General features: G+C 46.8%; 2 protein-coding genes across 3 annotated transcripts; both read left to right on the top strand.

Annotated features, from left to right (window-relative positions):
* Nucleotides 1-53,273: 53,273 nt before the first annotated feature.
* On the top strand, nt 53,274-55,909 carry PAQR8 (progestin and adipoQ receptor family member 8). The gene has a single exon (XM_038772920.1). It carries the CDS (start codon nt 53,278-53,280, stop codon nt 54,340-54,342), a length of 1,065 nt encoding a protein of 354 aa, XP_038628848.1. The 5' UTR covers nt 53,274-53,277; the 3' UTR covers nt 54,343-55,909.
* A 23,156-nt stretch (nt 55,910-79,065) lies between these two features.
* EFHC1 (EF-hand domain containing 1) lies at nt 79,066-120,214 on the top strand. Of its 2 annotated transcripts, XM_038772706.1 has the most exons (11): nt 79,066-79,155; nt 83,407-83,628; nt 88,870-89,157; nt 96,910-97,059; nt 99,378-99,570; nt 104,421-104,641; nt 105,538-105,678; nt 109,353-109,566; nt 111,535-111,682; nt 117,350-117,566; nt 119,877-120,214. In XM_038772706.1, exons 1-11 carry the CDS (start codon nt 79,093-79,095, stop codon nt 119,943-119,945), a joined length of 1,926 nt encoding a protein of 641 aa, XP_038628634.1. In that variant the 5' UTR covers nt 79,066-79,092; the 3' UTR covers nt 119,946-120,214. The 2 variants fall into 2 exon arrangements, with proteins under 2 accessions (XP_038628634.1, XP_038628636.1); XM_038772708.1 differs by lacking the exon at nt 117,350-117,566.
* Nucleotides 120,215-121,896: the final 1,682 nt, after the last annotated feature.

The raw sequence follows: 121,896 nt of genomic DNA on the forward strand, positions 1-121,896 counted from the left end.
GGCCGGGTCCCGGGCCCGGGACAGGCTGCCACCTCACCCAGAGATGTCTTCCATAGGTGTCAGGGAATTAAACCGCAGCACCTCGGGATAACCCGGGCTGAGTTTGTCAGCCACAATGAAGCAGAGAAGCAGCGTGGCTCAGCGGAAAGAGCACGGGCTTTGGAGTCAGACGTCATGGGTTCGAATCCTGACTCTGCCACGTGTCTGCTGTGTGACAATGGGCAAGTGACTTAACTTCTCTGAGCCTCAGTTACATCATCTGTAAAATGGGGATTAAGACTGTGAGCCCCACGTGGGACAACCTGATCACCTTGTATTCCCCCAGTGCTTAGAACAGTGCTTGGCACATAGTAAGTGCTTAACAAATGCCATCATTATCATTATTAGTATTAGTATTAGCAGTATTATTATTATTAATGGATAGAGCACGGGCCTGAGAGTCCAAACAGGCTCAACTCCCGGCTCCACCACTTGTCTGCTGTGTGACCTTGGGCAAGTCGCTTCACTTCTCTTGGCCTCAGTTACCTCATCTGCAAAATGGGGATTGAGACTGCAAGTCCCACATGGGACGGGGACTGTGTTGGCTTAGTGGAAAGAGCACGGGCTTTAGAGTCAGAGGTCATGGGTTCAAATCCCAACTCTGCCAATTGTCAACAGCTGTGTGACTTTGGGCAAGTCACTTCACTTCTCTGTGCCTCAGTTCCCTCATCTGTAAAATGGGGATTAAGACTGTGAGCCCCTCCGTGGGACAACTTGATCACCTTGTAACCTCCCCAGCACTTAGAACAGTGCCTTGCACATAGTAAGCACTTAATAAATGCCATTATTATTATTATTATTATTTGCTTGTATCCACCCCCATGCTTAGTACAGAGTAAGTGTTTAACAAATACCATTATTATTATTATTATTAAATTGGGCTCCACAACTAATCAGCCACCCTCCCTCGTGGGAGAGCAGTTACTGTCCACAACCTCGGTGTTCAGTGCTGTGATATGGCCCATTAAGAGGCAACCTAATGGTCCTTTTTCCAAGCCCCAAATCCCCGATCACTGAAAGGCATGTCTGACATGGAGAAGGGGAAGGTTTCATTACTCACCACAAATGATGCCCGGACACATGGTGGATGGAGTCCGGGCTTGGGAGTCAGAAGGACTTGGGTTCTAATCCTGGTCCTGCCACTTGTCTACTGTGTAACCTCGGGCAGGTCACTTCACTTCTCTGGGTCCCTGTTCCCTGGAAAATGGGGATTAAAACTGTGAGTCCCCTGTGGGACAGGGACTGTGTCCAACCTGATTAGCTTCTGTAATTTTATTTATTTGTATTGATGTCTGTCTCCCCCACTCTAGTCTGTGAGCTCATTGTGAGCAGGGAATATCACTCTTTATTATAGTATTGTACTTTCCCAAGCGCTTAGTACAGCTAAAGAAATACGATCAAATGAATGAATGAGTGAATGAATCTACCCCCGTTCTTAGTATGATATTAATAATAATAATATTGGTATTTGTTAAGCACTTACTATATGCCAAGCACTGTTCTAAGCGCTGGGGAGGTTACAAGGTGATCAGGTTGTCCCTCGGGGGGCTCACACAATTTTAATCCCCATTTTACAGAAGAGGTAACTGAGGCCCAGAGAAGTGAAGTGACTTGCCCAAAGTCACCCAGCTGACAGTGGGCAGAACAGAGATTTGAACCCATGACCTCTGACTCCAAAGCCCGTTTTCTTTCCACTGAGCCACGCTGCTTCTCTAGTATAGTATACTCCAGTATAGTATAGTGCCCGGCACATAGTAAGTGCTTAACAAATATGATTCTTAAAAAAGTCTTTTAGTCCTGGTCACACGGTGAGATGGGGAAGGTAAAAGTCTGCTGGCTGGGAGCAATAGGTCCACGTATATGCTGGAAACCAAACCCTATCAGTCCCTGCAGTTCTAGGGGAAGGGAATGGATTCTGTCCCGCTCAGGAGGGACCATAGCTAGTCCTAGACAAATGCAAAATAATCTCCTGTCTCAGGCGCCCTGGTTTCTAAGGCTTGGAGTAACTAACACAAAAGAAAATTCCTCTACTGGGCACACCCAGGGAGAAGGGGAGCAGAGGTGAGCCAAGTGTCTGATAGCTAAGGGAGCATGATATCTGATCCACGGAGGGGAGCGGTGGAGGGAGAAACTGGGTGAGGACTGGTTAGGTTAGGAGACCAGGCAGACGTGTGCCACCCACCTGAAGAACAAACACCCTCCCTTAGCTCGCCCAGTCTGAACTAGAGCAAAGAACGTGTGGCTCCAGGGCAAAAATAACAATAATAATAATCGTGGTATTTGTTAACGTGCTCACTAAGCACCAGGAGCTGTTCTAAGAGTTGAGGCAGATACAAGATAATCAGGTGGGATATAATTCCTGTCCCAAATGGGGCTCCCGAGCTCACCTCCTCCAGGAGGCCTTCCCAGACTGAGCCCCCTTTTTCCTCTCCTCCTCCCCATCCCCCTGCCCTGCCTCCTTCCCCTCCTTCCCCTCCCCACAGCACTTGTGTATATATTTGTACAGATTTATTACTCGATTTATTTTACTTGACCATATTCACTATTCTATTTATTTTGTTAATGATGTGCATATAGCTTTAATTCTATCTGTTCTGACGATTTGGACACCTGTCTCCGTGTTTTGCTTTGTTGTCTGTCTCCCCCTTCTAGACTGATACCTCCTTCCCCTCCCCACAGCACTTGTATATATATTTGTGCAGATTCACTGCTCTATTTATTTTACTTGTACATATTTACTACTCTATTTATTTTGTTAATGATGTGCATATAGCTTTAATTCTGTTTACTCTGACGATTTTGACACCTGTCTCCATGTTTTGCTTTGTTGCCTGTCTCCCCCTTCTAGACTGATACCTCCTTCCCCTCCCCACAACACTTGTATATATATTTGTACAGATTCACTGCTCTATTTATTTTACTTGTACATATTTACTACTCTATTTATTTTGTTAATGATGTGTATATAGCTTTAATTCTGTTTATTCTGACGATTTTGACACCTGTCTCCGGGTTTTGCTTTGTTGTCTGTCTCCCCCTTCTAGACTGTGACCCTGCTGTTGGGTTGGGACCGTCTCTATACATTGCCAACTTGTACTTCCCAAGCGCTTAGTACAGTTTTCTGCACACAGTAAGCGCTCAATAAATACGATTGATTGAATGAATGAATGAATCCCCATTTTCAAGATGAGGAAACTGAAGCCCAGAGATGAGAAGTGACCTACCCAAGATCACACAGCTGAGAAGTGGCAGAGCCAGGATTAGAACCCAGGTCCTTCTGACTCTCAGGCCTGGGCTCTACTAGAGCCAAGTCCCAGGGTAGTTTATCTGAGGCTCGCCCAAGAAGGAATGTGCGTTGTTTAAATTTGGCAGGACACTGACCTCCGATCATTACCCAAAAAGAGAGCTCAGAACCCTGTCACCCCTGGCAGGGCAGACTGGGGAAAGCCACAAAGGAAGCTTGCATGGCATAGTGGATAGAGCTTTGTACAGTGTTTGGCACACAGTAAGCGTTCAATAAATACAGTTCAATGAATAGAGCAAGGCCCTGGGAGTCAGAAGATCATGGGCTCTAATTCTGGCTCCGCCACCTGTCTGCTTTGTGACCGTGGGCAACTCACTTCACTTCTCTTTTAGACTGTGAGCCCACTGTTGGGTAGGGACTGTCTCTATATGTTGCCAATTTGTACTTCCCAAGCGCTTAGTACAGTGCTCTGCACACAGTAAGCGCTCAATAAATACGATTGATTGATTCTCTGTGCCTCCGTTACCTCAACTATATAACGGGGACTGAGCCCTGTGAGCCCCACGTGGAGCAGAGACTGTGTCCAACACGATTTGCTTGTAGCCGCCCCAGTGCTTCGTACAGTGTCTGGCACATAATAAGCGCTTAACAAATACCATTATTATTGTTAGTATTAGTAATACTATTATTAAGTGGGACAGCCATCTGCGGGCAGCTCCTCAGTTCTGGATTGAGCCGTTTTTCACCCTCCGAGTCCCCGGAGAAGTTGGAGGGGAGAAATCCTTGGGTGGGAGGAAAGGCGGAAGATGTTTGTCCTCTAGACTGTAAGGTTTTTGTAGGCAGAGAATGTGTATGTTGTGTTGTTGTATTGTACTCCCCCAAGCGCTTAGTACAGTGCTCCACAGAGTAAGAGCTCAATAAATATGATTGAATGAATGAATTCTGTTGCTTCTTTCGGTCCCTAAAGCCTGAAAACAAGCCCGTCAGTCCGGAGTCAGAGGGATCCGTCCTTTACCATTTCTGCTCCCAATCGTGAATCTGTGAGGCAGGGGTACCCGCTCCCCATAGAGGGTTCAATTTGGCAGCAGTCAATCATCAGTGGTATTTATTGAGCACTTAATGTATACAGAGCACTGTACTAAACACTCGAGAGAGTACAACAGAGCTGGTGGCCACGTCCCCTGTCCGCAGTAAGCTTACAGTGGGAAGATCCCTGACAAAGCCACTTTGCTTGGGATCCTGGACTTTTAAATTATAAATCACCAGGCAGATGAAATTTCGATCAAGGCAGGTGAGGTATTTCCAGATCTTTAACTAACACACACTCACACACCAGGTGCAAAGCAAGAAGGTGGCAGAGGCAAACCTCTTTCTGGTCTCCACCCTGGTTCGGTTTAACTGACCGTGAGACCCAAAGCCCGAAGATTCCCTCTGCGATATCCTCCAAACTCTGTCTGGCAGGGTTGCGAACGGCCTGAGACAAAAAGGTTTCCCTGGCAACCTAAAGCTTCCAGCTGACTTCCCTCTCAGACCGTATTTTCTTCGGAATCGTGTTACTGTATCTCAGCTTCAAAGATGAATTTGACCATCCTCCTGACGGCGAACATTTCCCTCTGCCTGCCATAGTTTCCCCGGGTTCCCTGGCTCTTTTCCTTCCTCTGTCTTCCCCCTAGCTGTTCCACAGCTTCCCAGATTCCAAACACAAGCAGCTGCCCACAGCTCATAAATACACTGAGTGTCCTTCACAGTCCCAAGCCTCCTTCTGCTTTGTTACTTGATTTCCTTTGGTTGCAGAGTTTAATCCCTTTAGCCTCTCAACTATTTTTCCCTCTTGCCAGACTTTAAAAAAGGCCTCCGTGCTGAGGCTACTTCCTGACTCTACAGTACTCACAAGTCTCTCTCTCCCAGGGCTTCCAGGAACACTTTTCCCTTCCATTTGAAAGACGCAGCATTGCCTAGTCGATAGATCAGCTCTTAAAAAAGTGTGTGGCACGAAGTAAGCACTTAACAGATACCATAATTATTATTATTAATTATTATACAGCACGGGCCTGCGAGTCAGAAGGACTTGGATTCTAATCCCGGCTCCGCCACTTGTCTGCTGTGTGAGCTTGGGCAAGTCACTGTCACTTCATTCTCTGAGCCTCAGTTACCTCATCTACAAAATGGGGATGAAGACCGTGAGCTCCATGTGAGAAATGGACTGCATCCAACCTAATTAGCTCGTAAATATCCCAGTGTCTAATCCAGTGAATGGCACATAGTAAGAGCTTAACAAATACTACGAAAAATAAAAGAACAAGGTAAAGATAGCCCGGATCAAAGTCCAGATGCTGGCACACTGTGTTCCTCTGGGGCTCACCTTCTCACTGTTCCTCGTTCTCGCCTGTCCCGCCGTCGACCCCTGGCCCACGTCCTACCTCTGGCCTGGAACATCCTCCGTCCTCAAATCCTCCAAACAATCATACATCCTCCCTTCAAAGCCCTACTGAAGGCTCACCTCCTCCAGGAGGCCTTCCCAGACTAAACCCCCCTTTTCCTCAGCTCCCCCTCCCCGCACCTCCCTCTGACTCACTCCCTTTGCTCTACCCATCTCCCCATCCTAAAGCACTTATTCAGATCTATAATTTTATTTCTTTATATTCATACTTGTTCTGATTTGTTCATATATCTCTAATTCTATTTACTTATATTGATGCTATTGATGCCTGCTTACTTGTTTTGATGTGCGTCTCCCCCATTGTGGGCAGGGATTGTCTCTTTGCTGCTGAACTGTACTTTCCAAGTGCTTAGTACAGTGCTCTGCACACAGTGAGTGCTCAATAAATATGATTGAAGGAATGAATGAGCAGCCAAATGAATATGCAGAAGGGTGAATGGATTGTAAAATCAGAGGGAACTGCATGTTTTCTTATATTCCCAGACTGGAGGCTCCAGCCTGCAGGGTAATTTCAATTTAGCAGTAGTGGGAAGGGAGCCAGTGATGGGAGGAGATGAGGTCTCAATGCATGGTCAAGATATCCTGGGGTGACTCTGTAAATCCTCTCCTAGTTCCAGCCAGTTTCCCCCATGAGAAGCAGCGTGGCCGATAGCGGATAGAGCCCGTGCCTGGGAGTCGGAAGGACCCGAGTTCCAATCCTGGCTCTGCCACTTGTCGGCTGTGTGACCTTGAGCAAGTCACTTCACTTCTCTGGGACTCATTTACCTCATCTGTAAAATGGGGATTAAGACTACGAGTCCCCCTTTTTCCTCTCCTTCTCCCCATCCCCCCCGCCCTACCTCCTTCCCCTTCCCACAGCACCTGTATATATGTTTGTACAGATTTACTACTCCATTTATTGTACTTGCCCACATTTACTATTCTATTTATTTGGTTAATGATGTGCATTTAGCTTTAATTCTATTTGTTCTGGCGACTTGACACCTGTCCACATGTTTTGTTTTGTTGTCTGTCTCCCTGTTCTAGACTGTGAGCCCGTTGTTGGGTAGGGACCATCTCTGTATGTTGCCAACTTGTACTTCCCAAGTGCTTAGTACAGTGCTCTGCACACAGTGAGCGCTCAATAAACACGATTGAATGAATGAATGTGGAACATGGGCTGTGTCTTGTATTCATTCATTCATTCATTCATTCAATCGTACTTATTGAGCGCTTACTGTGTGCACTAAGAGCTTGGAAAATACAGTTCAGCAACAAAGAGAGACAATCCCTGCCCACAACGGGCTCACTGCCTAGAAGGGGGGAGACACACATCAAATCAGTAAACAGGCATCAATAGCATCAGTATCAACCCAGTGCTTAGGATGGGGTCTAGCACATAGTAAGCACTTAACAAATACCATAAAAAAGTACTCAAAGCTGGTGGATGGTGGCTCTGGATTCCTGCCCCAGACATCTATGCTTCTCCCCCGCTGAACAATACTCCCTTTCAGCCTGACAAAGCCCAGAGAGAAGCTGGGCAGGAAGGGAACGTGTCCACTACCAACTCTGTCATATTGTACACTCCCATGGCCTTAATACAGTACTCTGCACACAGTAAGTGTCCAGTAAATACCACCGATTGATTGGAAGGTGACACCAACTGGCTCTTCTCTCTGGGAGAATCAAGCTGAATATTACATGGAGCTAATCCTTTATCTCATGAAAAGGAGATCCTAAGCATTATTTTCCCCATTAAAACCCCCAAATCAACCAATCATTCAGTGGTATTTATTGAGCGCTTATTAGGTGCAGAGCAATATACTAAGCACTTGTGAGAGTACAGTGCAACGGAATTAGCAGATACATTCCCTCCCCATAATGAGCTTTCGGTCTTGAGGAAATCTTCACAAAATTCAATTCAATTCAATCATATTTATTGAGCACTTACTGTGTGCAGAGCACTGTACTAAGCGCTTGGGAGAGTACACAATTACAACAACAGACATATTCCTTGTTCACAATGAGCTCACGGCCTAGAAGGGGGGAGACAGACATCGATACAAGTAAAGAAGCAGGAAGCAGCGTAGCTTAGTGGAAAGAGCACAGGCTTGAGAGTCAGAGGTCGTGGGTTCTAATCCCGGCTCCTCCACTTGTCAGCTGTGTGACTTTGGGCAAGTCACTTAACTTCTCTGTGCCTCAGTTATCTCATCTGTAAAATGGGGATTAAGACTGTGAGCCCCACGTGAGACAACCTGCGTGGGACAATCTGATTACCTTGTATCTACCCCAGCGTTTAGAACAGTGCTGGTACATAGTGAGCGCTTAACAAAAAATGCCATCATCAGGATGTCAATACAAGTAAACAGGCATCATTATAAATAAATAAAATTACAGATAGATACATAAGTGCTGTGGGACGGGGACAAGGGGGAAGAGCAAAGGGATTGAGTCAAGGTGATGCAGAAGGAATTGCTTCTGAAGCATTTTCAATGAACTCCCTATGCCGGTGTAAAGATACTCATTTTCTCCAAGTTTCTCCCGCTCCTACCCACCCCTTCCTCTGACCCCCTACAATAATAAGGCTCATTTTACTGGCATATAAGCAGAAAGCCTGAACACCAGGTACAGAGTTAAAAAGGGTTCTGCTCCCCAGTCCACAGCTTTGATGGTCAGAATAGACTCCTCGAATGTGTCTTTTCCGTCTAAATTTTCCTGTTCCATCGTCTATGGGTTTGCATTCTCCCAAAGCGAATGGACAGTTTTTGGAGACTCAAATCAAGATGGTCTCTGTGGAAGTCAGAGGTCCACTATGAGTGAAATCCAGCAGGGGTGCTTGTCTCCTTTCCTCAGTGGACTATAATAATAATAATAATTATTATTATTTTTAAATTGTGTTAAAATTAATTAATTATTATTATTATGGTATTTATTAAGTGCTTATTATGCACCAGGCACCGTACTAAGCGCCAGGGTGGATACAAGCAAATCGGGTTGGACACAGTCCCTGTCCCACATGGTGCTCACAGTCTCAATCCTCATTTTACAGATGAGGAAACTGAGGCCCAGAGAAGTGAAGTGACTTGCCCAAGGTCATACAGCAGACAAGTAGTGGATCTGGGATTAGAACCCATGACCTACTGACTCTCAGGCCTGTGCTCTATTCACTCCACCATGCTGCTTCAGCGCAGAACTTGTTGTGGGCAGGGAATGTGTCTGTTGTACTCCCCTAAGAGCTTAGTACAGTGCTCTGCACACAGTAAATGGAGCTCAATAACTGCAACTGATTGACTGACTGATTGAGGGGAGTACTCAGCAGAAAAGCCAGATGCTATCAGACATCCAGTGAACCACGTTTTCTTCTCGATAAAATGAATATTCCTTTAGAGATAATCATTAAGGTCACGGAGCTATGAACAGGTCCCTAACCAATGCTGAAATAATAATTATGGTATTTATTAGGCACTTACTATGTGCCAGGCACTATACTAAGCTCTGGGATTGATATAAACAAATCGGGTTGGACACGGTCCCTGTCCCATGTGGGGCTCCCAGTCTCAACCTCCATTTCACAGGTGAGGTAACTGAGGCACAGAGAAGTGATGTGACTTGCCCAAGGTCACACAGCAGACGTGTGGCAGAGCAGGGATTAGAACCCCTGACCCAAGAGCCTAAAACCTAAATCTAGCCGTACAACTTTCTCAACTTTCTCTTGCTCATTCATTCATTCGATTCATTCAATCGTATTTACTGAGCGCTTACTGTGTACAGAGCACTGTACTAAGGCTTGGAAAGTACAACTCAGCAACAAAGAGAGACAATCCCTGCCCACAACGGGCTCACCGTCTATAAGGGGGGAGACAGACATCGGAACAAGTAAACAGGCATTAATATAGATAGAATTATAGATGTGCATATGCACATCAAAACAAGTAAACAGGCATTAATATAAATAAATAGAATTATAGCTATGCATATATACACAAATGTTGTCGGGAAGGGGGTTAGAGCAAAGAGAGTGAGTCGGGGTGATCGGGGGGAGAGGGAGCTGAGGAAAAGGGGGGCTTAGTCTGGGAAGGCCTGCTGGAGGTATTCTAGATGTTCTTCTCTTGTTTAACTCTAATGTAGAAAGAGGTCAGGTCTAATTTTCTCATCCAATAATAATGTTATCATGGGCCAGCTCAGCTCCCCAGAACTATTTCATGGTTTTGGTCTTCAGTTATTGAAGGCTGCTTTAATGAGACTGCTTACATTAGAGGGGCAGACTGAAGTCATGGTGATGGTTTTTGTTAAAGGTGCAATTTCCAGCGTCACGGGGGTGGGGGGGGGGAAACTGGAAAGCAGGGAGAGGACTTGGGTGTGGGGGAAGCTCTCGGCTGCTTCTGTATCTAGGTCACTCTTTGTGTGAACGGAAAAGTGGGCGCTTGTTAGGGGCTTGAAGGTCTGTGAGCGGGAGATGTCATTGTGGGTCTGTCTGCCCAAGAGTGTTCACCGGGAGTGTTTGCGATGGGTGTGTGTGTGAGAGAGAGATTTGCTGATCTGGCTGTTGAAGTGGGGTTGACACAAGTGTTTGACTATATTTGTTGCACATGGTAAGCGCTCCGTAAATACGATCGATTGATTAATTTATTTGGACCAAGGGGCTGCTTGTGTTTTTCGCATAGCCGGTGCTGAAGGGCCTTGTGTGATGGCTGTGAAAGTGAGTGTGTGTGTGTGTGTGTGTGTGTGAGTGTGTGTGTGTGTTCCTTGTTTCTTGCTGTGGTGGGGTGGGAATGAAGGGACTGGGAGAACAACCCTCCCTATGGGCATGGGAGGAGCCTTGAAGGGATGTATGAGCTCTGCTTCCTGCTGGACTGTGCTCACAAGCAATCAATAAGTTAATCAAGGGTATTTGGTGAGTGTTTACTTTGTGCAGAACACCATACTAGTAATAATAATAATAATGACGTTTATTAAGCGCTTACTATGTGCAAAGCACTGTTCTAAGCACTGGGGAGGTTACAAGGTGATCAGGTTGTCCCACGGGGGGCTCACAGTCTTCATCCCCATTTTACAGATGAGGTAACTGAGGCACAGAGAAGTTAAGTGACTTGCCCAAAGTCACACAGCTGACAATTGGCAGAGCCGGGATTTGAACTCATGACCTCTGTCTCCAAAACCCCTGCTGTTTCCACTGAGCCACGCTGCTTCTCCACGCTGCTTAGTACTCGGGAGAGTACAAGCACTCAGGAAGCAGCATGGTGTAGTGGACAGAGCACGGGCCTGGGAGAAAGAAGATCCTTGGTTCTACTCCTGGCTCTGACGATTGTCTGTTGTGTGGCCTTGGGTAAGTCACTTCACTCCTCAGTTACTTCATCTGTTAAATGGGGATTAAGACTGTGAGCCCCATTTGGGACAGAGACAGTGTCCAACCTGATTTGCTTGTACCCACCCCAGTGCTTAGTACAGTGGAGAGGCACATAGTAAGGGCTTAACAAATACCTCAGTTATTTATTATTATTATTATTACAATGTAACAGAGTTGGTAGAGACATTCCTTGCCCATCAGAATGTTACAGTGGGGGCTAATGAGGGGCAGCAGAGACATGGGGCTGCTAGGCCGGAGGCAGACTCATAAGCAGAATGTTTTTGTTGATTGTCGGATCGTCCGCTCTCGAGCGCTTTGTCCAGTGCTCTGCGCACAGTGAGCCCCTGAAGCACCATGGCCTAGTGGCAAGAGCCCGGGCTTGGGAGTCAGAGGATGTCGGTTCTAAACCCAGCTCCGCCACTTGTCAGCTGTGTGACCTTGGACAAGTCACTTCACTTCTCTGGGCCTCAGTGACCTCATTTGTAAAATGGATAATAAGACTGTGAGCCCTACATGGGACTACCTGATGATTTTGTATCTTCCCCCAGAGCTTAGAATAGTGCTTGGCACATAGTAAGTATTTAACAAATACCATAATAATGATTATTATTATTATTATAAAGAGGATAGAATGGATGAACCGGGCCTGGCCAAGGGTGACCTGTGAAGCTCTCGCTGTTCCCCAGGTAGCGGTTGGGGCAGGATGGGCAGGATGGGCAGGTCTGGCTGCTCCCACTCCCACACCCCCTCCCCCTGCTCCACTTGTCCCCGCTCCACCCCTGGACCACCCAGTCCTCCCCCCGAGCCCCCTCGGCCCGGGATGGAGGTGGCCAGGATGGGGAGGGGCTGGATGGGCCAGGCAGCCACGGGAGAGGAGGGGGAGGAGAAGAGAAGGAGGAGGAGGAGGAGAGGAGGAGGTGGAGAAAAAGGAGGAGGAGGAAGAGAGGAGGGGAAGGTGGAGGAGGAGAGGAAGAGGAGAGAAGAGGAGGAGGAGGAAGAGGAGAATGGGAAGGAGGTGAAGAGGAGGAGGAGAAGAAGAGGAGAAGGAGAAGAGGAGGAGGAGGGGAAGAGGAGGTGGAGGAGAGGAGGAGGAGGGGAAGATGAGGTGGAGGAGAAGAAGAGAAGAGGAGGAGGAGGAGAGGAGAAGAGGAGGGGGAAGAGGAGGAGGAGGAGCAGAAGAGGAAGAGAAGGGGAGGAGGGGAGAGAGGAGGAGGAGAAGAAGAAGAGGAAGAGGGGGAAGAAGCGGAGGAGGAGGAGCAGAAGAGGAGGAGGAGCAGAAGAGGAAGAGAAGGGGAGGAGGGGAGAGAGACGGAGGAGAAAAAGAAGAGGAGGAGGGGGAAGAGGCAGAGGAGGAGGAGGGGGAAGAAGAGGAGAAGGAGGAGGAAGAAGAGGAGGAAGAAGAGGAAGAAGAGGAGGAGGAGGAGCAGAAGAGGAAGAGGAGGAGGAGAAGAGGAAGAGGAGGAGGAGGAGAAGAGAAGGAGGAGGAGAAGAGGAGGAGGAGAAGAGGAAGAGGAGGAGGAGGAGAAGAGAAGGAGGAGGAGAAGAGGAAGAGAAGTAGAAGAGGAGGAGGAGGAGAGGAAGAGAAGAGGGGGAGGAAGAGGAGAGGAAGAGAAGAGGAGGAGGAGGAGCAGAAGAGGAGAAGAGGAAGAGGAGGAGGAGGAGAAGAGGAAGAGGAGGAGGAGGAGAAGAGGAGGAGGAGGAGGAGAAGCAGGAGAAGAGGGGGAGGAAGAGGAGAGGAAGAGAAGAGGGGGAGGAAGAGGAGATGAAGAGAAGAGGAGGAGGAGGAGCAGAAGAGGAGGAGGAGGAGTAGAAGAGGAGGAGAAGAGGAAGAGAAGGAGGAGGGGGAGAAGAGGAGGAGGAGAGGAAGAGAAGTGGGAGGAGGAGAAGAGGAGGAGCAGAAGAAGAGGAGGAGAAGAGGAAGAGAAGAGGAGGAGGAGCAGAAAAGGAAGAGAAGGAGGAAGAGGAGAAGAAGAGGAGGAGGAGAAGCAGAAGAGGAGGAGGAGAAGCAGAAGAGGAGGAGGAGAAGCAGAATAATAATAATAATAATGGCATTTGTTAAGTGCTTACTATGTGCAAAGCACTGTTCTAAGCGCTGGGGGTGGGGGGGATACAAGGTGATCAGGTTGTCCCACGTGGGGCTCACAGTCATAATCCCCATTTTACAGATGAGGTAACTGAGGCTCAGAGAAGTTAAGTGACTTGCCCAAGGTCACACAGCAGACATGTGGCGGAGCCGGGATTAGAACCCATGACCTCTGACTCCAAAGCCCGAGCTCTTTCCACTGAGCCACGCTGCAGAAGAGGGGGAGGAGAAGAGGAAGAGAAGAGGAGGAGAAGGAGCAGAAGAGGAGGTGAAGAGGAAAAGAAGAGGAGGCGCAGAAGACGAGGAGGAGAAGAGGAAGAGGAGGAGGAGCAGAAGAGGAAGAGAACGAGGAGGCGAGGACGAGGAGGAGAGGAAGAGAAGAGGAGGAGGAAGAGGAGAGGAAAAGAGGAGGAGGAAGAGGAGAGGAAGAGAAAAGGAGGAGGAGCAGAAGAGGAGGAGGAGGAGCAGAAGAGGAGGAGGAGAAGAGGAAAAGAGGAGGAGGAGCAGAAGAGGAAGAGAAGGAGGAGGAGGAGAGGAGGAGGAGCAGAAGAGGAGGAGGAGAAGAGGAAGAGGAGGAGGAGGAAGAGAAGAGGAAGAGAAGCGGAGGAGGAGGAGGAGGAGGAGGAGCAGGCGAGGAGGCAGGAGTCTGTCCCCAGCCCGGGGAGGAGCGGACCTGCTGCCGGCAGCCCTCGGCCCGTCCGTCCGTCCGGCCGTCCGTCCGCCCGGCCGTCCTCCCCCCCGGCCGGGGTCCGCCCGCCTGCCCCGAGCCCGGTCCGGTGAGTGTCCGCCGGGGCAGGGCAGGGCAGGGCAGGGCCCCAGCTGGGGGGCTGCGACGGAGGGCAGCGCACGGACCCCGGGGGGACCCCACAAAACATGGGCACCCCACACCCCATGAAACGGATCGCTCTCCCGCTCGCTCTCTCCCTTTCCATCTCTCTCCATCTCTCTCTCTCTCTCTCTCTCTATCGCTCTTCTGTCTCTCTCTCTATTTCCATCTTTCTCTCTCTCTCTAGCTCTCTCTGTCTCTATTTCCATCTCTCTCGCTCTATCTATCGCTCTCGGTCTCTATTTCCATCTTTCTCTATATCGCTCTCTCTATTTCCATCTCTCTCTCTCCATCCCTCTCTCTCTCCATCCCTCTATCTCCCTCTGTCTCTCTCTATTTCCATCTCTCTCTCTCCCTCCCTTCCTCTCTCTCTCCATCTCTCTCTCTTTCCATCTTTCTCTCCCTATCTACCTCTATCACTCTATTTCCATCTCTCTCTCTCTATCTATCTCTATCACTCTCTATCACTCTCTCTGTCTCTATTTCCATCTCCCTCTCTCTTTCCACCTCTCTCTCTATATTTCCATCTGTCTCACTCTCTCCCTCTCTCTCCCTCTCTCACTCTATTTCCATCTCTCTCTGTCTCTATCACTCTGTCTCTATTTCCATCTCTCTCTCTCCCTATCTATCTCTGTCTCACTCTGTCTCTATATCCATCTCTCTCACTCTATTGCTCTCTGTCTCTATTTCCATCTTTATCTCTATCGCTCTATTTCCATCTCTCTCTCCATCCCTCTCTCCATCCCTCTCTCTCTCTGTCTCTCTCTCTATTTCCATTTCTCTCTCCCTCTCTCCCTCTCTCTCCCTCTCTCCCTCCATCTCTCTCTTTCCATCTCTTTCTCTCCCTATCTATCACTGTCTCTCTCCATCTCTCTCTATCTAGCTATCTCTATCTCTTTCTATCACTCTCTCACTATTTCCATCTCTCTCTTTCCATCTCTCTATATATTTCCATCTGTCTCTCCCTCTCTCCCTCTCTCTCTCCATCTCTATCTCTCGCTCTCTGTCTCTCTCTTTCCATCTCTCTCTCTCTCTCTCTCTCTCTCTCACACACACACACACACACACACACACACACACAATGTTCAGGAGGGCAGATGGGTGGACCTTTGGTTTCTTTTGTCACTTTTTATAATATTAATAATAATAATGATTATTATTATTACAGTATTTGTTAATAATAATTATAAGAAGCGTTTCCTATGTGCCAAGCACTGTTCTAAACAATATAATGATGATGATGGTGTTTCTTAAGTGCTTGCTATGTGCCAAACACTGTTCTAAATGCCATATTAATGATGATGGTATGTGTTGAGTGCTTACTTGCCATATTAATGATGATGGTATGTGTTGAGTGCTTACTATGTGCCAAACACTGTTCTAAGCACTGGGGTAGATTCAAGGTAATCGGGTTGTCCCACGTGGGGCTCACAGACTTAATCCCCATTTTACAGATGAGGTAACAGAGGCACAGATAAGTTAAGTGGTTTGCCCAAGGTCACACAGCAGACAAGTGGCGGAGGCGGGATTAGAACCCACAACCTCTGGCTCCCAAGCCCATGATATTTCCCTAAGCCACGCTTATTGTGTGCCAGGCACTGTACTAAGCGTTGGGGTGGATACAAGCAAATTGAGTTGGGCACAGTCTCTGTCCCACTTGGGGCTCACAGCTTCAATCCCCATTTTACAGATGAGAGAACAGAGGCACAGAGAAGTGAGGTGACATGGCCAAGGTCACGCAGCCGACAAGGGGCAGAGCTGGGATTAGAATTCATAATGCTAATAATAGTAATTAGAGTATTTGTTAAGCACTTACTATGTGCCAGGCACTGTACTAAGCACTGAGGTGCATACAAGCAAATCAGGTTGGACACAGTCCCTGTCCCACGTGGGGCTCACAGTCTCCATCCCCGTTTTACAGATGAGGGAACTGAGGCACAGAGAAGTAAGGTGACTCACCCAAAGTCACACAGCAGACAAGGGGCAGAGCGGGGATTGGAACTCATGACCTTCTGACTCCCATGAAGGGGCTCCGTCCATTACACCATGCTGCTTCTGGTGTTTGTTAGGCACTTCCTATGTGCCGCACCCAGTATACCAAGCTCCAGTCCCTGTCCCACATGGGACTCACCGCCTTCATCTCTAGAGAAGCAGCGTGGCTCAGTAGAAAGAGCCCGGGCTTTGGAGTCAGAAATCATGGGTTCAAATCCCAGCTCCACCAACTGTCAGCTGTGTGACTTTGGGCAAGTTGCTTAACTTCTCTGGGCCTCAGTTACCTCCTCTGGAAAATGGGGATTTAGACTGAGAGACCCCCGTGGGACAACCGGATCGCTTTGTAACCTCTCCAGCGCTCAGAACGGTGCTTTGCACATAGTAAGTGCTTAATAAATGCCATTATTATTATTATTATTATTAGTTTGCAGAAGAGGTTACTGAGGCACAGAGAAGGTAAGTGACTTTCCCAGGGTCACCCAGCAGACATAGACTTGTGGGCTGGGGAATGGACGGGATGTGCCAGAAGGCTGCTAGTGAAGGAGCTGTCCTGTGCTGGGCTCAGTTCTAGTGCGTGGGTCGCTTCGTGGGGTCTTAACGGAGGTGTGAAGGGTCCCAGGAAGAGCTCTTAGTGTCCAAAAAGCACCAGCTGATCCTGTCGGATGTGTTCAATCGATCAACCAATTAATCGTATTAATTGAGCCTTTAATATGTGCACAGCACTGTACTGAGCACAGAATGATAATAATGATAATAATTGTGGTATTTATTAAGCACTTACTACATGCCAGGCACCGTTCTAAGGGCTGGGGTAGATACAAGCTGATCAGGTCGGACGCAGTCCCTGTCCCATATGGGGCTCAATCTTCATTCCCATTTTACAGTTGAGGAAAACAGGCACAGGAAACTGAAGCAGCGTGGCTCAGTGGAAAAAGCCTGGGCTTTGGAGTCAGAGGTCGTGGGTTCAAACCCCGGCTCCGCCAGTTGTCAGCTGTGTGACTTTGAGCAAGTCACTTAACTTCTCTGGGCCTCAGTTCCCTCATCTGTAAAATGGGGATTTAGACTGGGAGCCTCCCCGGGGACAACCTGATCACCTTGTAACCTCCCCAGCGCTTAGAATAGGGCTTTGCATATAGTAAGCGCTTAATAAATGCCATTATTGTTATTATTATTACAGAGAAGTTAAGGTCATATATATGTGACTGTATATATACGTGTGTGTGTATTTACAGTATGAACTATATACGTGTATATACATGACCATGTATACGTATATGACCATATATATTAATAATTATTATGATATTTGTTTAGCACTGACTGTGGGCCAGGCGCTGTACTATGCACTGGGGTGGATACAAGCAAACTGGGTAGGACACAGTCCCTGTCCCGCATGAGGCTCACTGTCTCAATCCCCATTTTCCAGATGAGGTCACTGAGGCCTAGAGAATAATAATAATAATAATGATGGCATTTGTTGAGCGCTTACTATGTGCCAAGCACTGTTCTAAGCGCTGGGGGGGGATACAGTGTGATCAAGTTGTCCCACGTGGGGCTCACCATCTCAATCCCCATTTTCCAGATGAGGGAACTGAGGCCCAGAGAAGTGAAGTGACTTCCCCAGGGTCACACAGCTGCCAAGTGGTGGAGTCGGAATTAGAACCCATGACCTTTTGACTCTCAGGCCTGTGCTCTAACCATTAGACTACGGTATTAACCGGCACCCTGAAGGCCTTAAACACTGTAGGAGTAAACTCCAGGGGAAAACGGACAATAGACCGATCTGAAAACAGTGGGTTGGTAAAGGGGTGTAACGGTGCCCTCGGACAGTCAATTCTAATCCCCTGTTCCAGCCTACGACCTGGCTTAGTACTTAAGAAGTACCATAAAGAATAAATAAATAAATGAATGAATAAATAAATACATAAATAAGTAGTACAGTGCTCTGCACACAGTAAGCACTCAGTAAATTCATTCATTCATTCATTCAGTTGTATTTATTGAGTGCTTCCTGTGTGCAGAGCACTGTACTAAGCACTTGGGAAGTGCGAGTTGGCAACATCTAGAGACGGTCCCTACCCAACAGCAGGCTCACAGTCTAGAAGGGGGAGACAGACAACAAAATACAACATGTAGACAGGTGTCAAGCCGTCAGAATAAATGGAATTAAAGCTAAATGCACATCATTAACAAAATGAATAGTAAATATGTACAAGTAAAATAAATAGAGTAATAAATCTGAAACATATATACAGGTGCTGTGGGTAGGGGAAGGAGGTAGGGCGGGGGGGATGGGGAGGAGGAGAGGAAAAAGGGGGCTCAATCTGGGAAGGCCTCCTGGAGGAGGTGAGCTCCCAGTAGGGCTTTGAAGGGAGGAAGAGAGCTAGCTTGGTGGATTTGTGGAGGGAGGGCATTCCGGGACTGGGGAAGGACGTGGGCTGGGGGTCGACAGCGGGACAGGCGAGAACGAGGCACGGTGAGGAGGATAGCGGCAGAGGAGTGGAGGGTGCGGGCTGGGCTGGAGAAGGAGAGAAGGAAGGTGAGGTAGGAGGGGGCGAGGGGATGGACAGCCTTGAAGCCAAGAGCGAGGAGTTTGAATGACTAAATAAATACATAATAATAATAATAATAATACTGTTTGTTAAGTGCCAACTATGTACCAGGCACTGTACTAAGCTCTGGGGTGTATACAAGCAAATCGTGTTGGGCACAGTCCCTGCCCCACGTGGGGCTCACAGTCTCGTTCCACACTACGGAGAGGTGGGAAGTCCCTCTTAACCCCTGTTCTGGATTCTCATTGTGGTGAAACCCTGAAAACCTCTGCCTGAAGCCTCATTTCAGTCTGGGGAGTGAGGGGGTGAGGTTTTGTGTGCCCAAAGGCCAGAAGGCGGGCGCATTCTGGAGGGTGCCCAGGGAACACTGCCCTGCTGCCCACAGCTAGACCTGGACCAGGGCTAGGAAATTGGGTTCTTCTTCTGGGCAACTTCTGACCTCTCCACCACCCAGTCCAGAGACAGGGTGAGAGTGTGTGTGTGTGTGTGTGTGCGTAATAAAGGTAATTATGGTATTTGTTAATTGCTTACTATGTGCCAGGCACTGTTCTAAGCACTGGGGTAGATACGAGATAGTCGGGTTGGACATAGTCCCTGTCTTACAGTCTTAATCCCCATTTTCCCGATGAAGGAACTGAGGCCCAGAGAAGTTAAGTGATTTGCCCAAGGCCACACAGCAGACAGGTGGCAGAGCCGGGATTAAAACCCATGACCTTGCTGTATCCACTAGGCCATGCTGCTTCCCATAATGTGTGCATATGTGTGTTACACACACACACGTACACATGCACACACTTGAGATTTTCTGTCATTCATTCAATCATATTTATTGAGCGCTTACTGTGTGCACAGCACGGTACTAAGCGCTTGGGAAGTACAAATCGGTAACATATAGAGACGGTCCCTACCCAACAACGGGCTCACAGTCTAGAAGGGGGAGACAGACAACACAACAAAACATTTAGACTGTGAGTCTGGGGTCCAGAGAATAGTAAATATGCCCAGCCAGGCATGCCCACCGCTACCCAAGACATAGAGCTTCTATCCCCCCTTCTGGACTGTGAGCCCGTTGTGGGCAGGGAATTGTCTCTATTTGTTGCTGAATTCATTCATTCAATCGCATTTATTGAGCGCTTACTGTGTGCGAGCACTGCACTAAGCGCTTGGGAAGTACAAGTCGGCAACATATAGAGACGGTCCCTACCCGACAACGGGCTCACAGTCTAGAAGGGGGAGACGGATGACAAAACGAAACATGTAGACAGGTGTCAGAATCGTCAGAACAAATTGTTGTACTTTCCAAGCACCTAGTACAGTCCTCTGCACACAGGAATAATAATAATAATAATAATAATAATAATAATGGCATTTGTTAGGCACTTACTATGTGCAAAGCACTGTTCTAAGCGCTGGTGAAGTGCTCAATAAGTACGATTGAAAGGGTGAATGAATGAATAGAGCTGCTCCTAGGTCTCAGCTCACAATGGGCAGGGAATGCGTCTGTTTTATTGTTCTATTGTCCTCTCCCAAGCGCTTAGTACAGTGCCCTGCACTCACTAACTGCTCAATCAATACATTTGACTGCTCTCCCCACAGCTGCCCTTCAGGTAATCATCGGTACTTACTGAGGGCATACTATGTGCAGAGCACTACACATTTGAAGGAAAACAATTTAACGGAGTTGGTAGACGTGTTTCCTGCCTGCAACAAGCTTACGATCTGACCGCCTTTTCTTGCCAGGAGCTGTGGACTCCCCTGGCCTCTGAAGAACAACTGTCCCCTTCACTGAGCAAGCGACTGACCATTGAAGTGAGGGAAGGAGGAAGCTCTGGGAAGAATCACTCCTCTCATGCTCTTGTTCTCTCGCAAGCGTTGAGTCCAGACCCCGACGCAGAGTAAGTGCTCAAGAAATACTTCCTTTTCTGTATTTCCTCTCTCGACTGTTGCTGTTATGAGCTTTCCTCATCAGTCACTCGATCAGTGGTCCTTAGTGTAGAGCACTGTACTAAGCTCTTTTTTATGGCATTTATTAAGCGCTTACTATGTGCACTGTTCTAAGCGCTGGGGAGGTTACACGGTTATCAGGTTGTCCCTCGGGGGGCTCGCAGTCTTAATCCCCATTTTACAGATGAGGGAACTGAGGCCCAGAGAAGTTAAGTGACTTGCCCAAAGTCACACAGCTGACAATTGGAGGAGCCGGGGTTTGAACCCACGACCTCTGACTCCAAAGCCCCTGCTCTTTCCACTGAACCACGCTGCTTCTCTCTTGGAAGTTTACAAGGTCGTCTCTAGACTGTAAACTCATCTCTAGACTGTAAGCTCATCTCTAGGCTGTAAGCTCGTTGTGGGCAGGGAATGTATCTGTTTATTGTTGTATTGTACTCTCCCAAGCACTCTGCACAGAGTAAGTGCTCAGTTCGTATTGTCTTATGCCGTCGAGTCGTCTCCAACCCATAGCTACGCCGTGGACACGTCTCTCCCAGGACACCCCACCTCTATCAGCAATTGCTCTGATAGTGTGTCCGTTGGGTTTTCTTGGTAAAAATCCAGAAATGGTTTACCATTTTCTCCTTCCGCGCAGTAAACTCTAGTCTCCGTCCTCGACTTGGGGAGCAGATTGCCTTCCACTCGCTAGCCACTGCCCAAGCTATCAATCAATCAATCAATCAATCGTATTTATTGAGCGCTTACTATGTGCAGAGCACTGTACTAAGCGCTTGGGAAGTACAAATTGGCAACATATAGAAACAGTCCCTACCCAACAGGGGGCTCACAGTCTAAAAGGGGGAGACAGAGAGCAAAACCAAATACACTAACAAAATAAAGTAAATAGGATAGATAGGTACAAGTAAAATAAATAAATAAATAGAGTAATAAATATGTACAAATATATATACATATATACAGGTGCTGTGGGGAAGGGAAGGAGGTAAGATGGGGGGATGGAGAATGGAATGGACAGGCCTCTGCTTGACTCTCCCTCCCACAGTCAAGACTGGTAGAGTACTGGAAACTCTCCAGGAGCGACCCTGAGAGGGGAAATGTCCAATAAATTTGATTAAATGCAATACAACAGAATTGATAGACACAGTCTCTGCCCACAAGGAGCTTACAGTCTAGAGGGAGGCTTACAGTCTAGGTCGCTTATTTGTTGAGCAAAGCATCTCCGACTTCGGGAAGGGCATAGGAATCCGGACACATTCTGGTTGAATCTCCTCAGGAGTTCAGGCTCCGCTCTTCCCTTTCTCGCCTTTCACTGCCGGGAGCCAGGGTGGGGACGGGAGACCAGGGAAGGGGATAAAAGATGAAAGGTTACAGCTGTTCGACCTGGGAGCGGGAGAGAGGGTTTATAAGAAGCAAGGAGGAAGGGGAGGTTGTGTGGGAATCAAGCCAGTTCCATCTTAAAACCATAGCAGTTCAATCACCCAGTCTTATTTATTATTTGCTGTGTGCAGAGCAGGACTTAGCGCTTAGGAGAGTGCAAAATAATTTTTAGACCCAATCCCTGCCCTAGAGGAACTTTCAATCTAGGAGAGGCTTTCCATTGGGCAACCCTCGATTGTAAATAGAAAATGTCGCACTTTTCGGCGGGAGGTGGTGAGAGTCTGACTGATTTAGAAACCAGAAGCAACTGCTGCAAAATTGATATTGCACATTCTACTCTTCCCGTGAAAATATCGTCCCTGCAAAATAATGTTTCCTTAGCATTAACTGAAAAGCATGATTGAGGCAAACAGCATTTCAGGTTTTGATTTTTTTCTATGTTTTCCTATTGTTTGGGTGGATTTTCGGGGGGAGGGTTGAGGGGGAGAGCAGTGGGATTCTCAATAGTTGCCCGTACAATACCCGAAAAGTACTTTTACAATCCCTGTGATCCTACTGGGATAACTGGTGGTTGGTGAGGATGATTCAGACATTTGAAAAAATGATCTATCAATCAATGGTAATTATTTAGTGTTTACTGTGTGCCGAGCACTCTACTAAGTGCTTGAGAGAGTTCAATATGACAGGTAGAGTGGGTAGACCCGTTCCCTGCCCACAAGTGATCTATTTCACTTTAGGCACTCGAGGAGTGGCCAGGATATCAATTAATAGCATTTATTGAGCACCTGTCCTGTGCAGAACACTGTACTAAGCACTTGCAAGAGTCCACTAGAGTTAGTAGACACAATCTCTATCCTCAAGAAGCACTTCTACACATTCTCCTACTACCCCAAATTGGGAAAGTGCCTCTCCAATCAATCACTCAATCATTCCCTGTCCACATGTTTTGTTTTGTTTTGTTGTCTGTCTCCCCCTTCTAGACTGTGAGCCTGTTGTTGGGTAGAGACCGTCTCTATATGCTGCCAACTTGTACTTCCCAAGCGCTTGGTACAGTGCTCTGCACACAGTAAGCGCTCAATAAATACGATTGAATGAATGAATGAATGAATGAATGAATGAAATTCACCCACCTCCTCACGATTAGATTTTTAGACTGTGAGCCCACTCTTTTAGACTGTGAGCCCACTGTTGGGTAGGGACTGTCTCTATGTGTTGCCAATTTGTACTTCCCAAGCGCTTAGTACAGTGCTCTGCACATAGTAAGCGCTCAATAAATACGATTGATTGATTGATTGATTAGATTTTTTGTTTGTATGGTTGTCAGATGGTATTTCTTTAGCACTGACTATGTGCCCAGCACAGTTCTAAGCACTAAGACAGGTACGAGGTAATCAGGTTGGACACAATCCGTGCCCCACATGGGGCTTGCGGTCTTAATCCTCATTTTCTATAGATGAGGTAACTGAGGCACAGAGATGTGAAGTGATTTGCCCAAGGACACAGAGCAAAGTGGCCGAGTCAGTATTAGAACCCAGGTCCTGATACCTAGGCCCGTGCTTTAACCACGTTGCTATTCTGCACTAGCTACATTCCCAAGACACTCAACAACCTGGAAGATGGACAGGGGTTGCCAACCACCTGAGGGGGCTTGGCTCTGCCCAACCTCATTCCTGTTTCCAGTCCAGCGGCCCTTTGACAGGAGAAAAAATAGAATTGAGGAGAGCCCAAGCCGGGGGATTTGGCGCTTTTAATCTTCCGGCTGGAGGCAGACAGTGCTGAGAGCGAAGATGGCGGCCTTGCCTCCTTTCCTCCCAGATGGGGGCTGGAGATAGTGACTTCTGCGTCCTGTCCCCGGGAGACTGAATGTGAAGGACTGAATTGTTCTCCATCCTGCACGCACACAGATTTTCAGCTGGGGACTTGGCTTGTCTTTGCTTCTTGGATGAAATGGTTAGCTAAGGCCCGCTTTCCTCATCACCTCTCTGAGGGGCGGCCGGCTGTCAGGAAATTGGGGGAGGGACTGAGTTTAACACAAACAATATTCAGAAGGCAGACTTAGGCTACAGGCATAAGCATGTCTGCTCTCTCTCTGTTTCTCTCACACACATTCGCATGCATTCTCTCCCTTCCTCTCTCTCTCCCTCTCCCAATCCTCTGAAACTTCCCTTAAAAAAAACAACCTTACCTGATTAAGACTGTAAAGTGACTTTTGGTGGGACCCGACCCCTGTCGTTTTCTGTTTTTTTGTTCTGTTTTGTTTGTTTTTTTATTGCCCAACGGCTTTACAGTGAAAGTGAAGGATGCTATCTTCCATGGAACACAATGAGATAAATGAAAATGAATAATGAAAAGTGCTCGTACGTATAATCTCCTTGCTCTGATACAGGGCCGTAGCTGTCTTTGGCCCTTTCCAGTTCTGTTCTTGCAAGAGCAGAACGTTAATGGAGCAATCTGAGTTTCCCAAGAGGGCAAGGTCCTTTGGAAACTACCAAGGGCTAGAGAAAACCAGCCCCCGCAACCGGGAGAAGAACTGCTGTTGTCAGAGAGGTTCCCCAACTGTGTAGGGCTAAGGTGGGGAGGCGTGATTCCGGTGAGTTGGTCAGTCAATCCTATTTATTGAGCGCTCACTGTGTGCAGAGCACTGTACTAAATGCTGGGGAGAGTACAATCTAACAATACAACAGACACATTCCCTGCCCACAACGAGCTTAGAGACTATGCAGGGAGACAGACACTAATATAAATAGATAAATTACAGATAAATGTTGTGGGGCTGGCAGGGAAGATGAATAAAGGGAGCGAGTCAAAGTGGGGAAGAAAGGAGTAGGATGATTCCACAATCCGACACCCAAACCAGTGTTTGGCGATGAGGCCGGCTAGCGTTCTTGCCCAGAAATTTTTTTATGATATTTGCTAAGCGCTTACGATGTGCTAGGCATAGCTCTGGGGTTGATGCAACGTTGGACACAGTCCAGGTCCCACGTGGTGCTCCCAGTCTTAATCCCGTTTTCCAGATGAGATAACTGAGGCCCAGAGAAGTCAACCCACTTGCTCGAAGTCACACAGCAGCCAAGTAGCGGGGCCGGGTTTAGTAACCTCCGATTCCCAGGCCCGTGCTCTTTCCACTAAGCTTCGCTGCTCCTTACTAGGCAGGCAGACTGGATGGCGTGCGTCTGGGATGATATGAACCAGGCTGACGCATTTGTTCACCGTGGGCTGGGGCACCGCTGGATTGTGACTCAGTGGGGAGCCATGCCATTCTGAGTCACCAGCCCCGTTCAAACCAATCCACCAGTGGTATTTACTGAGCTCTTCCTGCTAGCACAGCACTGTACTAAGCGCTTGGGAGAGTCTGGTACGATGAAATTGGTAGAAAAGTTCGAGAGCCCAGACTCTTGAGAAGGGATCTGGCTGAAAGATGGCAGTTTAGAAAGGCAAGGGAAAGGGGCAGGGTCTAATAATAATAATAATAATAATAATGGTATTTGTTAAGCGCTTACTATGTACCAGGCACTGTACTAAGCGCTGGGGTGAATACAAGCAAACCCGGTTGGACACAGTCCTTGTCCCACGTGGGGCTCACAGTCTCAATCAATCAATCAATCAATCAATCGTATTTATTGAGCGCTTACTGTGTGCAGAGCACTGTACTAAGCGCTTGGGAAGTACAAGTTGGCAACATATAGAGACAGTCCCTACCGAACAGTGGGCTCACAGTCTAAAAGACTCAATCCCCATTTTACAGATGAGGTCCCTGAGGCACAGAGAAGTGAAGTGACTTGTCCGAGGTCACACGGCTGACAAATGGCAGAGCCGGAATTAGAACTCAAGACCTCTGATGCCCAGACCTGTGCTCTATTTAGCAGAGATGTGCAGAGCCCTGTGGGACATTAGTGGGGAGGGGTGTGGCCCGGGAATTTGAAGGACCTGGGTTCTAATTCCGGTGTTGTCACTTGCCTGCTGTGTGATCAAGTCGCTTCACTTCTCTGGGCCTCAATTACCTCACCTGTAAAATGGAGTTGAGAACTGTGGGCCCCACATGGAACATGGACTGTGTCCAACCTGATTAGCTTTTTTCTACCCCAGTACGTAGTACAGTGCTGTGCACACATAGTACCCGCTTAACAAATACCAATTAAATGCCATTTTAAAGAAAGGGTGGGTGGGCTGCCCTGGCTCCAGAAGAGGGTAGAGCGTGGGAAGGGCATGGCACAGCCAGGACTGAGGGCAGGGAATTAATATTATTAGGCCTCGTGACAGCTGTGGCTAATGGGAGGGTCGGGGTTGGGGGAGGCAAGTGTCTGATTTTCTCCTTAGACAAAGGGGCTCTGCAAGGGACCTGGAAATGCTCAAAAATGTTTCTCGAAAACAAAAGAGACTCGCTCTCTCCCCCTCTCTCTCTTTCTCTCTTCATAATTCTTCAGCAAAAGGGAATGAAAAGACCCAAGTTTCACTTCTCTCTCAAAACCGCCACTTTCATCCCTTCCTCGTCTGGCACCAGCTGAGGGCCTCATGTGAATAATAATAATGATAATAATAATAATGGCATTTGTTGAGCGCTAACTATGTGCAACGCACTGTTCTAAGCACTGGGGAGGGTACAGGGTGATCAGGTTGTCCCCCGTGGGGCTCACAGTCTTAATCCCCATTTTACAGATGAGGTAACAGAGGCACAGAGAAGTGAAGTGACTTGCCCAAAGTCACACAGCTGACAAGCGGGAGAGCTGGGATTTGAACCCATGACCTCTGACTCCCAAGCCCGGGCTCTTGGGTTCAGGGCCGGTCAGAGAAGGGCAACTGACGGAGACCCTTAGAGCTGCCCGGATCCCTGGGCAGAGGTGATGGAGAAGGACGGGGGAAGTGGAGGGTGGAAGAACCAGCGCTTCCAAATGTCTTGGATTCCCGGAGCATCCCAGCCAGCCCCTACCTCTGCTGGACTTGATGAGTTCTCCAAACTGGAAACTCACGTGGGCAGGGAATGTGCCTGTTTATTGTTGTACTATAATAATAATAATAATAATAATGGCATTTATTAAGCACTTAGAATGTGCAAAGCACTGTTCTAAGCGCTAGGGTGGTTACAAGGTGATCAAGTTGTTCCATGGGAGCTCACAATCTTAATCCCCATTTTACAGATGAGGGAACTGAGGCACAGAGAAGTGAAGTGACTTCCCCAAAGTCACACAGCTGACAAGTGGCAGAGCCAGGATTTGAACCCATGACCTCTGACTCCAAAGCACGTGCTCTTTCCACTGAGTCACTCTCCTCTGAGCACAATACTCAGAGAGTACTCTGAGTATGGAGAGTATGGGGCATGGGAGAGTACTATACTCTCCCATGAGGTTAGTACAGTGCTCTGCACACAGTAAACGCTCAATAAAGACAAATGACTGAGTAAGCAGACTCCTCGATTGTTACACTGGACTCTCCCGAGCACTGCGTATGGCGTTCTACACACATTCCCAAGCGCTTAGTCCAGTGCTCTGCACACAAGCGATTGAATGAATGAATGAATAAAGCGGTTGATAAATATGATCGATCGCTTGATTCCAGTTTAACAACCACACCGGGTGTCTCACACACTTTCCCGATTGCCATTCCAATACCAAAGCAGCATCTACCCCTTCTCCCTGGCATTTCTACCTTAAATTTAGACAGATGGCCTCGCCTTGTTGGAAAACCTTGATTTACTCAAATCAAACATAACACATTGCCGTACCAATCATTCCTCCTACCATATGATGCTTCACAAATACACCCCAGTTCCAAATAAAGACTGTGTATCATTCTTTTGAAACTCTCTGTTAGGTCAGCTTCTCCCACATCATCTTTTATAGAGACTCACTTTGGCTGGGTTTGCAAACCCAAACACAGACTGCCAGAAAATATTCCCGTTTAAATGTGTTTCTACTCAGCCCCAGTTGTTGCTTTCAGAATAATCTTTCGTGGGAACTGAGTTTGGATTTCTATCGGTCAATCAATAGTGTTTAGTGAGCACTTACTTTTCTTGGACCACTGTGCTTAGCCTGTGGGAGAGTTCAATGAATAATAATGATGGTATTTGTTAAGTGCTTCCTATGTGCGAAGCACTGTTCTAAGCGCTGGGGGGGTGCAAGGTGATCAGGTTGTCCCACGGGGGCTCACAGTCTTAATCCCCATTTTACAGATGAGGTAACTGAGGCACAGAGAAGTTAAGCGGCTTGCCCAAGGTCACACAGCTGACAAGTCGTGTGGCCAGGATTCAAACCCGTGACTCTCAAGCCCGTGCTCCTTCCACTGAGCCACGCTGCTTCGTAGACCTAATCCCTGCCCTTAGTAGACCTGATTCATGCCCTCAAGGAACCTATGGTTAAATAAAGCCCGTTGTGGGCAGGGAATATGTCTGTTGTTTCATTTTATTGTACTCTCCCAGGCACTTAGTAAAGTGTTCTGCACAAAGTAAGTGTTCAATAAATACGATTGATTGATTGGAATTACAGGTAGGGAGAATTGACTGATTATAAATATTATGTACATATGTGCTGTGGGGAGAAGGGGTAGGGTATGTAATTATTTAAGGAGGATTGACTCAAGTGTGTAGGCAATGCAGTAAGGAGGTAATCGGGTGGGGAGATGAGAGATTAGTCAGAGAAGACTTCCTGGAGGAGCTGGGATTTTCACAGGGGTTTACAGATTACATAAGCACAACATCAGTAGTCAGCTCGGATAGAAAACACATCCCCCATTAAAGCACACACACGAAGCTCACCCGCTGTAGACCTCCGACGTTCTGGGCTACATAGCCATCAGAAATAATAATAATAATAATAATAATAATAATAATAATAATAATAATAATGGCATTTGTTAAGTGCTTACTATGTGCAAAGCACTGTTCTAAGTGCTGGGGGGCTACAAGGTGATCAGGTTGTCCCACGGGGGGCTCACAGTCTTAATCCCCATTTTACAGATGAGGGAACTGAGGCTCGGAGAAGTTAAGTGACTGGCCCAAAGTCACACAGCTGACAAGTGGCGGAGCCAGGATTTGAACCCATGACCTCTGACTCCCAAGCCCGAGCTCTTTCCACTGAGCCACGCTGGGGAGATGAGAGATTAATCAGAGAAGGCTTCCTGGAGGAGCTGGGATTTTCACATGGGCTTACAGATTACATAACCACAACATCAGTAGTCAGCTCGGATAGAAAACACACCCTGCATTAAAGCTCACACACGAAGGTCACCCTCTGTGGACCCCCCACATGTTCTGGGCTACATAGCCATCAGAAATAATAATAATAACAATAATAATAATAATAATAATAATGGCATTTGTTAAGCGTTTACTATGTGCCAAGCACTGTTCTAAGCGCTGGGGGGCTACAAGGTGATCAGGTTGTCCCACGGGGGGCTCACAGTCTTAATCCCCATTTTACAGATGAGGTAACTGAGGCTCGGAGAAGTTAAGTGACTTGCCCAAAGTCACACAGCTGACAATTGGTGGAGCTGGGATTTGAACCCATGACCTCTGACTCCAAAGCCCGAGCTCTTTCCACTGAGCCACGCTGGGGAGATGAGAGATTAATCAGAGAAAGCTTCCTGGAGGAGCTGGGATTTTCACAGGGGTTTACAGATTACATAACCACAACATCAGTAGTCAGCTCGGATAGAAAACATACCCCGCATTAAAGCACACACACGAAGGTCACCCTCTGTAGACCCCCCCACATGTTCTGGGCTACATAGCCATCAAAAATAATAATAATAATGGTATTTGTTAAGCGCTTACTATGTGCAAAGCACTGTTCTAAGCGCTGGGGGGCTACAAGGTGATCAGGTTGTCCCACGGGGGGCTCACAGTCTTAATCCCCATTTTACAGATGAGGGAACTGAAGCTCGGAGAAGTTAAGTGACCGGCCCAAAGTCACACAGCTGACAAGTGGAGGAGCCGGAATTAGAACCCATGACCTCTGACTCCCAAGCTCGGGCTCTTTCCACTGAGCCATGCTGCTTCTCTAAATGAAATGAAATGTCTTGAACGAGGTTTGGAGTTTTCCAAGACTCTCCAAGGCACTCCAGTCACAAAATAACCGCATGATATAATCGCAATTGGCTGTTAAGAAATCAGCGTGGTCTTTTGGATCAAATAGCCATGAAGCTAAGCACAACCACTGCCTTCAGGACACACATACATATACCAATTCACCCAAATACAAACATCTCAAATGAACTCACCCTCTCTTGCCACACATAGGCTCTTAGCACTTAGAACAGGGCTTGGCACATAGTAAGTGCTCAACTTGTACTTCCCAAGCACTTAGTACAGTGCTCTGCACACAGTAAGCACTCAATAAATACGATTGATTGATTAACAAATACCATCATTATTAGTCATCCTCTCCCAGGCATTAGACCCACTCAGCCCTACCTTACAATGCACGGTTTTTTCTAGAGTCAAAAAAATTATTCCGCCCCACACCAGATATCTGATAATAATAATAATGACTGTGGTATTTGTTAAGCACTTTCTATGTGCCAGGCACTGTACTAAGCACTGGAGTGGATATAAGCAAATCAGGTTGGACACAATTTCTGCCCCACGTCGGACTCAGTCTCAATCCCCATTTACAGTTGAGGTAACTGAGGCACAGAGAAGGTAAGTGACTTACCTAAGGTCACATAACGGACGAGTGGTGAGCCAGGATTAGAACCAATGACCTTCTGATTCCCAGGCCCGTGTTCTATCTACTATGAAGATGTAGGAACTCCAAAGAGGTTAAATGAAAGCACATGTGCATAATTTGCAAAGAGAAATAGGCTGTGGGAGAAAGCAAAATGATCTGAATCAAGGGTCTGGGGGAAACTGGGAAGGCTTCATGCAGGATAGAGAGAGAGAGAGAGAGAAAGAGAGAGAGTTGGGGGTGTGGTCTTTAGCAGGGTTTTGAAGAAGGAGAGGACTGTGGATGGCTAAGCGCTTAGTACAGTGCTCTGCACACAGTTAGCACTCAATAAATACGATTGAATGAATGAATGGCTGAAGAGGAGCTACACAGGCTATGAGACATCCGTAAAGAGCCATTTGCAGAGAAAAGAACCTGCTTGAAATACTGTGGGAGAATGGGTTCTCTTCTTAACAACCAAGACAGAAACCTGCTTCCAAGCCACAGCGACCAAACTTGTTGCTGAGTTGTTTTAGAATACATTTTCCTGTGGTCAATCAGTGGTATTTATTCAGCGCTTCCTAAGCACTTGGGAGAGTACAAGACGACCGAGATGGTAGACATGTTCCCTGCCCACAGTGAGCTTATGGTCTAAAGAGAAGATGGACCCACTGTTGGGTAGGGACCGTCTCTATATGTTGCCAACCTGTACTTCCCAAGCGCTTAGTACAGTGCTCTGCACACAGTAAGCGCTCAATCAATAAGATTGAATGAATGGACATTGATAGAAATAAATAAATTACAGCACTGTAGATAAGTGCTGTGGGGCTGAGGGTGGGGTGAATATCAGATGATTAAGGGGTACAGAACCAAGTGTGTAGGTGATGCAGAAAGGAAAGGGAGTCGGAGAAATGAGGGCTTAGTTAGGAAGGCCTCTTGGAGGAGGTGTGACTTTAAGAAGGCTTAGAAGCTGTCATGTGGGACAGGGGCTGTGTCTGCTCTGATTATCTTTTGTCTACCGCAGAACATAGTGTACTGATGCCTGTCTTACTGACTCTAGACTGTGAGCTTATTGTGGGTGGGTAATGTCACTGTTTATTGTTGTATTGTACTTTCCCAAGTGCTTAGAACAGTGCTCTGCACACAGTAAGTGCTCAATAAATACAGTTGAATAAATTAATGAATTTAGCATAGTGCTTGGCACACCACAAGTGCTTAAAAACCTCCATAATTATTATCAATGAAAGTTTCCTTGCTGAACAGTGCTAAGCACTTAGTACAGTGCTCTGCACACAGTAAGCACCCAATAATTACGATTGAATGAATGAATGAATGAACACCCACAAACACAATCTTGACCTTTTTCGGGTGCTTACGGTGTGCAAAGCACTGGACTAAAGTTGGAAAAGAGATACATAACCACAACATCAGTAGTCAGCTCAGATAGAAAACACATCCCCCATTAAAGCACACACACAAAGCTCACCCTCTGTAGACCCCCCACATGTTCTGGGCTACATAGCCATCAGAAATAATAATAATAATAATAATAATAATAATAATAATAATAATAATCATTCAGACACAGTCCCTGCCTTCTTGGAACTCACAGTCTAAAAAAAGGGGGATTGCCCCATAGGAAGAAAATAACAGACAAAAATGAAACAGAAATAGAAGTAACAAGAGACAAAGGTATCAACAGAGAGCAACCAGATGGCATTCTGGACATTATTGATTTGTCTGATCAGATTTTCTTTAAAGACAGGGCAACTGGGATTTCTCCTCTTGGCAGGAAACTGCAACTCTCCCCCCGTCCCGCTGCCCTCGTGCCTCTCCAACCCAGAGGGTGTCTTTTCTTGTCTCTTGCAACCTACCCCTTTTTAAAAATTATTTGTTAAGCACTTACTAGGTGTCAGGCACTGAACTCAGTGCTAGGGTTGATACAAGCTAATCAGGTTGGACGCAGTCCATGTCCCGCATGGGACTCCCAGTCTTAATCCCCATTTGACAGATGAGATGACTGAGGCCCAGAGAAGTGAAGCGATTTACCCAAGGTCACACAGCAGATGTGGCAGAGCCAGGATTAGAACCCAGGTCCTTCTGACTCTCGGGCCCGGGCTCTATCCACTAGGCCATGCTGCTTCTCAACACATTGCTCCACTCCCTGTTCTCTTGCTTGCAATGAAGTGGGCTTATTGCCAGACGAATCCTCCTCCTTCTCCCATAAAAATACCCTGTTGTGTCTGCGACACGAAGGAGGTTCCTGGAAGACTGCTGATCAGACCTGTCTCCGAGAGATTTGCAGCAGAGGAGATGAGTTTGTTTTTGACCCTCTCAAAATTAAAGCATCCAGCCCAGTCCCCTCATTCAAGGGGATTAACTAGCCAGGTTCCGGTTCTCGTTTGGACGGGTGGAAGGCTGAGAGAAAAAAGAAGTGTTTCTCCCTGATGTGTTTTGCTTCCTGCTTTATCCTGATCCTTTTTCCGGCTATCGCTAGCTGTAAATCTTTTTTGCACATCCCTTCGCCCCGCCTATAAAATTCTAAGTGCCTTGAAGCAGTGTATCCAATCAATCAGCGTATTTATTGAGCACTTCCTGTGTGATAATGATGGTATTTGTTAAGCGCTTACTATGTGCCAAGCACTGGTCTAAGCGCTGGAGCAGAGCACTGTTCTAAGCGCTTGGGAGAGTACTAATAATAATTATGGTATTAGTTAAGCATTTACTATGTGCCAAGCACTGTTGTAAGTGCTGAAACAGAGCACTGTTCTAAGCGCTTGGGAGAGTACTAATAATAATTATAGTATTAGTTAAGCGTTTACTATGTGCCAAGCACTGTTGTAAGTGCTGAAACAGAGCACTGTTCGAAGCGCTTGGGAGAGTACTAATAATAATTATAGTATTAGTTAAGTGTTTACTATGTGCCAAGCACTGTTGTAAGTGCTGAAACAGAGCACTGTTCGAAGCGCTTGGGAGAGTACTAATAATAATTATAGTATTTGTTAAGCGCTTACTATGTGCTCTGCACTGTTCTAAGCGCTAGGGTGAATATAAGCAAATCGGGTTGGACAAAGTCCATGTCCCACATGGGACTCCAGTCTTAATCCCCATTTTACAGACGAGGTCACTGAGACCCAGGGAAGTGACGTGACTTGCCCAAGGTCACACAGCAGACAAGCACTTAGTGCTTAGTACAGTGCTCTGCACACAGTAAGCGCTCAATAAATACGATTGAATGAAGTGGCGGAGCCGGGATTAGAACCCAGGACCTTCTGACTCATAGGCCTGTGCGCTATCCACTGGGCCAGGGAGAGTATGATATAACAATATGACAGACGCATGCCCTGCCCACAACGAGTTTACAATCCAGAGGACTTTCCCCTGGAGGAAATTGGTCTGACTTGGTGCTTAGAGGATAGAGGTAATTCTCGTTTGAACCCTGATAAAGAAAATTCCCACCACCTTAAAGGCGATGAAGTGAACTAACAGGAAAGCAAAGGAAAGAGAGGTGAACGTTAAGCCCACACACGGGCGAAGAAGGGGGTGGCCACAGTTTCCGTATCAATGACGAATGTGCAGCCCTGCTGGAGGCCCAGAGAATCAGGATAAATGAGGATAGATGGGGAGGGGAGGAAAGGGAAAAGCCACTGGAAAGGGAATGAAAGTCAGGAAAGGAACCATTCACCTCCCTGTCTGGGGATCTACCACCCTGGGAGACAGGAAAGAGCCAAGCAAAACTAGGCGGAGCGGCGGGAAATGTGGAGGGGAGAGCATCTCCCTGGAATCTGACAGCCTGCCTCGACAAGCGGTTCTTCATTCCTGCCTTTCTAAATAACACATAGTAAGCGCTCAATAAATACGATTGATGATGATCAGCCACGACCGACTCCAGTCAGCTGGTTGGACGATTACACCGGAGAAATTGCAGGGCAGAGTTGGGTGGGCGGAAGGGCTAATATGCCCTCTGACACCTGTCCACATGTTTTGTTTTGCTGTCTGTCTCCCCCTTCTAGATTGTGAGCCCGTTGTTGGGTAGGGGCCGCCTCTATATGTTGCCAACTTGTACTTCCCAAGTGCTTAGTACAGTGCTCTGCACACAGTAAGCACTCAATAAATACGATTGATTGACTGATTGATAGTAAGCACTCAATAAATACGATTGAATGAATGAATGAATGACCCAAAAGGGAAGGAACGAGTTGGCACAATGGATCATTTTCTAGGGAATTGTTTGGCTAGCCAGCCACCGCCTCTCCTCCCGGTGGCCCGGGGGGATTTTGGATCAGTGCCCTCGTCTCGGGCATGTCCTCTCTTGCGTGATGCACTGGGTGGCTAGAGGTCCCGGAAGAAGCGGAGAAGTGTTTGCGAGACCCAAGAATCCAATGAGACCCACAGCACTTAGGTCCAAATCCTTTGTCTATTCATTTCTATTAATGTCTGTCTCCCCCTCTAGACTGTAAGCTTGTTGTGGGCAGGGAAAGTGTCTTTTATATTGTTTATTGTACTCTCCCAAGGGCTCAGTACAGTCCTCGGCACACAGTAAATTCTCAATAAATACAGTTGATTGATTGATGATTGTTGATGTAGGGTGGGGATTGGGTCTGATTGGATTATCTTCTGTTTAGCACCATGCCAGAACCTAAGAAACACTTTTTTATGGCTTACTATGTGCAAGGCACTGTACTAAGCGCTGGGTTAGATATAAGGTTGAACACAGTCCACGACCCACGTGGGGCTCACAGTCTTAATCCCCGCTTTACAGATGAGGAACTGGGCCACGGGGAAGTTAAGTGACTTAACCAAGATCACACAGCAGACAAGCAGCGGAGCCACGTAAATACTATCAAAAATAATAATAATGTTGGTATTTGTTAAGCGCTTACTTTGTGCCAAGCACTGTTCTAAGCACTGGGGGGGGGGGGGGAATATAAGGTAATCAAGGTTGTCCCACGTGGGGCTCACAGTCTTAATCCCCATTTTCCAGATGAGGGAACCGAGGCACAGAGAAGTTAAGTGACTTGCCCAAAGTCACACAGCTGACAATTGGCGGAGCCGGGATTAGAACTCATGACCTCTGACTCTCAAGCCCATGTTCTTTCCACTGAGCCACGCTGCTTCTCTATAATAATGGCATTTGTTAAGCACTTATTATGTGCCAAACACTGTTCTAAGTGCTGGGGAGGATACAAGGTGATCAGATTGTCCCACGTGGGGCTCACACCCCATTTTACAGATGAGGTAACTGAGGCACAGCGAAGTTAAGTGACTTGCCCAAAGTCACACAGCTGACAATTGACGGAGCTGGGATTTGAACCCATGACCTCTGACTCCAAAGCCCGGGCTCTTTCCATTGAGCCAGGCAGCCACGAGCTGAGGACTGGAAAATAGATTCCCTTCTGATTACCAAATTGTGGGTAGGCAATCACTGGAAGGGTTCTGGGGAGGACCTGGGTTCTAATCCAGGCTCCGCCACTTGCCTTCTGGATGACCGTAGGCAAGTCACTTAAATTATTGAGGCCTCAGTGACCTCATCTGCAAAATGGGGATTAAGAACGTGAGCCCCGTGTGGGACAAGGACTGTCTCCAACTTGATTAGCTTGTATTTTCCCCAGCATTTAGTACAGTGCTCGGCACAGGGTAAGTGCTTAACAAGTACCATTAAAAAAAAGTTTGGTAAGAAGCAAGTTGAAGTGCAAGGAGATCTAGAGAAAGGCACCGTGGCTCAGTGGAAAGAGCCCGGGCTTGGGAGTCAGAGGTCATGGGTTCAAATCCCAGCTCCACCACTTGTCAGCTGTGTGACTTTGGGCAAGTTGCTTCACTTTTCTGTACCTCAGTTACCTCATCTGTAAAATGGGGATGAAGACTGTGAGCCCTCCATGGGACAACCTGATCACCTTGTCACCTCCCTAGCGCTTAGAACAGTGCTTTGCACATAGTAAGTGCTTAATGAATGCCATTATTATTATTATTATTATTCCTAGCACTTAGAACAGTGCTTTGCACATAGTAAGCACTTTACAAATGCTATTATTATTATTATTATTATTATTATTATTATTATTATTATTATTATCTCATGGATATAAAGGAACCATGCCCCCTACCCCCCATTAGTTGGATGAAAACAATATTCAATCAATCAGTGGTAATAATAATAATAATAATAATAATAATAATAATATTGGTATTTGTTAAGCGCTTACTATGTGCAAAGCACTGTTCTAAGCACTGGGGTAGATACAAGGTAATCAGGTTGTCCCACGTGGGGCTCACAGTCTTCATCCCCATTTTGCAGATGAGGAAACTGAGGCCCAGAGAAGTTAAGTGACTTGCCAAAGTCACACAGCTGACAAGTGGTGGAGCCGGGATTTGAACCCACGACCTGGTATTTATTGACCTCTTACTCTGTGTAGGTCACTGTACTAAATGCTTAAGAGAGTACAATAAAGTAGACATCAACCCTGTTCTCCCTTCAATGGCAGGACCCATAATAATACAAATGATAACAATAATGATAATTGCCACATTTGTTAAGCACTTCTTATGTGCTGTTCTAAGCGCTGGAATAGATACAAGCAAATATGGTTAGACACACTCCCTGTCCCATCAGCGTGGCTCATGGAGAAGCAGCGTGGCTCAATGAAAAGAGCCCGGGCTTTGGAGTCAGAGGTCATGGGTTCAAATCCCGTCTCTGTCAGCTGTGTGACTTTGGGCAAGTCACTTAACCTCTCTATGCCTCGATTACATCATCTGTAAAATGGGGATTAAAACTGTGAGCCCCCCCGTGGGGCAACCTGATCACCTTGTAACCTCCCCAGAGTTTAGAACAGTGCTTTGCACATAGTAAGCGCTTAACAAATACCATCATTATTATTATTATTTATTATCTGGGGTTCACAGTCTTAATCCCCATTTCACAGATGAGGTAAATGAGGCACAGATAAATTAAATGATTTGCCCAAGGTCTCACAGCAGACAAGTGGTGGAGACAGGATTAGAACCCAGGTCCTTCTGGCTGGGCTCTATCCACTAGACCATGCCGCTTCTCTAAAGGTCCTGCTTTTGTCCGTCATGGCAGGGGGAACTGATAGCTGCAGAGGTGGCAGAGGTAACACGGCAACAGAACTGAGGTGATGGATGCCCCAGTGCCCTCCTTCTCTTCAGCGATGGCACCACTGCCCGGCCGGCTGCTGAGCGGGCCCGTCCTGGGCCATCCATGGGAGCCCCTGGCACAGCTGGAAATACGTGTTTCCTGCTGGCAGTTGGGACACGATAGTGAACCCATTGTTGGGTAGGGACCATCTCTATATGTTGCCAACTTGTACTTCCCAAGCGCTTAGTACAGTGCTCTGCACACCGTAAGTGCTCAATAAATATGATTGAATGAATGGCTGCCAGTCCTGTGGCTGGTAGTGGTACTGGTGGTGGTTCTGTCCAAACTAGTCCATTTTAGGCTTGGGGACACTATATCAATCAATCAATCGATCGTATTTATTGAGCGCTTACTGTGTGCAGAGCACTGTACTAAGCGCTTGGGAAGTACAAGTTGGCAACATATAGAGACAGTCCCTACCCAACAGTGGGCTCACAGTCTAAAAGGGGCAGACAGAGAACAAAACCAAACATACTAACAAAATAAAATAAATAGAATAGATATGTACAAGTAAAATAAATAAATAAATAGAGTAATAAGTATGTACAAACATATATACATATATACATGTGCTGTGGGGAAGGGAAGGAGGTAAGATGGGGGATGGAGAGGGGGACGAGGGGGAGAGGAAGGAAGGGGCTCAGTGTGGGAAGGCCTCCTGGAGGAGGTGAGCTCTCAGTAGGGCCTTGAAGGGAGGAAGAGAGCTAGCTTGGCGGATGGGCAGAGGGAGGGCATTCCAGGCCCGGGGGGACACTAAAGCTGAGCCAATTCTGCTCTGGTGGTGTTGGCAGAGGGTGTCAGGGGTGACAGTGAGTGAACTTGTCTCCTGTCTTTCTTCCCTTCCTCCTCTTCCCCCTTCTTGTTCCCCTAGACTTCTCGTTCTTGTTCTTGTCCCCTTCTTGTTCTTCTAGACTGTGAGCCCACTGTTGGGTAGGGACCGTTTCTATATGTTGCCAACTTGTACTTCCCAAGCGCTTAGTACAGTGCTCTGCACACAGTAAGCGCTCAATAAATATGATTGATTGATTGTTCTCCTCTCTACTCTGCCTCTCCCCCTCTCGTTGGCCCCCAAGTCCTAAGGCGATCCAAAATCCGGTCGCCTCCGTGGCTACCCCATTAGGTTGAATGTTAGGAGATTGGGTTCCCCATCCATTTCTTCAGCTGACTCTGAGGAATCCTAGGTGAGGGAGCCATTAGCCTCTATATGTTGCCAACTTGTACTTCCCAAATGCTTAGTACAGTGCTCTGCACATGAGTAAGTGCTCAATAAATACGAATGAATTAATGAATTAATTAGCCTCTCGTGGCCTCAGATTTCCCAACATCCTCAGGGCGCTTCTGGGAGGGTTTCGGGCTAATGGCTGTAGGACTTCGGGCCACACTTGGGAGAGTTTGTTCAATCCAAACACAACCCAACTGTAGTAGTTTTGGGCCAACAGAACTGTCTGGATGAAATATCACCGAAAGTCCTCGATTGGGGACCGAACCGGGGGTCTCCAGCTTGGCCCTCTCAGATGGAGCCCCCCCAGGAGCCCTTCTGTTGAGACCCTCCACATGTTCACTGCAATGACTGCCTCCTTAAGTGACAGGGGAAGGCTGAAGTGACAGTGAGGATTAAAACGAGGGAACCTCTCTAACCTCTCTCTTTGGCCCCGGGTCATTATTGTTGGCTGAAACAAACAGAAGAAGGCAGGCTACGGACTGAGCTGGAAAGATTAGCTCGTTCGCCAACAACACCAAATTAGTCGCAAAGATTTTGGAAACTGGCATTCGTTTAGGAACGCTCAGATTTACTAAGCAAGTCTGGCAGCCGGGCGCTTTTTCCGCCTCGGCTGGATGGGGGAAAAATAAGGAGTCCTAGGTCACGTTGGACTGGCTAAATGCTTCAGATGTATTTTGTGGGTTTCTAGAAAAATACCTAACACACCCAGGATGATTGCTAAAGAATGTCGGCCTTTAATTTCCACCTTCCCCAGTCAAAATATTAATCGGGGTTGACCTCTTCCTCTCAATCGTCTTCTCTCCCTCTTCCGCAGGGGAACAGCCGTCCCCATCTTCCTTGGTGGATGGCAGGGAGGAACATTTGTCAACTTCATCACACTCTTGTTCTTGTTGTTGTGGTGGTTGCTGTTATTCTGGGATAGTCAAAATAATGGAACCCTTTAGAGAGAGAATGAGGGAACAGTGTGGGGGAAATGAATGCAGGGTTTCAGGAGATACTGTGCCCCTTTGTCAAACAGAAGAATTGATGCCAGGGGAAAAAAAAGTTTTCCAACTGCTGACCCTGATTTTTGGTAACATTAAGTACTTGTCTCTTCCTCTCCTGTGTGATCCCTGAAATTGGTCAATTTAGACCTTTTAGACGGTGCTGGGCCTTTTCGTTTATAAATAGCAACAGAAAAGGGGAAGGAATGTTTAAAAACCTTTCTCCTCTGGATTTCATGTCTACTCATTTTGCAATGTACTCGTAATGGGCTAATGGCGGTGGTATCATTTGCCGGACTTAAGAGCCTCCTGCCCATTCTTCGTGTTGATTGATGGCCATTAATCCCAAGGTCTCAGGGTGCCGGGTTCTGGGTCGCCACCCCCATTGTAGCTGTAGAGACCCTGTAAATATTTCCTTGGGTTGTCACAGAGAACTCTATTTTAGTGCTATTGATGCCTATCTTCTTATTTTATTGTTTGTCTCCCCCCTTCTAGACTGTGAGGCCGTTGTTGGGTAGGGATTGTCTTTGCTGCCGAAATGTACTTTCCAAGCACTTAGTACAGTGCTCTTCACACCATAGGCACTCAATAAATACAATTGAATGAATGAATGTCAGTCTTCCCCTCAGTATGCTCATTGTGGGCAGGGAATGTGTCCCAACTCCAAAGTATTGTAGAATAGTACTTATTAAGTGCTTACTGCATGCAGAGCACTGCAGTAAGCCCTGGAAAAAAGTATACAGGAGGGAATTAGTCACGGACGCTTTCCTTAGTACAGTGCTCTGCACAGAGTAAGCACTCAATAAATACCACTGATTGACTCATTTCCTTTTTCCAGCCAGAGACGAATGGCTAGGTTTCAGATTGGCTCCTCAACGGAGCAGCCAAACCAGAAGAGTTGATTTGATTCTTTGGGGAGTAGGAATTTAGCATCCCCTTCACCCCCTTCCCTTCCCAATCCTCACACCCTCAAATTTTGTCTCGTGGTGCTTCCACTTGGAGCTGTATCCTTTGGGCAGTTGGTATTCACCCCACCCTCAGCCCCACAGCCCTCGCGTACATCTCCATAATTATTTATATTCATGTCTTTCTTCCCCTCTGGACTGTTAAGCTCGTTGTGGGCAGGGAACATGTCTAGCAACTCTGTTATATTGTACTTTCCCAAGCACTCAGTACAGCACTCAGTAAATACCACCGATTGATCAATTGGTCCTCTGAGCTTTTCAAACAGGCTGTGAAAGTGCCCATCCCTAACCGAGAGACGGGGCCTGTTGGGAAGAGGGTGGGAAGACAAAGGAGGGAGGAGAGATGGAAAGAGAGGGGCTCTCACCCAGATACAAGCAGCATGCTTTGGGACTACTCCCAGAAAGGGAATCCTGGAATAGAGGGCCCACCGCCTGACCCAGTATGGCATGGCTTATGGTCTTAGATCCGCGGTTAGAAAGCATGATTGCTTCTCTTTGGGGTTTAATCCATCTTCCAAACAGTCCTTTGCCTGCTGGCTCAGAGGGTCGTAATAGTTGACGGAAAGCAAGCCGGTGGTAAAGAAAATTATTTCTTTCATTTCTCTCTCCCTAGGCAGCCCAAAGTGTTCTCGTTGAAAAACAAAATGTGACCGGCAAAATCCTTTGTGGTTCTCTCAGGCCCAGTTTCGGCACGGTTAATCTTGCCCTGCTGTGAGGACACTGAATAAAGCTTATTTTTCTTAATTTTACGATATTTGCTAAGCACTTACTATGGGTCAGGCACTTTACTAAAGTCCTGGGATGGGCCCAAGCAAACCAAGTTGGACACAGTCCTTTTCCCACCTAGGGCTCACAGTCTTAATCCCCATTTTACAGCTGAGGTAACTGAGGTACAGAGAAGTGAACTGACTGGCCCAACGTCACACAGAAGGCATGTTGCTGAGCTGGGATTAGAAAACCCAGGTCCTTCTGACTCTCAGGCCTGTGCTCTAACCACTAGGCCATGATGCTTCTCTTTGGATCATGCTGCTTATGGTCTTGGCCTCGAGGCATCAGGAGAGAGCAGGGAATGGGGGAGTAGTGGAGAATCGGGCCTCCACCTGGGGAAGAAACCCACCCTCAAGTGCCCCCCCAAATTATGCCTCTGGAATTCACTTTTCCTTCCAGCTAGGTTCTTCGTTTACCAAATTCTTACGGACAGCTACGGCTGGGAGATGATGTGCAGGGTGACCCATAAGAAATCTGGAGACACAAACTGCCAGACTTACCATAGAAATCATTAACAGCACTAATGAGATTTAAAACCCATTAATATTAAATTAGTTGGTCCAGCATTCTCGGGGCAGCGAGACTTGGCTATTAATCGTGCCTGTGGGCTGAAGGCAACGAGGCAGAAATAGAGCTTTGTTCTAGGCTATGTGATTATTTTAAAGTCGGTGTTCATAATAAGGAAGCCTTCTGATACCAAATTTGAGCACTTATTCTAGTGCACTTTCTATCCATTTCTCTCTCTGTCTCTGCAGCGTGGCTCAGTGGAAAGAGCCCGGGCTTGGGAGTCAGAAGTCATGGGTTCTAATCCCAGCTCCGCCACTTGTCGGCTGTGTGACTTTGGGCAAGTCACTTCACTTCTCTGGGCCTCAGTTCCCTCATCTGTAAAATGGAGATTAAGACTGTGAGTCCCACGTGGGACAACCTGATCACCTTGTATCCTCCCCAGCGCTTAGAACAGTGCTTTGCACATAGTAAGCGCTTAACAAATGACATCATTATTATTAGTATTATTATTAAAGCAAACTTGTAGATCAATTCACCTAGTGTCAAACTGCAGTTTTTACCTGCCCTTATGCCATGGAGTAGTGATTTGTCTAAGAGCGGAGCCTTGTGAAACCTAAAAAATATCTCGGGGTTGTCTTTTGAAAATTAAAAAAAAAAAGTTTACGGACTTGATTTTTTTTTTTTACCAGCTAATTAGCCCAGCAGCTTTCCTAGTTTAGTTGAGAAGAAGTGAGGCCTAATGGATAGAGTCAGAAGGACCCAGTGTACAATCTTTACTCATCACTTGTCTGTTATTTGGCCTCGGGAAAGTGACTTAACTTCCCTGGGCCTCAGTTCTCTCATCTGGAAAATGGGGATTAAGACCGTGAACCCCATGTGGGACGTGGACTGTGTCCAACCTGATTAGCTTGTATCTACCCCAGCATTTAGTACAGTGCCTGGCACATAATAAGCGCTTAATCGATACCATTTAAAAAAAAATAGTTGCTTCAACACTACTGAAGAAGGCCGAAGTTAAGTACCGGCACACCTGGGAAACCCTGCTTCTGTCCGAAGATGACACGGAACTTGAAGCCGCCTCCAGATTCTGCTATTTATGCAGTGGCCTATCTGATGGATGAAAGAGTCCAAAAAAAGAATTCAAAGGACCAGCTTGCCTTTTGGGAGACCAAGACAGAGGGTGGCATACCATGTGCCATTAAGCTCCATATGAAGTAGCAATTCTATAAGACTGTTGTTATGTTCGACCTCCTAGAGCACAGGCCTGTGAGTCAAAAGGACCTGGGCTCTGATCCCAGCTCTGCCACTTGTCTGCTGTGTGACCTTGGGCAAGTCACTTCACTTATCTATGCCTCAGCTACCTCATCTGTGGAATGGGGATTAAGACTGTGAGCGGTTAACAGGTACAAAAATTATCATTATTATTGTTATTTTATGGCTCTGAGACATGGACCTACTATACAAAACAGACACACCCAGTTCATTCATTCATTCAGTCATATTTATTGAGCACTTACTGTGTGCAGAGCACTGTACTAAGCGCTTGGGAAGTACAAGTCGGCAACATATAGAGATGGTCCCTACCCAACAACGGGCTCACAGACTAGAAGTTTGTGGAGTATGGCCAAGTGGCTAGAGCTCTGGCCTGGGCATCAGAAGGACCTGGGTTCTAATCTCACCCAGCTCCACCATTTGTCTGTCGTGGGACCTTGGGCAAGTCTGATAGTGTTGACACCTGTCTACTTGTTTTGTTTTGTTGTCTGTCTCCCCCTTCCAGACTGTGAGCCCATTTTGTTGGGTAGGGACTGTCTCTATACGTTGCCGATTTGTACTTCCTAAGTGCTTACTCCAGTGCTCTGCACACAGTAAACGCTCAATAAATACAAATGAATGAATGAATGAGTGAAAGGCACTTGACTTCTCTGAGCCTCAGTTACCTTATCTGGGAAATAGGGGTTGAGACTGTGAGCCCAGTGTGGGACATGGATTGTGTCCAATCTTGTATCTATCCCAGTGCTTAGTACAATGCCTGGCCCATAGTAAGCACTTAAATACATTAAGAAAAAGAAAGGGAGTCTTAGAGAGAACAATGCACCCCAATATCCACCAAGCCACCCTGCTTGACATTCCTAGAGGGTCTGGCGGTGCTGTCGCATGTCACCCACCTCCTCAAAAATCTCCAGTGATGCCTATCAACCTCCGACTCCTCACGATTAGCTTCAAACCTCTCCATCCCCTCACCCCCTCCTACCTCACCTCCCTTCTCTCCTTCTCCAGCCCAGCCCGCACCCTCCGCTCCTCTGCTACCGCCAACTTCCTCACCGGGCCTCGTTCTCGCCTGTCCCGCCATCGACCCCCGGCCCACATCCTTCTCCTGGCCTGGAATGCCCTCCCTCCCCACATCCGCCAAGCTAGCTCTCTTCCTCCCTTCAAAGCCCTCCTGAGGGCTCACCTCCTCCAGGAAGCCTTCCCAGACTGAGCCCCCTTATTCCTCTGTTCCCCCTCCTCCCATTTGCCCCATCTCACTTCCCCTTCCCCCTCCACATTACTTGTGCTTATATGTACATCTTTATAATTGATGTATACACACAAATTCTATTTATTTATATTGATGCTATTAATGCCTGTTTACTTGTTTTGACGTGTGTCTCCCCCCCTTCTAGACTGTGAACCCGTTGTGGGCAGGGATCGTCTCTGTTGCTGTCCAAGCACTTAGTACAGTGCTCTGCACACAGCAAGTGCTCGATAAATACGACTGAATGAATGAATTTAGGGGCTTGCAGACCTCCGGCAGAGAGGTCCAGGAGAGGAGTGGCAGCAGTAGCGTTGGCTCCTTCTGCATCCCTTGTTTTGCGTGTGTGGGCAACCCGCCAGAAGAGAAGGGGGGTGATGGAGGGTGGGGAGGCTACCCATAATGTAATGGTTCAAAAACCCCCAACCACAGGCCGCCCCCGAGCATGGAAGCTTAGCAACGATCTGATGTCCGGGAGCGGCTGGCCACTTCCGGGCACTGAGCTTTCCTAAATGGCACAGAAGGTGTTAGGTTACAGGCTTGGACGCCTGCCTGGCTGGACAGAGTTCAGAAACAAACAAAGACGGCTGTGTGGATGCCTTTCAGAAGCAGCGAGGCCTAGTGGATGGAGCAAGGGCCTGGGAATCAGGAGGACCTGGGTTCCAATGCCGGCTCCGCCGCTTGTCTGCTGTGTGACAAAGTTCTTTATAAGCAAAAAACCTTACTATCAATTAATCAATCAGTCGTATTTATTGGGTGCTTACTGTGTGCAGGACATGTACTAAGTGCTTGGGAGAGTACAACACAACAATTTAAGAGGCACATTCCCCGCCCAAAATGAGCTCACAGTCTAGAGAGGGAGACAGACAGTAATAGGAATAAATTAAGGATATGTACATGAGTGTTGTGAGGCTATTGTGGGGGGGATGAATAAAGGGAGCACATCAGAGTGATGCAGAAGGGAGTGGGAGAAGAGGAAAGGAGGGCTTAGTCAGGGAAGGCCTCTTGGAGGAGATGTGCCTTCAGTAAAGCTTGGAAGGTGGGGAGAGTTATTGTCTGTCGGATATAAAAAGGGAGGGGTGCCAGCCCAGAGGCAGGACATTGTACTTTCCCAGCCACCAGCCCCGTCTCAGTATTTTAGGGCAATGGTCATTTGGGAGTCTTTTCGTTAGCCTCTTTACCCATGTGCAGAAACGCTCTGGGCACATCAGTCACCTCCTCAAAAACCTCCAGTGGCTGCCTGTCAACCTACGCATGAAGCAAAAACTCCTCACTCTCGGCTTCAAGGCTGTCCATCCATCCCCTCGCCCCCTCCTACCTCACCTCCCTTCTCTCCTTCTCCAGCCCAGCCCGCATCCTCCACTCCTCTGCTGCCGCTAACCTCCTCACTGTACCTCGTTCTTGCCTGTCCCACCGTCGACCCCCAGCCCACGTCCTTCCCCTGTCCCGGAATGCCCTCCCTCCACACATCCGCCAAGCTACCTCTCTGCCTCCTTTCAAAGCCCTACTGAGAGCTCACCTCCTCCAGGAGGCCTTCCCAGACTGAGCCCCCTTTTTCCTCTCCTCCTCCCCATCCCCTCCGCCCTACCTCCTTCCCCTCTCCACAGCACCTGTATATATACTTGTACAGATGTACTACTCTATTTCATTTGTACATATTTACTATTCTATTTATTTTGTTAATGATGTGCATGTAGCTTTAATTCTATTTGTTCTGACGACTTTGACACCCGTCTACATGTTTTGTTTTGTTGTCTGTCTCCCCCTTCTAGACTGTGAGTCCATTGTTGGGCAGGGACCGTCTCTCTATGTTGCCCATTTGTACTTCCCAAGTGCTTAGTCCAGTGCTCTGCACACAGTAAGCGCTGAATAAATACGATTGAATGAATGAATGAATGAATGAATGAATAACCCTCACTTTGCTATGTGACCTGCTGGCTCCTTGTCCATGCTGCTTATTATCATTGTTACAACTAACCCTGTATTAAATGCTCACCAGAGGTTGAGCTATCCTTCGCTTTGAAGAGGATACTGCTGACGCACTGTATTAAGCTGAGATAAAATTAATTCGAACAAGGTCCCTGTCCCACCGATGTAGGAGAAAAAAAATCAGACAAAGCCAATGAATACAATTCAAATGTAAAGGCATGTCTATTGGCTAAACAGTATTTGGAAGGAGACGGTGTTTCCCGGCTCCGGGCAAGCAGTTCTTGATTACAAAGTTCCCACATCATCTGAATTTTCTCAAAGCAGGGAAGGTGCAATTGGTTTTGAATCCTCTCTGGCAGCTGGCAACCCCCCAACCCCTGACCCCATGGCCTCAGGAACCCCAGAAGACAGGAGGCTTTGGCTCCCTGCGGCTCTCCTGCTTGAAGATTGAGCCCAATTATTCTCCCAAATGGTTAGTACAGTTCCCTGCCCACAGTAGTGCCCAATAAATGCCACTGGTTGATTGAGTTACCCACCAGCCTGAGATTCATTCATTCGATCGTATTTGTTAATAATAATGATAATAATGGTATTTATTAAGTGCTATCATCATCATCAATCGTATTTACTGAGCACTTACTGTGTGCAGAGCACTGTACTAAGCGCTTGGGAAGTACAAGTTGGCAACATATAGAGACAGTCCCTACCCAACAGTGGGCTCACAGTCTTACTATGTGCAAAGCACTGTTCTAAGCGCTGGGGAGGTTACAAGGTGATCGGGTTGTCCCACGGGGGTCTCACAGTCTTCATCCCCATTTTACAGATGAGGGAACTGAGGCCTAGAGAACTTAAGTGACTTACCCAAAGTCACACAGCTGACAAGCGGCGGAGCCGGAATTTGAACCCATGACCTCTGACTCCAAAGCCTGTGCTCTTTCCACTGAGCCACGCTGCTTCTCCAGCTCTTACTGTGTGCAGAGCACTGTACTAAGCACTTGGAAAGTACAAAAGGGAACCAAATAGAGACAATCCCTACCCAACAGCGGGCTCGTTCGCTTTGGTTTCATCGGCGCTACTAATAATGATTGTGCTATTTGTTAAGTGCTTACTGTGCTCACTAATCGCTGGGGTGGATACAAGGAAATCAAGTTGGACACAGTCTCTGTCCCGCATGGGGCTCGCAGGCTCAATCCCCATTTCACACGTGAGGTAACGGAGGCACAGAGAAGTGAAGTGACTTGCCTAAGGTCACACAGCAGACACGGGGCAGAGCCGGGATTAGAACCCACAACCTCTGATTCCCAGGCCCGGGCTCTTTCCACTGAGCCATATTGGCATATGTTGCCAATTTGTACTTCCCAAGCACTTAATACAGTGCTCTGCACATAGTAAGCGCTCAATAAATATGATTGATGATGATGATGCTGCTTCTCATGGCTAGTGCTAGTGATTTCTGAGGAGGAAAAGGCCCGTTATCACAGAGCTGCTGTTTGGCTTGCAGTTCTTCCTGGTTTGGGATTTGGAAAGCAGGCTCTTTTGCCCTCTGAAATTATTTTTCCATCCCCAAACCTGATAGGGGCTCAATCAATCAATCAATCAATTTTTGAGTACCTCTGGAGTGCCTAGCATTATGTTAAGCGTTTGGAAGAGTATGTGAGCCTCTTGTTGGGTACGGATTGTCTCTATTTGTTGCCCAATTGTAATAATAATAATAATACTGGCATTTCTTAAGCGCTTACTATGTGCAAAGCACTGTTCTAAGCACTGGGGAGGTTACAAGGTGATCGGGTTGTCCCACGGGGGGCTCACAGTCTTAATCCCCATTTTACAGATGAGGGAACTGAGGCACAGAGAATAATAATAATAATGATGGCATTTATTAAGCGCTTACTATGTGCAAAACACTGTTCTAAGCACTGGGGAGGTTACAAGGTGATCGGGTTGTCCCACGGGGGGCTCACAGTCTTAATCCCCATTTTACAAATGAGGTCACTGAGGCACAGAGAATAATAATAATAATGATGGCATTTATTAAGCGCTTACTATGTGCAAAGCACTGTTCTAAGCACTGGGGAGGTTACAAGGTGATCGGGTTGTCCCACGGGGGGCTCACAGTCTTAATCCCCATTTTATAGATTAGGTAACTGAGGCACAGAGAATAATAATAATAATGATAGCATTTATTAAGCACTTACTATGTGCAAAGCACTGTTCTAAGTAAGCACTGGGGAGGTTACAAGGTGATTGGGTTGTCCCACGGGGGGCTCACAGTCTTAATCCCCATTTTACAGATGAGGTCACTGAGGCACAGAGAATAATAAAAATAATGATGGCATTTATTAAGCGCTTACTCTGTGCAAAGCACTGTTCTAAGCACTGGGGAGGTTACAAGGTGATCGGGTTGTCCCACGGGGGGCTCACAGTCTTAATCCCCATTTTACAGATGAGGTCACTGAGGCACAGAGAATAATAATAATAATGATGGCATGTATTAAGCGCTTACTCTGTGCAAAGCACTGTTCTAAGCACTGGGGAGGTTACAAGGTGATCGGGTTGTCCCACGGGGGGCTCACAGTCTTAATCCCCATTTTACAGATGAGGTCATTGAGGCACAGAGAATAATAATAATAATGATGGCATTTATTAAGCGCTTACTCTGTGCAAAGCACTGTTCTAAGCACTGGGGAGGTTACAAGGTGATCAGGTTGTCCCACGAGGGGCTCACAGTCTTAATCCCCATTTTACAAATGAGGTCACTGAGGCATAGAGAATAATAATAATAATGATGGCATTTATTAAGCGCTTACTATGTGAAAAGCACTGTTCTAAGCACTGGGGAGGTTACAAGGTGATCGGGTTGTCCCACGGGGGGCTCACAGTCTTAATCCCCATTTAACAGATGAGGTCACTGAGGCCCAGAGAAGTTAAGTGACTTGCCCCAAGTCACACAGCTGACAAGTGGCGGAGCCGGGATTTGAACCCATGACAGTAAGCACTCAATAAATACGATTGAATGAATGAATAACCTGATTTCCTGGTGTCTGCCTCAGTGCTTAGTGTACAGTACTTGGTACAGAGAAAGTGCTTAGCTAGTCCCAGTTTTTTTTTGGACAAGTTTTTTTTTTTATGGTATTTGTTAAGCACTTCCCCTGTGCTGGGCACTGTACTAAGCACACTGGGGTAGATATCATCATCAATCGTATTTATTGAGTGCTTACTGTGTGCAGAGTACTGTACTAAGCACTTGGGTGATATGAGGTCAACAGGTTGGGTACAGTCCAAGTGTTCCCTGTCCTCAAGGAGTTTCATTCAATCATATTTACTGAGCGCTTACTGTGTTCAGAGCACTGTACTAAGCGCTTGAGTTTACAACCTAATGAGGAATTTACCTGAAGCAGTGGAGACTCCCACAGGCAAGATTTTTTCAATTGTATTTCTTGAACGCTTACTGTGTGCAGAGCACTGTACTAAGAGCTTGGAAAGTACAATTTGGCAACAAATAGGGACAATCCCTACCCAACAACGGGCTCACAGTCCAGAAGGGGGGAGACAAACAACAAAATAAAACAGAACAAGTAGACAGGCATCAATAACATCAAGATAAATAAATCAAATTATAGATATAATGCAGATAATTAATAAAATAAATAGAATAATTAATATGTACATATATACACAAGTGCCATGGGGCGGGGAGAGGGGTAGAGCAGAGGGAGGGAGTTGTATTTTCTGACTTGCCTTGACAATGTCTTCTCGATTTGTTGATTCTGTCGCTGGTGGTTATTGCAATTCATTGGCAGACTGAGCCCCCTCCTTCCTCTTCCCCTCATCCCCCTCCCCATCCCCACCGAACCTTACCTCCTTCCCCTCCCCACAGCACCTGTATATATGTATATATGTTTGTAAATATTTATTACTCTATTTATTTTATTTGTACATATTTATTCTATTTATTTTATTTTGTTAATATGTTTGGTTTTGCTGTCTGTCTCCCCCTTCTAGACTGTGAGCCCGCTGTTGGGTAGGGACCATCTCTATATGTTGCCAACTTGTACTTCCCAAGCACTTAGTACAGTGCTCTGCACACAGTAAGCGCTCAATCAATACGATTGAATGAATGAATGGGCTTCCTTTCTTCATTTACCATACCTTAGTCTCTCCAGACACTTAGTTGAGGGTAGTAGGTGTTCATTATGGGCCAAGCACTGTGCTAAGCACAAGAGAAGCGGCGTGGCTCAGTGGAAAGAGCCCGGGCTTTGGAGTCAGCGGTCATGAGTTCAAATCCCAGCTCCACCACTTGTCAGCTGTGTGACTTTGGGCAAGTCATGTAACTTCTCTGGGCCTCAGTTACCTCATCTGTAAAATGGGGATTAAGTCTGTGAGCCCCACGTGGGACAACTTGATTACCTTGTATCTACCCCAGTGCTTAGAACAGTGCTTTGTACACAGTAAGCACTTAATAAATGCCATCATTATTATTATTATGTAGATACTAATAGAAGAGATCAGACCCAGTCGTGATCTGTGCTGAGCGATTAAAAAAAAAAAGAACCTGGTAAGATTCGAAATTCACTCCTTCGATTGTATTTATTGAGCGCTTACTATGTGCAGAGCACTGTACTAAGCGCTTGGGAAAGTAATAACAGGCAAGGGGAAGGGTGTGAGCAAGAAGAGGTAAGCAGTGGGAGAGATGAGAACGGGATACAGGAGTTGGTTGGCTTCAGGGGAGCCAAGCGCTATGGATCCCCCCTCTCTGTCTGCATTGCTGAGTGGGTCCAAAAAGCCACCAAACTTTGGAAAGAGCATAGGCCTGGGAACCTGAAGACCTGGATTCTAATCCCGGCTCCACCACTCTCCTGGTGTGTGACTTGGGGCAAGTCACTTCAATCAATCAATCAATCAATCGTATTTATTGAGCGCTTACTATGTGCAGAGCACTGTACTAAGCGCTTGGGAAGTATAAATTGGCAACACATAGAGACAGTCCCTACCCAACAGTGGGCTCACAGTCTAAAAGGGGGAGACAGAGAACAGAGCCAAACATACCAACAAAATAAAATAAATAGGATAGAAATGTACAAGTAAAATAAATAAATAAATAGAGTAATAAATATGTACAACCATATATACATATATACAGGTGCTGTGGGGAAGGGAAGGAGGTAAGATGGGGGGATGGAGAGGGGGACGAGGGGGAGAGGAAGGAAGGGGCTCAGTGTGGGAAGGCCTCCTGGAGGAGGTGAGCTCTCAGCAGGGCCTTGAAGGGAGGAAGAGAGCTAGCTTGGCGGAGGGGCAGAGGGAGGGCATTCCAGGCCCGGGGGATGACGTGGGCTGGGGGTCGACGGCGGGACAGGCGAGAGCGAGGTACAGTGAGGAGATTAGCGGTGGAGGAGCGGAGGGTGCGGGCTGGGATGGAGAAGGACAGAAGGGAGGTGAGGTAGGAGGGGGCCAGGTGATGGAGAGCCTTGAAGCCCAGGGTGAGGAGTTTCTGCCTGATGCGCAGATTGATTGGTAGCCACTGGAGATTTTTGAGGAGGGGAGTAATATGCCCAGAGCGTTTCTGGACAAAGATAATCCGGGCAGCAGCATGAAGTATGGATTGAAGTGGAGAGAGACACGAGGATGGGAGATCAGAGAGAAGGCTGGTGCAGTAGTCCAGACGGGATAGGATGAGAGCTTAAATGAGCAGGGTAGCAGTTTGAATGGAGAGGAAAGGGCGGATCTTGGCAATGTTGCGGAGCTGAGACCGGCAGGTTTTGGTGACGGCTTGGACTTCACTTCTCTGTGCCTCAGTAACTTCATCTGTAAAATGGGGATTAAGACTGTGAGCCCCCCGTGGGACAACCTGATCACCTTGTAACCTCCCCAGCGCTTAGAACAGTGCTTTGCACATATTAAGCGATTAATAAATACCATCATTATCATTATTATTATTATTATTATTATTATTGTCCATACCTCAGTTTCCTCAGCTGTAAAATGGGAATTCAGTACCTGGTCTCCCTCCTACTTAGACTGTGAGTCCCATGTGGGACAGGAATTGTGTCTGACCTGATTAGCTTGTATCTACCCCAGGGCTTAGAATAGGCTCTAGACTGTGAGCTCGTTGTGGGCAGGGAATTTGTTGCTTGTTGTGTGTTGTTTGTTGTTGTATTGTACTCTCCCGAGTGCTTACTACAGTGCTTTGCACACAGTTAGTGCTCCATAAATACAACTGAATGAATTAATGCTCAATGCATAAGCACTTAACAAACCCCATTTGGAAAAATGTGTCTAGGAGAAAAGGTGAAGGAATTCGAGGTGCTTAGCCTGGAGGAAAGAGGGCCAAGGGGTGACACCAGCTCTGCTCAGGAATAGGAAACCAGAGGATGCTACCCAAGTGTTGTTCTAAGTGAGAGAAATGGGATCAAACTGCCACTGATGTTTCCCCAAGGAGACACTTCCTGGTCATCAGCATGATCCAACCACGGAAGAGGCTATCAGAGGAGGCTGTGGGTGGGAGGGAAGGGGTCTGGGTTCCAGACATCTCAACTGTGCCGAATGGTTTGGCCTCTCCCTTGCCCGGAGCCCCTCAGATTCTTGAATGACTGGGATTTCTCTCTCCTTCCCGTAGGTCGAGGCCCTCTGGAGGAGGAGGAGAAGGAGGAGGAGGAGAAGGAGAAGAAAGAGGAGGAGGAAGAGAAGAAAGAGGGGGAGGAGGAAAAGGAAGGGGAGGAGAAGAAAGAGGAGGAGGAGGAGAAGGAGGCAGGAGGGGCCCGGGCCCAGGCAGCCCAACCATGACGACGGCCATCCTGGAGCGCCTCAGCACCCTGTCGGTCAGCGGGCAGCAACTGTGCCGCCTGCCCAGGCTCCTGGAGGACGGGCTGCCCAAGATGCCCCGCACGGTCCCTGAGACGGACGTGCCCCAGCTGTTCCGGGAGCCGTACATCCGGGCCGGCTACCGGCCCACGGGCCACGGCTGGCGCTACTACTTTTTCAGCCTCTTCCAGAAGCACAACGAGGTGGTCAACGTGTGGACCCACCTGCTGGCGGCCCTGGCCGTGCTGCTCAGGTTCCGGGCCTTCGCGGCGGGCCAGGCCCTGGCCTGGGGCTCGGCCCGGGCCCTGCCCCTGCTCCTCTTCGTCCTGTCCTCCCTCACCTACCTCACCTGCAGCCTCCTGGCCCACCTGCTGCAGTCCAAGTCGGAGCTGTCTCACTACACTTTCTACTTCGTGGACTACGTGGGGGTGAGCGTGTACCAGTACGGCAGCGCCCTGGCCCACTTCTTCTACAGCGCCGACCAGGCCTGGTACGAGCGGTTCCGCCCGGTTTTCCTGCCGGCGGCCGCCTTCTGCGGCTGGCTGTCCTGCGCCGGCTGCTGCTACTCCAAGTACCGCTACAGGCGGCCCTACCCCGTCATGCGCAAGCTCTGCCAAGTGGTCCCAGCGGGCCTGGCCTTCGTCCTGGACATCAGCCCCGTGGCCCACCGGGTGGCCCTCTGCCACCTGGCCGGGTGCCAGGACCAGGCCGCCCGCTATCACGCCCTCCAGATCCTCTCTTTCCTGGTCAGCGCCTACTTCTTCTCCTGCCCGGTGCCCGAGAAGTACTTCCCGGGGTCCTGCGACATCGTGGGGCACGGCCACCAGATCTTCCACGCCTTCCTGGCCGTGTGCACCCTGTCGCAGCTGGAGGCCACCCTGCTGGACTTCCAGGGCCGGCAGGACATCTTCGCCCAGCGCCACGGCCCCCTCTCCATCTACGGGGCCGGCCTCTCCTTCTTCGTCCTGGCCGCCTGCAGTGCCGCCACCGCCGCCCTCTTGAGACGCAGGGTCAAGGACTCCTTGACCCAGAAGGACTCCTGAGGTGGGCCCGGCGCTACCTCCGGCAAGTCGGAGCCCGTGGCCCGGCTGTCTTGGGAAACGCCGAAGGGTTTCTTTCTTTGGGTTCTTCTTTTTAGCGACGTTTTCTCTCCGAGGGTGAGCTACCGGGATGCCGTGATGGTTTTTTTCCTTTTAGGCCCGAGGGCGGGACTGTCGCTGACGTGGGCCGTGCTCCGTCCCCCGTGGTGCCGTCGGGAGCGACCGTCGGACCTGACCGTCGGATCAAGCGCGGCTCGGCTCAGCTCTTCCCCGAGTACCCGGCAACACATCTTTCCTTGGGAAAGGCCGCTTTGGCCTGGACCGGCTCCGGAGGGAAGAGGCGGGAGGGACCGAGCCAAGGGCCGGTCCCCGGTGGGAGGGCAAGAGGAGCCAGTCGGGCGACTTGGGACATCTGCAAGTCGGAGTCCGGATTGGGAAACCTTTAACGGAGCGAACGGCTGAGAATCCGCCGATCTCCACTCCCTTCTTTTTCCCCTCCCTTTTGCTCTCTCAGATCCGCTCCAAATCCCCGACCCTTCCTCCCGGGATGACTCGGCTGTCCACCTTTCCTCTTTAGTTGGACGGTCCCAGGCAACTTGCAGTCAGCGTCGCGGCCACGATCATTCCCCTTCCAGGGAGAGCTCGAGTCTAAATAGAGACATTCAGGACAGCCGTACCTCATCACACCCCTTGAAAGCCCCCAGTTCCCTCCAATGACAAGCACTACCAGCTCCCGACCAGTATATTCGTCTTATATTCTGGGGGAGTTGGGGAAGCTTGGTTTGGGTCTGTCACTTTTGGATTCTTGGCTGTCCGCAGACCCTTATCTTAGCTTCATTTCCTTCGGGCCTGGAGGGTTGGGGGTGTTCCTCGTGCCTTAGAAATACTAACATATTTAAGGGGTTTCCTTGCTCAGCCATGGGACACCCTGGACTGCCAGGGGTGTTGGGATCGGAGCGTGGGGGAAGAAATGAAAAAATCGTTCTGTTCTCCCAGCGGTTTGTAACCCGGAGGGGACTCCTTCTCCCTCCATTATAATACCTGGACGCTTGCTGATTCGCTTTTTCGCTGGGACCTCGGCTCTGCCTTTCCCGGGGCTTAGGGGAGCAGCTCCTCGGGCTGAACTCCAAGCCTTTGGGCCACTGTGCTACCTCCCCAAGGCATCTCAGGGTCTCTAAAACACAAATCCAGGTTTTCCGAGGGCACCTGAATAGATAAACGGGTCGGAGGGGTTGTCCAAGCCTTTTTTGCAAAGTTGGGGGTCCACCTTGGACTTCAATAGCAGGGTGAGATTGGATGTGAGAAACGATGTGAGTGGTGGGAAAATGGAAAAGTCACTGGATCATCCCAGGTATCTGGACAAAAAACTAAGGAGGTGGCTGTGGGTCCTAACTTTTGCCCATCTCTAGGGGATAGTGCAGATGTATTTTGGGATGAAGAGTAGAATGAGAATTCAAGTGATACTTAGGGATCTCAAGGTGCCCACAACTGAACAGAAATAGGGGGGATTAAATGCTTGTTCTCTCTCTTAAACTGTCAGCCCTAAGTGTCCAAACTGATTTAGAACAGTGTCTGGCACATAGTAATAATAATAAATAATAATGATAGCATTTATTAAGCGTTTACTATGTGCAAAGCACTGTTCTAAGCGCTGGGGAGGTTACAAGGTGATCAGGTTGTCCCACGGGGGGCTCACAGTCTTCACCCCCATTTTCCAGATGAGGGAACTGAGGCCCAGAGAAGTTAAGTGATTTGCCCAAAGTCACACAGCTGACAAGTGCTGGAGTAGGGATTTGAACCCATGACCTCTGACTCCAAAGCCCGGGCTCTTTCCACTGAGCCATGACACCATAAGAAAAACCCAACTAAAATAGGAAGGTCAGGGGGGTGGGAATATAGGGAGGGAAAGAAAGAGAAGAGGAGGAGTTGGTTAGGAGAGGATGAAATATGGGAAGAGTCATTTTAATTTCCACTGGGTCCCAGGATTACTTGGATTCACATTTTTTGCCAACACAACTCAACAGAGAACACTTCTCCTGCATCTTTATGCCATCAGATGCTTTTGTGATGCACCCATTAAATGATGCACACGAGGAAGAAGACAGAGAGCATCAGAAACAGTTTACAATGTTAAAATGGTTCTGAGCAATTGTTAGTACCAGCTCAGTATTCTGTCTCCCAACAGTGGGAACTGGATGTTTGGAGGAATAATGCAATGATTGTCCTTCTTGACATCCAACAGCAAGTCAAGGAAAGCGCCTTCCTAGAATCCTAACTTTCCAGCTACTGATTCGCTCTGGACCTCTCATCTGTGCATTTCTCCAACCCTCGTAAAACCTGCTGCTATCATCAGACCACCCCACTTTCCGAAATAATGGATTCCATAATCTTGTTATTCTCTGCAAAATGCTTAATTCTGTTTAATTTGCGCCACCCAGCTCCTCTGGATCTCACTCACGGCACATTCTTCGTGATGTTTACAAGCAGAGGAAAGAACTGGGAGTCAGAGGACCTGCTTTCTGATCCAGGCTCCCAGACCAGCCTGCCGTGAGACCTTAGCCAAGTCACCTAACTTCTCTGAGCTTCAGTTTCCTCCTCTGCAAAATGGGATTCAATGCCTGCTCTCGCTCTTAGACTATGAGCCCCATGTGGGACGAGGACCATGTGTGACCTGATTATCTTGTTTTTACCACAGTGCTTAGTACAATAACTGGCCCATGGAAAGCACTTAATAAAAAATAATGGTATTTGTTACATTGCTTTAATGACTGATGAGTCTTCATCTTGTACTATCTTCATACAGAAGCTGTTCCATCCCCTTAAATAATTTTCTAATGGGTCTACCGACTCTGTTGATGATGATGATGGCATTTATTAAGCGCTTACTATGTGCAAAGCACTGTTCTAAGCACTGGGGAGGTTACAAGGTGATCAGGTTGTCCCACGGAGGGATCACAGTCTTCATCCCCATTCTACAGATGAGGTAACTGAGGCCCAGAGAATAATAATAATGATGGCATCTATTAAGCGCTTACTATGTGCAAAGCACTGTTCTAAGCACTGGGGTAGATACAAGGTAATCAATTTGTCCCACGTGGCACTCACAGACTTAATCCCCATTTTCCAGATGAGGGAACTGAGGCACAGCGAAGTGAAGTGACTTCCCCAAAGTCACACAGCTGACAATTAGCAGAGCCAGGATTTGAACCCATGACCCCTGACTCCAAAGCCCGGGCTCTTTCCACTGAGCCACGCTGCTTCTCTGTTCTATTGCACTCTCCCAAATCACTTAGTACAGTGCTCTGCTCACAGAAAGTGTTCGAGCACGGGCTTTGGAGTCAGAGGTCATGGGTTCGAATCCCGGCTCCACCACATGTCTGCTGTGTGACCTTGGGCAAGTCACTTAACTTCTCTGAGCCTCAGTTACCTCATCTGTAAAATGGGGATTAAAACTGTGAGCCCCTCGCGGGTCAACCTGATCACCTGGTAACCACCCCAGTGCTTAGAACAGTGCTTTGCACATAGGAAGCGCTTAATAAATGCCATTATTATAACTATGTGTCACCAAGAGAAGGGGTGTTTTTGGCAGGGCTGTTCTGATGGGTTGCCAACTTGTACTTCCGAAGCGCTTGGTACAATGCTCTGCACACAGAGAAGCAGCATGGCTCAGTGGAAAGAGCCCGGGCTTTGGAGTCAGAGGTCGTGGGTTCAAATCCTGGCTCTGCCCATTGTCAGCTGTGTGACTTTGGGCAAGTCACTTGACTTCTCTGGGCCTCAGTTCCCTCATCTGGAAAATGGGGATGAAGACTGTGAGCCCCACGTGGGACAACCTGATGACCTTTTCACCTCCCCAGCGCTTAGCACAGTGCTTTGCACATAGTAAGTGCTTAATAAATGCCATTATTATTATTATTATCACAGTAAGCGCTCAATAAATCCGATTGGATGAATGAATGAATGAATGAATGAATGAATGAATGAATGGGTATTTCTGCTGACCACACTGGTGCTACTATACCGCCCCCTTGTGGTGCCGTCAACAACCCTCAAGGTTTGAAAGTCTAGGCAACTCTGATCCTGTTTTGTTTTTATTTTTTATTTTTTTATGGTATTTGTTAAGCCCTCACTATGTACCAGGTACTAAGGGTTGGGGTAGGTAATAATAATAATAATAATAATAATAATAATAATAATAATAATAATAATAATAGCATTTATTAAACACTTACTATGTGCAAATCACTGTTCTAAGCGCTGGGGTGATCAGGTTGTCCCAATAGGGGCTCACCGTCATTCATTCATTTCATTCATTCGTATTTATTTATTTATTCATTCATTCAATCGTATTTATTGAGCGCCCACTGTGTGCAGAGCACTGTACTAAGCTCTTGGGAAGTACAGGTTGGCAACATGTAGAGACGGTCCCTACCCAACAGCGGGCTCACAGACTAGAAGAGCAGGCTCGAAGTCTAAATCCCCATTTTACAGTTGAGGGAACTGAGGCACAGAGAAGTTCAGTGACTTGCCCAAGGTCACTCAGCAGGCAGGCAGCTGAGCTGGGATTAGAATCCAGGTCCTTCTGACTCCCAGTCCCCTGCTCTATCCACTGAGCCACACTGCTTCTCAATAAGGCTTGGGAGGCCTGGGAAAAAGAGGGGAGTGGGGAAGAGTGGAAGTGATCGAATTTACGGGTTGAGAATCCCAATGTGAGTCAAACCCGGTTCATTCAATAGTATCTATTGAGCGCTTGCTTACTGTGTGCAGAGCACTGTACTAAGCGCTTGGGAAAGTACAACACAACAATACACAGACACATTCCCTGCCCACAGCGAGTTCAAATTTGGGTAACTCTAGGGTGTAGGGATCAAGGAATAAACTGCAAATTCCTCCTGCTTAATTAAGCCATAACCCTGCAGTTAACCCAGAACTCAGCATATAGTAAGCAAATAATAATAACGATGATGATAATGATAGCAATTATATATTGTTTATTATTATTATTATATTATTATTATAGAGAAGCAGCATGGCTCAGTGGAAAGAGCACGGGCTTTGGAGTCAGAGGTCATGGGTTCAAATTCTGGCTCCACCAATTGTCAGCTGTGTGACTTAGGGCAAGTCACTTCACTTCTCTGGGTGTCAGTTACCTCATCTGTAAAATGGGGGTTAAGACTATGAGCCCCCGTGGGACAACCTGGTCACCTTGTAACCTCCTCAGCGCTTAGAACAGTGCTTTGCACATAGTAAGCGCTTAATAAATGCCATCATTATTATTATTACTTAACTTTTCTGGGCCTCAGTTACCTCATCTGGAAAATGGGGATTAAGACTGTGAGCCCCCCGTGGGACAACCTGATCACCTTGTAACCTCCCCTGCACTTAGAACAGTGCTTTGACCATAGTAAGCACTTAATAAATGCCATTATTATTATTATTTTTATTATTATTATTTTGCCTGACAGACTACTTCCCTCCCCACAAGTTCAATTTTAACATTCCGCAAGTTGTTATCTCAAGATTAGTATTTAGGTTTAGGTGTTTACCTACACGAAAGAACTGATAACTTTATACTATATTAAGAGGTGCATGAACTGAGCTTTGGCCCTGCACACAAAACTAATAATAGCAATAGTAATCGCATCATCATCATTAGTACATCGCCTTCCAAAAATTTCCTCTAGTATGCCCTATTTTGTTATCTACTGAATTTCACGGGTGTACAGTCAGGAGAAAAGTAGGAAAAAACTTCACAATGTACTACGAAAAATCACCAGGTAGAATTTTTCTTCATTTAAAAAGATGCACTAGACAGAATGAGTGATTTCATTTATCACTGTCAATTGCTTTCGAACTTCAATTTATCTTTTACAACACAACCGTAATACATTTCAAGTTCCCATTACAAAGTAATTATTGACGTTCTTTTTTAAAAATACAGTTGGGTTCACGATCTAAAATACTTGCCAAAATATCAACTCCAAAGTATACGAAGGGATCCTTTTGCCCATAAACCTCTAATCAATCGTCAGCAATTGTCCAAATTTTAAAATATCATTTGATCTATGAATATTGCTAAAGTGTTCTACTAAACGGCCACCACTGTAATAAGTAAATATCAGTAAAATAATATTACCGTTTAGTACAATAATAATAATGGCATTTACTATATTGACCGACAAACCAGCTAGCTATTCCTCGCCCCCAAAAGTTATATTTTAAAATGCAACAAATTCTTATCTCAAGATGAGTAATCTTGCACAGTTTCTCTACAAGAACTAATAACTTTACATTAACGTGATATTCAACAGTTACGAAAGTTATGTAAACCCCATAAACAATGCAGTTACATAAACTCTGTATACTATGCCACTTTCATATAGTTCACACAGGTGACATCATTTACGTAAACCTTATAAATGACTCCAAATTCATAAACTATGCAAACTGCATAATTTGCAAAATCCTGTATATAGTCAAAGTCCTAAATTTACACAAATGACCTAATTTATGTAAACTCTGTTCAGTGCCGCCACGTGTCTGCTGTGTGACCTTGGGCAGGTCACTTCACTTCTCTGGGCCTCAGTTACCTCATCTGTAAAATGGGGATTAAGAGTTTAAGCCCGATGTGGGACACGGACTGTGTCCAACTTGACTAACTTGCATCTACCCCAGTTCTTAGAACAGTGCGTGGCATATAGTAAGCTTGGCTCAGTGGAAAGAGCCTGGGCTTTGGAGTCAGAGGGCATGGGTTCGAATCCCGAGTCCGCCACATGTCTGCTGTGTGATCTTGGGCAAGTCACTTAACTTCTCTGGGCCTCAGTTCCCTCATCTGTAAAATGGGGATGAAGACTGTGAGCCCCACGTGGGACAACATGATCACCCTGTATCCTCCCCAGCGCTTAGAACAGTGCTTTGCACATAGTAAGCGCTTAACAAATGGCAATTATTATTATTATTAACAAATACCATAATTATTATTATGATTAGATTATTATTAGAGAAGCCCGGGCTTTGGAGTCAGAGGTCATGGGTTCAAATCCCGGCTCCTCCAATTGTCAGCTGTGTGACTTTGGGCAAGTCACTTCACTTCTCTGTGCCTCAATGACCTCATCTGTAAAATGGGGATGAAGACTGTGAGCCCCACGTGGGACAACTGATCACCTTGTAACCTCCCCAGCCCTTAGAACAGTGCTTTGCACATAGTAAGCGCTTAATAAATGCCATCATTATTATTATTATTGCGCCACTTTCACATGCTTCAGGCAGGTGATGTAATTTACATTAACCTTATCAATATCTCCAAATTCAGAAACTAAGCAAACTGTGTAATTTGCGAAATCCTGTAATCCGTAATTTACGCAGACGGATTAATTAGCATTAACTCCACACTCTATGCAATTTCCATATTGATCCTACAGGCGACACAATATATGTAAACTTCATAAATGAGGCAAAATTGGTGGGTCACGCCAACTGTGTAATTTGAATAAAGCCGTATCCGTCTTCTAGCCTGTGAGCCCGTTGTTGGGTAGGGACCGCCTCTATACGTTGCCGACTTGTACTTCCCAAGTGCTTAGCACACAGTAAGCGCTCAACAAATACGATTGAATGAATGAATAAATAGCGCAAAGTACGCAGGGGGTTATGTGAACTGCATAATTGACACACAGTCCACAGGGATCCTTCCTTCCTCCCTCCTTTCCCACCTCCTTCCCTCCTCCTTTCCCATCTCCTTTCCTCCTCCTTCCCCATCTCCTTCCCTCCTTCCCCATCTCCTTCCCTCCTTCCCCATCTCCTTCCCTCCTCCTTTCCTTTCTCCTTCCTCCTTTCCCTTCTCCTTCCCTTCTCCTTTCCTCCTCCTTCCCCATCTCCTTTCCCATCTCCTTCCCTCCTCCTTTCCCATCTCCTTCCCTCCTCCTTTCCCATCTCCTTTCCTCCTCCTTTCCCATCTCCTTTCCTCCTCCTTCCCTCCTCCTTTCCTTTCTCCTTCCTCCTTTCCCTTCTCCTTCCCTTCTCCTTTCCTCCTCCTTCCCCATCTCCTTTCCCATCTCCTTCCCTCCTCCTTTCCCATCTCCTTTCCTCCTCCTTTCCCATCTCCTCTCCTCCTCTTTTCCCATCTCCTTTCCTCCTCCTTTCCCATCTCCTCTCCTCCTCTTTTCCCATCTCCTCTCCTCCTCTTTTCCCATCTCCTTTCCTCCTCCTTTCCCATCTCCTTTCCTCCTCCTTTCCCATCTCTTTTAGACTGTGAGCCCACTGTTGGGTAGGGACTGTCTCTATATGTTGTCAACCTGTACTTCCCAAGCGCTTAGTACAGTGCTCTGCACACAGTAAGCACTCAATAAATATGATTGATGATGATGATGATGATGATGATTCTGTGAGTTTGGCCGTTTGCGTGGACTGTGAAAAGGGTTTATTTTCTGTTGGCACCATACGGGATGTAAGTCGTGTGTAATTTTCTGCACCCGTAAACCCCCACTTCCTGAAGGGATGCTTCGGGCCGTGGTTTCCCAGGGTTTTCGGCCCCTCAGCCCCGGGCCTGGGAGGGCAGGGGAGGGACAGGCCCACCCTTGGCCAAGGTTGGGGCGCAGAGGTGGCCCCGCGCCCATCTCTCCTTGTTCTGGGAGTTCGGACTCGGTGCCCTGCGCCTATCGTGGCCGGCCTGCATCGTCTAAAGGAGGGCAGAGGTGCCATCATCATCATCATCAATCGTATTTATTGAACGCTTACTATGTGCAGAGCACTGTACTAAGCGCTTGGGAAGTACAAATTGGCAACATATAGAGACAGTCCCTACCCAACAGTGGGCTCACAGTCTAAAAGGGGGAGACAGACCACAAAACCAAACATACTAACAAAATAAAATAAATAGAATAGATATGTATAAGTAAAATAAATAGAGTAATAAATATGTACAAACATATATACATATATACAGGTGCTGTGGGGAAGGGAAGGAGGTAAGATGGGGGGATGGAGAGGGGGACGAGGGGCAGAGGAAGGAAGGGGCTCAGTGTGGGAAGGCCTCCTGGAGGAGGTGAGCTCTCAGCAGGGCCTTGAAGGGAGGAAGAGAGCTAGCTTGGCGGATGGGCAGAGGGAGGGCATTCCAGGCCCGGGGGATGACGTGGGCCGGGGGTCGATGGCGGGACAGGCGAGAACGAGGTACGGTGCCACTAAGGAAAGGGGGTCTTCAGAAGTTGTAACAGCTCAGCCCGGCCGGGCCCGGCCCTGTCTGGCCGTCCGGCTCTGCCCGCTCTCCTCAGCTCTGCCCTGTCCGGCCTGGCCTGGTTCCACCTGCTCTCCTCGGCCCGGCCCACCTCTCTGCCCGCTCTCCTCAGCTCTGCCCACTCTCCTCAGCTCTGCCCCCTCTCTTCATTCATTCAATCGTATTTATTGAGCGCTTACTGTGTGCAGAGCACCGTACTAAGCTCTTGGGAAGTACAAATTGGCAACAGATAGAGGCGGTCCCTACCCAACGATGGGCTCACAGTCTGGAAAGGGGAGGCAGACAACAAAACATGTGGGCAGGTGTCATCAGGATAAATAGAAATAAAGCGAGATGCACATCATGAACAAAATAAATAGAATAGTAAATATGTACAAGTAAAATAGAATAATAAATCTGTGCAAACATATATACAGGTGCTGTGGGAAGGGGAAGGAGGTACTGTACAGAGCACTGTACTAAGCGCTTAGGATAGTACAATACAACAGAGTTAGCAGACACATCCCCTGGACACAACAAGCGCACTGCTTAATAGATACTATTACTATCAATCAATCGTATTTATTGAGCGCTTACTGTGTGCAGAGCACTGTACTAAGTGCTTGGGAAGTACAAGTTGGCAACATATAGAGACGGTCCCTACCCAACAGTGGGCTCACAGTCTATTATTATTAGTATTATTATTATTATCACTACTACCCAAAATATATTTTAATGCCTGTCTCCCACTCTAGACTGTACCCTCCTTGTGGGAAGGGACTGCGTCTACTAATTCTGCTGTACAGGATATTATTGGAGAAGCAGCGCGGCTCAGTGGAAAGAGCCCGGGCTTTGGAGTCAGAGGTCATGGGTTCAAATCCTCAGCCCTGTCCGGCCCGGCCCAGCTCCGCACGCTCCTCATCCACCTTGGCGCTGCCCAGGCCTGTCCAGCTCTCCTCAGGTCTCTGTACCCTGTACCGCCGTGTTGTTCATTCAATCATTCATTCATTGTATTTATTAAGCGCTTTTTGTGTGCAGAGCACTGTACTAAGTGCTTGGGAAAGTACAATACAACAACAAACGGTGACATTCCCTGCCCACAACGAGCTCACAGACTAGAGCCGGGAAGACTGTGAGCCTGTTGTTGGGTAGGGACCGTCTCTACATATTGCCAACTTGTACTTCCCAAGTGCTTAGTACAGTGTTCTGCACACAGTAAGCGCTCAATAAATACCACTGAATGAATGAATGAAGACAGATATCAATATGAATAAATAAAATTACAGATATGCGTTGTGTCCCAAGGTGCAGTTGCCCATTCCTTGGGCTCATTAGGGGCAGCAGGTGCTCGCCCCAGGGACAGGGGAGCGGAGGAAGGGTGAGGTGGGATCGTACTGCTGAAGGCCCGGAGCTAACCTTCACAAGCCAAACCATTCTGCATTCATTCATTCATTCATTCATTCATTCAATCATATTTATTGAGCGCTTACTGTGTGCAGAGCACTGTACTAAGCGCTTGGGAAGTACAGGGAGCAGCCTGAGATGGCAAATAATAATAATAATTGTGGTGTTTTTTAAGCATTTACTATGTGCCAAGCACTGTTCTAAGCACTGGGGTAGCTACAAGGTAATCACGTTACCCCATGTACTCAACATCTCTAACTATACACCATCTTGGAAAAAAAAATCAGATAATTTTGGCCTCAGAGTGAGGCATGGCTCAGTGGATAGAGCACGGGCCTGAATTCTGCTCCCGGCTCTGCCGCGTGTCTGCTGTGTGACTATGGGAAAGTCATTTAACTTCTCCGTGCCTCAGTTGCCTCATCTGTAAAAGGGGGATTGAGTGTGAGACCCACGTGGACTGTGTCCAACCTGATTAACTCGCATCCACCCTGGCATCTGCATGTTTTGTTTGGTTGTCTGTCTCCCCCTTCTAGACTGTGAGCCCGTTGTTGGGTAGGGACCACCTCTATATATTACTGACTTGTACTTCCCAAGCGCTTCGTACAGTGCTCTGCACACAGTAAGTGCTCAATAAATACGATTGAATGAATGAATGAATGTGGGGCTCACAGTTTCAATTCCAGCTGCGGTCACTGAAGCACATTTAAGTTAAGTGGCTTGCCCAAGGTCACACAGCGGACAAGCGGTGGGGCCGGGATTAGAACCCATGACCTCTGACTCCCAAGCCCGGGCTCTTTCCACTGAGCCACAAAATCCCTGCTCCCACTTCTCCCCCTGACCCCAAAAAGGAAGGACCCGACTAAGACAGTTCAAGGTGGCCACCGACCGTGCAGTCGGCACTCGCTTCTGTCCACCGTGGTTCTGTCACAACAGACGAAGCGAGCCAGGGCGACTCAGATCTCCTTGGGGCAATAATAATAATAATAATTTTGGTATTTGTCAAGTGCTTACTATGTTCAAATCACTGTTCTAAGCGCTGGGGAGGATACAAGGTGATCAGGTTGTCCCTTGTGGGGCTCACCATCTTAATCCCCATTTTACAGACGAAGTCACTGAGGCACAGAGAAGTTAAGTGACTTGCCCAAAGTCACACAGCTGACAAGCGGCGGAGCCATGACCTCCGACTCCCAAGCCTGGGCTCTTTCCACTGAGCCGCGCTGCTTCTCAACACAAGAGCCCATTTAGGGGTCAGCAAATAGGCTGACAATCATACTTCCCCCTTCAAAGCCTTACTGAAGGCTCCCCTCCTCCAGGAAGCCTTCCCAGACTAATCCCCCCTCTTCCTCTGCTCCTCCTCCCCTCCCCATCATCCCAACTCCCTCCCTTTGCTCTACCCCTGCCCGCGCTTGTGTATCTATGTACATATTTATAATTCCATTTATTTATATTAATGATGTGTATATAGCTATAATTCTATTTATACTTCCCAAGCGCTTAGTACAGTGCTCTGCACACAGTAAGCGCTCAATAAATACGATTGATGATGATGATGATATTGATGCTACTGATGCCTGTTTACTTGCTTCAATGCCTGTCTCCCCCCTTCTAGATTGTGAGCCCACTGTGGGCAGGGATTGTCCCTATTTGTTGCCGAATTGTACTTTCCAAGTGCTTAGTACAGTGCTCTGCCCACAGGAAGCGCTCAATAAATATGATTGAATAATTGAATGAATAGGCCTGCGAACCACATGGCATGCAGGAATGACCGCACTCACGCAAGCCACGTGATTGACATAATCTAGGCGGTCAACACAACATTAGGGAAGCAGCCTGGGGGGGTGGACAGAGCACTGGGCGTCAGAAGGTCATGGGTTCTAATTCCTGCTCCACCAGTTGTCTGCTGGGTGGCCTTGAACAAATCACTACTCTATGCCTCAGTTAACTCATCTGTAAAATGGGGTACAGTGCTCTGCACATAGTAAGCGCTCAATGAATACGATTGATGATGATTGAGACTGGGAGCCCCATGTGGGACAGGGACTGTGTCCGATCCAGTGTTTGTATCCACCCCGGCGCTTAGTACAGTGCCGGGCACATAGTAAGCGCTTAATAAAAACCAAAGCGCTTATTATTTTCCAGTAGGTGGTGTGATTTCCTTCAGTTGAGGAACAGAACAGTGTCTTGAAACTTTCTTTCCCTGTAGTCATTGCCTGGCAGGACACAAGTCTGTTGGAGAGCCAGCAGAGTCGCAGAGTGTCTTAAATCTGTCCTGATTTGGGGTTAATCCCGGGAAAATTGCAGACACTACTAAACATCCCAGCCCCTGGATTTCTTCCCAAACCTCACTCAGTAGTCCCAGCCCTGCCTCCTCTCTGTCTGCTCACAGGCTCTTCCTCCTGCTCTGCTGTCTTGCTATCTGGGTGCCGCTTCCTAGAAACACGGAACCTCCGCCTACCTGCAGTTTTTGTCCCCCCGGACAGTCAAAGATGGTGGAGAGCGCTTTATTTAAATAGCATTTGCCCAGGGGGAAAAAAAACCCCACAAAGTAAAAACCCCACATGAGCACAAGGCATTCCCTAAATAGAAACAGATGCCCAGATGGACAATGGCCATGGAGATGACTCACCCTTTCCAGCCTCCTCCACCCCCACTGTCTTCTGACCACCCCTAGTCCGGAGAAATGGAGTCCAGATCCGAAACTCAGGCCAGGATAGCCAACAAATAGCCACAGGGACAGGCCCACGTTTTGGGAAAGCAGGAGGATCTAGTGGAAAGATTTATTATTATTATTTATTTTATTTGTACATATCTATTCTATTTATTTTATTTTGTTAGTATGTTTGGTTTTGTTCTCTGTCTCCCCCTTTTAGACTGTGAGCCCACTGTTGGGTAGGGACTGTCTCTATATGTTGCCAATTTGTACTTCCCAAGCGCTTAGTACAGTGCTCTGCACATAGTAAGCGCTCAATAAATACGATTGATGATGATGGAAAGAGCATGGGAAGAGCACTAATCCCGGCTCGGCCACCTGCCTTCTTGTGTGACTTCGGGCAAATCACTCCACTTCTTTGGGATCTGTAAAATGGGGATTCAATACCTGTTCTCCCTCCTTCTGAGACTATGAGCCCCATGTGGGACAGGGATTTTGTCCGGTCTAATTACATTGTACTTATTAATCAATCAATCATATTTATTGAGTGCTTACTCTGTGCAGAGCACTGTACTAAGCACTTGGGAGAGTATATTATAACGGAGTTGGTAGTCACGTCCCTGCCCACAAAGCGTAGTACAGTGTATGACACATAATGGAAAAAGTCTGGTCTTCAGAGTCAGAAGGATGTGTGTGCTTTGCTGTGTGACTTGGGGCAAGTCACTTCGCTTCTCTGTCCTTCAGTTACCTCGTCTGTGAAGACTGTGAGCCCCAGGTGGGGCAGGGACTAAGTCCAACCTGATTATCTCTTATCTTCCCCAGGGCTTAGAACAGTGCCTGGCACATAGTAAGCACTAAACAAACACCATTATTATTATTATTTCCATTACTGCTATCATTACCTTGGCCTAGTGGAAAGCGCCCGGGCTTGCGAGTCAGAGGTCGTGGGTTCTAATCCCGGCTCCACCACTTGTCTGCTCTGTGACCTTGGGCACAGTCGCTTAACTTCTCTGTAAAATGGGGATTAATCAATCAATCATATTAATTGAGCGCTTAATATGTGCAGAGCAATGTACTAAGCGATTGGGAAGTACAAGTTGGCAACATTATAGAGACAGTCCCTACCCAACAGCGGGCTCACAGTCTAGAAGGGGGAGACAGAGAACAAAACAAAACATATTAACAAAATAAAATAAATAGAATAGATATGTACAAGTAAAATAAATAAATAAATAGAGTAATAAGGGATTAAGAGTGTGAGCCTCATGTGGGACAGGAGCTATGTTCAACCTGATTACCTTGCATCTACCTCAGCATTTAGAACAGTGCCTGGCACATAGTAAGCACTTAAAAAATAGCATAATTATCATTGTCATCATCATTTCTCAGTTTCCAGATTCCATCCGGGTGACGCTTCCTTGAGGAGGAGAGGGAGAGGGGAATTTGGGAGCCAGCTGGGGACAATGCAGAAATGTGAGGGGGTAAGGAGAATCCTGGTGACCCCTCATGGCTTGGGCCCTCAGCCTAGCCTGCAGTCGAGGGGAGGGTTCTCTGTTTTTAAGGCCGGACCGCTTATCTTGAAGTTTTCTCCACCCAGCTGGCCGCCATCTGTCTTAGGTTATTAGTTGGCAAAGAAGTGATGCCTCAGATCAGTCAGAAGCCCAGTAGACCAAAAGTCTATGGTTTGGGGGGATTTGTGAATGAAGGGAGATTAATTTACCCAGGCCCTTGGGTCGGAGTTTTAGCTTGGGGACTCTACCTCTTTAGCACCACTGCCAAAACTGAGGAGGGGGCAGGAGGAGAACGGTCTCCAGGCTACAGGTGTTCCTGGAAGTCAGAAAATATGGGCACAAGGGCTCTAGAAGCTACGTTGAGAAGCAGCGTGGCCTAGTGGGTAGATCAGAAGGTCATGGGTTCTAATTCCAGCTCCATCACTTGTCTGCTATCTGACCTTGAGGAAGCCACTTCAGTTCTCTGTGCCTCATCTGTAAAATGGGGATTAAGACTATGAGCCCCACGGGGGGCAGGGTCTTTGCCCAACCCGATTTGCTTGCATCCACTCCAGCATTTAGTACAGTGCCTGATACATAGCAAGCACTTAAAAAAAATACCACAATTATTATTAATCATTATTGCCAACTAATGATCACGTTCCAAAGTGGTGCATTTCTGAAGGCGCTCCGGGCCCACAGAGCCACTGGTTTACCCAGAAATCTTCTAGACTCTGAGCCCGCTGTTGGGTAGGGACTGTCTCTATATATTGCCAACTTGTACTTCCCAAGCGCTTAGTATAGTGCTCTGCACACAATAAGCACTCAATAAATACGATTGAATGAATGAAAAGGAATGTGTGTGTATGTGTGCTGGGGAAAGAAGGCTTAAATCCAGCAGGTTCCCAGAGCAGTAGCCCTGCTTGCCCCAATATAATACTGTCCGTGCTTGCTCTCTTGGCAGCCATAAAGGTAGAAAAGGTCATGTCTCCATTGGCAGCAAACTGCCAAAGACCTCCATGGATGTTCAGTTAGTAACAAAGCAATGTCCACTGCAGCACAGCTTAGCTGGGCAGGACACGGAAGGGGAATGGATGAAAGCACGATACAGAAAAAGCTGCCAAAAAGTGAGTTGAAGTGGGGAAACCATAAACACGAAAGGCAGAAATCACATTTTAGGACATCCACATTGTTCCATCACAGCTGAGTGAAAGGCACACCCTGCAAGTCCTCAAGACCTCCCACTGTGGCTGAAGACCACTTGGCCTGTGCACACAAGGCTAGGTACAGAGTAGCCTCTGCTCTGCCTCAGTCAATCAATCATATTTACTGAGCACTCACTATGCGCAGAGTACTGTACTAAGCCCTTGGGAGAGTACAATCTGACTGAATTAGCAGATACATTCTGTATTTACAGTGTCCCATGGCCTGCTTCACCTCCTGAATTAAACATCTGGTATTTGCAGCCTCATCTCCCTGTGTGCTTCTGGTCTCCCCACCCCAAAGCCGAGCAAACTCCCCGTCCTCCAGGCCCGGCACCAACTCCCCTCCGCACCATCAAGGGGACCCCATCCCGTCCGCTTCCCAACACCCTGACAATAAGGAAAACAACACCTGCAGCCTGAGGCATTACAGAACCTTGGGATGTCTGCTGGCCTTGGAAAACTTTGCTGTGAACTCTGAATCTCAAGGAAAAATTCTGCTCCTCCAGCCACAGTTCCTTGCTGACTTTTGTTTTTATTTCTGTGTATTGTATATTTGTCTTGGTCCTTTAAGCTGTTTTGGTATTTTATTGGTCCTGATGTATCCGTCTCCAGTCCTCTCCCGTCCACCTCCTGACCTATATTCAGCCTTCGGTCTGCGGAAAGATCATGAAACCAAGAAGCAGAAGCAGAAAGCAAATGGTGCAACACAACAGAAAATCATCTTGGTGTATGTAAAGGGTGGAAAGACTTGGCAATTGCATATTAGTCTCTTCAGCTATCCATCCACAAGAGTTAAGTTCAGCGTTAGAACCATCATCTCTGGTCCCTAAGGACAGCTCTGGATGACAGAAACAGAGGACATCCTACAGCTTATAAGCAGTTCAGCACCCTCTTTTACGCCTGGGAGAAATGTTCATCTTCCGTTAACCACACTCACCCGAAGGATACTATAAATAAGTAATGCTCCATGTATTGATTTTTCACGAGGAATGGGATTTGAACAAAAAGTACTCTAAATAATCATTACGGCATTTATCTAGCATTTTCTTTGTACAAAGCTCTGGGGTAGATACAAGGTTATGAGATTGGAGCACGGAGCTACCAATCTTAGTCCCATTTTAGAGATGAAAACACTCAGCCCCAATACACCCAACGTTACAGAGCGCGGTCATGGTTGAGCTGGGTCTTGAATTGCTCTTTTCTCCACTTGTCTGCTAGTGTGTGATCCTGGACGAGTCACTTAACATCTTTGCGCCTCGGTTTCCCCTCTGTAAAGTGGGAATTAAATACCTATTCCCCTTTCTGCTTGCCTGGGAGCCCCGTGTGGACAAGGATTGTGTCCAACCTGATGAGCTTGTATCTATCTGAATGCTTAGTATTGTGCTTGACACATATTAAAAGCTTAACAAATACTAATATTACTAGTAATAAAAAAACCCAGCCCAGTCTTATCAGTATTTGGCTTGGACTGATTGGTCCTTTCCTAGCTCAATATCTTAGCCAGCCATCTAATCTCTGCCCAATGTGAGTTTTCCTTCCCCTTCCTCAAGTGCTCTGCACACAGTAAGTGCTCAATAAATACGATTGAAAGAATGAATGAATGAATTTCTCACTACTCACAGACTGAGCCCCCTTTCCTCTCCCCCTCCCCATCCCCGCCACCCTACCTCCTTCCCCTCCCAACAGCACCTGTATATATGTTTGTACAGATTTATTACTCTATTTTACTTGTACATATTTACTATTCTATTTATTTTGTTAATGATGTGCATCTAGCTTTATTTCTATTTATTCTGACGACTTGACACCTGTTCCCATGTTTTGTTTTGTTGTCTGCCTCCCCGCTTCTAAACTGTGAGCCCGTTGTTAGGTAGGGACCATCTCTATCTGTTGCCGACTTGTACTTCCCAAGCGCTTAGTCCAGAGCTCTGTGCACAGTAAGCGCTCAATAATTACAATTTAATGAATGAATGAATGAATTTCTTTTTTTATGGTACTTGTTAAACGCTTACTATATGCTATATATGCACTAGTATATGCACTATAGTATATGCACTATATGCTTTTAGACTGTGAGCCCACTGCTGGGTAGGGACTGTCTCTATATGTTGCCAACTTGTACTTCCCAAGCGCTTAGTACAGTGCTCTGCACACAGTAAGCGCTCAATAAATACGATTGATGATGATGATGATGATGATGATGCTAGGCACTGTTCTAAGCCCTGGGGTAGATACAAGACCATCAGGTTGGACACAGTCCCATTCCAATGTGGGGTTCACAATCTCAATCCCCACTTCACAGACGAAGTAACTGAGGCCCAGAGAAGTGAAGTGACTTACCAAGACGGCACAGCAGACAAGTGGCGGGGCCAGGATTCAAACTCAGGTCTTTCTGATTCCCAGGCTCCAGGCTCTGAATCTTAGTCCAACCCTTCCCCAGCTCTCCCTTCCCTGACCCGTGCTCGGGAAACCCTCTGTGACCCAGTCTTCTTTAGGAGACCAAAGTATTTGGAGAAGGAAATGGCCAAGATGCTGACACGTGAGTCATCGTGCGGGTCACCCTGCCCTTCTGTCTGTTGCTTCACAACAGAGTCCGGGTGGAGTCTCCTCACTATCTTCACTAGAACTTTCCCCTAGAAAATGCCTTTCCCTCCCCCTCACCCCTTAATCCCCTTTTGATGTTTCCTTTGGAGGCAGAACACAACGGAAGGAACAAAATGGAAGCAGACGTTTGGTGGCAGGAGGTTAGGAGCCTGAGTTGGGTTTTTTCCAGTCATTAAATCCAATGATCCTATTTATTGAGGACTTACTGTGGGCAGAGCCCTGCATTCATTCGTTCATTCATTCATTCAATCGCATTTATTGAGCGCTTACTGTTCGCAGAGTACTGTACTAAGCGCTTGGGATGTACAAGTTGGCAACATATAGAGATGGTCCCTACCCAACAGTGGGCTCATAGTCTAGAAGGGGTAGACAGACAACAAAACAAAACATATTAACAAAATAAAATAAGTAGAATAAATATGTACAAGTAAAATAAATAAATAAATAGAGTAATAAATATGTACAAACATATATACAGGAGCTGTGGGGAAGGGAAGGAGGTAAGGTGGGGGGATGGAGAGGGGGAGGAGGGAGAGAGGAAAGAGGGGGCTCAGTGTGGGAAGGCCTCCTGGAGGAGGTGAGCGCTCAGTAGGGCCTTGAAGGGAGAAAGAGAGCTAGCTTGGCGGATGGGCAGAGGGAGGGCATTCCAGGCCCAGGGGATGACGTGGGCCGGGGGTCGACGGCGGGACAGGCGAGAACGAGGTACGGTGAGGAGATTAGCGGCGGAGGAGCAGAGGGTGCGGGATGGGCTGGAGAAGGAGAGAAGGGAGGTGAGGTAGGAGGGGGCGAGGTGATGGACAGCCTTGAAGCCCAGGGTGAGGAGTTTCTGCCTGATGCACAGATTGATTGGTAGCCACTGGAGATTTTTGCACTAAGCGCTTGGTAGAGTACTACATAACAGGATCAATAGACACGTTCTCTGCCCACAGGGAGTTTACATTAGTGGTGAAGAGCTGTAATAATAGCAATGGTATCTGTTATGCACTTACTATGTCCAACATTCATTCATTCATTCAATCGTATTTATTGAGCACTTACTGTGTGCAGAGCACTGTACTAAGCACTTGGGAAGTACAAATTGGCAACATATAGAGACGGTCCCTACCCAACAACGGGCTAAGCACTGGGGTAGATACAAGCTAAATGGGTTGGGCATAGTCCATGTCCCACGTGGGGCTCCTGTTCTTAATCCCCATTTTACAGATGAGGTAACTGAGGCACAGAGAAGTGAAGTGACGACATGCCCAAGGTTACACAGCAGACGTGTCAGACCCAGGATTAGAACCCAGGTCCTCTTACTCCCAAGCCCGTGTTCTATCCCCTAGACCGCACAGCTTCTCGTGCTTTATATAGATGTACATTCAAATGAACCTTGAGTTTTTTGTTTTTCATTCCTGTATTGTATTTGTAAATATTTTTATATCTGTTCCCCTCATTAGAGTTAAGCTCCTATTCCCTATGTTTCCTATGTCCAAATGCCTAGTAGAGGGCAAATCAGCGTGGCTCAGTGGAAAGAGCACTGGCCTGGCAGTTAGAGGACGTGAGTTCTAATCCTGGCTCTGCCACTTGTCTGTTGGGTGACTTTGGGCAAGGTACTTAACTGCTCAGTGCCTCAGTTTTCTCTTCTGTGAAATGAAGATTCAATCCCTGTTCTCCCTCCCTTTTAATTTGTGAGCCCCAGGGAGGACAGGGACTGTGTCCATTCTGCTCAGAATGGATCTACTCCAGCACCTAGCACATAGTAAACACTTAACAAATACTACAATTATTATCATTATTATTCCACCTAGTGCATGCTCAATAAAAATCATTACTAATAATACTGTTCATTTGGGGAGATTTGTGCATCCTGATTACTGTACACTAGAAGCACTCACAAGTTGGCATAAAAAAGATTGCAAACTGCTTTGCCCAGTTGGCCGGGCACTACGGCCTTCAGAGAAATCTGGAAAAAATAAACGATGTCAGCCTTCATTAGGGAAACCTTACATAAACGAAAGTCTTCCCTGGCAACACAGAGCTAAAAACCATTAAGAAAAATCTTCTGCCCAGTGATAGGCAAGAAAGTAAGAAAAATGAATCAAGGCCAGTACATCCTTTGGGAGACTGTCATGCAGAGTATGATGGCAGTGTGGCCTTGGGCTTTGGATTATACTAAAGACCTCAGACCTGTCCAACCTTCTTTAAGACTGTGAGACCTGAAACCCCCCTCCGTCCCCTTTCCATTCCCCGCTCCTCCGGACTACAGTGAGGAATCTCATCAACATCATATGTAGGCCATTGTCAACCTCAAGGGTCAGTTGTTGTCTTACGCTGTCGAGTTGTGCCCGACCCATAGTGACGCCATAGACACATCTCTCCCAGAGTGTCCTACCCCAATCTGAAATTGTTCTGGTAGTGTATTCTTCAAGTTTTCTTGGTAAAAATAAGGAAATGGTTTACCTTGTCTCCTTCCGCGCAGTAAACCTGAGTCTCCGCCCTCGACTCTCTTCTGTGCCGCTGCTGCTCAGCACAGGTGAGTGTTGACTTGTAGCAGATTGCCACTGGCCACGCTAGGAATGAAATGGATAGGCCTCTGCTTGACTCTCCCTCCCAAAGTCGAGATTGGTAGAGTACTGGAAACTCTCCAGGTGTGACCCCGAGAGTTGCAAAGGCCAGTATCCTTCACAAAAGTGTAAACGGGGATTTCCGCTCCAGCAATCAGCAGACCAGTGTTCTGCCAATCGGTCAATCAATCAAAAGTATTCAGCAAGTGTGAAGAGCACTGTACTAACTACTTGGGGAAGGACAGTGCAACAGAGTTGGCAGATGCTATCCCTCCCAAACAAGGAGCTTACAGTCTAGTCTCCAGGATAGCCCTGGTTCTGCCCGGTCTGGCTTTGCCATCAGTATAGCAGATTTCTGACCAAAGGATCACTTGTGGTAATAATAACAATAATTGTGGTATTTGTTAAGCGCTTACTGTTTTGCAAGATGAATGGGCCCAACAGAAAACCTGAAAAAAAGCTAGCTAATGTGGGCTTTAATTACGCACTACAATGTAAGCTCACAGTGGGCAGGGAACATGCCTCCTAACTCTGTCATTCTCTCCCAAACGTGTAGTACAGTATTCTGCACATAGTAAGTGCTCAATATAAATACAACTGATTGATTGGTCACAATAAAAACTCCTGCCTGCTGGGTTATAGCATCCGTCCTGTATGCTGGTGTCCTTTTGGCCATAAGCTTGGGTACTGCAGATGAAAAAACAAACCAACCCATTTGTGTTTTACAATGTGTTGCACACCTGTCACTCTACTTTCTCATTGCACTCTGCCTCAACACACACATGACCATCAGAGATGGGAGTGTAAATGGAGCCTTGCAAGCCACTAGCAATCAATCCATGATATCTGAGCATTATCATTAATTTCTCCATGTGGATTCTCGGGACCGAAGCCTCGGGACCGAAACTCATCGTTCTCAGTGGGAGACTCCAGCAAAAGATGAACGAGATGCAGCGTGGCCCAGTGGATAGAGCACGGGCCTGGCCTGGGTGTCAGAGGGAGCTGGGTTCTGATCCTCAGGAGCCTCAGTGACTCAGTTACCTCATCTGTAAAATGGGGATTAAGACTGTGAGCCCCATGTGGGACAACCTGATCACCTTGAAACCTCCCCAGTGCTTAGAACAGTGCTTTGCACATAGTGAGTGCTTAATAAATGCCATTATTATTATTATCCTAGCTCCACCACTTGGCTGCTGTGTGACTTTGGCCAAGTCACTTAACTTTTCTGTGCCTCAGCTATCTCATCTGTCCTGCTTCTGGCCTTGAATGCCCTCCCGCCTCTAATCTGACAGACCACCACTCTCCCTCACTTCAAAGCCTTACTGAAGGCACCTCTCCTCCAAGAGGCCTTCCCAGACTAAACCCCACTTTTCCTCATCTTCCATGCCCTTCTGTCTCTCCCTGCCTTGCTCCCTTTGCTCTTCCCCTTTCCAACCCCAAAGCGCTTATGTACATATCTGTGATTTTATTTATTTGTATTGATGCCTGTTTCCCCCCACTAAACTGTGAGCTCTTTGTGGGCAGGGAATGTCACTGTTTATTGTTGTATTGTACTTTCTAGATGGTGAGCCACCACTGTTGGGTAGGGACCGTCTCTATATGTTGCCAACTTGTACTTCCCAAGCGCTTAGTACAGTGCTCTGCACACAGTAAGCGCTCAATAAATACGATTGTTTGATTGATTGATTTCCCAAGCGCCTTGCTCTGCACACAGTAAGCGCTCAATAAACATGACTGAATGAATAAATGAATAGGAATTGGAATGTGAGCCTCTTTGTGGGACAAGGACTGTGTCCAACCTGAGTAGTTGGGCGACCCGCTTAACTTCTCTGTGCCTCAGTTACCTCATCTGTAAAATGAGGATTAAGACCGTGAGCCTCACATGGGACAACCTGATTACCTTGTAACTATCCCAGCGTTTAGAACAATGCTTGGCACGTAGTAAGTGCTTAACAAATACCATAATTATTATTATTAGTTTCTATCTACCCCAGTGTTCAACACAGTGCCTGGCACATGGGCAGGGAATGTGTCTGACATTTTACATTGTACTCTCCCAAGCGCTTAGTACAGTGTTTTGCATCCAGTAAGCGCTCAATAAATACGATTGAATGAATGAATGGAATGTGAGCCCGTTGTTGAGTAGGGACCGTCTCTATATGTCGCCAACCTGTACTTCCCAAGTGCTTGGTACAGTGCTCTGTACACAGTAAGTGCTCAATAATACGATTGAATGAATGAATGAATGAACATAGTAAGCGCTTCATAAATCCCGTTAAAAACAAACCAAACAAAAACAGGTGGGGACTATGCCCAACCTGATTAGTTTGTATTACCCCAGGGCTCAGTGCAGTGCCTGGCTCACAGTAGCTGCCTAATAAATCTCGGTGAACATAAAACAAACAAAATAAGTCTTTAAACTATCTTCAAAGGCAGAAAAAGCCCCCCAAACTATTTCCACATTGCCACCTTCAAACAGCTCTACTTAAGGAGCAAGGACTAGCCCAAACTGAGCCCCCCACCTTTTCCTCTGCTCCTCCTCCCCTCCCCATCGCCCCCACTCCCTCCCTCTGCCTTACCCCCTTCCCCTCCCCACAGCACTTGTGTATATTTTTACATATTTATTGCTCTATTTATTTTATTAATAATGTGTATATATCTATTCATTTATTTATTTTACTTGTATATATTTATTTTATTTTGTTAATATGTTTTGTTTTGTTGTCTGTCTTCCCCTTCTAGACTGTGAGCCCGCTGTTGGGTAGGGACCGTCTCTATGTGTTGCCAACTTGTACTTCCCAAGAGCTTGGTACAGTGCTCTGCACACAGTCAGCGCTCAATAAATACGAATGAATGAATGAGTCTATAACTATTTATCTATTCTGATGGTATTGACACCTGTCTATTTGTTTTGTTTTGTTGTCTGTCTCACCCTTCTAGACTTTGAGCGCGTTGTTGGGTAGGGACCGTCTCTCTATGTTGCCGATTTGCACTTCCCAAGCGCTTAGTCCAGTGCTCCGCACGCAGTAAGCGCTCAATAAATACGAATGAATGAATGAGTCTATAACTATTTATCTATTCTGATGGCATTGACACCTGTCTATTTGTTTTGTTTTGTTGTCTGTCTCACCCTTCTAGACTTTGAGCGCGTTGTTGGGTAGGGACCGTCTCTCTATGTTGCCGATTTGCGCTTCCCAAGCGCTTAGTCCAGTGCTCCGCACGCAGTAAGCGCTCAATAAATACGAATGAATGAATGAGTCTATAACTATTTATCTATTCTGATGGTATTGACACCTGTCTATTTGTTTTGTTTTGTTGTCTGTCTCACCCTTCTAGACTTTGAGCGCGTTGTTGGGTAGGGACCGTCTCTCTATGTTGCCGATTTGCGCTTCCCAAGCGCATAGTCCAGTACTCCGCACGCAGTAGGCGCTCAATAAATACGATTGAATGAATGAATGACGAGAGGGATCTTTGCGCAGGCGCAGTAATGGGCGCAGTAACGGGAGGGGAGGGATGCGCCCGGTCGGGTTGCTGCGGCGACGGCGCATGCGCGCCTCCGGCCTGTTTACCGTTGCTATGGGAACCCCGGAGGGACCAGCCGCGTTGCCTAGGAGACGAGAGAGGACCAGGCTGGAGGAGCGACGCGGCGATGGCGTCCAAACCGCTGCACGGGCTGCCTTTACTGCCCGGCTTCTGCTTCAGCGACCCCACGGTGAGGCCCGCAAGCTCGGCTCCATCCTGTCGGCTCCTCCTGGCCAGGGAATGTGTCTGCCAAATGGCTGTAGCACTCGTATAGATTTATTACTCTATTTATTTGTACATCTTTACTCTTATTAATGATGTGTAAGTAGCTATAGTTGTATTTACTCTGATGGTATTGACGCCTGTCTACTTGTTTTGTTGTTTGTCTCCCCCTTCTAGACTGTGAGCCCGTTGTTGGGTAGGGACCGTCTCTAGGTGTTGCCGATTTGTACTTCCCAAGCGCTTAGTACAGTGCTCTGCACACAGGAAGCTCTCAATAAATACGATTGAATGAATGCATGAATGTAGTGGACTCTTTCCCAAGCGCTTAGTTCAGTGCCCTGCACACCGTAAGGGCTCCAAATGAACTCTCCCACGCTCTTAGTACAGTGCTCTGCACCCTGTAGGGGCTCGATAAATACAACTGAACTCTCCCAAGCGCTTAGTACAGTGCTCAGCCCACAGTAAGTGCTCAATAAATACGATTTAATTCATGCATACTTTAATCCAATTGTATTTATTGAGCGCTTATTGTGTTTAGAGCATTGTACTAAGCGTTTGGGAGAGTACAATATAACATCAGACACATTCCCGGCCCACAACAAGCTCACAGTCTAGAGGAGGAACGGATGAATGAAGGAATGAATTAATTAATGACGGACCGAGCCCCGCTCTCCATCCTCCCTCCGGCCCAAAAAACCCTCTAGCTTCCACCCAACACCTCCCTCTTTACATCCTTTTCTGTCCTCTTCTCACCCTCCCTTCCAGCTCCACAGCACTTATGTCCATATCTGTCATTTATTTATTTACATTAATGTCTGTCCTCCCCTCTAGACTGTAAGCTCGTGGTGGGCAGGGACTGTGTCTGTTCATTCAATTCAGTGAGCGCTTACTGTGCGCAGAGCACTGTACTAAGCACTTGGGAGAGTCCAATACAACAATAAACAGGTCCATTCCCTGCACACAATGAGCTTGCAGTACACACCCAAGCCTTAGTAATAATAATACAATGCAATATTGTACAATTGTATTGTATTGTACGATACAATAATACAGTACACACCTTAGTAATAATAATAATGATGGTATTTGTTAAGCGATTACTGCGTGCCAAGCATTGTTCTAAGCGCTGGGGGTAGATACAATAATAATAATAATATTAATGTTGGTATTTGTTAAGCGCTTACTATGTGCCAAGCACAAGGTAATCAAGATTGTCCCACGTGGGCTCACAGTCTTAATCCCCATTTTACAGATGAAGGAACTGAGGCACAGAGAAGTTAAGTGACTTGCCCAAAGTCACACAGCTAAGTGGCAGAGCCGGGATTAGAACACATGACCTCTGACGCCTAAGCCCGTGCTCTTTCCACTGAGCCACGCTGCTGCTTCTTTATCTTAGTACAGTGCTCTGCACACAGTAAGCGCTCAATAAATATGATTGAACGATTGAAGACCACAAGCCCAGCCCCTCACACCCACCACAACCTTGGGCCCCATCAAAATCCCTGGCATCTCCTCGGTGGAGCCCCCCTATTGAGTCCCAGCCTGCAACCCACCCAGAACCTCCCACTCCCGGGAGCCCCTCCGGCTCCCATCCAATTTTCCTTTTCTCCTCTTCTTCCACTCCCTCCTGCATCGACTTACATGCCTCCTTTATTCATTCCCCCTCCCACAGCATTTAGTCCACATCTGTAATTTCTTTATGTATATTAATGCCTGTCTCCCTCCCTAGACTGTAAGCTCGTTGTGGGCAGGGACTATGTCTGTTCATTGTGATATTGCACTCCCCCAATATCACAAGTTGACTGAAAACATTAATATGGAATTTTTATATCCTTTGTTCCGAAGAGCTCTAGACTGTGAGCTCATCGTGGGCAGGAATGTGTCTGTTTGTTGTTCTTCTGTCCTCTCCCAAGTGCTTAGTACAGTGCCCTGCACATGGTAATCATTCAATGAATACAAATGAATGAACTGCCTTCTAATTTCATGCCCCTTGCCTCCTGGCTCTTCCCCTTCCACCCTACTTTCTGTCTCTCACCCCCTCGCCCATCACCACCAAGCACCCCCAAACCCTCTACTTTCTCCCCCTTTCTCCTTACCCCGCACCCCTTCGATGCTCCAACCTGCACCATCCAATTCCCAGAACCATACTAGGCACTTCATTCATGCATTCATTCAATCAATCGTATTTACTGAGCACTTACCATGTGCAAAGCACTGTACTAACCCCTTGGGAGAGGACAGTAGAACAACACTCATTCCTGCCCACAATGAGCTCACAGTCTAGAGCTCTTAGGAACAAAGGGAAAAAAAATTCCATATTAATGTTTTCAGTCAACTTGTGAACATTCAGCTGAATGAAAAGATCTATGGACACATAATGTCTCGGGCCTTTAGACTCAAGAAAAAATTGTCCATTTTAGGTGATTTCCAACACTCCCATAGCTAGCTAATAGGACACTTGGAAACCGACTGGTTCAGTGGCAGTCTGGAGTTTTGGTGGGCTGAGTGTTGACCTCTTGGCCCTGGCAGTGCTCATGAGAGAACGCACGATTATTCTGATTTTTCACTACCCAAAAATAGATGGGTGGAGGACACAGCAGCAGCCTACATTTCTGCCATCCTTTGTGGCTGAAGTGGAGGGTGAGAGCATGTTGGTAATATCCATAATGAGTTACTAGAAGGAAACGTTAGAGATTTAGCAGAAAAAGCTAAGGATGTCAAAGCTTCACTCATTCAATTGTATTTATTGAGTGCTTACTGAGTGCAGAGCACTGTACTAAGCTCTTGGAAAGTACAATTCAGCAATAGAGACAATCCCTGCCCACACCGGGCTAACAGTCTAAGATGCAGCATGGCTTAGTGGAAAGAGCACAGGCTTGGGAATCAGAGATCATGGGTTCTAATCCCGGCTCTGCCATTTGTCAGCTGTGTGACTTTGGGCAAGTCACTTAACGTCTCTGTGCCTCATTTACGTCATCTGTAAAATGGGGATTGAGACTGTGAGTCCCACGTGGGACAACGTGATTACCCTGTATCCACCCCAGCGCTTAAAACAGTGCTTGGTACATAGTAAGCGCTTAGCAAATGCCATTATTATTATTAAGAAGGATGACATCCCTGAGGACAGATGTCAGAGAGAACAGCTCACACTTTGTTTCTCCCAGCATGTTTTTCCAGGATGAACTAGGGGTCCGACCCAAAAATAACATTTCTTAAGTGTTTACGAATTCTGAAGCTGGAAAGGAGGCAATTCACAGTGCTGGTCAAATCACCTTTGGTGTGCACTTTCTGCAACCCTCTCAACTGTGACCTGTTTCGGAACAAAGCATAAAAAAATTCCATATTAATGTTTTCAGTCATCACTACTAAATTTAATCAGGGAGGGTGTATAATTCTAGTGTAGCTTTATAAATTAGATTAAAGTGGTAGGCTCAGATCCTGAAGAAGCTGTGTTACTATGCCAAAAAATCAGGCTATTGGAAATAATTTTCGTAAAAAATGAATCGCTCCCTTCGATTGACCCTGCATTTTTTTTCAGGCTGCGGGTACTCATTACCTCCAGGTGCCTCGTGACTCGGGCATTTATTGATTCATTCAGTTCATTCAATCGTATTTATTGAGTGCTTACTGTGTGCAGAGCACTGTACTAAGTGCTTGGGAAGTAGGTTACAAATATTATTTTTTCTCCAAACTGAACTAGCGATTAGAATTTTGGATTAGTAATCAGAGCTCTGGGTTTCACTTCCAGTTCGAGCATCCCTCCAGTGCTCCAGCTCTTAGAACAGTGCTCCAGCGCTTAGAACAGTGCTTTGCACATAGTAAGCACTTAACAAATGCCATTATTATTATTATTATTATCCTTGATTAGTCACAAAACTTTTTTAAAGCTAGGTTCAGTCAGTCAGTCAGCCAGTCAGTCGTATTTACCGAACGCTAACTGGGTTCAGAGCACTGTACTAAGTGCTTGGGAGAGTACAATATAACCATAAACAGACACATTCCCTGCCCACAACGTGCTCACCGTCTCGAGTCCCCATCTAATGGACTGTACTTTCCCCGTGGAGGTGCTGTGAGGTTAAATATTTGAAAAAAAAAAGCACTGGGTTCTCCAGAGGGAAAGCAGAGCCGTAAATTTAATATAAAACTGAAGGTTTTGGTTCAGGCCCAAAACAGACGCCCAACCAGCGGTGTTTTGTAACGGTCGAATTACCTCCTTCAGAAAACAGCCTTCCACCGCAGCCAGACGCTGGGCTTCAGGAAAGGCTACGCCTTTTCCCGACTTCCAACGGCGGGGATCGGCCGGGAGCGTCTCCACGTGAACCAGCTGTCCCAAGCTGAGCTGGATGAGTTGGCCAACAAGAGACCCACGTTGACCTATGGCCAACCCAAGCCGGGCCCACCTGCGGATTTCATCCCTGCCCACGTGGCCTTCGACAAAAAGGTACCCTGTCCGGGTTTTAGGTGCCCCCCTCCCACCCGCCTCCTTCCCCCAGGCCCCGTGAGGCTTCTGGATCGCCGCCCCCGACCGCTAGCCGAAGCGGTTGTGATAAACCGTAGGTTTCAGAGGATATCGGGAGAAAAACTTTCAGATGCCTCAGGCCTTAGTCACCGACAGCTGAACTGTGGACTGAAAAGAGGCTTTCTTCAGTCAGGAAAAGGATTGCAGAAAATGGATGTCAGAAAGTCCCCACGGCCTACTTGGGAACATTTCCCAGTTGTGGTTTCAAGAAAACACGGGCTTATACTGAGCTCCTCAATTTGTAGTGTTCCAGCTCCACATTTCTCCTTTGGAAAAGCATTTGGAAAAAACACCCAGGCGGGGCGAGAGACCCTGACCGTAAAGGGCCACAAAAATCCAGAATGAAAACAGTATTCGTAGCAATTCTCCCGGTGATATTCTTCTCAGGTTAAGTTTCTGTATCCTACTTGTAGAAACTAAAATTCTTTCCTCCCTTTTTTCCGGCAAAAATCCAAGTTAGAATCCTGAGTTTTTGAGTGCAAAAGAGCTGACGATAATTGGAAGAATGGCCAAAAACCCCAATTTTTCTTTCCCAGATTAGCCGTTTGTGCTCACCTTAACTTTTATGGGGGCGGTCTGATCCTTTCTGGGCAAGGAAGTACCTTCAATTATTATGATTTTCCACATCCTCAAAAGTATTCCTCTGCGATACTTTTCTGAGATCTCATACACGAATCTAGGGGTTCTCTGAGCTACCCAATAAAAACATTTGATTTGGGTAAAGTGAAACTCACATCCTAGGTGGAAGAGCAGCTGTCTTGAACGTTTCATGATAATGTTTGGCCCTGGGAGGGAAGTGAGAAGAGAGAGAAGAAACTGATAGCTGATGTTTTAATAGCTGAAACTTTTGCCTCTCAGTGGGGGTGTTGGTTTTCAGATTTTATGAAGAGAGCCTATCTTTACCTCTTATTAATGAGAAGCGGTGTGGCCTAGTGGATAGAGCATGGGCCTGGGAGCTGGAAGGACCTAGGTTCTAATCCAGCTCTGCCCATTATCGGCTGTATGACTTTGGGTAAGTCACTTCCCTGTGCCTCAGTTATCTCATCTGTAAAATGGGGGTTAAGACTTTGAGCCCCACAAGGGACAGGGGCTGTGTCCTGCCTAATGACCTTGTATCTACCCCAGTGCTTAGTACAGTGCCTGGCACATAGTGAGCCCTTAACATACACCATAAAAAAATAAGGACTAATAATTCTATATTTTGGTCTGCAGGACTTTGGGGCATTTACCCTTGTTTCCCCCCAAATTTCCACTGCCTTTTGATATTTTTTTTTTCCTCAATTTTAAGAAAATGGGTCATGGTGCTCTCCAGCTAATCTACATTTTCACAATCCACTTAATTAGGGTTCATTAATTCATTCATTCATTCATTCAATCATATTTATTGAGCGCTTACTATGTGCAGAGCACTGTACTAAGCACTTGGGAAGTACAAGTCGGCAACATATAGAGGCGGCCCCTACCCAACAACGGGCTCACAGTCTAGAAGGGGGAGATAGACAACGAAACAAAACATGTGGACAGGTGTCAAGTCATCAGAATAAATATAAGTAAAGCTAGATGCACATCATTAACAAAATAAATAGCATAGTAAATATGTACAAGGTTGATTGGACATTATTATTATTATTATTGCCATTATATTGTTAAGCACTTACTATATGTCAAACAGTGTTCAAAACTCTGGGTTAGATACAAATTAATGAGGTTGGACACAGTCCCTGTCCTAAAATGGGGCTCACAGTCTGAGGTCTTACATGGACTAGATCCCAGAAACTTCTAGGGGAAAGGTATAATCGACACTGTTGATCAAGAGTAAGGTCCCTATTTATGCTGAGTCTTCTCAGGAAGAATAACAGGAAGTTATTCTGAGATGAACCTGAGGCAGGTTTAATGAGAAGCAGCGTGGCTCAGTGGAAGGAGCCCGGGCTTTGGAGTCAGAGGTCATGGGTTCGAATCCTAGCTCCACCACATGTCTGCTGTGTGACCTTGGGCACTTAACTTCTTTGAGCCTCAGTTACCTCATCTGTAAAAATGGGGATTAAGACTGTGAGCCCCTCGTGGGATAACCTGATCACATTGTATCCCCCCAGTGCTTAGAACAGTGCTTTGCACATAGTAAGTGCTTAACAAATGCCATCATTATTATTAGTAGTAGTAGGCTGGCTAGTCAGATCCACCATGAAAGACCTCCACCGGTTCTTCTCTTCCCCTTTATGATATCAGCTGGGGCTTGAGAAGCAGTGTGACTCAGTGGAAAGAGCCCGGGCTTTGGAGTCAGAGGTCATGGGTTCAAATCCCGTCCCCGCCAATTGCCAGCTGTGTGACTTTGGGCAAGTCACTTAACTTCTCTGGGCCTCAGTTACTTCATCTGTAAAATGGGGATTGAGTCTGTGAGCCCCCAATGGGACAACCTGATCACTTTGTAACCTCCCCAGCGCTTAGAACAGTGCTTTGCACATAGTAAGCACTTATAAATGCCATCATTATTATTATTATTATTATTACAGGGGCCTATGCATAGCTGATTCATTCTCATACCAAGAAATAGCAGCCCACTGTTAGAGTGGTAGGAAACTGGGACCAGACAAAATTCATTCATTCAGTCAGTCAGTCAGTAAGTCGTATTTATTGAGCGCTTACTGTGTGCAGAGCACTCTACTAAATGCTTGGGAAGTACAAGTCGGCAACATATAGAGACGGTCCCTACCCAACAACGGGCTCAGTCTAGAAGGGGGAGACAAATGTCTTCCCTATAGGAGCTGACTTGAACCGAGTGAAGTGTGGAACTTCATATTTTCCTTCTCCCCTCTTCCCATCCTTGTTTCTCTATCTAACATGGTCACATCGGCTTCTTCATTAAGTATTATCCCCGTCTCATTCTTTGCCCTTTGATAATAGACTACACGGACAAAAGGCCTGCAGTAAACTCCCAGTAAAGTGGCAGATGGCTGAATTTTAACACCACATCTGCTCTTTGAAGTACACACCTTGGCCAACAACAAGGCAGCCACAAGGACTACTTGCTGTTTATAGCAGTCCCCCCTTGTGGAAAGTGATCATGGTACCTAGTAAATCATTCTCCTCCTCCCCATCCCCCTGCCCTACCTCCTTCCCCTCCCCACAGCACTAGTATATACTTGTACAGATTTATTTCTCTATTTATTTTACTTGTACATATTTACTATTCTATTCATTTTGTTAATGATGTGCATATAAGCATAATTCTATTTGTTCTGATGATTTTGACACCTGTCTCCATGTTTTGTTTTGTTGTCTGTCTCCCCCTTCTAGACTGTGAGCCCGTTGTTGGGTAGGGACCGTCTCTATATGTTGCCGACTTGTACTTCCCAAGCGCTTAGTGCAGTGCTTTGCACACAGTAAGCCCTCAATCAATATGATTGAATGAATGAATGAATCTGAAACTGATGGTTAATGACACATCCAATCTTTGAGCAATGAATCCTTAACACACAAGGAGTCGACCATTCCACACTCTACACCCTATCCTCCAATTCTTTCCTTAATCCTAACCCTGGCTCTATTACAACTCTTCAGCCATTTATTTTTGCACGGATTGGGGCTGGAACTCTAGTTTTTACACTTTAGAACAAACGGGGGAAAGAAGCTAAGCTGCTAAGGGTGGGAAGTCGAGCAAAGAGGTGCTTGTGATTTTAGCCAGTGGGAGTTTGACTGGGGGAATAGAGAGAAAGGGGGTTCCAAGGAAAAGCCCTTTTGGTGGGTTTTGGGATTGGATTGGATGATGGAAATGAATAAAAGAGAAGAGCCAAGGATGCCTCCAAGAATAGTATACATCTTCGGGAATATTATGAGTCAGACCTACACTCATTTAAATAGACATCATTCCTGCCACGCGGTGCCATTTCACCTAAATAGGGGAATAAGCATTACTTGGTGCTTCATATGAAATAATAATATAATATAATAATAATTGTGGTAATTAATAATAATAATAATGATGGCATTTATTAAGCGCTTACTATGTGCAAAGCACTGTTCTAAGCACTGGGGAGGTTACAAGGTCATCAGGTTGTCCCATGGGGGGCTCACAGTCTTAATCCCCATTGTCCAGATGAGGTAACTGAGGCACAGAGAAGTTAAGTGACTTGCCCAAAGTCACAGAGCTGACAAGTGGCGGAGCCGGGATTTGAACCCATGACCTCTGATTCCAAAGCCCGGGCTCTTTCCACTGAGCCACTCTGTATCCTACTATGTGCCGAGCACTGTTCAAAGCACTGGAGTAGATACGAGGTAATCAATCAATCAATCAATCAATCAATCGTATTTATTGAGTGCTTACTATGTGCAGAGCACTGTACTAAGTGCTTGGGAAGTACAAATTGGCAACACATAGAGACAGTCCCTACCCAACAGTGGGCTCACAGTCTAAAAGGGGGAGACAGAGAACAGAACCAAACATACCAACAAAATAAAATAAATAGGATAGAAATGTACAAGTAAAATAAATAAATAAATAGAGTAATAAATATGTACAACCATATATACATATATACAGGTGCTGTGGGGAAGGGAAGGAGGTAAGATGGGGGGATGGAGAGGGGGACGAGGGGGAGAGGAAAGAAGGGGCTCAGTCTGGGAAGGCCTCCTGGAGGAGGTGAGCTCTCAGCAGGGCCTTGAAGGGAGGAAGAGAGCTAGCTTGGCGGATGGGCAGAGGGAGGGCATTCCAGGCCCGGGGGATGACATGGGCCAGGGGTCGATGGCGGGACAGGCGAGAACGAGGCCTAACGGTGAGGAGATTAGCGGCGGAGGAGTGGAGGGTGCGGGCTGGGCAGTAGAAGGAGAGAAGGGAGGTGAGGTAGGAGGGGGCCAGGTGATGGACAGCCTTGAAGCCCAGGGTGAGGAGTTTCTGCCTGATGCGCAGATTGATCGGTAGCCATTGGAGGTTTTTGAGGAGGGGAGTAATATGCCCAGAGCGTTTCTGGACAAAGATAATCCGGGCAGCAGCATGAAGTAATCAGGTCGGACACAGTCCCAAATGGGTCTCATGGTTTTAATTCCCATTTTACAAATGAGGTAACTGAGGCCCGGAGAAGTTAAGTGATTTGCCCAAGGTCGCACAGTGGACAATTGATGAAATTCAACAGGAGTTCCTCTTTCTTACTGGATTTCTGTGTGCTGCAGGTGTTGAAATTTGATGCCTACTTCCAAGAGGACGTCCCTCTGTCAACTGACGAACACTACAGGGTTCGCCAGGTGGGCATCTACTATTTCCTAGAGGATGACAGCATGTCCGTCATGGAGCCCGCCGTGGAAAACTCTGGGTTTCTTCAGGGCAAATTCATCAAACGCCAACGGCTGCCCAAGAATGACCGCGGGGACCATTACCACTGGAAAGATCTGAATCGGGGCATAAACATCACGATTTACGGCAAGACTTTCCGTATCGTTGACTGTGACCAGTTCACTAAGGTATGTATTCGAAACGCCTCAGGCGAGCTCTTGGTCACTGCGTATTTCCCTCAGGTTATGTTACGCTCCTCGGCGATGGGACTGTTCGGCAAATATAAGTTCATAACCTTGTCCTTTCAATTGATTTCATCTTTGAGAAGGGAAGGCTTAAAAATGGTTAATAATGCGTTTATTAAATGCTTGATCTGTGTCAAGCACTGTGCTAAGGGCTGAGGTAGCTATAGAATAATCAGATTGGAAACGGCTTCTATCATATGATCTTCACAGTCTGGGGGGAGGGAGAAAAGGTATTGAATCCCCATTTTACAGATGAGGAAACAGAGGGCCAGGGAAGTGAAGTGACTTGTCTCAGGTAACACAGGCAGGTGAGTGGCAGAGGCAGGATTAGAACCCAGGTCTCCTGACCCTCAACTATGCTACACTTCTCTTCCGAGTGGTCCTCACCCCAGCACACTTGCCAGTATCTGGAGAATTTGGAGAGGGGTGAAGAACAATAACAATTAACAATGATAGCATTTGCTAAGCACTTACTCTGTCTCAAGCACTGTTCTAAGCACTGGGGGGGATACAAGGTGATCAGGTTGTCCCATGTGGGCTCACAGTCTTAATCCCCATTTTCCAGATGATGGAACTGAGGCACAGAGAAGTGAAATAACTTGCCCAAGGTCACACAGCTGACAAGTGCCAGAGCCGGGATTAGAACCCATGACCTCTGACTCCCAAGCCCGGGCTCTTTCCACTGAGCCACGCTGCTTCACGACCAAACTGATTTAACAGGGTAGCCGGAGAAATCTAGGGACGACTTAAGATTTGGAAGAGTAAGAATGCTAAAGCTGTATATTTCTATTGATGATTTCCTTTGCATTCATTCATTTAATTGTATTTATTGAGTGCTTACTGTGTGCAGAGCACTGTACTAAGTGCTTGGGAAGTACAAGTTGGCCACATACAGAGACGGTCCCTACCCAACAACGGGCTCACAGTCTAGAAGGGGGAGACAGACAACAAAACAAAATATATTAACAAAATAAAATAAATAGAATAGTAAATATGTACAAGTAAAATAGAGTAATAAATCTATACACTAGTGATCCAGTACAGACTGGAGAAACAGCGTGGCTCCGTCAACTGTCAGCTGTATGACTTTGGGCAAGTCACTTAACTTCTCTGTGCCTCAGTTATCTCATCTGTACAACGGGGATTAAAACCGTGAGCACCCCATAGGACAACCTGATCACCTTGTAACCTCCCCAGCACTTAGAACAGTGCTTTGCACATAGTAAGCGCTTAACAAATACCATTATTATTATTATTATTATTGTTATTATTATTACAGACTCAGGGAAGCGGCGTGGCCTAATGGAAAGAGCATGGGCTGGGAATCAGAGGATCTGGGTTCTATTCCTGGCTCTGCCACTTGCCTGCCGTGTGACCTTAGGCAAGTCACTTAACATCTTTGTGCCTCTTTCCCTTTCTGTGAAATGGGGATTCGATAGCCGTTCTCCCTCCTACTTAGACAGTGAGCTCGGGTGGAACAGGAAGTCTGTCCAATCTGCATGTAATAATAATAATAATGGTATTTGTTAAGCGCTTACTATGTGCAAAGCACTATTTTAAGCACTGGGGAGGTTACAAAGTGATCAGGTTGTCCCACGGGGGGCTCACAGTCTTAATCCCCATTTTACAGATGAGGGAACTGAGGCACAGAGAAGTTAAGTGACTTGCCCAAAGTCACACAGCTGACAGTTGGCGGAGCCGGGATTTGAACCCATGACCTCTGACTCCAAAGCCCGGGCTCTTTCCACTGAGCCACGCTGCTTCTCAGCTGCTACTCTAGTGCTTGGTACAGTGCATGGCACATAGTAAGGGCTTAACAAATATCCCTCACCCACGGGCCTCTGTCCTTAGTTGGCGGACCACTTCTGGAGTGTAGGTTCCGTCAATAAGCTATTCATTCGTCGTCGTTCCATCGCCAGCTCGTGCTCCCTGAGGCTGCATAGGATGTGAAAGCTTGTCTGTCCAGAATTTACACCAGTTAGAACATTCCCTGGCCCGCCGTCAGTTGCCAAAACCGTCGCTGCCAACTTGCATTTACACTGAATTAGTATACTAACCAGAAGAAACGCTATTCGGTCACGAATCCGTTCTCCCACCGCCCAGCCAGCGCCTTAAAGCAAGTTTCGAGACCAGTGTTCACTTCTTGAGTTTTGGAGAAAAGTAGCCGCTTTAGTCACGAGAAACTCTCCTGAGGGCTCACCTCCTCCAGGAGGCCTTTCCAGACTGAGCCCCCTTTTTCCTCTCCTCCCCACAGCACCTGTATATATGTTTGTACAGATTTATTACTCTATTTATTTTACTCATACATATTTACTATTCTATTTATTTTGTTAATGATGTGCATCTAGCTTTACTTCTATTTATTCTGATGACATGACACCTGTCCACATGTTTTGTTTTGTTGTCTGTCTCCCCCTTCTAGACTGTGAGCCTGTTGTTGGGTAGGGACCATCACTATATGCTGCCGAATTGTACTTTCCAAGCACTTAGTACAGTGCTCTGCACACAGTAAGCGTTCAATAAATACGATTGAATGAATGAATGAATACTAGCCAGAAGAAACGCTATTCGGTCACTAATCCATTCTCCCACCGCCCAGCCAGCATCGAAACAAGTTTCGAGACCAGTGTTCACTTCTTGAGTTTTGGAGAAAAGTAGCCACTTTAGTCACGAGAAGAAGAAGACCTGGTGAAACATAGGCACAGAGGTAGCTGAACTGTGGCCTGTGAGTCATTACTATTCTATTTATTTTGTTAATGATGTGCATCTAGCTTTACTTCTATTTATTCTGATGACGTGACACCTATCCACGTTTTGTTTTGTTGTCTGTCTCCCCCATCTAGACCGTGAGCCCGTTGTTGCGTAGGGACCGTCTCTATATGTTGCCGACTTGTACTTCCCAAGAGCTTAGTACAGTGCTCTGCACACAGTAATTCATTCATTCATTCAATCGTATTTATTGAGTGCTTACTGTACTAAGCTCTTGGGAGAGTACAATATAACAACAAACAGACACATTCCTGCACACAAGAAGCTCACAGTCTAGAGGGGGAGACAAACATTAATCTAAATGAGAAGCAGCGTGGCTCAGTGGAAAGAGCACAGGCTCTGGAGTCAGAGGTCATGGGTTCAAATACCGGCGCTGCCAATTGTCAGCTGTGTGACTTTGGGTAAGTCACTTCACTTCTCTGGGCCTCAGTTCCCTCATCTGTAAAATGGGGATTAAGACTGTGAGCGCCCCCGTGGGACAACCTGACGACCTTATAACCTCCCCAGCACTTAGAACAGTGCTTTGTTGTTATTGTTATTAAATACATTAAGTAATACATTACAGATTGTGAGCAGGGATTGTCTCTGTTGCTGAATTGTACTTTCCAAATGCTTAGTACAGTGCTCTGCACACAGTAAGCGCTCAAAAATACGATTGAGTGAATGACTATATACAGATCAGTTCAGTAATAATAATAATAGCATCTTGCACTTACCAAGCGCTTAGTACAGTGCTCTGCACACAGTAAGCGCTCAATAAATACGATTGAATGAATGAATGAATGAATTTGTTAGGTAGTTACTATGTGCCAGGAACTCTACTAAATGCTGGGATAGATACAAGCTAATCGGGTCGGACCCAATCCATGTCCCACGTGGGGCTCGTAGTCCAGGAGGCCTTTCCAGACTGAGCCCCTTCCTTTCTCTCCCCGTCGTCCCCCTCTCCATCTCCCCCATCTTTCCTCCTTCCCTTCCCCACAGCACCTGTATATATGTATATATGTTTGTACACATTTATTACTCTATTTATTTATTTATTTATCTTACTTGTACATATCTATTTATTTTATTTTGTTAGTATGTTTGGTTTCGTTCTCTGTCTCCCCCTTCTAGACTGTGAGCCCGCTGTTGGGTAGGGACTGTCTCTATGTGTTGCCGACTTGTACTTCCCAAGCGCTTAGTACAGTGCTCTGCACACAGTAAGCGCTCAATAAATACGATTGATTGATTGATTGATTGATTGATTGATCATCATTTTACAGATGAGGTAACTGAGGCCCAGAGAAGTGAAGTGACTTGCCTAAGGTCACCTAGCAGGCAAATGGCAGAGCTGGGCTTAGAACCCAGGACCTTGTGATTCCCAGGTCCATGGTCTAATCACTAGGCCACACCGCTTGGCTCTTCACTTCCTGGGCACCAATGCTTTGGTATTTATTATCGGTCGCAGCTGCAGTGGGCAGCAGTTGGGGCAGGCGGGGGGAACTGAGAGGGGGTGAGGGTGGCAACGAGTGGCACCCGCTCTTTGGCCCACTCCCGCCACTTGCTCATCACCCATCCCTCTCCCCAGCCACTCAGGTCCCCGCTCTCTGCCATCCTCCCTCCCACCCGCCAGAATGCCCGCTTGACATTCTGGTTCAAGGAATCATCTTGGATAATAATACTAAAAATGATAATAATGATGGCATTTATTAAGTGCTTACTATCTGCGAAGAACTGTTCAGGTTACAAAGTGATCAGGTTGTCCCATGGGGGGGCTCACAGTCTTAATCCCCATTTTACAGCTGAGGTAACTGAGGCCCAGAGAAGTGAAGTGACTTGCCCACAGTCACACAGCTGACAAGTGGTGGAGCCGGGATTTGAACCCATGACCTCTGACTCCAAAGCCCGGGCTCTTTCCACCGAGCCACGCTGCTTCTCATGGCTTCTCACGCTGCTTGGATCTACAGTTCTCCGCCACGCTCCGTTTGACCCTTGGCCACCTCTTGAATACTCTGGATAAATGAAACTTTCCGTGAATGCAGACATGCGTGAAAAACGGAGACGATCTCTAATTTTACATCCTCCTCTTTAACGATCACTTGTCTTCTCATTCTTAAGAGCATTTAAAGGCAAAGTGGAGAAGCGGTGTGGACTGGTGGGAGCCAGAAGGACCTGAGTTCTAATCCCTGCTCTGCCACTTGTCTTCCGGGTGACCTTGGGCAAGTCACTCCATTTCTCTGGGCCTCAGTTGCCTCATCTGTAAAACGGGGATTAAGGCCGTGAGCCCCACGTGAACATGGTCTCTGTCCAACCTTGTATCTACCTCAGCGCCTGGTACAGTGCCTAACACACAGTAAGTGCTGAACAGATGCCATAAAAAAATACAAATTTTCAGATGAACAAGCACAAATCGAGAATCCCATAATGGTCATTACGAGAGTGTGTGAGATTTACAGCAATCTCGTCATTATTAGAAAGTTTGCTGAGCATTAAAAGAACCTATTCCACACATGACATTGATTCTGTGTGTTCTCACCACACAGCCTTCCGAAGTTGAAATGAAATAGCAAGACAAATGAAATTAATACAAAGTCTTCCACAAGCAGGAAGCAACTCCACCTGACCTCATTTTCAGTACATGTGAATACGCGTCGATATGAGAGTAACTGTCTCCGTGAAACCGTCTTCAAGCCTAGCTGGGAATTGTACCAAAAATAGATTTATTTTTTTAGAGAAGGGAAGTTGGGGATTTTGTGTGAGCGTCACACACCACCTATTATCAGAGGAAGTTGACTTCCTCATTTATTTGAGCGATTCTTAAATCAGTCCAATACAAATGCTGTGTTTGAAAAGACTGGGGCATTCACTTGGCCAGCTGTACACATTTCATGATTTGAAACCAATAATATATAAATCATAAATGTATAATCATCTTGTACTGATCCCTGTGCTTAGGACAATGTCTGGCACATAATAAGCACTTAACAAACACCACTAAAAAAAAAAAAAGACCCTGCTATGCTTGGTTCAATACACAGAAGTAGGTAGGCATGATCCCAAATAGATTTGCATTCAAGCGCTTAGTACAGTGCTCTGCACACAGTAAGCGCTCAACAACTACGATTGAATGAATTCACTGCAGCTTCCTGATAAATTCAGTCATTGTTACCACTGGCAATTTTGCAGCTCTGCCACTTGTCTACTGTGTGACCTTGGGCAAGTCACTTAACTTCTCTGGACCTCAGTTACCTCATCTGTAAAATGGGTATTAAGAACGTGAGCCACATGCGGGACAGGGACTGTGTTATAATAATAATGATGATGGCATTTATTAAGCACTTACTATGTGCAAAGCACTGTTCTAAGCACTGGGGAGGTACAAGGAGATCAGGTTGTCCCACAGGGGGCTTACAGTCTTAATCCCATTTTACAGATGAGGGAACTGAGGCACAGAGGAGTTAAGTGACTTTCCCAAAGTCACACAGCTGACAGTTGGCAGAGCTGGGATTCAACCTGCTGAACTCATATCTACCCCAGTGCTTAGAACAATGCTTGGCTCATAGCGCTTAACAAGTACCATAATTATTCTTATTAGCAACAATTTACAATCTCAGCTGGATAAAGCATCAAATGTATCAGCTCTTAGAATGGTGCTCAGCGCTTAGGACAGTGCTTTGCACATAGTAGGCGCTTAACAAATACCATCATTAATCATTAATTAATTGATGATGATGATGGTGGTGGTAATTAATGGTTGCTGCAATGATTTCATTCAAATATAAACGATGTCTCAGATGAGGGGGAGGTTCGGTGTTATCCTACTTTTATAGTCCAAGGAATAATAAATACACCAACCACTATCTCAGATCTTTTACTAATTAAAATCATAAAGAAGTCCATTGTCTAAGACAAGTTTCCATCGGTTCCCAAAGCCCAAGCCCAAGCTCCTGTCAAATTTCTGATTCCAACTCATGATCGGTTCTTTTATTGCTGTTTGGTTTCCTGCCATCATTAAAGAAAGAATTCCTAATCATACTGCAACAGCCCTTTTCCCCACCCAAAATAATGAAAACAAATACTGTATATTACCTGCCATAGCAGAGTAGGGAGTACACTTATTTTTGCTTTCAGAAAACATCTGCAATGTATTTCCAGAATGAAACTGAAGAGCAAATTAAATTGAAAAGCAAAAACTCCAATCCTGTCAGTGGGGTTCTGAAAGTTCACTTCCCTTACTCAATGTCTGAACAGTTTCCTTTTCAACCCGACCAATATTATTTTCCTAGTATATTGTACTGTAGAAATTATATTGCCCTAGTTTTAGCCTCACTCAGATTACTGTTTGAAATGAGTTCCAAATATTGTAGTCTTAACTTGGCTTTCGAGCAGTTCTGCACCTTTCCGGGTGAGATTGCAGACGGATAGCGCTTGCTCCTGGATAGTCAGAGCTAGATTTCCATGTGGGATTGAAAGTCGTTCCCAAAGGTAATTCTTCCTGGGACTTGTCTAAATCTCCCATTTCCTTTCAATTATTGAACTTGGGTCTCCTCTTGCTTCACAGGTGATGCCTCTGTACCTTTTCCATATTACCTAATCAATCGATCAATCGGCGGTGTTTACTGAGGCTTTGCTGTGTGCAGAGCACTGGACTAAGCGCTTGGGAGAGTACGCTACATCCGAGTTGGTAGACACGTTCCTTGCCCACAGTTAAATGTCTTAAATCCATCCCGAGGCATTTAGTACTTGAAATGCCATTTTATAAATGCAGGGATTAGAGATTTAGCAGTGCATTATATTGAAAATTAGGGGCGGAGATGGCGGGGAGATTGGAAATTCTGAATCTTTGACCTAGGAATGACTGGAAATCCCCCTACTAAACTGTGCAAGGTCTGTTCCTGGCCGTAGAGTTCCACAAGCAATGATCATGCTGGCTTCTGAATGATTTAGGTATTCTTGGAGAGTCAAGGAATTGAATTGAACCCACCGGAAAAAATGGCTTTCGATCCTTACACGGAGCGCCGGAAGCAGCCTCTCCGAAAGTACATCACTCCGTCAGACTTTGACCAATTCAAACAGTTTCTGGTCTTTGATAAAAAGGTACGTGAACCTGGGGACTATCTAGCGAGTCCTGCTCAGTGCCTGGGGGGGCAACCGCTGCTTCGGATCCTTGTGGATTTTGAAACCACATCTCAGGGCACAGCCAGTTACCTGGAATCCTTCAGGATTAGAGGTGGAGGAAATGTGCTAGCATAATTCAAAAGTAGTGTTTGAGTCGGTCGCGCTTAGTGGATTGACATTCCCGTGATTTTGCTCGAAAGCTGCTGGATCAGAGATGATTGGTTCAACAGATCCAATTCACGCCACCGAAAGTCGGCCCGGCGGAAGTCCAGAGAGAGGGATTTCTAAATGTAATTCCCGGGACAGGTGCCTATCGTGCCAATCTGCACAGGTAGGATAAGATAAATCCTCACTTTTCCTCTCCTCACCTCCCTGATCCAACTTTCAGAGAGCTTTGCTTTCCCTCACCTGTGACCCAAAACTGGGAGAGGGAGGAGATTCCATGAGCTTTCCTGTTGTATTTCTAAACAAATGAAGAAATGAGGATCTGAGGAGCAGGAGGGTTGATTATTATTCCATCTGTCAGGTACTGGAGTTGCAGTAAACTGAAGGTTACTTGTAGTCAATAATCGATCAATTGGATTTATTGAATGCTTACTGTGTGCAGAGCTCTGTACTAAGCACTTGGAAGAGTACAGTATAACAGAGTTGGTAGACACTTTCTCTGTCCATACGGAACTTACTGTTTACAGCACCATACTAAACACTTGGGAAGGCACAATACCAACAGGGTTGGTACTTCTGGATTCTACTTTTACATCTCTCTTGGGGATGGGTGGGGTCAGTGACCCTTAGTGCCCCCAGTTAGGGAAGGGAGAGTTGGAAGGGGGATTTCTGCTTCCGTCAGAGAATGGGCACCATAGGGAGAGCAGTCTACATGCCCAGCTGCTCTTCCCTCTCAAAGTATGGGAATATACTGAACTGTGCTTTGCACACAGTAAGCGCTTAATAAATGCCATTATCATTATTATACTGATGAGTGAATTGTTGTTAGCAATGGCTTTCTCTGTCTTTCTCTCTCTCTCTGAGTCCCCTTTTTCCTCTCCTCCTCCCCATCCCCCCCCGCCCTACCTCCTTCCACTCCCCACAGCACCTGTATATACGTTTGTACAGAATTATGTCTCTATTTATGTTACTTGTACATATTTACTATTCTATTTAGTTTGTTAATGATGTGCATCCAGCTTTATTTCTATTTATTCTGACGACTTGACACCTGTCCACATGTTTTGTTTTGCCGTCTGTCTCCCCCTTCTAGACTGTGAGCCTGTTGTTGGGTAGGGACCATCTCTAGATGTTGCCAAGATGAAATTCCCAAGTTGTTAGTCCAGTGCTCTGCATACAGTAAGCGCTCAAAAAATATGATTGAATGAATGAATGAATGATGGCCCCATCCACCACACCTGCATGAAGCGTGCACAGCAGACAGGCTCAGGAGGCAGAGGACACACATGCAAACCGTCGTGGAACCATCCTTCCATGGGAATGATATATTTCTATTAATATCTGTCTCCCCCTCTAGACTGTGGGCAGGGAATGTATCTGCCAACAATGGGATCACTGTCTAGAAGGGGGAGACAGACAACAAGACAAAACAAGTAGACAGGTGTCAAAACCATCAGAATAAATGGAATTATTGCTATATGCACATCATTAATAAAATTGAGTAGTAAATATGTACAAGTAAAATAAATAGAGTAATAAATCTGTACAAATATATACAAGTGCTGTGGGGAGGGGAAGGAGGTAGGGCAGAGGGAGGGATGGGGAGGAGAGAAAAAAGGGGGATCAGTGTGGGAAGGCCTCCTGGAGGAGGTGAGCTCTCAGTAGGGCTTTGAAGGGAGGAAGAGAGCTAGCTTGGCGGATGTTTGGAGGGAGGGAATTCCAGGCCAGGAGGAGGACAGGGGCCAAGGGTCAACAGTGGGGCAGGTGAGGATGAGAAAGTGGGAAGCAGAGGCCAAGAGCGGTAACGTGGAGTTTTATCCCTTTTGGTTTCGGTCTCTTGTCTAAAGCATTCTTTGGGATTCCTCGTAGAGAAGCAGCGTGACTCATTGGAAAGAGCATGGGCTTTGGAGTCACAGGTCATGGGTTCAAATCCCAGCTCCGCCAATTGTCAGCTGTGTGACTCTGGGCAAGTCACTTAACTTCTCTGGGCCTCAATTACCTCATCTGTAAAATGGGGATTAAGACTGTGACCCCCAAGTGGGACAACCTGATCACCTTGTATCCTCCCCAGTGCTTAGAACAGTGCTTTGCACATAGTAAGCGCTTAACAAATGCCATCATTATTATTACAGGTCCTCCGATTCTTCTCCGTGTGGGATGACACAGAGAGCTTGTTTGGTGAGAGCCGGTCCTTCGTTATTCATTACTACCTGGCGGACAACACAGTGGAAGTTCGGGAGGTCCATGAGCGGAATGATGGGCGAGATCCTTTCCCGGTGCTGATCAGGCGCCAGAGCTTGCCCAAGGTTCTGCTGGCCAGCGAGGGTAAGAGTGGCTTTGTTGGGGACAGTTTCTTCGCTCTGTATGTGGGCCTACCTCCTTCCCCTCCCCACAGCACCTGTATATATGTTTGTACAGATTTATTACTCTATTTATTTTATTTGTACATATTTACTATTCTATTTATTTGGTTAATGATATGCATCTAGCTTTATTTCTACCTATTCTGATGACTTGACACCTGTCCACATGTTTTGTTTTGTTGTCTGTCTCCCCCTTCTAGACTGTGAGCCTGTTGTTGGGTAGGGACCGTCTCTATATGTTGCCGACTTCTACTTCCCAAGCGCTTAGTACAGTCTCTGCACACAGTAAGCGCTCAATAAATACGATTGAATGAATGAATGAATGAAAGTAGCTTGGATCTTTAGCTCCCTTGAAGATTTTTAATCAATCAGTCAATTGTATTTATTGAGTGCTTACTGTGTGCTTACTGCGTACAGAACACTGTACTAAGCACTTGGGAGAGTACACTACAAAAAATTGGTAGACATGTTCTTTGTCCTCAGTGAGCTTACAGCCTAGAAGGGGATAAAGACATTAATAGATATAAATGAAATATAGGTATATACGTAAGTGCCGTAGGGCTGAGGGAGGGGGTGAATAAAGGGAGCAAGTTCAAGTGCAAGGATGACGCAGAAGGGAGTGGGAGAAGAGGAAATGAGGGTTTAGTCAGGGAAGGCCTCTTGGAGGAGATGTGTCTTCTGTCTTAATATCTGTCTCCCCCCCCAGACTGTGGGCAGAGAATATATCTGCCAACAATGGGATCACTGTCTAGAAGGGGGAGACAGACAACAAAACAAGTAGACAGGTGTCAAAACCATCAGGATAAATGGAATTATTGCTATATGCACATCATTAATAAAATAGAGTAGTAAATATGTACAATTAAAATAGAGTAATAAATCTGTACAAATATATACAAGTGCAGGCTTTGCAGGTGGGGAGAGAGAGGGAGGGCCTTCCAGGCCAGAGGCAGGATGTGAGTGAGAGGATGGAGGCAAAATAGATGAGATTGAGGGAGAGTGAGTAGGTTGGCATTAGAAGAGCAAAATATGTGGGCTGGTTTGCAGTAGACAAGCAGCAAGGGGGCAAGGTGATTTTTCATTCATTCTTTCATTCATTCAATCGTATTTATTAAGAACTTACTGGGTGCAGAGCTCTATACTGAGCACTTGGGAGAGTACGATATAACAATAAACAGACACAGTCCCTGCCCACAGTGAGCTTACAGTATAGAGGGGGAGACAGACATTAATATAAAAAAAAATTACAGATATGTACATTAGTGTTGTAGGGCTGGGGAGGGAGATAAATGAAGAGAACAAGTCAGGGTGATGTAGAAGGGAGTGGGAGAAGAGGAAAGGAGGGTTTAGTCAGGGAAGACCTCTTGGAGGAGATGTGCCTTCAATAACGATTTGAAGATGGGGAGAATAATTGTCTGTTGGATATGAGGAGGGAGGGCAATCCATGCCAGAGGCAGGATGCGGGCAAGGGGTCAGAGGGGAGATAGAAGAGGGTCCCAAAGTAGTTACTCAGACAATCTGATTAATCCTCTAGGCCCCGAGAGGGTGCTAGCATATTCTCTTCTAATAATAATTATTGTGGTATTTGTTAAGTGTTTACTATGTGCAAACACTATGCTAAGTGCTGCAGTAAGTACAAGATAATCTGATTGTACTGTATCTACCTCAGATCAGAGTACCAGTGCTTTGCTCTTAATAATAATAATAATAATAATAATAATAATGACTGCTCTGTTCCCCATCCCCAGAATTCTATTTTTCTTCCAGATAATAATAATAATAATAATGGCATTTATTAAGCGCTTACTATGTGCAAAGCACTGTTCTAAGTGCTGGGGGAGATACAAAGTGATCAGATTGTCCCACGGGGGGGCTCACAGTCTTAATCCCCATTTTTCAGATGAGGTAACTGAGGCCCAGAGAAGTTAAGTGACTTGCCCAAAGTCACACAGCTGACAAGTGGCAGAGCCGGGATTTGAACCCATGACCTCTGACTCCAAAGCCCGTGCTCTTTCCACTGAGCCATGCTGCTTCTCTTGCTGCTTACTCTTAGTAAGTGCTTAACCGGTACCACTATTATTATTATTATAATAATTGTGGTATTTGTTAATGTGTACCATGCATCATGCTGGAGTAGGTACAAGGTAATCCAACACAATAGAGCTCACAGTCTAAATAGGAGGGAGAAAAGGGATTGAATCTGCATTTTACAGATGAGGAAACTGAGGTGCAGAGAAGTTAAGTGACTGCCCAAGGTCACACAGCCAGCAAGTGGCAGAGGTGGGATTAGAACCCAGGTCATCCAACTCCCAGGCCTGTGCTCTTTCCATTAGGCCACGCTACTCCTAACGCCCGAGTGGAGAGAAAAAGCAAGAAAGATTTTTTTTTGCCAAGCGTGGCAGTCTGAATTTTTTTCTGCCCTGTTAGGAGGTAATTAGCCAGGATCTAATATGTACTTAATGAAGTCAAGAAAAGGGAATTGGCTTTCCAAGAGAGTTTAGACTCTTACCTCATGTTTAGTCAGCAGTCTGACCCCAGAGCACTGTGCCCCGTCAATCTAGATATTTTTATTTTTATCATCTTTGCCTCCTCCGTGCTTTGACTTGGTCTTTCTTATGAGTTTGTCTTGCCTAGAAGAGGAAAAAAAAAATATTCCCCTGAACCTTGACACTCCAATATGTTTAGTCTCTTCCTTCATAGTTCAGCCAAGCTGCCGAAGCTGGAACAGACTGGGATGTTTTATTCAGGATTGATTTTAGTTTTAGGAATCTTTTTTCCTCTTGGTTCTGGAGAGACTTAGGATATCCTCTCTTTAGATCCCACCAGCCATTGCTCCCACAGAGAGGGGATTAGCTCCTAAGGGGGGAGTTCTTTAGAACAAGATGATACCAATTTTCTGGGATTTTCATGAGTTTATCCCTGAGTTCTAGGTAGTACATGTCCTCTCAGGAAGAACAGGAGCAGCTTGGGGTTTGTTAGCAAGAGTGAGATTCATTCATTCAATCATATTTATTGAGTGCTTACTGTGTGCAGAGCACTGTACTAAGCGCTTGGGAAGTACAAGTCGGCAACATATAGAGACGGTCCCTATCCAACAACAGGCTCACAGTCTAGAAGTGGGAGACAGACAACAAAACAAAACAGGTGAACATGCAGACAGGTGAGATTCACAGTGGTACTTGGACTTGGGTCAGAAACCTACACAAAAACCAAAGAATTGAGGTTCAAGAGAAGGGTTTGATCTCAGGAAACTTTCTAGAAACCTCACATCTTTAAAGTGTGAGGGCATATACAAGAAAGCAATGTGGCCTAGTGAATACAGCACGAGCTTGGGAGTCCGAAGGACCTGGGTTCCAATGCCAGCACTGCCCCTTGTCTGCTGTGTGACTGTGGGCAATTGGTTTTAATTCTCTGTGCCTCAGTTCTCTCATCTGTAAAATGGACATTAAGACTGTGAGCCCCATGTGAGACATGGAATGAGTCCAACCTGATTACCCTTTATCTACCCCAATGCTTAGAACAGTGGCTGGTACATAGTAATCAATCAATCAATCAATCGTATTTATTGAGCACTTACTGTGTGCAGAGCACTGTACTAAGTGCTTGGGAAGTACAAGTTGGCAACATATAGAGACAGTCCCTACCCAACAGTGGGCTCACAGTCTAGAAGGGGGAGACAGAGAACAAAACCAAACATACTAACAAAATAAGTAAGCACTTAACACCTACTTAAAAAAAAATAAATGGGTCGTGGTCTGAGGGAAATGTCCAGTGAGGGAGGAGAATACTCCTAGAAAAGGAAGTTAAGCTCACTTTGGGCAGGAACTGTGTCTACCAACTCTGTTATATTGTACTCTCCCAAGCACTTATTGCAGTGCTCTGCACACAGTAACTGCTCAATTAATCTGTTCGATTCACTGACTGACATTTCTCTGAGTTAGTGGCTACCGTGTTTTCCACTACCAAGAATCCCTCTCTCACCATTAATAATAATAATGGCATTTATTAAGTGCTTACTATGTGCAAAGCACTGTTCTAAGTGCTGGGGAGGTTACAAGGCCATCAGGTTGCCTCACAGGGGGCTCACAGTCTTAATCCCCATTTTACAGATGAGGTAACTGAGGCACAGAGAAGTTAAGTGACTTGCCCAAAGTCACACAGCTGACAGTTGGCAGAGCTGGGATTTGAATCCATGACCTCTGACTCCAAAGCCCGGGCTCATTCCACTGAGCAACGCTGCTTCTCTTGCCCCTAGTCGGACCGGGCCGAGCCGTCTGTGCTTGGGGGCCCTGAAGCCTCAGGGCAGATCTGCACTGTTACCACCACTTCTTCCTCAGGGGAGGTAGGGGAGGCTAGTGGGGATGGACAACTCTGGGTTATATGCAGATTTGAATTGATAATAAAGCTAGTTGATTCTCTGCTTTGTTAAATTTTCAGAACAGTTGACGATTTCCCCCTTTATACCTTTTTTTATCCCCACTCTCTGTCTTCCCTCCAACCCCTCTCTCTCTGTCCTTTTTCCCGCTCCCTTCTCTTCTCTCCCCTTCCCCCTTTCCTCTCCTCTCTCTCTCTGTGCTTTCCCCCCTCCCTTCTCCCCATTCCCCCTCTCCCCATCCTTTCTTCCTCACTTCCCTCTGTCTCCCCTTTCCCTCCCACTCTTCCTTTTCCCTCTCCCCTCTCTCCTTTCTTTCCTCTCCTTTCCTTCCATCTTTCCTCTCTCCCTCTTCCTTCCCACTCTCCCTCTTCTCGTTCTCTCACTGTCTTTTCTTCTCCTTCCCTTCCCGTATTTGTCCCTGTCCTTTCACCTCCCAGAGACCTTTCCTCGCTGCGTGCTGGAAATCTCCGACGCTGAAGTACAGGAGTGGGTCACTGCCAGAGACTTTGTGGTGGGCCAGCCCATCACTCTCTTGGGACGCACCTTCTTCATCTATGACTGTGATGAGTTCACCCGGAACTATTACCGTGAACATTTTGGGATTACCGATTTCCAGCCCGTTGATATGAGCCCTAAGGAGCCCGCGGTTCTGAAACAGGTCCTACACCCGAGCCCCTGGGTGTGATCAGTTAATCAATGGTATTTATCGAGCGCTTACTGTGTGCAGCACGCTGTACTAAGCGCTTGGGAGAGTACAATGCAACAGACTTGGTAGACACGTTCCCTGCCCGCAACGAGCTTGCAGTCTAGAGGATGAATGCCTTTGCTCCATAGATTGTGAACATGAAGTTCCTAAAATTCCAGAGCTCCAACTTCCAGATTGTACTTTGTGGTACTTTAAGCACTGAGAAATTAATCTGAAAAGAGGACTCCTTTAGGATACCACTAGACAAAATAGTTTATGAAGTTTCAGACAAGAGCAGAAATAGAGAATAATTTGTGCCAAAGTTTCAGACAAGAGCAGAAATAGAGAATGATTGTGCCATTCAACTATTTGGAGAGGATTCTTAAGAGCTCTAGGTCTTTTTTTTTGTGGTAAACCCTTACTGTGTGCGAGGCACCATACTAAGTGTTGTTAGAGATATGAGATTATCAATCCCTGTTCTGCATAAGGGCTCATAGTCTTAATCCCCATTTTACAGATGAGGTAACTGAGGCACAGAGAAGTCAAGTGACTTGCCCAAGGTCACACATCCGACAAGATGGAGGCAGGATTAGAACCCACTTTTTAATAGGCCATTCTGCTTCCCATCTCCAAGTATCCAGGCTTTGGCAATAGATGGAAAAGACCCTGGATTGGGAGTTTATCTCTGCTCTGTTACTCACTACCAGTGGAAATGTTTAAGAAGTGTATCTCCCTTTTAGACCATGATTGGATGTACACGGATGATTGCTAGTTTTCCAAGGCTCCCCGAGATATGTCCATGCCTTAAACATTGTCATTTTGTTAAGCTCTATACCAGAGATCCTTATTGCTTTTCATTTTTTCTCTAGGAATTACCTCCCTACAATGGCTACGGGCTCCTTGAAGATTCTATTCAGAATTGTTATTCCTTGATCCCAAAAGCCCCCCAAAGGGATGTTATTAAGATGTTGGAGAATGATCATAAGGTGCTACGTTATCTGGTTAAACTGGTGAGGCTGATTTCCATAAATGAAGAGTACTCATTTAACCCACCTTTGTTCTAGCTTTGTGCTTTTCTCTCAATAATCAGAAGCATCGCCCATGTTTCGGAAAGTCCTTCTTTAGGTTGGTCCACCACCATGGCCCCCAGTTTTAAGGGGCAGGAAATATTTCAAGCATGACCTTTTGGGACAGTTCCCGGAGATGGGTTGTTTGATAATGGACATTTCAATCAATGCTATTTAATGAGGAATGAGAACTATAAGCATCTTCTAATTGCGCTGCAGTTTGGAGTCTATCTTGAAATCACAGAGCTCCCATCCAGCTACAGTTTTGGTTATGAGGCAGAGAATTCCTCCAGGTGGATGATTAAGACAGTGTCCTGGAAGTAGTATATATTTTTAAACAGGGAGAAGGGCTGACCCTGGAGATTGCATACTCCAAAGATGAAAAAGTCAGCTACCAATGCTGCTGTATTGTCCTTTCCCAAGCGTCTAGTACAGTGTTCTGCACAGAGTAAGCACTCAATAAGTGCCACTGTTGGAACTTTCTTTCCTGAAAGGCACATAAAGAGTTGCTGGGGGGAAACTAGTAAGCACTCGATAAGTGCCACTGTTGGAACTTTCTTTCCTGAAAGGCATATAAAGAGTTGCTGGGGGGAAACCTCAAAATCAAAGGCAAAGAGTTTTTGCTTGATGCAGAGGAAAATGGGGAGCTATCAGGGGGTTGTGAGGAGTGGAGGGATTTGTCCTGAACTAAAGTGGTGACCATTTGGGTGGAGAGGAAGAGATGGGCCTGGGAAGAATTGTGCAGATAAAACAGGCAGGATTTTGAGGCAAACTGAACACTTGAGTTAAAAGACAGGAAAGAGTCAAAGCTGGTGCCAAGGTTTCAGGGATCTGGAGCAGGTAGGATTGTGTTGAGGTGATGAGCCCGGGACCAGATATAAAGACTTTATGACAGAGAACCTGAGCCTTATCAAAATAACACGACTAGCTATTTTCAGGACTCCTGCCAACGCTGTCCGCCATGAGAAATGTATGGTTCTTTGGGTTAGAAACCTTTGCTTGGAATCAATCGATCAATCAATCGTATTTATTGAGCTGTGTTCAGAGCACCTTACTAAGTGCTTGGGAGAGTACAATATAACAGAGTTGGTAGACATGTTCCCTGTCCACAACTAACTTATAGACTAGTCTACAGTTTAATCCCTCCCCCTTCATCACGTATGACAGACTGCCTCTCTCCCCACCTCAAATTCCTTTCTAAAATTCCATCTCCAAGAAGTCTTTCCCAGCTTAGCCCTCCTTTCCCCTATTCCCTCTCCTTTCTGTGTTGCTTATGCTCTTGGGTCTGTATTCCGTCAACGTTGATATTCACCCCATCCTAAACGCCCTCCCCCCCAATCCTGGCCCAGCACTTATATACATATCTGTCATTTATTTTAACGTCTGTCTCTTCCTCTAGACTGTAAGCTCCTCTATTGTACTCCCCTTAGCACTTAGTACAGTTCTCTGCACCCAGTAAACGTTCAATAAGTACCACCAAATGATTGACTGATTGATTAAATGTATATACCAACTTTGTTGTATCATATTCTCCCAAGTGTTTAATACAGTCGTCTGCACACAGTAAGCACTCAATAAATACAATTGATTGATTCACCACTGAGGGATTCATTCATTCAATCGTATTTATTGAGTGCTTACTGTGTGCAGAGCACTGTACCAAGTGCTTGGGAAGTACAAGTTAGCAACATCTAGAGACGGTCCCTACCCAACAACGGGCTCACAGTCTAGAAGGGGGAGACAGACAACAAAACCAAACATGTGGACAGGTGTCAAGTCGTCAGAATAAATAGAATTAAAGCTAAATGGACATCATTAACAAAATGAATAGTAAATATGTATATGTAAAATAAATAGAGTAATAAATCTGTACAAACATATATACAGGTGCTGTGGGGAAGGGAAGGAGGTAGGGCAGGGGGGATGGGGAGGAGGAGAGGAAAAAGGGGCTGAGTGTGGGAAGGCCTCCTGGAGGAGGTGAGCTCTCAGTAGGGCTTCGAAGGGAGGTAGAGAGCTAGCTTGGCGGATGTGCGGAGGGAGGGCATTCCGGGCCAGGGGGAGGACGTGGGCTGGGGGTCGACGGTGGGACAGGTGACAATGAGGCACGGTGAGGAGATTAGCGGCAGAGGAGTGGAGGGTGCGGGCTGGGCTGGAGAAGGAGAGAAGGGAGGTGAGATAGGAGGGGGTGAGGGGATGGACAGCCTTGAAGCTGAGAGTGAGGAGTTTTGGGTTGATGGAAGAAGCCCAGCAGACACTTCCCTACTTCTGGCTGTTTCACGTCCCCACCTCAGTGAGGTGAGATGAGGTGTGGCAGAAGGAGGCTGAAAAATTAGGAGAAGTGGGTTGAGAAGGGACTGTCTCTATATGTTGCCAACTTGTACTTCCCAAGCGCTTAGTACAGTGCTCTGCACACAGTAAGCGCTCAATAAATACGATTGATTGATTGATTGATTGATTGAGTTAGGTTTCATTCATGTAAAGTGCAGGTGCTGATGGACATTCATTCATTCATTCAATTGTATTTATTGAGCGCTTACTGTGTGCAGCGCACTGTACTAAGCACTTGGGAAGTACGAATTGGCAACATATAGAGACGGTCCGTACCCAACAACGGGCTCACAGGCTAGAAGGGAAAGATGGACAACAAAACAAAACATGTAGACAGGTGTCAAAACCTATATATATAAATATCTGGACATATATATATATATATATAGATCTGGACTAGGAGGTATAAGATTCCAGAGAAGGATAGGATCAACTTGGCTCTCTCTGATATTACAGTCCCTGCCCTCAATCAATGGTATTCATTGAGCGCTTACTGTATGTCGAGTACTGTACTAGATGCTTAGAAGAGCACAATACAATAGAGTTGCTAGACACGATCCCTGTCCACAAAATATCTGTTTCTCCTGCCGCCTTCTGTCCCTGTTTTTGGACTACCATCTCAAGCTCTATTCTCTTACATTGTGCCTGCCAGAAAATAGTAATTCTATCCTCCAACTTTATTTCCTTTTCTAGTAAAGAGTAATGTCCGAGGTGTCTGGTCATTTTACAAAGAGTTTATTAGTAATTTGAAGATTGTTTTTTAAAAGTGCACCAGTACATAGTGTGAGGATGAGATTTCTAGACTTTGAGCCCGTTGTTGGGTAGGGATTGTCTCTATCTGTTGCCGAATTGTACTTTCCAACGCCTAGTGCAGTAAGCGCTCAATAAATATGATTGAATGAATGAGTTGACATTGCCTGTATATATATGACCCTAGTGAAGCATTTCAAAGACAGTAATGTGCCTTTCCTGCTCCGGTCATAGTTGCCGCCAACTTTCATTCATTCAGCGCTTACACCAGTGCTTTGCACATAGTAAGCGCTTAACAAATGCCATCATCATTATTATTATTATTATTATTACTATTCATTCAATCATATTTATTGAGCGCTTACTGTGTGCAGAGCATTGTACTAAGTGCTTGGGAAGTACAAGTTGGCAACATATAGAGACAGACGGTCCCTACCCAACAGCGGGCTAACTTTAACTCAGCAAAAGCGCCACTGCTCTCCATTCTCGTCATGAACCTCGATGACTTTCTCTTCTTTTCCCCCACTTCTCCCCCGCAGGAATCTCCAATCCCTGAAGACAGGCCCCGCCGGTTCATTCTCTCGTTCTTCCTATCCAACGACACCATCAGCATCTACGAGCCGCCAGTGCGCAATTCGGGCATAATTGGAGGCAAATTCCTTGGCAAGACTAGAGTCCCAAAGCCGGGCTCCTCGGCAAATGACCCCTCCTACTACGAGCCCGGCGATCTCTTCATTGGCGCTGTGGTTGAAAGTAAGTCTTCTGCCCTCTTGCCCGTTGTGGGCCGGGACCGTGTCTGTTATACTGTTATATTGTACTCTCCAGATGCTTAGTATAGGGCTCTGTACACAGTAGGTGCTCAATAAATACGATAGATTGGTTGATTGCCCCGATTGGGAAGGTGAGAGTGTGAGTGTGTGGTATTGCACCCTGGATGGAAAACATTTCTAGGGGTCCAGGCCTTATTTCCGTTAGGGTTGGGGTCCCCCAAGTCTCCCGCCTCTACCTAGGTTAAAAAGGGCTTCATTTTTTGTAATACTACTACTACTACTACTACTACTACTAATAATAATAATAATAATAATGTTGGTATTTGTTAAGCGCTTACTATGTGCCAAGCACTGTTCTAAGCGCTGGGGTAGATACAAGGTAATCAGGTTGTTCTAGGTGGGGCTCACAATCTGAATCCCCATTTTCCAGATGAGGTAACTGAGGCACCGGGAAGTTAAGTGACTTGTCCAAGGTCACCCAGCTGACAAGCGGCAGAGCCAGGATTAGAACCCATGACCTCTGACTCCCAAGCCTGGGCTCTTTCCACTGAGCCACATTGTACCAACAGAACTCCAACTAGGTCACTTTTCACTTCTAGGGAAGCAGTGTGGCTCAGTGGAAAGAGCCCGGGCTTTGGAGTCAGAGGTCGTGGGTTCAAACCCCGGCTCTGCCACTTGTCAGTTGTGTGACTTTGAACAAGTCACTTCATTTCTCTGGGCCTCAGTTCCCTCATCTGTAAAATGGGGATTAAGACTGTGAGCCCCCCATGGGACAACCTGATCACCTTGTAACCTCCCCAGCACTTAGAACAGTGCTTTGCAAATAGTAAGTGCTTAATAAATGCTATTATTATTATTTTCCATCTATTTTAAGCACTAAATTGGAATAATCCCCTGAAGATTGCAGGCAAATATACAGAGTTTCCTGCCTGTATGTTGAACAGACTGGGAAACCTTGGGTCAGGATTTTTTTAGTTGTTGGCAGATGGAAAGCTAGGTACCAATCGCATCTAAGGTCAATGCGATTTTCCTCATTTCAGTCCTTTAGAAACCCAGTAGGGAAGCAGCGTGGCCTAGAGGATAAAGCATGGGCCTGGGAATCAGGAGGACCTGGATTCTAATCCACGATCCTCCACTTGCTGACCTTGAGCAAATCCTGTTGTTGGGTAGGGACCGTCTCTATATGTTGACGATTCGTACTTCCCAAGCACTTAGTACAGTGCTCTGCACACAGTAAGCGCTCAATAAATACGATTGAATGAATGAATGGATTAGCTCGTTGTGGCCAGGGAATGTGTCTGTTTATTGTTAAATTCTGCTCTCCCAAGCGCTTAGTACAGTGCCCTGCACACAGTAAGCACTCAATAAATATGATTGAATTAATTTAAGTTCTCCGTATCTCAGTTACCTCACCTGTAAAATAGGGATTAAAACTGTGAGCCCCATGTGGGCCATTGGACTGTGCCTGATTAGCTTGTATCTACCCCAGCACTTGGTACGGAGAAGGAAAGTGCACCGGCTTTGGAGTCAGAGGTCATGGGTTCAAATCCTGGCTCCGCCACTTGTCAGCTGGGTGACTTTGGGCAAGTCACTGAACTTCTCTGCGCCTCAGTTACCTCATCTGTAAAATGGGGATTCATGCATTCATTCAATCGTATTTATTGAGCTCTTACTGTGTACAGAGCACTGTACTAAGCGCTTGGGAGGTACAAGTTGGCAACATACAGAGACCCAACAGTGGGCTCACAGTCTAGGAGAATTTGAGCCCCCTTTGGGACAACCTGATCACCTTGTAACCTCCCCAGCGCTTAGAACAGTGTTTTGCACATAGTAAGTGCTTAATAAATGCTATCATTATTATTATTATTACATACAGCATGTGGCACATAGTAAGCCCTTAACAAATGCCATAATAAAAAAAAAACAGGGCTCATAGAATTCCCTCTCCCAGTTTTTGGCCACAGGTTCATCATCATCGATGCCGACGAGTACGTGCTGAAGTACCTGGAAAGCAAGGCGGGGCTTTATCCTCCGGCAACGCTCAAGTCTCTCCAGGACCATTTTCGCCAACAGGAAGCTGTAGTGCAGGAAATGGATAAGTATGCTGGTCGCTTTGGGGCACCTGGGGGCTTTGGAGATCCAAACTTGAAGACAGTTTGGCTTTTCATTTTCCTCCGAGGGCTAGTTGGACTGCTATACAGGCCTGTGTGTGCACGTTAGGGCTGCTTGAGGTATCAGTCACGAAGTTCGTGGTTCAAGTGTTAATCGTCCAACTGGGAGTCCCAGCACAGCCCTGGAGCTTCCTGGCTTGCATAACTAGCGTGTTTAGGGGCAGAGTCTGTTCCGGAAGGCCCCAGCCTTTCTGCCGTGCAGATCGTCGTCTGGTTCCCCGGGCTTCAACTCCAGTCACCGTTTGTGTCCTGAAGATTGACCAGAGAGAGAGGGAAAAGCAGAGAACTTAATTCCCCAAGACCGGCTGCTCCACTGGACGTGATCCCAAACGTCCAAGCAGAAGGAGAAATTCCCATCCTCAGCCACAGCAAATGGCTGATTGCAAAATCCAGGCTTTTGCTCAAACTGCCCACCACCCTCCTTTAAGATTAGCCACTAGGGAAAGTATCCCTTTGCATTTTTAAAAGGTACTCTCACTCTTTCTCTCCCAGTCTCTATGACTGTGTGTGCGTCTCTATTGTCTATTAATAATAATGATGGTATTTGTTAAGTGTCTACTATGTGCAAAGCACTGTTCTAAGCGCTGGGGAGGTTACAAGGTGATCAGGTTGTCCCACAGGGGGCTCACAGTTTTAATCCCCATTTACAGATGAGGTAACTGAGGCACAGAGAAGTGACTTGCCCAAAGTCACACAGCTGACAATTGGCGGAGACGGGATTTAAACCCATGACCTCTGACTCCAAAGCCCATGCTCTTTCCACTGAGCCACGCTGCTTCTCAGATTATGTCTGTGTGTCTCCAACCTCTTCTGTCCTGTTTGGGTAGGGCTTCTATCTCAACTATGCCAAGCCCTCTGTGGCTCTTTAAATACTACCAAGTCTCTTGCCCCATTCTGCCATTTTCATTTCTAGCATGCCTCCCTTTGGCTAAAACTGCGTGGGAAAGACTGGGTGTCAGAGGCTCCCGGGGGAGAATGAATCAGAAGCACCGGTTAGGACAAATGGGCCCTTGAAGACATTTCAGTGCTTCTCCATCAGAAAGACCCCTCTCCTCTGCCACCTCCTCCACGCAGTAAGAAGGGATCCACCAGGCAGGATTCACACTTCTTCAGAGGCCAGACAAGGCCAGGACCAGTGAATTTCGAATCTCGTTGCTGGTGAAGGCGTCCTAAGACTGAGTTACCCTGTGCAACATGGGGATGGGTGGGAATGTAGAGACAGGGGGAGAATATCTGCTATGTCAGGAAATAAATGATTTCACACTGGATAAGGGTAGGATCTTTCCAGAGTGCTCTAGGAAAAATATTCCGAGTCTAGATGGAAATCGGAGCTTTTAGCATTTCCCTTTGGAGGATTAGTTCCCCCATAAAGTTGCGGTGCTGTTTATGGGCGATAAAGGTGGAGCCAGGGAGAGACTTGCCCTGCGTTCTCACCTGGGCTACAAGAACCTTGGTTTCCTCTTGCATTGACAGGCCACCAAGCAGTTAGGCTTATTCTTCCCCTAGGGAATTCTCCTGAAATAAACCCAGACGCTCAATTTGCTGTTCCTTTTCCAATGGGCCCTGCGTAGGTCCCGCCCCCAACAGCCAGCACAGTGGGTGTAACTCTAACTCTGCTGTGGTCACTAACACATGCTATAGTCCATCTGTAAATTGACTCCAACTGACTCCTAAAAGCCAAACACCCTAGACAGTCTCTTGGCATTGGGAAAGAGTTCAGAAAACTGGTGCTGGGGAGGAGAGGGGCAATATTCACTCGGACACACGAGTTGATAACTCGCATTCTAGCTTCGTACTCGATATCCGTTACTGCGAGGAGCGGCCTGGGAGTCCTAGCTTCAAACTCCAAGCCTGGGACTGGTGAAAGTGGTAAAGGAGCTTTATTTTCTTAAAGAAAGTTGCCACGTTTGAAATTCTCCACTTATTAACAGCCACCATAATCAACTAATCCAGCCAAGGAGTTTAGAAAGACACTCGAGATGCCCATCCAGTCAATTAGGCAGGCAAATCCTGATGTCTGCATCTTGCTGCAGAAAAGATCCTTAAATGCCTGAATACGTTCACTCACTTTCCGCCTCCAAACAGGATTTTCCCACTTCCAATTACCCCCATTTATTCTTCTTCTCTCCTTCTCTCCTTCCTTCTCTCCCTCTCTCCCGAGAATTTCAAACTGCTATCACACTAATCCAAGCATTTATCATTTTTAATGATAATAATAACGGTGGTGTTTGTTAAACACTTACTGGGTGTTAAACATGTACATGTACATATTACATGTACATGTTAAACACTTACATGTACAAACATGTATATATGTTTGTATATATTTATTACTCTATTTTACTTGTACATATCTATTCTATTTATTTTATTATTTTTTTAATATGTTTGGTTTTGTTCTCTGTCTCCCCCTTCTAGACTGTGAGCCCACTGTTGGGTAGGGACCGTCTCTATATGTTGCCAACTTGTACTTCCCAAGCGCTTAGTACAGTGCTCTGCACACAGTAAGCACTCAATAAATACGACATTGATTGATTGATTGATTGATTGATTGTGCCAGGCACTATACTAAGCGCTGGAGTGGATACAAGCAAATCAGGTTGGACACAGTCCCTGTCCCACATGGGCTCCCAGTCTTAACCTCCATTTTACAGAGGCAGTAACTGAGGCCCAGAGAAGTCAAGTAACTTGCCCAAGGTCACACACCAGACAGGTGGCAGAGCTGGATTAGAGCTCATAAGCTTCTAGGCCCCTGCTCTATCCACTACGCCATTCTGCTTCTCTCTGCTTTCTCTCCTTGACTATTTCACCAGCCTCCTTGCCGACCTCCCTGTCCTGTTTCTTCACTCTCCAGTCCATATTTCCACTCTGCTGCTCGGAACGTTTTTCTAGGAAAGTTCAGTCCGTATCTCCCCACTCCTCAAAAACCTCAAATGGTTGCCCATCCACCTCTTCCTCGAACAGAAACTCCTCACCACCTGCTTTAAGACACTCTACCAACCCCCATTCACCCGCCCACCTTACTTCAGTGGTCTACTACTACCCAAACCACACACTTCTCTAATGCCAATCTACTCTCTGTACCGCCGCATCTCTGCTGTATGACCCTGGGCAAGTCACTTAACTTCTCAGTTTCCTCATATGTAAAATGGGGATTAAGACTATGAACCCCACATGGGACAGCATGATTATCTTGTGTGTGCCCCAGTGCTTAGAACAGTGCTTGCGAACCCACTGTTGGGTAGGGACTATCTCTATATGTTGCCAACTTGTACTTCCCAAGCGCTTAGTACAGTGCTCTGCACACAGTAAGCACTCAAATATGATTGATGATGATGATGCTTGGCAAACAAATATAATTATTAATGTTATAACTCTACTGTCTTGTACTTTCCCAAGTGCTCTGCAAGCAGTAAGCACTCAATAAATACCACTGATTGATTAATTGAAAGGGAAGAAGGCAGAATAGTTGTAAACTTTGGACCTCCAGGATCCCTTTGAAGGTTAAGGCTGGCCTTTCTGGGAAACAATGCTACCCTGTTTCTGGATATCTGGTACTTCCCAAAATGGCAAGAGGGCACCAGGGGAAAAAGTAATTAAAAACAGTCCAGAAGACTAATGCCTGGTCTTGGCGTTGGCTGGGCAGGGCCTGGGTGTAAATTGGGTGGGGCTTGGGCAGAGATTGAGCGGGGCATGGATAGACTGGACGGGATTTGGGCGGAGATTGGGTGAGGCTTGGTGGAGACCAGGAGATGCTTGGACGGATTGGGAGGAGCTTGGCATTGGCTGGGTGGGCCTTGAGTAGAGATAGGGTGGTGCTTGGGCAGACTGGGTAGGGCTTGGCATTGGCTGGGCAGGGATTGGGCAGAGATTGGGCAGAGCTTGGTGCTGGCTTGGCTTGTCCTTCTCCTCCGCACCCTCACCGCCCCACGCTGGCATGGTTGCCAAGGAGCAAATTTGGCCCCAACGTGGCGGCACCTCCCCCATCCAAAAGCCACTCCTGCAGCCACGAGCAGCACCATCGGTGCCCGTAGAGGGCTGGCCCTCGCTCCCGCCGCTCTAGCTCTTTGGGCAGGCAGATCCCCGGGGGCCGTGGCGGGGGGGGATCCTTTCAGCCCCTTGGCCTCCTGCCCTCTCCTAGCTGGTGGGAGTCAACTTTCACCCTTGCCTCCCGCACGGTGCCGAAATTCAGAGCCAGCACCAGAGATGCAAAACCTCCCTCTGATTAAAAAGGCGGCTCACTTTACGGAAAAAAGGCGAAAAAAACACACAGGGTTACTGAGTCACCAGCATCCTACTCACTAGCAGATAGGGGTATAGATTTGGTAGCTCAAAGTACTGGTGAATGCCATAAACACTGCTCTACACACGAGTCCAAACTTCCACAGTGGACTCCCTACCAGAGCTGACCTACCCTAGGTCCGAGTGTGTTACTCTTCCATCCCAGTTGGGGAGTAATAATAATAATGATAATAATAATCGTTATTTTTATTATTATTATGGTATTTGTTAAGCTCTATGTGCTAAGCGCTGTACTAAGAGCTGGGGTAATAATGATGGCATTTATTAAGCGCTTACTATGTGCAAAGCACTGTTCTAAGCGCTGGGGCAGTTACAAGGCAATCAGGTTGTCCCACAGGGGGCGCACAGTCAATCCCCATTTTACAGATGAGGTAACTGAGGCACAGAGAAGTGAAGTGACTTGCCCAAAGTCACACAGCTGACAACTGGCAGAGCCGGGATTTGAACCCATGACCTCTGACTCCAAAGCCCGGGCTCTTTCCACTGAGCCACGCTGCTTCTCGATAAATATGAGAGATATGAGATCATTAGAGAAGCAGCGTGGCAGCAGAGGTCGTGGGTTCTAATCCCAGCTCCACCACTTAGCTGTGTGACCTTGGGGAAGTCACTTAACTGCTCTGGGCCTCAGTTCCCTCATCTGTAAAATGGGGATGAAGATTGTGAGCCCCACGTGGGACAACCTGATTACCTTGTATCTGCCCCAGTGCTTAGAACAGTGCTTGGCACATAGTAAGCGCTTAACAAATACCAACATTATTATCCCCCACGGGGCTCCCAATTAGTCAGAGTGGAGTACGGACTAATGGGCCAAGAGGGAGGGAACAACAGTGGGTAGTCCAACTGTGATATTTCAATTATCTGAACCAAAGTTGTGGCTGTAGTAAACTCCTTGTGGGCAGGGAATGTGTCTACCACGTTTGTAGTACTACGTTGTCCCAAGCACTTAGTACAGTGCTCCGCACGCAGTAAGCGCCCAACAAATACCATTGATTGATTGATAAGCGTTAAGGACAAGCAGCTACTCTTTTTATAATTACTGGTCAGAGGAGCTAAGCTCACTGTGGTAAGGGAACACGTCTCCCAACTCGGTTATATCGTCCTCTCCGAAGCGTTTAGTGCAGTGTGCTGCACACAGTAAGCGTTCGGTAGATACGATTGACCGACTGAGGCCCCGTGAAGCTTATTGGTCCACCGTAAACTCCACTGGGTAGGCTCGTCGGAAGCCTTAGTCAGCCAGATGCGACGGGTCAGGAATAAATTCCGTGTGCAGTCATTTCCTCCCTTCCTCCACAGCCACATGACTGCAGACAATCCAGACGAGAAGGAAATGGAATTGCTAATAGGGCAGATACAGGAGCAGCTCAAGCAACAGAACTATTTGCCTAAAAGCAGGATGCGCGAGGCATTCCTTTCCTACGACAAGGATGGATCTGGATACGTGGACAGAGACATGTTCTTTGCCCTCTGCAATACGTTAAACGTGCCAATCAACAACTGCCTTATTAACCAGGTCAGCAGTAGGGACAGGAAGGGCCCTAACTGTGGGCAGGGATCATGTCGAACCAATTCCGTTTGTATGTTTGTAGCGTATTCTCCCGAGCGTTTAGTGCAGTGCTCTGCACATCGTATCTGCTCAATCTGGGGGTTGATTGAGAAGTTTGAGCTGGGCCCTGACGGTCTTTTTTCCTAGGGACTCAAAAGCAACGTGGCCAAGTGGAAAGATCACTAGGCCAGTTCTGCCACTTGTCTGCTGTGTAACCCTGCGCAAGACACTAACTTCTCTGGCCCTCAGTTTCCTCATCTGTAAAATGGGGATTCAATACCTGTTCTCCCTCTCCCCTAGATTGAGCCTCAGGTGGGACAGGGACTGGGTTAGATCTGATTACCTTACCCTTGGACTGTAAACTCATTGCTAGCAGGGAATATGTCGACCAACTCCGTTCTATTGTATTCTCCCAAGAGCTCACTACAGTGTTCTGCACCTGGCAAGTGCTCAGTAAGTACCATTAAGTACATTGTAATTATCCCAGTTGGGCTAGGATGGAGGGGAGGTGAAGGCAACCTAAGCTCACAGGTTGGGTTGAATAATCCTTGCAGAATAATAATAATTTTGGTATTCATTCATTCAACTGTATTTATTGAGTGCTTACTGAGTGCAGAGCACTGTACTAAGCACTTGGAAAGTACAATTCGGCTACAAATAGAGACAATCCCTACCCAACGAAGGGCTTACTATGTGCCAAGCACTGTGCTAGGTGCTAGGGGACATACAAGGTAATTAGATTGGACCCAGTCCCTGGCTCACATGGGGCTTACCGTCTAAGTAGGAGGAAGTAGGATTTAATCCCCATTTTACTAATGAGGAAACTGAGGCCCAGAGAAGTGAAGTGACTTGCCTGAGATCACACAGCAGGTAAGTGGCGGAGAGCTGGGATTAGAACCCACGTCCTCTGATTCCCATGGCCGTGCTCTTTCCACTCCGTGCTTCCCACGGAGGGACAGGGCAGGGGAGCCGAGAGGCTCCCGGTTTGGTCAGGTCTCCCCTCTCTCCGGCATTCAAGTGGGAACAATTAGCACCCCCCGGTCCTGTAGATACCAGGCTCATCGACTGTGGGGGGCACAGCGGGGTGGGAGAATTATCTAGAACTCTGGGGTCTGGAGAGGGAAACCTCAAGGGGTCCCTGGCTCTGCTCCTGAGGTGGAGGGAACAAAGGGGGAACTCTGATAGTCAGCCCTCCTCTGAGAAACAAAAGGACACTCTAACCCTAACTCCTCTGCCCTAAGCCAATCGCTTACCCAGGAGGAAAGAATCCAGTATGGGTTAAAAGCCTTTCCCTGCAGGTCAGCAGTGCAACTCTTTAACCACGCCATCCAACAGTCAGTGGGCATTTATTACGCACTTATGATGTGGGAAGCACCCTAGCTAGTGCTGGAAAGAAACGAAGGCGATTAACTCTGACCTGGATAACTACACACGATGAGTTTGCAGTCCCTATTCATCCCATCCTCGGTCCTACAGCAATTACGTGCCCGGGCATTTCCTCTGACCCGATCCTTAGCCCCAAGGGATTTCCATTCTAAGAGGGGGCAGGCAGAAGTCATTCCAATGTATAGTTATCCTTAACCTAAATAACCGGTCGTGGTCTGAAACTGGAACCCACGTCAGAGGTCGGGGTCCGAAGCAGAAGGGGCGTGGGCAGAGGCCTGGCAAGTCCCTAAAGTTCGGGCTGGGAACGAAGCCCTCCAAGCCAGGCAATACCTCGGTTTATAGTGCAAGGCTCCATCCCCGCCTTTCCTTCCCTTTCCTCTTTTTAAACGTTTTTTAAAATGGTACTTTTTAAGTGCTTACTATGTGCCAGGCACTGTGTTAAGCGTTGGGGAAGATACAAGCTAGTCAGGATGGTCAGGGTCCCTGTCCCATATAGGGCTCACAATCTTAACCCCCATTTTGCAGATGAGGTCACTGAGGCCCAGAGAAGTTTGGTGGGAGAGGGGGGGTGGTTTTACTCTTTACTATGTGCCAAGCACTGTACTAAGCTAATCAGGTTGAACACAGTCCCTGTCCCACATAGGGCTCACAATCTTAATCCTCATTTTGCAGATGAGGTCACTGAGGCCCAGAGAAGTGAAGTGACTTGCCTAAGGTCACACAGCAGACATGTAGAAGAACCGGGATTAGAACCCAGGTCCTTCTGATTCCCAGGCTGTTGCTCTCCCGCTAGGCCACGCTGCTTCTCCCCACTCACTCCCCTGGCAATCCCAACCACTCGCTGTTCGACGGTTCTTGCATTGGTCACCTGCTCTGCTTGCTCTTTTCCAGCTAATCAGGCTGTGTTCCCACGAAGACAAGATCAGTTACCACAACTTCACCCGAGCGTTCCCTGACTAACCCAGCCCCGAGAGGAAAGAAGACCCCACAGAAAACCAAGCCTTGTGGAAACTCCCATTTCACACACATCCTTACCTCTGGGAAGACTCCTCAGTGACATTTCCATTCGGCTGCACGGGAAGACTCCTCAGTGACATTTCCATTCGGCTGCACCGCTCATGGTTTCTCCGGACTTAAGGCGAATCCCGGGGACTCCCGGGGACTCAGTGGTTATCTCTTTGGGTATGGAAGGTGAGCGCTTGGAGGAGTGATGAAATAAATTCCTTCAACCCTCCCTTCCAGCAGTCCTCTGAAGCGTGTCCCCACCTCATCATATGATTGTGTGCGTGTGGCTGTGGGGGGATGGCCTCGAAGCCTAATTCCCTAAAAACCAAAGAACTTTCCTCCAGGCTGGTCACCCCAAAACTGCTGCTCTTGGTATTCTGGAGACGGCCCACCCCCAGACTCTCCTTTGAGCTAACCCTTCTGGTCACAGGCCAGGGTCCTATGCCCTGTGACTCCCAGGGAAAGCAATGAAGATTATCCCGCAGCTCTCCTAGAGGTCAAGGCCACCAGCCTGACCTCTGAAGGGCCGAGCGAGAATCCTCACATGCTCATTCTCTGAGAACCTCCCAGAAAGATGGAGCTGAAGCTTATAAGATAAGGGTTGGGGGTTTGTGTGTCCGCGTAAATAATTTTTGGCATTTAAGCCCTTACTCTAATGCCAAGCACTGGCAGAAGCAGCATGGCCTAGTGGAAAGAGCTTGGGCCTTGGGAATCAGAGGTCCTGGGTTCTAATCTGTCCCACCTGCCGTGAGACCTTAGGCAAGTCAATCAATCAATCGTATTTATTGAGCGCTTACTGTGTGCAGAGCACTGTACTAAGCGCTTGGGAAGTACAAGTTGGCAACATATAGAGACGGTCCCTACCCAACAGTGGGCTCACAGTCTAGAAGTCACTTCTCAGTGCCTCGGTTACCTCATCTGTAAAATGAGGATGAAGACTGTGAACCCTCTGTGGGACAGAGACTGGGTCCAACCCGATTATCGTGCATCTACCCCAACGCTTGGAACAGTGCTTGGCATGTGGTAAGCGCTTAAGTACCATAATTATTATTATTATGGGGTAAGTAGAAATTAGGCCTGGTTGGGCAGATTGGACACAGTCCATGTCCCACTTGGGGCTTACAGTTTTAATCCCCATTTTGGGGAGAGAGGGAGAGGGTGGGGTGGGGGAGAGAGGGAGAGAGGGAGTGTGTCTGTGTGGCAGTTAGTTAGAGAGAAAAGCCTCGGAGGCCACAGCGGACAAGCACAAACTCTGGTCCACGGCCCCAATGGTTATGCTCTCTTATCTGCATGTGCTGAGTTGCTGAGGGGCAGCAGAGCAGCAGTAACCAAGGAAGGCACATCAAATCACCTTTCCTACTGAACCGGCGATAGCCAAGCAGCCAAGAAGTGCCGCTAATTCCCCTGCAGCAGAGCCCAGAGCCCTCAGTCTTCAAAAGCACCTGCCAGGCTGGTCCGGGCAGGCAGCTGAGTGGATGTGTGGCCTTTGGGGTCCGCGCGGCCATCGGTGAGACGTGAGCGTGAGGATCCCCGAGAAGGGCATCCCTTGCACCCTTGCCCACCGGGCCTATGACAACATGGGTGCGTGCCTCCTCTCTGGCCCCAAGGCATACGGAGCAAGAGCAGATGCCACTAGTTTATACCTCATGAGGAAACACAGTTTGGCCACAGTGTTTCATTCGGTGTCTAGGGAAAGGCAAAAAGGCAATCAGTCCCTTATTGTCGGAGATTGGATCCCGAGCTCTCTCAAGCGTCCGGGAGCCGGGATCCCCACCATATGTTTGCCATTCCGTTCCACGTGGTGGTTTCTGAGTGCGGGTGGAACCCAGAGAAGAGGAAAAATGCCCCGGGGTGTAGCCTCAATGGGGACAGATGGGCACTGCCGCCCTTTCCACGAATGCACGTG

The sequence above is a fragment of the Tachyglossus aculeatus genome, chromosome X1 (genome assembly GCF_015852505.1).
Source record: "Tachyglossus aculeatus isolate mTacAcu1 chromosome X1, mTacAcu1.pri, whole genome shotgun sequence".
In the NCBI taxonomy this organism is placed as follows: domain Eukaryota; kingdom Metazoa; phylum Chordata; class Mammalia; order Monotremata; family Tachyglossidae; genus Tachyglossus; species Tachyglossus aculeatus.

Excerpts from the sequence above, each read along its gene's own strand:
- PAQR8 (XM_038772920.1), top strand. The coding sequence starts at position 53,278 with ATGACGACGGCCATCCTGGAGCGCCTCAGCACCCTGTCGGTCAGCGGG.
- EFHC1 (XM_038772706.1), top strand. The coding sequence starts at position 79,093 with ATGGCGTCCAAACCGCTGCACGGGCTGCCTTTACTGCCCGGCTTCTGC. Across the intron at positions 79,156-83,406 it reads TCTGCTTCAGCGACCCCACG|AAAACAGCCTTCCACCGCAG; the intron begins GTGAGGCCCGCA and ends TACCTCCTTCAG. Across the intron at positions 111,683-117,349 it reads GTAGTGCAGGAAATGGATAA|CCACATGACTGCAGACAATC; the intron begins GTATGCTGGTCG and ends CTTCCTCCACAG.